The sequence below is a fragment of the Amborella trichopoda genome, chromosome 11, assembly GCF_054954075.1.
Source record: "Amborella trichopoda isolate Santa Cruz 75 chromosome 11, AtrichopodaSantaCruz75HAP2 v2.0, whole genome shotgun sequence".
Lineage (NCBI taxonomy): Eukaryota > Viridiplantae > Streptophyta > Magnoliopsida > Amborellales > Amborellaceae > Amborella > Amborella trichopoda.
This window is the reverse complement of record NC_142346.1, coordinates 5,644,536-5,788,714: the sequence shown is the minus strand read 5'-3', so window position 1 is coordinate 5,788,714 and position 144,179 is coordinate 5,644,536. Positions and strand designations below refer to the sequence as shown.

Here is a 144,179-nt window from a genome sequence, read left to right as displayed (position 1 = left end):
TCATTTTAGCCTTTGTCGTGATAAGGCATAGTGTGTGGATATGTTTGTTCCAATGTTTTGGGACCTTCAAATTCTAAACTTGTTCTGGATGAAATAGTTATTCTTCTTTTTCCATTTAATCTGATTGAAATCTAGCCTTTCTTCCAAAATTTGTCATAAAAATCCTCATTCTTTTTTGCAGTGGGTGGAGTTGATGTTTCGGTCATCATTGTCGTATTCCTTTGCCAGACCTTTTAAATTGTGACGAATTTATTTATGGGATCGTATACTATGAGGCCATATATCTTATTACAAGGAGGTCATAATTGCTAGTAGCCATTATATGTCAAATTTGATGGTTTGGGGTGTGGCACGAAATTTGAGAATTTTCTTTTGAACTTTGAGTTAATCAATGACACAACCACCCGTTTGAAATATGACGGACAAGAATGACTGTGACCTCCTTCTATTAAAAGTAAATGGTCTCTTAGTATACTTTTCATTTATTTATTGCTCAATTTTAAAGCATAATTTATCTCCTTTATTTAATGATTAGAAGTTTTCCTCCAAATGATTCAGTGCTAAGAGTTTAGGTTTCCATTCAATTGGAACCAAAGGTTATTTGTGATCCCATGTAACATGTGGAATGTTTTTATGTAGAGCTTGTGTCTTTCTGCTTTTCTCTCTGTACTTCTGTCTGAAAATTAGTAATTCAAACTTGAACTGACTTTGCATAATGTGTTTTTCCAGGAGATGCTCCTTAACAAAAATTGAAATATATGCTATTGTTGTACGGATATGGGTATGCATGTTAGTGTCTAATATGGGTTTGAGGTGTCGGATTCTTCATGCCGTGAAGAAGAGAATTTGGTGACACGGCTACATAGCGAAGAGACAACAACTAAATCCAATAATGTTTTTCTGATATCTTATTTCATGATAAGTCACTTGAAATACTCGAGTATACCTTAATTATCTGAATCCATAGATTATTTTAAAATTGCATAGACATTTTTGAAGTTCGCATGCGTCTTCTCAAAACAAAAAGAACATCGAGTCTCTAAAATGATGTAAGTAATTGTTAATAAACAAGTAGCAGAATCCAGATCTGTATGTGGGTCGATAGTGTCCAACGCGGGTATAGCACCCAAAGAAATGAATCCATGTAACATAGAATAGATGCTATCTTCCGGCTTGTGATCTTTTCCTTTTTATTCTGATGGTTCTTTTATATGATACGTAAAATACACTGTTGTACTCCTTAACTTCAAGACCTTGACTGCACTAAAATTTTGAGTACATCATTGGAACGATCATATATTATCAGAATACCCTGAAACTTAGGCCAAAATAAAACTTCCTGCATCAATGTGATACACCGTTTCAAAGTTACCCACTTCTCTAAACAAATCTAGAAGTTCCAATCTAGTTGTGCGGTTTCGGTATGCTGTGGCGGACCTGGCAAAAGGAGTATCTCACCTAGTATAATATGTGTTGGACCCAATTTTTGAGTTGGTTTTGTACTGCAATACTTCAGAATGCATCCAGAGCCTTGGCAAGCATCCTGACTCGGTGTGGTCATGAAAATCATGGTGGTTCATTCGAAACCCCATGTCATTGGCCTCAAACTGTAACATCACCTCTTAGGACTGATATTGGTAGGCTCTAACCACAAATTCTTGAGTCCCAGACCCAGAGGAGTTTCAAAGCTCTACTTGTTCCAAGCCTTTCGAGAGTGTAATTGGCCATAGGAAATCCAGACTAAACCCCAATTCTCCCAATTAGGTGCCAAACATAAGCCCTAGGCTCCCAAATCTTTTGAAATCCCCTGCCCTGCCCTGCCCTATCCACGAATTTCTAAGCCCCAATTTCATCAATTCAAAACTGTAAATCAGTCCTAAACTCTAGATCTCCCACATATAGTCATATACTTAACATGGATGGCTGTAGATCATATAAATTCATTCAAATCCATTCAAATCACTTCAAACACCTTCTGATGTACGTCAATTCAGTCTCATATGTCATGTTGGGGATCATCCATCCCTCCAACAAACTCTGTTCCACTTCCTTTCACAATAGGTTCCATTCCAATGGCACCTATTGATGTACACCTATATTCTTTTTTTTTTTTTAAGACCTGTAAATTTATTTTCTTTCAAAGATTAGGAAGCAACTAATTTCTTTTATTGTTACCTTTCTTGATTCGCATGTGCATTACCCCTTGGTGGCGTACAGATAGAGCAATATTTCTGTATAATTTTGTCTGGCCCTCTCTTTATTGAATTCTTATATTCAATATTCTTTCCAAATCCTCTGTGGTAATTCTGTTTAAGTTTACTGGAGATTCGTCCTCCATAGATACACTCATAAGCAGACTGGTTTAGAGACTTCACAATTTCCATTTTCCATCTGCATTGCCTTAAGGCCGACTGCTTGTTGTTCATAGTTGTTCATCTGGCATAGAATGTCTCGGGGTAGATGCAGATCTAATGTTAGATGTAGATGACATTGATTCTTTAATGATGTTTTTCTATGATAATGCTACTTAACTCACAAAGAAAATATTTTAATGATATTAGTTCTTTAGGTCTGCAACTCTCCTGAATATTTGCCAATTGATATGTGTTTTCATTTTGTTATGTAGGTACAGTTCCTACAGGACATAGGGGTTCGAGAAGATGCTATTGGGAGTGCTCTTGTCAAGTTCCCACCCTTACTGACATACAGCCTGTACAAGAAAATTCGCCCAGTGGTTTGTTATTGGTTCCCCTGTCGTTATTTAAACCATTATTAAAAATCCAAATGGAGGGAGAGATTTTTTGTTTGGATAAATACCTGCAGACATTATAAAAAAAAAGGGTAAAAATCATTTTTATTTGGGATATGTTGTTTGTTCAATGTTGCTATGTCCTGAAACATCAGTAAGAGCTTTTCATTCTCCATGATGACTATGAGTTTTTATGACTGGAAAAGATGCTCCTAGATTCCAAAGGGAATGTGGTTAATGCCTGAAGTTCTGAATGTTTTCTATCAGGGAAATTCCATTCTTCATGGGCATACGAACTTAAAAATTGAGAAACGTATTGAACCGAATAGACAAAGTGCCTTCAGTTGTTCTCATCTTGATGCAGAACTAAAACGATTACATTTGGACTTACTAGTTACTTTCCCGACATGATCTTGGCGCATGGCAATGTTTATATTCACCATACATAACTGTGGCTATGCTTCATTACTCCATTTTGTCACCCCCTTTTATGTATACGCAATTTATTTTCAAGGTGCAGGTTATATTCTTGATTACAAAAGCTGGAGTGCCCCGCAAAGACATTGGGAAGGTAATAGGCCTTGAACCACAGCTTCTTGGATGCAGCATTGCTGGTAAATTGGATGTTAATGTGAAGTACTTCCTGTCATTGGGCATACCCTTTCAATCATTGGGTGAGATGATTGTTGATTTCCCGATGCTTCTGAGATACAACTTGGATGTGCTGCGACCCAAGTACCGTTACTTGAGGCGAATAATGGTTCGTGCACTACGTGACCTCATAGAGTTTCCAAGGTAATCTCACTCTCTCTATCTCTCTCTCTCTGATTTCAAATGACCATAATCATAAATATAAAAAATGCAGGTTTTTTAGCTACTCACTCGAGAATAGAATAATCCCCCGGCATAAGATCCTCGTTGAAAATAGGATAAATTTCAAGCTGCGTTACATGCTGGTTAGCCCCGACTCTGAGTTCAATAAAAGGGTTGAAGCAGCATTGGATAGGAGGAGGAGGTTTGAATCTGGTAGCATGAGTCATACAAATCATAATTCCATTAGTTCTAAAGAGGTGACAGTTTCTGATTCTCCTGAGATGATTACTTGCTCTTCTGAGTGACACCAGATCATCAAAACGTGTGCAGGCAGTTGCCTATGTATCTCTGAGCAGTGCAGCCCAGGTTTCGATCCCACGGTGCAGTCATTATTTTGCGGCTGTTACTGGCTGTTCATATCTCATAGTCAAAACCAACTATTCCTTTTGTACAGCAGGCCATGTATCCATAATTTTGACAGTGCCATGTTCCTAATGTTTGTGTATCTGTGGAGAGGAGATAAAGGAAATATCTTGTTATTGCATCTTTTCGTTTTAACCGTTTAACAGGAAAACATCATCCATGATTTTTAAGTTACAAATCATGAATATATGCAGTTGTGTCAAAGTCCATCTGCCTCAATACTGTTTCCATGGTGCCGAAATTAACGTAGCCCACCTTTGGGCTCATGCATACGTCCATGAAGGTAGTACGAGGATGCACTTATTCTGATGAATGGGCCTTTCTTGATAGCAAAAAGTTTATATAAGGTTGTAATCCTACATTATAGAAGTAATAGCGTATGTCAAAAATCTAGGGGAAAAGAGTGTTCCAAAGCTGGGGAACCTTCCAATTCATCATCTCAATCATTATCTCAATCTTGAGATGTATAGATATAAAGAAAAAAAGAATTTCTAGTTCCAAAACAATACATCTTGTAAAAAAAATTTCTGGACTTTTTATTTTCAAGGATTTCAAATGTTTATAGATCTGTTGGATTTGCATTGTTTTTTAGAATTATAAATTTCATAATTAAAGTTAGACATAGATATTCAAGCTATCATAAAATTTCTAACATTCAAAGTAACAAAAACTACATCTTCTAGTGAAATTTAGACGTGCACCTTGGTTATTTAGTATAAGGTGGGCACCTTATAAAAGCCTCACCCTTCTTCAAATATTCAATATGCGGATATATATAGAAAGGATCCATGAAATTGCATCTTTAAGGCCAAGTGTTTAGTAACACCAATATTTCAGTCATTTGGAAGTGTTTAACTTGATTCTTCTTGTTGATTTCATTTAAGATGTACAATGTACAGTCAAAATTGTTAATAGAACTGTTCAGAATTCAAAGCCTACTCACTGTCACTCATAGGTTGCATCTCAACATGCCCTTTGAAAACAAATGCGAATGAAGTTTCTTTTGGCTTTATTGTTAGAAATTTCAGAACATTCGAACATTCAATGTAGTTGACTTGATGGAGAAGAATGAGAAAAGGAATAGATTTTGAACAATCGAAAATACTAAAAGAAAATTTTTTTTTTCTATGAGCTCAAAACTTTTAGAAATCTTGAATGTTCAGTATTGATGCTAGAGAAAAAAGCAAAAAGAAAACTAAAAGAGAAGCAATAGGTTGTGTCATCAGCACCTGCTGATATAATCAACCATGCTAACCTTGGTACGGAAGTTATGTATGAACATAATGCTCACAATTTCCCTCTATACTTAACTACTGATTCATTCTACAAATGGATAATACTTTGTCCTAAGTGTATACAAGTCGTTCAAGGACTAGTACCTTTTGTATTACTCTGTTCAATCTAATAGTTCTTTTGTTCATCATTTTTTTCATTCCAATGAATTTATTTACACCACTTCAACATTTCTCATATGGATTGTTCGTTCTTGTTTAATTCACATATTTTTTTCTTTTCGTTTCATGGTGTATACTAATCCATAATTAATGGCGGATTCCACAAAATCATTGAACTTTTCCTTCATTTCTATTCTGTGGGACCATAGGACTATAATAATATTTTATAATGTATAAGGCATCATGACCTGGTATCTAAAATAACCTGTACCTCTCGTGAGAGCGGTCCCCAATACTACTTAGGGTTTGCTATAATATTGTCAACGTTGAAAAAGATGAGGGCCCTATACGTCCCTATATATCTTCATAGGGTAAGTCAGTTATTAGGGTTTTGGGTTCTTGCGCCCTTCTCTCTCCGTCAAACCTTCATGGATGTTGAAGATGCAGCTGATCTTTCCATGCGTCTCTTCTTTGATGATGAAGTAGAAACAGCAGAAGCATTTGAGGACGATAGTAGTATGATGAGAGTTCTTAGGGAGGAGCAAGAGGAGCACCACCTCCGGACCACAAAGTCGTGCTTCACGATAAGGCAGCTCCCCTCGGAGGGCCTCTCATTCCAGCTCTGGCCGGCTGCCTCTGCGCTCGTCTCGTTCTTGGATGATGATGCAAAGGTGGTAGTCAAGGGGAAGAGAATATTGGAGTTGGGGTCAGGGACGGGCATGGTGGGCGTCGCAGCAGCCATGTTGGGAGCCCATGTGACAATGACGGACTTGCCGCACGTCCTTCCCAACCTCTCCTTCAATGCCGATGCCAACCAACGTGCAGTTGAGGTCACCGGGAGAGGTGGATCTCTCCACGTGCAACCCCTCACTTGGGGCCACGACCACGACTGTCACCTTCTCCTTCAAGCAGGTGGGGGTGGTGGGTTTGATATGGTGTTAGGGTCGGACCTGGTTTACCACGACCACCTCTTTGACCCTCTGTTGAGGACCCTCCAATTCTTTGTCAAGGAGGAAGTGCAATTTGTGATGGCCCACCTCAAAAGGTGGAAGAAGGAGGCAGCCTTCTTCAAGAAAGCGAAGAAGCTGTGGGACATTGACCCACTCTTCACTTATCCACCCTTATCATCGTCATCGTCCTCTGGCAGCCGGACAGGGGTCACTATCCATCGCTTCACTGATGCACGAAAGAAAGGACGAACCGCTCAACAACACCAACATAACAAGCCAACAACAACAATCTCATCCACTTCTCCCTAACATCTTAGTCTTCTACTTGTTTCTCAGCTACTCTTGCAATGGATCTTTTTGCCCTTTTTCCCCTCCCTCCACCTTTTGCACCATTCATTTTACTAGCTGGAGAGAGACATAGCCAACACACGGTTCACTGTATCCACTTTCACTCACTAACATAGCCAACAGTCTACTGTGGGACAATAGACTCTTATCCATTAGTACCCATATTAATAGAGAGAGAGAGCATGAGCAGTAAATTGGAGTGACCATACAACGAGGGGAAGCTTTGAGCGTAAGATAAAGAGATAACAGAACAGATAATATAGCGCAGAAACACGGCTTTGCTCCCATTAAACCAAGGGCAAACGATATTTCATGTAGCCTTAAACAACAAATGTCTCTCCCTACTCAAATTGCTTAGCGGTGGAGGTTCCTCAGATCTCAAAGTTCTCTGCTATTTGTGTTTTTCATCTATCCCCACTCTCCAGAAGTTTCCCCGACAGCTCCTGGCATAGCAGAAAAACAAACCCATGATCACATCCCTCAGCAAATTAAAGAGATTGCTTCCAATAAAATAAAATAAAATAAAATAGAAAGTGGATCCCTCACAGTTGCAGGAGAATGGAATTTTAAAGAGATTGCTTCCAATAAAATAGAAAATGGATCCCTCACAGTTGCAGGAGAATCGAATAAAGATAGGAGCAAACATTTCATGTGTCGCTGTGGCAAAATTGGATTGGCGCCTTAAACAATGGCATCCAGAGGACAGGCCCCTTGGCAGAACCTACGTATGCATCTAGTCATGGCAATGTCATAACTGCACCAAATAAACAATAATTGAGAACACTACCAAGACTCACTCTAGAAGACAACAAAAAAAAGGATAATACACACTTGGTCAAAATATTTAGACACAACAAACTTGTTGTTTGGCACATACCATCTTCTCTCTCCTCAACTTTGATGGTAATGGCTTGAGGAGGGCATATCCAATCCAACAAACCACCCTAGCATATTAGAAGTTCTGTCTTCTCTGTCCATATCTTCTAGATATCAAATGATAAGTTCAAAACTTGAGGATTAATGTTTGATTTAGTTTGGTCAATATATACGCTTGTATACTGTATTGGTTAGAAACAGGTTCAGGGGTAGGTTTTTGCCTACTCCTTATATGGGAAAGTGGAAAAGAGATATGAGAGAGGGTTGTCCCCTTTTAGTTGATGATTTTCTCATTGAGTATCAATTTGGGAGAATTACCAAAAAGGTTTTCTTTTCTTCTATTTAATGGGGATGTAGTTATGCAGGAAACAACATTAAGTAACGAAAAGTTGGGAAGCAATATGGGTGAGGGTTTAGGAATGGACTCAAGGCATAGGTGATGAGGGCGGTGGATGCCACAACATGATGCCTTGAGTTCCATTCCTAGTGTGGTAGGGGACCCCTTCCCCACTGATCTACCCAAAAAAAGAATATGCGAGGGTTTTTATCTAATATCAATGGGATTAAAGACAGGGTGGAGGGCCATGCCTGCAACATGCATACTAGATCTTGGTTGTTTGCTATGTGGCTTGGTTGTTTGCTATGTGGCCTCTTAGATATAAAGAAATGAAATAAATGCATTTGCAGATCCAGGTCCTATCCATTAACAATCAAGAACCGGAACCTAGCATATCCACTCAAATAAATATGAATAATCCCTCGTTCTCATTTCTGATATTTAAGGATTCTTTCACACATGATCGTTCTCAAATAGCCATTAAATGTCATGAGGCAGATTTGATCTTTTGATGCCAAATAAAACAATCCATTGTACACTACAGGTTTTGCTGAATGTTCTCAACATACAACCAAATACTGCTGTATTTAGTTACAAACAATACCACTGTAGCAACCAATAAAAACTGATCCAGTATGAGACGATGTCAATGGCCAACCAAAAAAAAAACCATAATAATCTCGCATTTCATTAACGGCAGGAGGAACCTCAAGCTACAAATAAAATGGTAGCTACAGTTACTGTTTCACATAGTTTATATGCAATGCAGAAGTCCTCATCAGTTTTATGGAAACAAATAGCATGTTCACTAGGAATTGTGGACTTGACAAGCACCTCTCAAAGGGTAGTTACTCTGAAACTAAGGTATAAATATCACAACCAACACCATCATATGCACAAAAAAGAGACATCAAGATTGGAACGGAGACCTTACAACTTTCAAAGAAATACTTGAGAGCAAGCATAAGACCTTGCACCATCTCAGTCAAAATAGCATATCAATACTTCTCTCATAACTGCAACATAAACCTTTGGGCAAAAAATAGTAAAAAGATGATGATGACCATTCAAAGCTTTGAGAAGCAGCAAGTTAGAAATAACAAAAACTAGTATATGTGAGCTCTGAATTTACCAGCACTTCAATCTTTGGATCTCTTTTGCCTCTATTTCCTTATCATCAAGTTGATCTAACTGGAAAGCAATAAGAAACAGAAAATAGAATATTGTTACAAAAGCAAAAGAAGACAAAGGTATAGACGAAGGGCTAATAAAAAAATGAGCCACAATTCATCCTAACCAATGCAAATCACCTAATAGTATAAAAAATGGATTATGTTTCTTGGAAAATGATCCTTTGGAATTTTGATCCAATCATAGCAACTGCTTTCATGATGACTACAGTTCCAAAGTATTACACTAGCAACACCAAGGAGGACATAATAATGCTTAACTCTAATATGAGTTTGTAGAAAATGCTCTTGTGGGAGCATACTGTACAACCCTCAGGCCAAATAGCTGAGTGGGAGAATTTTAGTTCAAAATTTTGGGGATCCATATTAAATATCACTAGATGATTATTTTCAAAGAAAAATTTTGAGCTTTTGAACATTTAGATCTTGCCCTCCAAAAATTGGACGGTTCCTGTGCAATCTTGGTCACTCTTCTAGAGATTACATCCCCAAAAATTGGGATGTCAAAAATATCCCTAGCATGAGGTTTGCCCAAGGAAGTAGATAAACAGTATTATACTCCCTTGGGAGAGGGAGTATGAATTCTTTTGTCTTCTGATATATTTTACCAGGGTGAGAATTGGCAAACACGAACAACCTGGCCTAGCTGCTTGGGTAGCCCAAGAAAGTTGACATCCTGACTCCAGGCATAGACTATAGATATGTGGGGGAATGAGAATAATCACCTGCTTTCTTGGTTACATCTTTCCATTTCATGTTCTACGGTTCAAGGGTTCAGTTCCCCATGTTCATTCAGCACAATATATCATTGCTCCCTCAAGCATTTTGACATTAGTGTTGTTGTGCCCATTCCAAAAAACAATAGCTTATACGGTAATTCCCGGGAAATTCATCAAGAAGAATCGTCTATTCACCCCATTCCTTCTCTTGATAAAAAATACATTGATTAACATTTCTACAAACCTTTTATTTGAGGAAAGATGTTCCTAGAAACTAAGGGTTGTGGAGTGTGGGTCAGATCATGTGTTGTGATTCCTAGGGAAAAGGGTCAGGGAGGAATTTAAAGGGTTTCCAGTCAATCAATTCTCAAGAATTGGAGGGGCAAGTGTGGTTGTCCACCTGCTAGAGTTATAAAGCTAACTTTGATGTACTCTGCACGGGAAACCAGGCCTTGCCAAGGTAGGGTATTAGGTGAGGGATGCCAAGGGAGGCTATGACTTAAACGATATGGGAAATTTGCAACATGAACACTTCAGAAGCTAAGTCTGCCGACTTTCATTATGGTTCAGGATTTCATGATATTGATTTCAAGACCTCTAACTGTTATGCATGACCCCTAAAGATGGTAACGTGCAGCATCACCATGGTTACTCATATGCTTGGAGACTAGCGATTAATTGAGGGTTGGATCTATCTGTCTATTGATGTTACAATTCACTAACTCATAATGGATCATGACATGACTGATTGTTTGGCAAGGAGTGTCCCAGTTTGCACTGAAAATGGGGCCTCACCTTGACTTTTTGGGACTCAGCTTTGTTGTCCCAAGGGTCGTTCTTGTTTGTCCACAATTATCTAATAAAAAGTGATGATATATTCATTATTGCCAATCAGAGCCTATTCCAAAACAAAAGAAAAAGGAGTGATGCTAAGACAACTCAAACATTGCATCTTAGCCAAGATGTGAACTCCCAAATACCTCACATAATTAACTTCTGGCAATAATTTACACCCTAATTATGGTTATCATCTTTCAAGCCAATTGCAAAAATCTAAACAACTAGAGGGATAAGGGAAGAGACCTTTTCTTTTTGTTGGATAATGATGGAATCCAAATGAACTTCTGTAAGGTTGTGAACCTGCCAAATTTTGCCCAGTTGCGACCTACATCAAATTGAGTAACATATAAGAGACATCAAGTTATCTATTAAGGTTAATAATAACAAGGGGATCATCACAAAGTCAACAGTTCAAAAAAAAAAAAAAAAGAGAGTCATCCCAATTTGAAAAACAACAATAGATGAGCAACAAAAATAAAAGTTGTATATAAAAAAAAGATTGGAAGTAAGCAAAACTTGTAAACTTCCTTAAGTCAAAAGACTTCCACTAGAAAGACTGGAGATTGTGCAACACAAGTATTCTCCCACTCCAAGCACATCTGTGATATAATGCTGAAGAATGAGGCACGTCAGATTTCTGTAAACAACCTCCTAGCTCACCACCAGTATAATCAGCCAATAACTTGGCAAGAAATAGAATTTTGTTGGTCACTCCACTTTCTTTGGCCACTATCTCAGGTAAGCATAAGCGAGGATACTTAAGCAATGAGCTAAATGTGGCCCAAATCATTTCAAAGAGGAAAAAGGTTTGACAAAATCACAAATCCCATATTTGCAAGATGAAGGGGCTCTAGGCAGAGGTGGTCGAAATGGCAGGTGCCACAAAATGGCATCCAGCATACCAATTTAACCAGGGCCCAAGTATACATTAAAGAAACATATTAATAAATGATTTTCAAATTTTCAAGGTCCTCAAAGTCCATGCTTAAAGGCATGTCTTGAGGAACTGCAAAAACCATTGGAAACCAAGGTTGACCATGAGGAGAAGGTTGATTCATCATGGTGGTAAACATCATAACTCAAGGTTTACGCCCAAAGAAAAGACATAAAATACCTAACTTGTTCGAGCCCAAGGAGAAGGCGCAAACATCCAACCAGATTTAAGCATAATTAAGAACCTAGACTGATGTTCAGTGCAAGTAGCAACATAACAGTCAAGATCCCCATTAGAAGCATAAAACGCAAAAGATAAGATTCTTCAATTATTACTCAAGATGCTGCTCATATCTTCCTACACACTCTACAATCAATATGATTCTGCAAAATAATCCAATTCTCTCAAAATTTATTTTCTTAAACTCACCTGTATTACTATAAAGAACAAAAAGGATGATGAATTTTGATTTTCATATCCGAAATCTTTCTCCCTCCTATTTTCCTAAATCCCTATGTCATCATGATATAGGATTCCTAGCAAAATACACATTCCCATTAAACAACTAGATACTTATCCCAATAAAGTGGGCTTTTATGTTACTACAAAAAGAATACAACCAAAATATAACAGATAGTGTTGATTAATAATTCAGCATCATCATCATTAGAGCCTTTTCCCAATTATTTAGACTCGGCTACACGAAGCTTGGTCTGCCATTTTGCTCTATAAAAGGTCATACCCTCAATGAGGCCATAAGTCCCTCATATTTTTTCTCACTACTTCCAACCATGTCCTTTTGGGCCTACCCCTTACCCTTTTTGAGCCTTCCACTTAAACCATGCCACACCTAAGTTCTCCCGAATGTATTCATTTCAAATTCTATCCCTTCTTGTCTTATCACTCATCCATATCAACATCATCATCTCAACTACACTTATTCTATAGGTAATGTTGTTTCTAGATGCCCAATATTTCGCCCCATAAAAAAAAGCTAGTCTCACAGTTGTCCTACAAGACTTCCCCTTTGCCTTCATTGGAATGCCACGATTATATAAAACTCCAGTTGCGCATCTCCACTTCGCCCACCCAGCTCTAATTCAATGTACGACATCTTCCTCAATCTCTCGATTTTCTTGGATTATCGACCCAAGATATTGAAAGTGCGCACTTTTCGGTATTATCAACTTATGTTAAATAATAATTATCTTGACAAATACACAACTATAAAATAATACTTAGAATCTAAAAAAAAAGTGTAAAAAAAAGATATTGATTCCTATTGTTTATTTATTCATTTATTTGCTTATTTGAATGCTAACTTGGTACCTCGGTAGAAATTAATATACTAATCTTTAGTTTTCTAAAACCTCCCTATTTCTGTATAAATAAAACTATTGTCAAAACAGGAGTTCCAATTAAAACAGCTGGAGTCTATCTTAGCTAAATAGTTTATATTAGAAAAAGCAGAAAGTAATGAGCATATAAAGAATAAAATTAAGTAGAATTATATTAAAAAAAAAGTAAATTAATATAAAGAACTTAAAAAAATAAATAAATAATGCAGTAGATTCTATTGAATAAATAGTAGTAAACTAAATTTCATCTAATTTCTCATATGGAGCATTGTGCGACGCACGTGCTAGCTGTCTTATTCAAAACTTATTCAAAACATCAAATGGTTTTCTATCCATATTCACCTATTCACGGGGATCATCATATTCAAACTAAGGATAAAATTCTTTGTGTATATTGTGGCTGCACTATCAAATCAAGAAAAAAAGATATATAAGCACATAAGGCATAAATTACTCTCTTTGTCATGTTCATATCATCTAAGAGCACCAAAGCTAAGACTCTTGAATGTGGTTTATGCGATAATGGACAGAAGCACGTGTCTGCATGATGACACATGTTCACAAGTTGGTATTGTGAATTTTGTGCCACGATTTTCTTCCTATAAGCTCTCTTACTTAGGGGTAGCTCCAATAGGTGATAAGATGCAGAAAAGTAGACCTAGGTGGTCTAGCCAGGTGTAGCAACCTACAACAGCATCCGTTACGAGGGGTGATTTGGTTCAAGTGGAGGGCTCTAAAAAGGGCATGGGGAAGGCCCAAAAGGATATGGATGGAAGTAGTGAGAAGAGATATGGTGACTTACAGTCTGACTAAGGGTATGGCCCTTGATAGAGTAGAGTGGTGGAACAAGATTCGTACAGCCGACCCCAAATAGTTAGGATCAGTGTTTTGGAAATAGACTGGGGCCAGGTAATCGCCACTGGCCCGAGCCAAGTTACTTGGGCAAGTTCGAGTGGACTCGCCCAAGTCAAGCTTTATATCATCTAATCTAGAGAAAATAAAAAATATTGAAAATAAATATTGAAAAAGAGAAAAATTGAGATTGACATAAAACATAAGTTTTTTTTCACAAAATACTTGTTTTCTTTGTATGCTGTTAACAATTTCTCACAAAATATTTCTTAGCACCAAAAAAATAAATTTGTAAAATCTTGTTTCTTCTCAAAAAACCACGAAATTTCAAGCCAAAAATAGCAATTTACAGCCATGAATCAAACAAATCATCATGAGGTTATCAAACGGAACCAATTTTCAAAAGATTTGGGCAAAAAAGAAGGAGAAACCGATGAGAATGGAATAGATTGGGGTTTGTCATAAAAAACTGTTTCTCACTAGAACCGCGATTTTTCGGGCCAAATCTCTCGACCTCTAGTATTTTATCCAACAAATAATTATAGGGAGATTTCAATGGATTGAATGCAAAACGAGAGAGAAATCCACATTTAGGCGGATTTGTTCAAAATACAGCTATTTTCACCAAAAATCGTTGAATAAATCCCCAGTCATAAGTTTTGATCCAAATTAATCGAAGATATATTAATTTGGATTAAGAAAAGGGAATAATATAGGGTTATAAGTGAAAATTTTGATCCATATTTATCAAAAAGTGTTTTATTAAAATCACCAACAGCGTACACCATGCTGTGTACACCAGACTCGGGCTTAACAAGGACGAGGCCGAGTAACTCAGTAGAGTCCTCCCAAAATTATGGTTGGGATAAACCTCATATGATGGTGATGATGAAGTTCTCTTACTCATTAATCGTTCAGAGTAGTCACTATCTGGCATCATTTCATTTTTGTTATTCAGATAATGAGAAATTACATCCTATGCCAACAAATTAAGCTCATGATTCTTTCCATATAATTTATGATGAACTATAAGTGTGACAATTATGAAATAAACAATAAAATATGTAAGCATTAGCATTTGCAGGATTCCTAAAACATTTCAATGTGAAGTTTCATTGATGATTTTTGTAAATGCAAACAACTATTGTCATAGTTCAATAATTTGATCTTTCATAGTAAGCAATACCAGTAAATACTCATTGTCGATTTCCCGTAAGCAATCTTCCAACAAGACATTAAACACTCACAAAGAACAGTAACAACGATCTACAAAATACTATCAAGGAATTTGTGCAGAGAATGCATCCCCGTTCCCCAAAGAGTGTTTTTCTGCCAAGCGTAAATGCAAGCTAAATAATTCTCAATTCCAAACACACCTCAAATTATCCTGGAAGAAATGATAATGACGCAATAGAAACGCATGCCCAAAAAGAACAGAAATTAATAAGAAATGATGACATGATGTTTACGAGTTATAAAGCGCAAAGCAAGAAGGAATTTCCGAGCTAACATCGACGCAGCTGCTATGCTTTTGCTTTCACTACAACAAAAATCAAACTCTGTGAATCTTTCTCTCTGTCAGGAAGATTCATGTCATGACAGAAATCCAGTCCACCAAAAAGGGTGCGTTTGATTACTTTCTCATAAAGATTCTCCTTGCTGCTAACTTTGGATTTTGAGAATCGCATGGAAACTGGTAGCACAAGAGCTGGGGACCTATTTGATAAATTGTGGTGCAAGTATCTTGATGGAAAAGGTTTATATAAGGTTGCCACACCATAAAATGTAGAATTAAACCTAAAAATCCATCGAAAAGGGTTGTTTTAATATTGAAAAACCCTCTAATTCCTCATCTCGACATCGTCATCTACAAATAGAATCATTACTCATATGAAAAAAAAAACGAAACAAAGATTTTGCGTCCGCATCTCGCAACACCTTATCTAGGCCGTATATTTTTAAATTTATCTAGGCCGTATATTTTTAAAATTATCATATGTTTATAGATCTACTTGGTTTTAACTATTTTAAAATTTTATTATTAAATATGAAAATAAATTTTTAGATAAATTAAAGAATTTTTATACCAAAATTACATGTTAAGATAAAATTTGGAGACGCGTCGTAATTGGATTGTTTAAGATTGCAACGTTATAAAAACCACACCCTTTTGATAAATTGCGGTGCGAGTATTTTTATGTCTTTGGCATTGGGAAAGCTAGTATATATATTAGAAAAAAGTTTATATTATATATCTAGGAAAATTGTTTCTACATATGCAGTCCAGAAAGTCTAATGCATCTATCTTTAAGATCGATGCAAGATGGTGTTCCATCTAAAAACAATAGAAACTTACTGTCCAAATATTTTCTTACTAGAATTATTATTTTGAGTTTTAAAATTTTATTTATTTTTTCATATTCATGATCTCCATAATAGAAATTATATGCCCTTAAAAATTAAATCTTAAAATCCATCTCAAAAATAGATTTATTAAGAGACCCGCATTTCTACATATGAGAGCTTGACCGCATAGAAATCGGGTCCTTATATTATATATAGAAAACTCTTAAATTAAATTAAATTAAATTATTTTATATTATTATAATATATTATTAATATTGTAGTATTATATATATATATATATATATATATATATATATATATATATATATATATATATATATATATATATATATATATATATATATATATAATATTATTGTAAAAAGCTAAAATGATAATGATGATGATGGTATATAATATTATGAAATTATATCACAACAGCATTTTTAATATATAAGGCGGTACAGCTCCAACGGCGAGTGTCTCTCTTGATCAAAATTGGACGGCTGGATGGTAGGGAGATGATAGAACTTCTATGTTGTAGGGGAAGCATAGAAACATTTCCTTTATCTAAAAGATCTTTTATTTCTTTTTGACCGATTTCTAAATATCTCAGACTCATGGCAATAGTGTTGGCTTTAGTAGAAAATTTAGTTTCATCAAAATCTTGTATATAAAGAAGGGAAATTTTATATTTCTTCCTTTCTCAAAAGGCAGTTGGTAATTTTGAACATATTTATGTTTTTAGCAGTTTTTTTAATGTTATAATTTTTTCTTTTGATTCTTCGTCCTTGTCTAGCGTTTCTTTAATTTTGAGATTTTTAACAAAACTCTCTAATTCATTGATGAGTTTAGTTTTTGTTATTATATTACTTTGTAATTCTCCTATATGGGAGAAAATTGATTTATCACAAAATTTAAAAGTTACTTTGAATATTTTAATTATACCATGGATTCCTTTGTTGTCTACACTAAATGGTTGGATCATGGTTAAAAAGAGTATTCCTAAAAGTATTTTTTATCTCAAGTCTTTCACTAATAAAGAATTAGTGATAAATTTACAGACAAATTGTTAGAAATTTTATATTTAATTTTTATTTTGTTAAGGTTAGCATTATAAAGTTTTTGATCATTTCTTTCGAAATACTGGGAAAAATTAATATTTTTTTATGCAATTTAAGTCAACCCCTAAGTCTACTAAAGCTATTTGAATAAGAGTAAAATATTTAATTGTTAGAGTTATTTCTACAAATCATTTTTTAATTTTAAATTGAAGCCTATTGAGAAAATTTAGATCTTCACTGACTCCTTCTTCTATAGAGGGATTACTATAGCTTTCTTCTAACAAATTTATCCTCTCTTTAAGATTTCTAATTTATTCTTTATTTTGGTTAATCTCTTTTTTAAGATAATTTATTATAATTTCTTCTTTTAATATTTTTATGCTCTTGCTTCAATCAATTATTTTATTGAAGTCATAAGCCTGACGTGTTATATTAGTTTTTTCTATTTCTTTTATTTGTTTATTTTGATTCTTAAAATGCTCTATTTAAAAAATAATTCTATGAAATTTTACAATCAAAATGAAATTTAAAATGCAACTAATTGCTATAAAAATGAATATCTCTAATTCAGATTATTTATTTTTATAAGGGAAATGACCTTGCGAGACCCTCACACACCCATGTGTATAGGACGTCAAAAGATCACTATTAAATTTGGTACAGATCTTTGGAAAAGTCAAGTCTCATACCTATGTGATAACTTTTCTAGAGATCTGTACCAAATTTAATTGTGATCCTTTGGGGTCCTATACACATGAGTGTGGAAGGGCCTCATAAGATCATTACGCTTTTTATAATCTCTTATGCCACTTGTAAAGATAGTGGGGCTTGCGTACCCATTTCTTATTTTTACCTTTTCATGAAAATTTATTTATTGAATTAATTATTTATTTTCTTTGATATTTTTGTTTTTGTGTTATTGAATATGTTATTTGTCACTCTAGAGTTATCATATTTAAATATGTGGCTAAAGTTGAGGCACAATCATGTACCTAATTGAGATGGGGTTCGGGAAGAAAGAACTGAGACGGCGTTGGGGGAGAAAGAACGAAAAATAAAAACCCCAATTCAAGCGAGAGTGAGAGAGACCCCGTTAAGGCTGAGAACTAGAACTGGATTCGAATTCAAAAGTTAATGGATCTGAATCCGAAACCGAAACAAAACATTGGATCTAGATCTGAATCCGGATCTGATTGTGAGGGTGTATCCGAATTCGAAACATGACATGAGATCCAAATCAGAATCCGGATCTGATTCTATCAAAGGTAGATTCAGATAAACAAACATTATGAAGGGCAACCTTATAATGTAGAACTACGGATACAGATCAAAAATCCATCGGAAAAGGTAGTTTTAATGTTGAAAGCCTATGATTAATCATCTCGATATCGAGATGTATGATGATAAAAAAATAAAAAAGATTTTAAGTCTTAGAAATAATACATTTTACAACATATTTACACCGTCCATTTTCAAGATTTTCATATGTTTATAGATCTACTTGATTTTAACCATTTTTAAAATTTAAAATTTTGTAATTAGATATAACAATAGATTTTGAGATAATTCTAAGAACATTTTACATTAAAATTATATACCATGATTAAATTTGAAAGTGTACCTTACCTCGACAACTACGGATGCATCCGTGTATGGCAACTGCACCCCCACAAACAAAGCATCTGAACCTTGAGATTTTGTTACTTCTTCCTTCCTTAAGGTTCACCCGCTTTTTATTTACTTGATCTCTCAAGTTTCCAGAGCTCTACTTTCTCTCTTGGCTTGATACGATGTCTCTCTGCGAATGTTTGGTTCGAAAATGATTTCTTAGAAATCACTTTTTTTAGAAAATAACTAATTTTTCACGTTTCGTAACAAAAGTAAGAAATCTTTTTACCTTCCAAATTAATTTCCATAAAAAATGTTCAAAATCTAAAAAATTAGATATGATTCTAATTTCTTTCAAAATAATTGGTGGTGGGGTGTAAGCAGGGCGAGCATCAAACTGGGTTGGCCCAAGGTCGACAAAGCCTGAATATACTCTGGCATGACCTTGTACGGCTCGGCCTAATAATGGTACCCGAAAAACCTGCCATGCCCTCGAATATGCACTATTTAAGCCCGGATCGACCCGAAAATAATCCATTGGGCTTGAGCCCATCCCGGCCTTTCAAGAAGCCTCCTCTTTTATTTATTTATTTTATTTCACTCTTTAAACTTTTATTGTTTGTAGTAAAAAAAATACACGCTAAAATATTTTTTAAAAAATTTAAAAAATATTAGGTTTCTATAGAGAAAATAGACATTGGGTTTTTAAAGAGAGAGATTGGGCTTTAAGAGAAAGATATTGGGTTTCTAGAGAGAGAAGAAAGATTGACATTTTAGAGAGAGAAAGATAGATTGATTTTTAAAGAGAGAAAGAGAGCTTGGGTTTCTAGAGAGAAATAGAAATTGGATTTTAGCGAGAGAAAGAAATTGGTTTTTTAGAGAGAGAATGAGTTTTTAGAAAGAAAGAGACTAAGTTTCTTGAGAGCGAATAGGTTTTTAGAGAGAGAGAAAATGAGTTTTAGAGAGGCAAAAGGGCGAATGATTTTTAGAGAGAGAAAGAGATTGGATTTCGAGAGAGTAAGAATGGGTAGAGAGAAAGAGATATTTGAATTATAGAAAGAGAATTGGTTTTTAAAGAGAAAATGAGATTGAGTTTCTAGAGAGAGAGATTGGTTTTTTAGAAAGAAAGAAAAAATGAGTTTTTAAAAAGAGAAAGAAAGATTGGGTTTCTAGAAAGAGAGAGATTAGGTTTTTAAAGAGTACTTTTTAGATAGGGATAAATGAGGTTTTAGAAAAAGAAAGAGAGATTAGGTTTGTAGAGAGAGATAATAGCTTTAAGGGAATGGTTTTAGATAGAGAGGTTAGGTTTCTAGAGTGAGCGAATGAGTTTTTAGAGAGAGAAAGAGAGATTGGAAATCTAGAGAGAGAAAAGGGGTTTTTAGATAATGCATTTGATAGAGAAAAAGAGAAATTGGGTTTCAAGATGTGAAAGGAAATTATATATTGCCTACCAAGTTAATATGGGTATATTATAATCTATATATATGGGAGGGGTAGATACAACTTTTTGCATCTCTGGTAAGTCCAAGTATCATATAGGAATCTATGATTAATTTCTATTAATGTTATTTGTAATTTGTCTATTAAAGATAAGTTTGTATGTATCAGAGTCAGATTCATCTTTATTGTATCCATTCGAGTATGTTATTTGATCGTGCTCTTTTTTGTATTATCGAGTTTTTTGTTACTCGATGTGCACAAGGCGCCACAATTCGTCGAAAAAAAACAGCACGACTTCACGTGAATCGCACGCGTTGAGTTTAGCGCGCACGCTCTTCACCCTCTATGTGTGCTCGCGGTTCAACGTTGTACTAAACTCTAATGAAGTTGGTGTTAGGTGGGGTTAACATGAAGCATGGGAGAGAGAGAGACTATATTAATGTAACAATCCTAAAATTTCAAAAAAAAAAAAAAAAAAGGAGAAAATATGTTTATATATAGGTGATGTTCTGTTTGAGTATGATGGTCCTTGGGGACCATCACTGTTTTAAAAAACTTTTGCTTTGAATTAACTTTTGCTTTGCCTTTACTTTTTTTCCTTTCCCCGCTTTTGCCTCCTGCTTGCAGCTGGCAGCGTCCTTTAGCGGACGTGGTTTTCGTATGATAAACGTTTGCTTTTAACGCGACACCTCAGGTATGAGGTAGAGCGTAAGAAAATAATATAATAATACGTTATAAGAATTTAAATAGGGGATGTGAGCACTCCCACCCTAAAACAAAACTTTGAGATCTCTCTCTGGTCGAAACACAGTGAACTTCTCTCTCGAACCGAAATTTTTATCGGAAGCTCCCTCTCAAATAATTGTGGGTAAGTGACATCGTCTTTCTGAAAAATAGTCTATTTTTAATAAATAGTAATATTTCCGTCTAGGATCTTTATTTTATCAGTTTTGTGTGTAAGTGACCTCATTGTCTCGAAAAATAATCTATTCTTTTTAAAAATAAAATGAAATAATTATTTCTGCTTATTATCATGAATTTTAGGCGCAATAAATTTTATGCGCACGTGACCTCATTATCTTGAAAAATAATCTTTTTAATAAAAATTGTGATATTTTATCTATGTTAGAAATTTTGAATGCTGTAAATTAGAAAAATAAATTTATTTATTTTTCTTGTCTATTGTTAGAAATAAATGTGATATTTCTACTTTTAGTAAAATTGTGATATTTCTTTCTACTGTTTTGAATATTTAGACATTGTAAAATTCATGTGCAAATGCCTGCCTTATTATTTAAAAATTGACATTTTTGCAATTGATTATAGTATTATTGTGAATTGATTATTTGTGAATTGATATTCCATAAATTGTGATAATTCCGTATTCTTGAATTTTTATAAGAGTTTTTCTATACATATTAAATTGGCAATTATGCTAGAATGCCTTTACAAACTGCTACCTTTCTAAATTTGAGCCCAAAATATTTGATTGGTTATTTTTGAAATGTTATAGAGAGTGACTGTTATTAATAGTTTAAGTGAAATTCATATTAATGGTTTCAGTGATATGTTGAGTACATGATATTGCTGCTTTCGAATGTTTAAAGAGATTTAGAAATAATTTAAGTATGCAAGTGGACTCATCCGGTTCGTCGGTGAGGTATAAGTGGACCTATCTGGGACGTCGGTAGGGTTTAAGTGGACTCATCCGGTACGCCGGTGAGGTATAAGTGGACCTGCAGGGATTAAGTGGACCTATCTGGGACGCCGATAGGGATTAAGTGGACCCATCAGGACGCTGATGAGGTATATATGTGACCTACTTGGGACGCCAGTAGGGTATTTTGTGAAATCCTTTGAATTATGTACTGTCGTTAAAAGTGTTATAAGCATTTCAATTACTCGGATTATACTTAATTATGCAATTATTGAAAGTGAAATTGTTGATGCATTTCTATTAATAGATCTCATTTTGAAAAATATTGATATCTTTCAATCATGACTATTTTTAGGATTATGATGATCACTTACTGAGTAGCCAAACTCATCAAATTATGGTAAACATTTTTTCAGGATAACTACGGATTCATTTTGAGTGCTAGTCAAGATCAACCTTGGAAGATACTGTTGTTGTGCTAGCTTTCTTTACTTACTATGTAAGACCTCGCCATTGTAAATTTGTCATATCAATAGATGTATATATGTTTTGTCTGTCACATCTCAGGAATAACAGTACTGTAAATTCTTGGGGTGTGACAATTAAGATCTAGAGAGAGAACCAGTTTAAGACTAAAAATTCATATAATAGAGATATCAATACCTAATTAATATTTCATGTCCTCGGAGGGAGGGCAAGAAAGAATAACAAATTAAAATATATTTGGATCTAATGGTTAACTAATTCGTTAGTCATCTAATTGGTCATCATCTTATAGATGGGTAACATTCAACCTATTTCAGATAATTAGCAGTTCCTTCTCAACAATATCTGTAATAACAATTAAAAATTAAAAATAGCTTGTATTCCATATCCTAGGTTGGTAGATTCTCAAAACCAAACAAAAGAAAACAATTTCATATGAAATCTAGATAGCACTACCAAATAGGGAAAAAAAAACATGTCAAATCCAAATCTAAGAAATCAATTTCTTAAAAAATTAATTTACTACAAGAAACTATTTCACACGAACCAAACTTGCCCTCTTAAATGAGCTCAAGAGCTTGGAAAGTGGAGGTGATTTCCTCCATCCATTTGAAGGACCAGAACTCATCACTTCTCTGCCCCCAAGTAAACCAAGATTCACTTCTTTGCGCCCAAGTAAACCAAGATTCAATTCCATCCTCATATAATAACCAGAAGGAAAAAATTCAAGTAGCTCAACCGCACATCCCTCCAGATGAAATGTTCAACCTATTCGTCTCTCACTACCGCAGGTCGACACCAAGATCTCTCTCCTTGAGCGAGCTCAATGCAACGAAGTAAAATCCAGGAGAATCCATTGAGAGATTCTACGAGGCAGCAATTCAGGTCGTAGAATTCCCACTGACAGACCCAGCCAAAATCTCTATGGCTTTGAAGAATGCTGCTCCTGAATACAGGACCTTTTTCAGCTAAGGTCTTATCCCCCATTCCTTCGACTCCATGATCGAGCGAGTGGCACGACATGAAAGGGCTAAAGGGACACCTTTCAGTGCCAAGCCCAACAATAAATCAATAACGACTCCCCAAAAAACCCTAATTTTCACCATTTTTCTGCAAATAGAAGGAACCAAGACAACAAATTTCAACCACTCCCAACGTTTATCCATACCCAGCAGCAAAACAAAATACAAAAAAACCAACATCACTGTTTTCTGCAAAAACAAAAACCCCAAATCACAAAAGCGTACTCTCCACAACATATCCATAACCGTTCCATGCAAAGCTCATTGGCGACATGCCCCGCTCTCTGTTTTGATCTACACCTTACCCGTTATGCATCTTCTCCAAACATATGCGGGGATTAGGTCCTCTAAAAAGTTTAAAAATTATATATCTTTAAATTTTATAAATTATATATCTTGTTCATTCAAAGAGATTTTGAAGCTATTTGTGCATTATTTGATCAGTTAAAAACCTAACATAACCAGAGCAACAATTTTTGGAATATGCAGTAATCTATGACATTACATCTTATACCAACACAAGCATAACTCTCAAATTTGAAGGATCAAAACCAAAGTTCTAGTAGAAACACATATATTTCCAACAAAAGCGATTTAAAAGAATTTGGACTCCAATTGGTCAATCAAAAGCTCATAGCAACATAAGTGGATTTCTTAATTCTGCTAACAGTGATATATCCCTCTTATCAGGTGCATAATTTTCAATCTAAGGAGTATTTCGAAATTATTTCAACATTAAACTTTAAGTGAAGACACAGATCTTCCAAATAGCAGTAGTATGAAAGCAATTAGACTGTATTTGGTCATTCAAAAGCTCAAGACAACAGAAGCAATAGTTCTGAAATTCAATGAAATCTACTAACAGTGACATACTTGCATAATTTGAAGCATAGCTCCTCATTTATAAAGAATTTAAGCAAAATTTAAACATGAAAATCATAGTATATACATGCATATTTCCAATGGATGTGATTTGGTGTCATTTGGATGTTATTTGATATGTCAATAGAGTGCCACAAAAACATAAAACTTTCCTGGAATTTCACAGTGAAACATGACATCTCTAAAGTAACAATCAATTACTCCCAATTTAGGTTAGACATTACATGAAACCTTTTTCATCTTGAATTAGACTCACATAAGTACCAATTCACATATTTTCATGATCATCAATAGTAATTTCAGTGCTCATCTCGTCTTGCAAGAAAGCCTAATTTATGGAAAACAAGGCACAACAAGATACACATGCAACCATTGTTCCCCAAAATTCATACAAGCTCATGCTTATTTTTTATACTTCCATAACTAAAGACATGAAAGGCTTTTGATCATCTTGCTTTGTGTGTGTTATGGTGTTCTCACAACCCTTCACACAGTCATTTCATCTCCACTCCAAGTCTTCCCACAAGGCTCAAAGGGGGTTGGAGTTTGGTGTTCCAAGAGAGAAGAATGGGTTCCAAAACGTGAGGCAAAAAGGAGAGAAGGGGCTTTTGTATTCTCTCACATGGGAGGTAGCATCATGGGCTTTCCAAGTGGCAACCTTAGTGTCATGCAGCTTGACAAGTAGCTGGGTGGTAGCATGCAGCACGCAAATGTCATCCATGAGTAATGCACCTGCTTAGCGGTGTCGCGCACAGCGGCATTGCGCACGTCGGCACTCTATTTTGCTTCTCTCACGGCCGTGCGTGCTTCCCTCTCTTCTTCTTCCTTACTGTTGTGTGCGCCCACTGTAGTGCACGCTTATTGTCGCACATGTCTTCTATCTTCTTCTTCCTTACTGTCATGTGCGCCCACTGTCGCGCACACTTATTGTCGCACGCGTCTTCTCTCTTCTTCTTCCTTACTGACGTGTGCGCCCACTGCCGCCCACGCTTACTATCGTACGCGTCTTCTCTCTTCTTCTTCAGTACTGTCTTGCATGCCCATTGTTGCGCATGCTTACTGCCGTGCATGTCTTCTCTCTTCTTCCTTACTGCCGTGCACGTCCACTGCAGCGCGCTCCCCTCATTATCCCGTCGTGCACTCTATCTTGCCAAGAAATTCTAGGTCATTACATACAAATACAGTGATGGTTAGCAATGGTGAGCAATTGATTATTTCACTTGTTGGTGATACAAATATTGATGGTAAGTCTAGAAATTTTAATATTTCTAATGTTCTTTTACTTCCAAATGCTAAAAGAATTTATTATATGTTAGCTAGTTTACAAAAGATATTCTTTATATCTTTGAGTTCTCATTAAATAGTTTTCTAATTAAAGAAATGAGCATGGGGAGTGGAGTAGAAAGGGAGAACTTTATGCACTGAAAGATGTGAACGAAGCTTTATTTTCTAATCGAAATAAGAGAACACCAGAAGATGTGTGGCAACAACAATTCAAACATCCTCAAAATAAAGCAATCTATTACTTGTAATCTAAACAGTTAATTAATGTTGATGCATGAAATAAATTCCATTATGTTTGTGCTAGTTGTCGGTTGGGGAAAAATTGTAACTTCTATTCAGTAGTACTAATAAGACCTCTACAAAACCTTTTTTTAAGATTCATTCAGATTTGTGGGGCCCTGCTCCAATTTTTATATGAGTAATCACTTTTATGTAGTGTTTTTGGATGATTATACTCGTTTTACTTAGATTTATCATTTGAAAATAACATTTGAAATTTTCTGTGCATTTTTTAAATTTCATCGTATGGTTGAAAGGACATTTGAAAAACAAATTCAAAATTTTCAAAGTGAAGGAGGTGGTGAGTTTGCTAAAAAGGAATTCATTGCTCATCTTACTGATAATGGAATTATGCAACATATATCATATTCGAGAACCGCTGAATAAAATAGAATAGTTGAAAAGAAATAATGAAATATTATAGAAATGGGTCTTATAATGATGTTTCATGTAGGAATTTCTAAATGGTTTTGAAGTTTCGAATACAACAGTCTTTGTAATAAACAATATTATATCCACCAATTAGCAAATAGATTCAACATATTCTTTGTTTTTTGGCTACCTACCAAACTATTTTTCACTCCGGGTTTTTGGGTGTCGATTGGTTCTGTACCTTTGAGACTATGTCGTAGATAATTCTTTGTTCTCTTCCATGTGTAATTTTTGGTTCCAGTATTCAACATAACGGTTACAAATATTTGCATCTACCTACAACGTGGGTTTGTATATATAGACATTGTATTTGATGAAAATATTTTTTCATATGATAATCTAAATTCTTAAAAATAGATTAAGTTGTACTTCCATGAGATAAAATAGAATTGGCCCCATGCATGCATGCTTTTTTAAAAAATTATTATCATCCATGTTGTACTTCCATGAGATCAAATAACATATGTTCATTTTTATTTAGTGCAATATTGTTCGAAATCAATGGAATGGACCCCATACATACACACTATGTTTTGTTCTAAAAATAGATTAAGTTGCTAGTTTATTGTCCTATACATTCAACATATATTCAAAATATATAGTGATATTACATAATAAGAAAGAGATCATAACTCTAGAAATCACTCATATTTTATTTGTTGTATGATTTATTGAATTACTGTTCCATGCATATTCAACATTTGTAGTATAACTATGCAATAACATGAAATGGGTCGTAATCCTAGAAACCATTTAATTTGTAAGAGTTCTTTAAACAAAGATTAACATAAAGATTCACGTTCCCGTGCTCATATGAGATTGATGCAAAAGGCAGATCAGCATATGCAATACGAATAGTCTCAAAATTCAGAAACTAATATTTCACAATGCGTTTCTAAACCAGTAACATTGATCAATCAATAGCAACATAATATACTTCCAAATCAGTAAATAAAATAACTAACCATTGTCGTTCCACACAAAATTTTCTCACATAATTTCTAGAGAGACAAAACCTCTAAACTTCATTATCCTGCTTTCATTTCAGATACACCATTGACAAATACTATTCCTTCATCATCCAACCAAATCTTTAATGACAATATCCCTTACCATTCCGAGGGAAAAGATTTTTTGCATAGAGGATATAGATAATGGAATATATCCATTAGCTTATGATAATACATTATATAATAGTGACAATGACAATGGTATGAACTCAAAATCATTGTCGTTCTACACAATTTTTTCTCGCATAATTTTTAGGGAAAGGAAACCTCTAAACTTCATTATCCAACTTTTATTTCAAAATGGCAAGCTTTCTATGCTTCCCCTATAACATAAAACTTATATACTTCCCCTAACCAACCATTCTGAATGGATGGCTAAGATTGCCTCAATCACAATGTCACGTCTCTACACAATTTTATTTTTAATTTTTTTTTATAAACTATTTTGATACCAAATTTTTGACGTTCAATCCTCTATTAAACTCTCACTATCAAAAAATATAAAAACGATATTTCCAATAAAATAAAATACCCAAAATACCCTTGAAAGATTTAAGGGGTATTTTAGTCATTATATTTTATTAAAAATTTATTTTAAATATTTTTTATAGGTGCACCCCAATGTGAAGATACAGTGTACCAAATTTCATATTTATACATTTTTTTATAAAAAAAGTTAAAAATAAAATACTTTGAGACATCAAATCTAAGATCAAATGGTAAGTGGCGCTCTTGATCAAAATTGGAGGGCTGGATGGTAGGGAAAGCATAAATCTTCTATGCTGTAGGGGAAGTATAGAAACCTTTCCTTGTTTCAAATACACCATTGACAAATATTGTTCCTTCATCATCAAACCAATTCTCCAATGGCAATATCCCTTACCACTCAGACAATGATAATTTACTTCCTATGTGCAACACACGTAATCTAGCTAGTGAAAGTAAAATGATTTTAAATGTAATTATTTTCTTGAAAGTAAAAATGGTCCAAAGATTACAGAAGTGATTTGTTGTTTGAGCACGTATATTATGCTCCCTCATAAGTATGGTTTACTGCTACTATCTCTTAGTTACATGACCTACTTGGGGGATTTTCTCAATCTAAAATTTGGGTAACCACATTAAACCACTAGATGATTATTTAAAAAACAATTGAAATTAGAGTTTTTTAACACTTAGATCTCAGCCACTAAAATGTGGATTGGTGTTACATTAATTTTTTCAAGTTTTAGGGAGTCACTTACAAAATATTTTTAATTGAGGTTAATCTATGTGTTAAAGAAGTCGTATCTCCAAATTTTGGGGTCCTAAAACTAATCCTAAGTGAGATTTACTTGAGGGAGTAAATGAACAGTATACTCCCGAAGGAGTAGAATATCCTTTGGCTCTTGTTTTGATAAGATAGTTTCCTTTTTCTTTTGTTGGGACTTGGAAGTTGGGAGTGGGGAGCGGTCGATTATGAAAAAGAGAAATTGTTTACTTACCACACTGATGAGGCCAGTATTTTCACATAGGTTCCTCCCTCGTGACAAATTCCATTAAGGCCTAGGGAGTGCGTATGCTCTTAACCCCCCATTGACTTCGAATTTTTTTCGTGATTGATTGAGAAGCAAGAGAAGAACATGGTGTGTTCGATAACTTTATATGTAGTTTCATTGGGAAAATTTTAACTGCTAACTTTCTTGAAATTGGGAGGAAAGTGAAAATTGGTTATCTGAAAGATGAGAACTAGTTTGATAACTTGTTGTGCTGTTATTTTCACCTGTTTGGTATTAAGAAAGTCGGAAACTCCATGTTTTAACTGATCATTGTGTATTTCATTGAATTGATGCGCAAAATAAATATTTTGAACAAGATGTTCTTGCCACAATCCATCTCATGCATTTCTTATAGCTACGTATAGTTAAGGATGACATTTGTTTCAATATCTATGTACCTTGAGAGAGGAAGACACTCAACAATAATTAAAATTTCGACCATACAAGTACACTAAAAAATATGCATATGTATCAGTATAAAAAGGTTACCACAAACGTCTTATGAAATACATACATATACGAGGGAGAGAGAGGGGGAGAGACAAAGTAAATTACTTATAAGCTAAAGACACCTAACCTACTAAACATGACAATATTCCGGTTCAACTAGAGGCAAAGCTTATGAACATGTATGGAGGACATCATAACCTAATACAATTCCACAACTTGTGAAATGAAACATGCCTCTGACTTCAAGAGCACAATTCATTTGAAATTGCAACAAAACCAAGATCAAATAATGCTATAATTGTCGTATTGTATTCAATATCAAAATGAAATTCTTAAATAATAGGTTCATATTTCAACCACTATAGAAAAATTTAACAACATGCTAGGATTAACTGTTTCTAATTGTACAAAGTCTTATAAAAAATAAAAATAAAAACCAACAAACCCAGTAAGAAAACAACCAACAGTGAACCGTGGTTTACACAACTTAAATCCATTATAGAAACACAACGAAAACCCTGCAAGGACAGAAAGTGTTAAACTCATATAACCAGCAAGAAGAAAAATAAAACCACATAACATCTTCTCTTCTTTGTTATTAAATCATATAGCGGTGAGGAACCAACAATGACGTTACAATACAAAAAGGAAATTGTTTCATGCGGGCTGGACCGCATTTCTACAATATGCGGTCCAAAGGTATAAAGCATCCATCTTAAAGATGGATGCAAGTAGGTGGTCCATCTAAAAAGAAGTATAACTAACGTTCCAAATGTTTTCTTAATGTAAATAATATTTTTAATTTTAATTGTAATTTTAATTTCTTCATATTCATGATCTCCATGTTAAAGATTATATATTCTCTAAAAATTAAAATCAAATTATATTTTAAAAATATATTTATTGCCAAACCCGTATTTCTACAGTATAATTTGATTGTTTAGAGCCTCGGCTCTATATAAACTTTTTCGATTGGAAAGGAGGAATCCAAATCAGATCTGAAATCTCTTGTGTGTGTTTGATAACCGCGAAAACCTGAGCTTAATAAAACTAGGCAAAGTGGGAACTTACCTCTTCCCGTTTCCACTGTTCCCGTGGGTAAAGTGGTAGCGCATAGGGAACCCTGTGCTGCCACTTTCTGGGAAAATTAGAACTCAACGAGGCGAGCCCTAAGACACTAAAACTGGCCCACCGAAGCTCTCAAGCCATTCGGCCCACAGAAGCTCAACGCTGCAACTCCTCTTCTTTTCGCCTCACGCCTATTGCCCTCGTCGTTCCCATTGCTGCAAAGAGCGCTCAGAGAAAGCTACAGTGAGTTACAGGTTTTTATTTTTTTAAGAGCTCAAGGAAGATAAATGTATATTTACAACAGTGAGACCATAAACAAGTGGGTATTGACAAACCCTAGATTCATTCTCAATTATAGTTGTAATTCTTAGATGTTTGGGCGTGCTAGTGGTGCTTTAGAATGCATAATTAGAGCTTATTCTTCACCTGAGAAATTGGGTACATGCGAGATTATGGAGTCAATCGTTAATTGATTTAGTCAATGTGGATCTGGTACAAAGCCAGTGGTTTTTGATGTGTTTATTGATGCATATGTTAAGATAGTTATGTTTGAAGAAGATTCAAGTGCTTTATTTCAATGAAAAATATCAGATTTAGACCTAATCTGCGATGCCCCAACTTGAGTTCGTGCTTTGCTTGAAAAGAATAATAAGTGGGTGCGTTCAGAAGGTCTATAATGGCCAGTTTCAGGGTGAATTGTCAAAATTTCATTTTCTGTGAGAGCCCATATTTTCATTCTTTGAATAATTATCGTTAGTATATCTTGAGCATTGTAGAAGTCATTTAAATACTATATTTTCAATCTTGTAACATTCTATTTAGGAGAGTTCTTCCGGTGAAGGATGTTTGGAGACATGGAGCACAATTAATTTGGGTAATTTTGGTGGTATTGTTTGGGATTTACAATTTTCTGAAATCTTCTGGTGAAGGATGTTTGGAGACATGGAGCACAATTAATTTGGATAATTTTGGTGGTATTGTTTGGGATTTACAATTTTCTGAAATTCTTCATGTTTTAAAAGCTATTTCTTGTAATTTTTTGCGAGTAATTTTGAGGAGACTAATTGAGTGAGGGAGGGAGGGACCCAGGTGCAAAAGAGATTTGTTTTTTGAGATGGAGTGGAGGGGATGTGTTGGGAGGGAGGGAGGGAGGGACCCAGGTGCAAAAGAGATTTTTTTTTTGAGATGGAGTGGAGGGGATGTGTAGGGAGGGAGGGACCCAGGTGCAAAAGAGATTTTTTTTTGAGATGGAGTGGAGGGGATGTGTACGAAATGTCGTACCTTGTAAAACCCTATTTATGGGTCATTGCAAAGCTGGTTCTCTATTTGAAGCTTTTGAATTGAAGAAGAAAATGGCTCAAAAAGGGTTAATTGCTGATGGGTATGCTTAGGGTGATTGTAGTGCATGTCTATGCAAGGGGGAAAAGGACTCAAGAAGCAAAACTGGTTATCGCCCTAAAGCTCAGGAATGGTCTAAAGCCTGACTGTTATATTCAGGATAGTTAGCTTGATGGTTTAGTAAAGTAGAAGAAATTGAAGAGGCTTTTATTGTAAAAAATAAGATGGTGGCCTCTGGTATTCAGTATAGTGCCATCACATATAACATACTTATTCGAGAGATGTGCATAAAGGGTATGGTGAAGCTGATAAGCTCTAGATGAGATGATAAGGATAAGTTGTGCCCTAGATTCCATGGCTTATACTTCAGTTGGTGATGAGGGAAAACGAAACAACATCTAGGAAAAAAAATATTCAAGAAAGAGAGGAAAAGTACAACTTGTGGGAGAATGTGCTCAACTACTAAAGCCAAATTTGAACTATTTTGAAACTTTAAAATGAGTATTACATATCTCAATGCTTGGCATGCCACAATTTTATAATTGTGTGTTTTCCCCAAAAGAAAGGGATGGTATAGCATCCACATGATGTGGATGCTTGAAGGTGCAGAAGCACCTTTCAACAATTTAAATTGAACCTAGCATCATCTGATGGCCCCAAATAGTTCCTTTTATATATTTATTTATATGTAAATGATATTTGTCTAAAATTGAGATGTAGATGTATTTTTACATGATGCATCAAATAAAGATGATAAAATATATTTTAAACAAAAAAATTGATTAGAATACCCCTGATATCTAAAACTTGGGGTGTAGATGTATTTTTATATAGTGCACCAATATAAATGATAAAAGATATTATGAACAAAAAAATTGATCTAAATGCTGTTGAATTTTTCAAATAAATATTGTTTTTAAGTAAACAATGAAAAATGAAACTATTTTGTGGCTGTTGGATGTGGCCATGATTAATTTGAACCATTGGTGGGGTGGAGAAGCATCCTTCCACCATCCACATGATGTCGACGGGAGACTTTTCCCAAAAAATAAAGGAAAAAAACCAACATCATTTCTATAACAAATTTAGAGATTTTTTCCCACCTCCCTAGACACCCATACAACTTCATCGGCAAGTTATGACTTCTATCAACTCCCCTCACAACGCTACTTCCAACCTATTTAATTCTACCACATTTCCCACATTTCATACTCATCTATGCATTAACTTTCTTTGCAATATATTTACAATTAAATTATATAGAAACCAATAGTCAATGCTAGAAGTTACATGCCCACATGCGGAGCTGGACTTGGTGGGACGCCACCAACTGCCCATGCCAAAGATTGTCATGCCCATATTGTGCCTACATCAGTCTCCCTAGTTTGAAACAATCCACCTAGACTTTGTATTGGAAACCATAATATTCAGTCAAATCTATATTGACGGTAGGGTGAGTGTGGATGTTCAGCAACATCTCGATCTTGTAGGAGTTGTCATTAATTTTCTCCAACATGTGGCAGGGTCCAACATTCGTCTCCTTGAGCTTGTTGTAAGTGACTACTAGAAACCTCTATTTCTTTAGATACGCTCACACGAAGTCTCTTTCTATGAAAACCAGCTTTCAATGACTTGTGCCCGCCATTTTCTTGTACTTAGTATTATTGGCCTTGGGCTCTCTACGATCTTCTTCATGAATCCTCACCATAGACTCAGTAAGGTATTGGAATGCTTTCTTTGCCTGGACTGTATTTGGCAAAGGGATAAAGTCGAGATAGTGTGTAGGGACTTGTGCATATACCACCTCAAAGGGAGTCTTGTCGGTCGAACAGTTCACCATTGAGTTGTAAGCAAACTCGGCTTGTGGTAGGACGATGTCCCACTATTTAATGTCTCTTCCTTGACAAGTATTGGAGCAGGTTGCCAAATGTCCTGTTTATCAAAAAAAAATTGTTCTGTACTTTTGTTAGCCACTTTTGTTTGACCATCTGTTTGAGGATTATGAGTATAATGCAATTAATCCCAAGATGTTTACACAAAGCCCACTAAAAGTGGCTAAGAAACTTATGTCTTGGTCCAAATTAATATTTATAGGGCTGCCATGGTGCTTAACCACATCTCAGAAAATCGGTCAACGACCACAGAGATGGCGTCCATGCCCCCTCATTAGGTCCTTTACAAGGTTTTAAAAAGTGTCTATCCAGATCGACATTACTTGATCCGGATCGGTAATAAGGGGAACTGTTCCAGTTCCCCTAATATATTGGGAACCCGTCGGTACTCTCTAAGAACCGGCCGATTCACTAACAAATCAAGAACCAACCGGTTCTATCACAAGAGAATCGGCCAATTCACTTTCGAATCTGGCCATTTTTTATTTTAAATTATTATTTTTTATTTACTTGGCCCCACCGTGCTAGTGCATGGGGTGCCTTTGGTCATGCGGTCTTGCCATTCACTTTACAAGCTTTTCACACCAAAAGGTTATCAACTTATTTAAAGTTTTTTGGGTCCTTTGTTATTATATCCCCTATGTGGAATTAAGCCATCCCAACTTCTCACTTACGCGAAGCTTCGTTCTCTTTTTGGAGGTAAACTTTTCAATACAATAAAATACTGATGTGGGATTAAATGACCTATTATCTTTCACCTTTAATCATCATCGTCAAAGCCTTTTCCCAACTTATTAGGGTCGGCTACACGAATCCTGGTCTACCAATATGCTCTATTAAAGGTTATACCCTTAGTAAGGCTATAAGTGCCCATTTATTTTCTAACTCTTCCATCTATGTCCTTTTGGGCCTTCCTTTTATCCTTTTTGAGCCTTCCACTTGAACTAACTCTCACCTTCTAACAGGTGCTGCACTGGGTCTGCGTCACGCATGGCCAACCTACCTAAGTCTACTCTATCTCATCTTATCGCCTATTTGTTCCACATGTAATTTTTTCCTAATGTATTTATTTCGAATTCTATCCCTTTTTGTCTTGTCACTCATCCATGTCAACATCCTCATCTCCATTATGCTCATTCTATCGGTATATTGTTTCTTGACCGCTCAACATTCTATCCCATAGAGCAAAGATGGTCTCACAGTTGTCTTATAGAACTTGCCGTTTAGCTTCATTGGTATGCGGCGATCACATAAAATTCCGGTTGCATATCTCCTCTTCACCCACCCAACTATAATTCTATGTGTGACATCTTCCTCAATCTCTCCATTTTCCTGAATTATCGACACAAGATATCGGAAAGGCGCTCCTTTTGGTATTTATTTGCATTAATCTTAACTACTTCATCGTTTATATTTCTATTAATACTAAACTTGTATTCCATACTCTGTCTTAGTTCAGCTAATTTTGAAACATTTAGATTCTAGAGCATCCCTTCAAAGTTTTAATTTTATGTTGACGCTGTTTTGGGTCTCATCAATCAAAACTATGTCATCTGCGAACAACATGCACCACGGTACCGTATCTTCTAAGTGCCTAGTTAAGTCGTCCATAACTAAGACAAAGAGGTATGAGCTTAACGTCGACCCTTGATGTAGACCTATTGTCACTAAAAACTCACTCATCTTAGCGTTCCATTAGGGGTGGCAATTGACTCTAACCCAACCCATACCGGTCGGGTATACCCGACATGGGTCCGGGTATGGGTCCAAGTTTTGGACCCACAGGTAGGGTTCGGGTCCAATAAAGGATACTTGGATAGTCTTGGGTCCAAGTACGGGTCCTGCTATGCTCGACTTGGCGGGTACCTGGACTTGAATTTTTAGTTTACCCAAAGGCCAAAGCTCCAATCATAAAATCGTTTCAATACTTTTTGTCTTCCCTTGTTCCCCTAATGGCCAAACCCCATCGCCATCCTCCCTCTTTGCAATTCTCCCTCTCTCAGTTTCTTGGAGACATAGCTCTCTCTCTCTCTGCATCTTGAATGTCCCTCTCTCTCTCTCTTTAATCACCCACCCCTCAAAAATTAGTTCTCTGTTGTTCATCATTGTAGGCTACAAAAAAGAAAGCTCATAGTGAGGGTGGCAATGGACCCGGCGGGATAGACCCAAGACCTGACGGGTACGGGCATGGGTCCCACTTTTGGACCCAACATGTTGGATCTAGGTCCAAAACTGGCTGGACCCGGACCCAGATCTGACCCATTGCCACCCTTATGCTCCATCGTACATATATCTCACCAAGTCGTTGTAGTGTCTAGAGACTCCTTTCTTTTCCAACACCCACTAAATCAAATCTCAAGTTACTCTATCATAAGATTTCTCTAGATCAACCTCCCTAAACTTCTCAATCAGTTGTCTAAGTAGGAAAATAGCCTCGGTCACAACCTCCCTAGCATAAAAACGAATTGGTTTTCTGATACACTCATTTCATGTCTTAGTCGTTGGTCAATCACTCTCTTCTAGAGCTTTGTAGTGTGTCTCATAAGTTTGATCCCTTCATAGTTCGCACAATTCTATATGTCTCCCTTGTTTTTGTAAATAGGTACCTCAATACTTTTTCTCCATTCGTTTGACATTCTCTTTGTTCTCAACACCATACTGAACAACTTGGTCTGCCAGTCAATGCCAATCTCCCCCATACACTTCCAAACCTCTATCGGGATACCATATGGTCCTAAAGCCTTTTTTTTTCATCCTTTTTAAAGCGTCTTTCACTTCTGATATCTTAATCCTACGAATGTATCTATTACCTCTGCCCTCATTTATGCCAATGGTTTGTTCTACTGCTATGTTCCCATTGATCTCTCACCTTTTATATCTTTTTAATTAAAGGTGAGAGATAATAGGTTTTTGGGTTATCTTTTTCTTATTTAAAGGACCCAAAACCCTTTAAATGACCCAATATCTCTCACCTTTAACAAGAACTTTGTTTTTTCTTATTAAAGGTGAAAGAAATTAGGTTGCGCTAAAATTAAATGCAGTTTTCCACTAAATCTGGGCTTATCAAGTAGAACGCTAGAATTCACGTTTTTCATTAAGAACATAGGATAGCTTTTAGAACTTAAATCAAAAGAAATGACAATTTTTTTGTTTTGGGGGAGTCAATGGGGAGAGGGCTCCTATCCTTGGTAGGAATTCAGCCTAGGATGTAGCATTGCAAATTGTCAAGTGCTACCAATCAAGCGCTACCAATTAAGCCGGGGCTCTTGTCTTGAAATGGCGGAATTAATTATAAACTATTGCATATCATTTCCTAGTTTTAATGATGTTTCTTGCAAAATTACTTAAGAGGCCTAAGACTTTTTAAGTCATTTTAAAGAATAAATAGGGTGCTTTAGTTATGATCTTGGACATAAATCAATGGGCTTAGGGTGCAGATTGGGTGGTGAAGGACTGTTTTCTCGAGATAGGACCTAAAATACACAATCTCTCTAGTTCTTTTCCATTTTTTTGGCAGCTTGTTCTTTTCCATTTAATTTGCATTCCTATACATCAAGAAAAATACTTTTTTCCTTATGCAACATTCTCATGCATATTAAAGTAGAACAAGTTGGGGACTAGGTTACCACCCAATTTTTTTTTTTAACTAAAGAGGCAAATATTTTCAATATCAATATGCGAAATCAATGGAGAGCAAGTGAGGCCAACATTTTCAAGCAAATAATGAGTTATAAATTTAATACGAATAGAAACGAAAACGACACCACTAAAGAGATAAATTAAATACAACACCTCTAGAGAGATGAAACATTAATAAAAATATGAATAAATAAACAATTGATTTAATAAATTAATTTCTCAAGAAAAGAGAAAAAGTAAAAAATGAGAAGACAAGACTCCTTATCTTTACGACCATTAGTGACACTAGAGATTATAAAAACACAAAAAAATATGAGTTAGAGTGCATTTTAAACTACATTTTGACTATGAAATGAATGTAATGGTCAACAAACACTTAGACATGATATGGGTTCTCATTATTTTCGTATTTTCAGTGAAACAATAGAAATCCATAATGCAATACCCCCATTTTTTTTTTTGTAAACTTAAAATACTGGATTTTTGATAAACTTTAATGTTTTTTTGAATTTTTTTAGGCTGAAACCAGCCAATCCGGATGGCCGATCCGCCGATCCGACCTGCTTTTTTGGATGGATGATCCGTGCCGCTGATCTGTTTTTTAAAACCTTGGTCCTTGGCTAGCCAAGAACAGAATCTATGCTTATATATTCCCATGTGATTTAGGGACGGTAAGGGGAGTGTACAAACATGTATTTTATGCGTGTCTTTTGCAAATTTGACACGTATGGCATGCCTCATTAGGTGGTTCACGTCTTGGTTATTTTTGGGGAAGTACTTGTCTTCCACCAAGGAACTAGTTTATCATGGCCAAAATGCCTTCCCCAAACCTTTGGCATGCAGTTCTTCAATGAGAGACTGTCAAAGAGGGCTATTAGGAATGCACAAAGGTGTTCGTTAAAGAAAATCCATCATGGAGTAAGAAGCTTCATGTTCTGCCCTCCTTCTATGATCTCCACACCTCTCCAAAATCTGGATCATCTTGGTTTAACTCCATCTCCTCAAACCCAAGGATGTGCGCACTCATGGTGTTTTGGAGTACAACGTGCTGACAAAATGTGTCCACCACTTGATTGAGTCGCCTGCTTTTTGTGTCTTAACATGGAACTGCACTCTTGAAAGAAGCCATCCATTTAGCTTGTCTTTAACTAAGGCTTCCTTGGTTGTTTATATACTTGAGTGCCTCATGGTCCAAGTTCAATGTGAACACTCTCTGGATGAGATAATACTGCCAATGCCCAAGGGCGATGGGGTGTCCTTGGAGTGAGCACTCAACTGATGTCAATAAGCGAAGCATCACAGTCAAGCTCGCACTTTCTCGAAGTCGGACAGTGTGACCACCACATGTGCTGTCAATAGCTTTTATTTGATAAGCTGAAAGCTCTTTCTGACATGCCTCTTTGTAGGCACTCAGTTAAGGGTGTTGCAATGGTGCTGAAATTTAAAACACCGATAAAAGAGGCTAGTCCATGAAACTCCGTACCTCGTGGATGGTTAGGGGCATTGGCTAATCTTGGATCATCTTAATTTTGTTTTCATCTACCCGAACACTTGAAGAGGTCAAACAAGCCTAGAACATACTTCTTGAGGTGAATGTAAAGCTTTTCAACTCCTAGTATGGTTAAACTGCCCTTAAATTATCAACATGATCTTTTTGGTTTTGGGTATAGACAAGGATGTCATCAAAATAAATAACGACAAATTTACCAATGAAGGGTTGAAACACTTGATTCATTACTCTCATGAAGGTATTCGGTGCATTGCTGAGGCCGACTGACATGACTAGCTATTTTAACAATCCTTCACATGTTTTTAATGCTATTTTCCACTTGTCATTGGGCTTGATTCAGATTTGGTGGTCTCCACTTATTAGGTGAATTTTGGAAAACACTTGGGCGCATCCCAACTTGTCTAGCACATTCGCCACGAACCATTCTTCTTTGGGGTCAACAAGGCTTGCACCATAGAAGAACTCATGCTTTCTTGGATGAACCCTTTTTCGAGTAGGTCCCTGACTTGTCGGTATAGCTCCACTTGCTCTTTCTAGAATCCTAGGGATTCCCAGAAATTCCTAGAGAAAGTGCAAGAAAGTTATCAAACGAGGAAAGTGCAAGAAAGTTATCAAATGGGGCCTTAATATTTTGGGTTTTCATGTACTTTTTTATGTGTTTTATTGCTCAAAGCTTAATCGAATGCAAAGCCAAAATTTCAGTTAAATTTGGCTATTATTAACTCAAAATTGGTAGTTATAGATTTACTTGGCATGTGCATATGAATCTATGCATTGAATTATCATCATATTGCCTGTAAAAAACTATTTGCAATGATGTGTTTATGTATATTGGATTTTTCAGTTATTTATTTACTAAGAAGGTAGAATTTCATCAGAACAATATTTATTACAGTTTTAACTGGTGGGTGATGTTCTTTTAACTTGAATTTATTTGGTTCTTAATCAATCGCTCTCGCTCTCTGTCTCATCATGGTAATTTGAGTTTAATTGGCTCACGGTTAAATTTGTGTGTGTGCTTTGTCTTTGTAGGAGAACAATAGCAAAGTGTTCGTCTAAATTGGGGTACAATGTCTGGACCACCAGAAGAGAAGTTAGATGGGACTAATTCTCTATTGGATAGAATGCTATTGGATGAGATAGCCCCTGTTGTCATGGTGCTTCGAACCCAACTTGTGGAAGAAGCATGTCAAAAGAACAACTTGACTCTTATTCAGATGCTACAACCATTTTCAGTTTTCGGAAATATTGATGGTGAGCAGCTCTCATGAATCTGCTTTTCAGTAATTTGAAAAAAGGCTTATATTTTTAATGATGTCTTGTGTCTACATATCTGTCATAAATCTCTCTCATAAGCACATACATACACATTGTATTTATTTCTTGTGGTTAATGTTGGTGGGATAATGTGACTTGATTCTCTATATACCATTTCATCTGCTTGTAAATATCACAGCTATAATATAAAAGTTTGGCTATTTATATGGGTGTTTTAATCTTGCTTGGATATCTCCATTAGTACTATTGAACTAGTAGAATAATTTCCTAGGACAATTAAATGATTCATTTGGAATTTCAAAAAATTAAATGATTCATTTGGTGCTTAAAATTTTCAGTTCCAGTACGTACTGTGAATGATCAGCCCTATCGTCTACGAACTTTCAAATTACGTATGGTTTATGCTTCTGACATCTGTCAACCGAATATTGAGGATTCAGAAAAGCATTTGAAGAAGGTTGTCAGTGATGCAAACGAGAAGGCTTTAAATGACATTCAAGATGATTCTCCAAAACTTGAAATGACAGTACCAAGTAAAGTCAACTTTCTTTTTTCCTTTTCGAAACAATCTAGCAAGTTTGTGTGACTAAATTGATGTGTCTAATTGGCATTTGATTTGAAAAGTCTAATTTGGACTTTCAACCCATCCGAATGTTCTCTGTCTTTCTCTCTTTCTCTTATAGATGAAATTCTCGACTGTTAAGAGGATCTCTTAGTGTCTGATTAAGCTACTTTTATTATCTCACATAGTAATACTTTTTTCTGCCCTTTTCACTTTATGGTGCAGTGGCAGATCCAGAATATATGTCACCATGGTTTCGGGTCTTCAATAAGGCACTTTTACATACTGTATCCTTTTCAGACCATGAAGCTTTTGATCACCCAGTAGCCTGTAAGTTGTGGAATTTCTTTAATATAATACTTTCTTTGTGAAACTACATCGTTTCTATGCACTCTTTTACATTTTTGTAGTTCTTTTGATAATTCTCATGATTATCTTGATATCTGATCAATTTGAATATGAGCAAATGAGAAGATCAATCTGCTGTTTTAGCTTCTTACCCCTTGCGATTAATATATGTCTTTCTTTAATTGTTTGACAGGCTTAATTGTAGTCTCTACTAAGGATGAACAGCCAATCAACAAATTTGTAGACCTTTTCAATACTGACCAGTTACCTTCATTGCTAAATGATGGTGCAATGGATCCGAAAATACTGAAGTATTATTTGTTAATACATGACAGTCAGGATGGTAGTTCAAATAGGTACCATCTGTCTGTCTTCCGATTTTCAGTTGGGTTGCTTTACACTTAAATTTGGTCTTTGGTTCTTTTTACTCAATTTGGCTTATTTATTTTAATGATCTTCTGGTGTGTCCATCATGACTTCTTCATTCTTATATGTCATTTATAGGATATGTGTAAATCAGTCAGACATCAAATACAAAGGCACTACTCAGTAACCATGCATATGTTTTTAACTGGGACAACGCTGTGATTGCAAATATATGAGATGTTGTCCATGTTTCTATATTTTGTGTATATTAGTGATTAATTTTGTAGCACATGTATTTTAATTTTTCCTACATACGGTGATAGACTCTGTCTTTTCGGATAATATTCCTAAGCTTCATTTGAGGGTAAAAAAAAGGTGGCTGTTACTATGCATATTCATTCGGACACCTGGAGCCACAAAGGGATGTTGAGATCATATTGTTAAGATGCTGCAAAATTTGCTAATACAAGCAGATGGGCAGCTGCTGGTTGTCATTACTTCAGCACAAACATTAGCTGATCATTTTCTTTCTTTCATGACTGGAATTCCCTGGGGTATTATTGGTTTGTTAGTTTATCTCACTTCTGCTGATTGGGCTTTCGAAAACATCAAAAGAATCAGATTCAACCACTAAAAAAAAGAAACGACAATCCATAACTCAAACATTGGGGTGTTCCTAAACTGGAGAGAACAAATTCGGCCGCTGATTCTCTCAGAATAGATGGAGCTTCGACAACCAACCTCATGATCATAAGGCCTCATGCTTAAGAGGATCCTTATCACATTTTTGCATCAATTTTTACAAAGCACCCATACACTTTGGCTCCGTTTGATTTCCAGGTCAAATTGCAATTTGGGCTTACCTGAAAATTTATCTCCAATTTGACCTCAAGGGACATTTGGTTTCAAATTGGAATTAATACCCAATTGTAATTGGGCCCCCAACTTTATTTATTTATTTTGAGCCTCTACAAGTTGTTTAATGAAAAATTCAATTAGGCTCTCCCTTTCTCTCTCTTTCTCTCTCTCTAGCACAACACCATGTCCACCGCAGCCACCACCACCACTGTTGCCATCTCTCTCTACCACCACATCATGACCACGACCATCACCACCACCACCACCACCAGCACCACCACCATTGTCACCACCACCAACACCAACCAACATCACCACCACAACCATCTAGCCACCCCTACCCCACCACCTGCAATGCCACCACCCCTAGACCACTAGTACTGGTGCCAAGTCACCGCTATACCACCACCACCACAGCCACAGCCACTATCACTACTGCCTAGCCACGGTCACCACCACCTCCACCATGACATCCACTTTGCTACGACCTCCACCACCACTACCACCGCACAACAGCCACTGTCACCACTGCACCACCACCACTGCTACCACCGCCACCACCACCAGTGCAAAAGCAGCACTACTGTAAGACCACCACCGCCTAGTCACCTTTACCCCACCAGCTTCACCACCACTAGCACACCACCTCGACAACCACTATCACTGCCATCACTGTGCCACATTCACTGTTGCATCACCACTAACACCGCTGCCACGATCAGCGCAACGGCGCTGCCAGCACCACCACCACCACCACCACCACCACCACCACCACCACCACCACCACCACCACCACCACCACCACCACGCCACTGCCTAGTCTCCACTAGACCACCACCACCACCACCACCACCACCACCACTACCACCACAACTACAAACAGTGCCTTTGTATACTGATTGGTCACAATCTGTATATCTGTTTACTTTTCATTTAATAGAAAAAGTCATTTCATTGAGGAAAGAAAAAAAAAAAGAAAGGAAAAAATTTGGGAGGTCCCCTTTGCAAGACTCTGAAATTATTGGTGCATATTAATTCATTTGGATGCAGTATTAGTGCATTGGAATATATGAAACTCCAAGGTATCATGATCAATGCATACACATTTTTCAATTATGATAGGGTACTTATAAGTTTCCCACCTAGGGGAAATTGGAAATCGCTCTTCATAATATCTGTAAGCATTTGATAAAATGTGACATGTGCCATGTCATCCCATCCCCCCAACCCCCAACCAAAAAACAGTACCCCTTGATGGAGGTCATTTTCTCTCTGACAGAGGTAGTTAAAGACCAAAGAATACCAGGTAAATGATGGAAAGGCTGGGTTCTGTAATAGATATAAGATTCCGATAAACGTGTAGGTTGGGCAGATTTCTCTTTTAAGATTTTAACATCTCTTTTCTATGGAAACTTAGGTCTGAATGATAATGAAATTGCATACTTGTCTAGTAAACAGATGGCATGGGTTTATTACCAATTTTAGATTTTTGTATGTGTGGGATTTCCATGATTTTCTAGGTAACATATTATTATTTCGTAGTTGAACTCCATGAAGACCTTTTGCTAATATTTAGTTCTTTAATAAATGTCTGTGTACTCATTTTTCAATATTTTTCCGCAGGGCGAATGAGCTTTTAGCAGAAATGAGGAGTACATTTGGCCCAAATGACTGTAGAATGTTGTGCATCAATTCATACAAGGAAGGGGATGAGCAAAGAAATGACAATCCGTGGAGTCGTGTAAGTTTTGTCATAATGGATTGAAGTTGTGTTTGATAAACTCTGTTGTTTCGAGCAATGCATCGATGCATAGTTTTTATTGTTGATTCACTATAATTGTCTTATCTCAGGTAGCTGATACCTCTGGGGGGCAAGACATTGGCTGTTTTCTTAACATTGATGATGTTGATGAGGTAATTCTTGGTAATTTATGAAACTTTCTTGCTCCTTTTTCGTTGTTAGTAAGCAAAATCTGTATTTTTTTCTATGTCCTTTCATTTACCATGAGTTTTTGATAACTTGCTTTTGATGGTTTGGTTCTTCTTTTCTTGATAAGATCATAATTCGGGGCTCAGTTTAACGTTCTTTAATCATGCATTGGTACAGGCTATCTTTTTAAAATAGTATTAGTATCGAGCAACGAAAAAGCTAATTTGATACGCTTTCTTGTAAAGTAGATAAAAGATCTGATGCTGGATCTCTCTTCCAAACACATCATCCCTTACATGGAACAGAAAATACGCTCACTCAATCAGCAGGTATAATCTATTTATTGGTCATTTTGTCTGTTAATGTCACCTAAATAGTTCTTGATTTCTTCATGATAACAGTACTATCCTTTTGAGTTTTTTTTTTTCCTTATTTGTTTTTGAGGTATTTCTGTAGGTTTCTACAACGAGGAAGGGATTTAGAAACCAAATAAAGAACTTGTGGTGGAGGAAAGGGAAAGAAGACACTGCTGATGCCCTGAATGGCCCTATGTAAGATTGTTTCAGAAATATCCTGTATTCTCTTGGATATGGTCAATAATCATGACTTTTCTTTCGTGGTGTCATTCTAAATTGAGTTTTTAAAATCCTTGCTTTAGGTATACTTTTAGTTCTATAGAGTCGCAAATCAGAGTCTTGGGCGACTATGCCTTCATTTTGAGAGATTATGAGCTTTCTTTGTCAAGTTATCGGTTGCTTTCCACTGATTATAAGCTTGACAAGGCATGGAGGCGTTATGCTGGTGCACAGGTACTTTGCCATTTTGCAGTCATCTAATTCATATTTTTAGGCATTGATGATGATTTCTTATAAGATGCAAATTCAATCCATATCTACTTTGAAATGCTGCCCTACTAAAAAAGATCGAAATCATCTATTTACTAATGCCATGTGATCACCTACCCAATCTATCCTTGTAAGATGTTTTGGTCAGTGTTACCTAGACGCCTTGCTTTTGACTTGGTATCGCGCGACACTTTTAGATCCATGACTGACACTTACCGTACGTTTCGGATGGTGTCATTACTTTGTAGTACATATCAGCACTTGCCGTGGCTCACATTGTAGAGTGAACATTAGTACTTTCATACCCTGAAGTTAGGGTCGAATCTTGGCGAACAAACATTTTTGAGTTCGATTAAATTTTTTTTTTAATTTTACAATAATAAGAAGCAATTTAAGTGTCAACTCATGACCTTCGAACGCCAAACTTCAAGCATAAAGGGCGGTCCTATCTGCCACTGTGGGTCACATCGTTGTGAGATGTGCTGATGTTTTGTTACATACTTCTTAGAGTGTCATTTAATGTATAAAATTTGAAGCATAATTCATGAGGATCGAACTCTGAGCTTCAAGTATGAGGGGTGTTCCACTATGTTGCTGTGAACGTTGTAGGATTTTTTTTTTTTGTTTATAAAAAAAAAAAAACACCGTAGGCTTTTTTTTTTTGTGTAGATCAGCGATGAAAGGATTCCCTACCTGTAATAAGAATGAAACTTAGGACATCATGTTCTCCACCACCTTGATCACCTATGCCTTGAGTTCATTCCTAATGCTATAGGTTTGATAGTAAAATATTCACAATTTTATTATATCATCATCATCATCCAAGCTTTATTCCAATTACTTGGGGTCAACTATATGGATCTTGTTCCTCCATTTTTCTCTATGAAGGGCCCCCTCAGTAAGACCAATGTTCTAAAAAACGGTCAGCCAGGTGCCCAAGACAGCTTTGGCTGCACGCCTAGACATGGGAGCCCCATTTTGGGCGGCTGTACCTGGCGCCTCGGGGCGTGGGCCTTTTTTATAGTGTGAGCACCCTAACATAACTCTATGGAGTATACATGCGTAGTTCAAGAGAGTAATGAAAGATCACCCAAGTTGAAGGTAATGAGGTGAGGATGTTGTTGTAATGGAGGAATTATGGCGTGTAAACTATAATGGAAAGGCTAAGAAAATAGAAAGAAGATGGTACCGATGATTAGCTTAGAAGATGTGGACTAGACAGCTTGAGATTTTGCACCATCACTATAATCAAGAAGCTTTACCAAAAGGGGAATGGAAATATGGTTTAATGAAGAATGGGAAGGCACTCTAGAGTTGGGCGTGGAGCTCTCTCTCACGTCTCTCTATCTTTCTAGGTTGGTTCAAGTGTGTGGAGATTGGAGTTGAGTAAGGGTTTATATAGATTTGTGGTAGAGAGATATTTTTGAGTGAGTAAATCCTAGCCCTTGATGGTAGAAAGATATTTTTAAGTGAGTAAATCCTAGCCCTTGATGCTATTCATTTATGACATATAAGCGTGTTATGATCTTAGCCACACGTCTATGCCTAGCCATCAAGATCAATGAATGTGATTTGCACACTATTATCACTTCATAAATCCTAGATTAGCCATTTTATTAAATTGTCCTTGTCCCATAAAATTTTTCTTTGTGTACCCTTTGATCATTCCATAATTGTCTATAAAACTTTATGGAAATAATAGTATATCATAAGGAGGGGAGAGAACATAGCATGTCGCAACAAAAGCTTGATTCGAGCCATCAGCAAAACACAACCGTCTGTTCCAAAAACAAAAGCCCTTGAGCACCCCAGGACGGGAGTGGGGGGCGGCCCTACACGCAGGCAGCAGCAGCACCGGCTCTACGAAGGGGCCATGAACTCGTAAATGAAGATAAGATCCGAGGCTTGGGTTGTTGAGCAAAAAGGCAATCCAAGTTGGGGCATGCCCTTATGGTCATTTGAAAAAGATGTTCCAACTAGGATAATATCCCATAGATTAGCCAATCACAATGTATCATTCCATGAACTGCACTTGGGCTTAGCCAATGTGATAATGCCCCATAAAAAGCCACTTTAAACTTTCATTTTCTCTCATGGATTAGGGTTCAAGCCAAAATATCATGGCTAGCCTTAACCCTTGGCACATGCTATCTAATTCACGTGTGTCAAATTCCTATGTGACAAAATACTATAATTTAAGTTATAAAACAAACTTTTATAAAAAAGACTATATAACTAAAATGAACAAATTACAAAATTCTGAAAGACAACAAGGTCCCCTTATGTTGACATCATGCGGATGTCAGCAACAAGAGGGGCCATGGGGTTGCTATGTGGCCACCTTATGACCACTTGGGTGCCCCGTGGACCCCCACTAGGTGTCCTTGTTTGCAATTACCCCCAAACAATTTATAAAATGACATATTTTTGGCACCAAATTTGTTTTTAAAAAAATCTTAAAACTTCCCAAAAATTATCTGAATGATTCTCCACTATAAATACACATTTTTTCATCAAAATAAAATGGGGCAATTGGTAAATGAGATCTCTAAGCTTAGATCTAGTTATCAGAGTACTCCACTAGGCTAGTTTGGAATAGTGGTCCACTTATCTCCGAATGACCAAACGAGCCTATGCTCCATAGTCTATGACAAAGACGTATAACCCGGCTTCATCAAAGTCATCCCAATCAAGCTTTCTATTACCCAGTTCATAGTGGATTACAGGTGCCCCCTAGGGATATAAAATTGCTAGCATACAAGGGTCCTCTTGAAGCACATGTGCACTAGCTCTTCTTAGTGAGATCATACATTAGAAGAGTGACTTACCATGCGAATGTGAGTGCACACGCCATAGGATAGTCTCGTGTCAGGATACAGACTCGTGTCCGTGAGTCATGACCATCCTATACAGGGCCGTTACTCTGAAGGTACTCATGTTCTATATTCTCTTTTTGGTTCTCCCAGCCTTGGCCAAACACACTAACCATGAGGCACACTCATAAGTATAGCCTTGACTCAGAGGTGGATCTCTTGCCTCCCATCGGAGTCACTCATTGCCTCTTTTACTTGGGGTACATGATTCTGGGCCTCAGTACGCCAAGCACTCAAAATCATCTTTTCTCACTTTCTCCCACTGAGCGAGAGAATCTTTGCTTTAAGGCCTTGAAAAGCCCATAATTCCAACAATAATACATTGTATATGTCGGGAAAGTACTTTTTTTTTTTGGCCTCATGTACTGACAACTTGGCACGTACTAAATATCGACACCCCGTGTCAGTATCCATCTCACTCCGGTTTTGGTAGGATTTCTTTGCCATGACTTCAACCTTTGGTCCATATGAGTCATGACTGATAGGGATGCCTTTTGATTGCTGCTATTGTCATGTTTCTCTCTGATTAACTGGCATCTTTCACATGGGTTAGTAAATTCAAATTTTGGCTCTTTTATTGTGTCAGAACATTTTTTTATGTGGATAACTGCAGAGTGTTCATTTATTTGTTTTAAACTCATCTCCCTCAGATTCAACATGGCCCTCTGGGTCATATTCAATTTATGTGCAGGAAATGATTGGTCTTTCACTATTTATGCTGGATCAGTCTGGAAAGGAGGCTGAATACTACATGGAAAATGCTTTCAGCACGTATTTGGTATGGGCTTTTTTTTTGTCTTGAGAACAACTGTGAGTTCCTATTTTTTAGCTGACAAAAATTGCTTGAGTTTAATTTGTGTAGAACTAGTTACTATGATTATAAATAATCTGGTTTCAATTAATGGGACCATTCATAAAGAGATCTCCCAGAGTTATATTTGGTAGGTGTGGAGAAATTTTCCTGACTTTTAAGCAGCTACTCTCCCCCCTCTCTCTCTCTCTCTCTCTCTCTTCTTTTTACTTTGTTCCTCCCTCTTTAAATCTTTGTGTGCTCAAGAGACTTGTGGTACCTTGAGGTTTGCATGGTTTTGGAGCTGGGATTTATCAGTGTGGACTTTTACTTTGTGCCATTTTTATTGACTGATATGTCTGTTCATACATGTAATTATGTGTCATATTAAAGGGAGGTGTGACTTAGGCTAGATTCCAACCTTTTTAGGAAATAGTGAGCAACTAGAACTGTTACGAGCAATAGTTACTTGAAGCTAAAACTTTGGTGGTTGGTCCAGATGTAACTAGTAGCATTATGACACATGTTTTGCTGATGTCTTTCATGACCTTTGCATAGTGCTATTCTCTTTGGCGATTGAGGCATTATGCAATCCTTCATGGATTTGGGCTGTTTCCATAACTGCATCTTTGATAGGTGCAATACTTGGAATATTGTTTGATGGATGAAGAGATCTTGGTCTGTATCATGGTATCTAGCAAATTTTCCTTTTAAGAGATTTAGAAACCTCTTAACATGATTAGCATCAACTTTCCAAAAAGACGAAAAGGAAAACAATTGGGAATGGCATCATAAAAGTTATTGTTTCAATTAGAGGCAAATGTGGAAGCTGATAAGTGTAGCAAATTGGGGCTGGGTTCATCACTTAAAGATGAATGTGCAAATGTTTTGTACATGAAGTTTCCTGGTCTGCTCCCAAACCTTCCCAGAACTACTATGGAACTCTCACTTCTATGTTTTGTTTGTAGAAGCTCTGATGTTTTCTAAAACCATGACTCTCTTTCTAGTGGTTTGGGCCATTTACTGCCGTAAGGACACATTCCCACTTCAAAGTTGTTCTGCAAGTATTCAGAATTTGTGATATTTATGTATGTGTGTGCATGCGCGCTTGTGTCAATGTTAAAAATTTGGATGTGCCCAATGATCAAAAACTCGGATGTGCCTGCCTAGGCAGTTTGGGAGCCTGGCCGTCCGCCTAGGTGGGCACCCAGGAACAAGGACGGGCTAGGCTCTTGAGGAGTTCTTAGGGCAGGGGTTTAGGGCCCCTAGGGAGTTCTTAGGGCAGTTTTTCTTTTTGGAGCTTGAAATAAAGGGAAAATAAAAAATAAAAGTTCATAACACATTATACAAAAAAATATCAAACCCTAAATTAAATATTATAGTGCACTAAGCGTTTCAAAATGAACTTGCTATAGGTCCAAACCGATACGTATTCACAAAATATTTCAACTACAAACATGTAGAAGTATCACCAAAAAGAAAGGAAGAAAAAAGAAACATCAATCATAACACATTATACAAAAAAAATACCAAACCCTTATTCAAATATTGTAATGTACTAACCTTTTCAAAATGGAATTGATATAGGCCCAAATCAATGTCCTTTGGTTGCTACAAGTTCTCTTTTTTGACCACTCCAAGGTCCAAAAGTATCGAGAAGTGTATCTAGAAGTGTATCTTTCGATTTTGCACGAAATAAAGAATGTTGAAATTTTTTTTGATCTTGAGAAAAATCTGAAAATCTAAGTTTTTGGAGAGTTTTTCTCTTTAAAGTACACTAGGGGTTTTGGGGTCTAAAATGCCCCCCAAAATCCCTTTCCCCTTTTTAGGGTAGGATATACCCAAAAGATCCCTAGTGGAGGGCCTATTTCCACCCTCGACCAGCTCGCCTCGAGGTGCAAGCTCCTAGGCGCCACCTTAAGGCAAGCGCCTGGATGCAAGACGCCTAAGGGGCACCTATGCATTTTGGCCTTCCTGCTGCCTAGGTGGTTGGGTGTCTGAATATCTATATATATATATAGGGGTGCGGTTTGTATCCTTCCTGCCGCCTAGGTAGTTGGGTGGCTGAATATGTGTGTATATATATATATATATATATATATATATGGGTGCGGTTTGTATAGGGCCTAGTCTTTAAACAATCAAATTAGAGCCTACCTTCAAATAGTGTCGAGAAATGTGGTTTCAATACTGGAAATCTTTGTGATAACCTTAAAATGTATTTTCATTTATATTTATGAAGTTTATAGGTTCGAAAATAGTGTAGATCGACAGATCTATGAAAACTTGAAAATCTTGAAAATTGACGGTCCAAAAATGCGTTACAAAATACACTATTTTCAAAATTTGAAATCCATTTTTTTTTATTTCCATGCATCTTGATGTTGAGATGATCAATTTGAGGATATTTAGTCATGAAAACAACCTCTTCTAGTGAAATTTTTGAGGTAGGCTCTAATTTGATTGTTTAGAGCCTCGCCTCTATATAAACTTTTCTCTATATATATATATATATATATAGGAAGCATCTACGCAACTCCTATGGGCGAGATGCTAGAGTGATCTCGCCCATAGGCCAATCGCCATCCGGAAAAATTGGACGGCGTGCGTTTTTCGACCGCCACGGACCTAGCATGTCCGTGGCGGGTACCGTCACAAACATACTAGGACGGCGTGTGTTTTTCGATCGCCACGGACCTAGCATGTCCATGACCGGTACCGTCACAAACATAGCAAGTCCATGATGGAGGCGAAACACTGTAGTATTTCGCTTATAGGCGTTTTTTAGGTTTTTCCATATGTATATATATATAGAGTTATGTTAAGTGCTCACACTATAGAGTATTTTAGAAGTGTACTCAACAAATTTTGGACACTTATATACCCTTGTTTGTGCATTGAGCATTTTAATAAAGATATATTTGGTCATTAGGAGGGGTGTGACATCACCCACATGGAACATTAAATGCCACTTGTGTGTTCCATGTGGGTGATGTCATACCCTTGGTGGGTGATGTCACACCCCTCCTAATGACCAAAAATACCCTTACTATAAAAATACTCCATGTACAAAACAAAGGTCTATAAGTGTCTAAAGTTTGTTAAGTAACAATTATAAAATGCTCTATAGTGTGAGCATCCTAACATAACACATATATTCTCGACTCGTAATCTTGCAATCATGTATAAATGTGGTGTGGAGGTCAATGAATGTCACTTAAATTGGTTGGATTGCATCTATGAAGTTTCTGATTGTGTCTCAGATGTGCCACATGTTATTTGCTTTACCAATAAGATGTTTCCTTGTTTGGGAATGAAAACTCTCCTGGTTGACCTGGAGAATTTTCTTCAGAAATTTGATTTCGTATTTAGAAGGTCAATTGGGCACAGTTTTGGAAAATTTTCACAACCAGGCAATTCGAGCTATATCAACCTCATTTGTTCCACTGGAATTTGAATTGTTTTTATATTTTTAATCTTCTGAGAATAAGGTGTAATGACTTACATCTTGAAGATGTTCTGTTTTTTTTGAAAGAGATGGTTTTTGACCTTGTAGGACTTTTTGGCATTGAAATCTTTTCTGCTTTTTATGCTTGCATTGGTTACATCATTGGCTGGAAAGCTGGGAATCATGTTCTTTGTGAGTTCCTGGTTTCTCCTAGAGAGTTGCGTATCCTTTAGATGGCCAATTGTCCATGGTTTTCTTTGCAGTTTGTAACCTGCTATATGTGTCTTTGTTGATATAATTGAACAATGCTATAGCTAAAAGAAGATTGCTGGATTCAAGAAGATTAAGAACTGGTGTGGTTTAACATGGAAACATGTATCTTGTTCTGTTTTACATCATTAAAAATGTTACTACTCTTGTTCGCACAGCTAATTTTCTTTTAAAAAGGAAGTTATTGGGCCTCTAGTCTTCTCTGTGACCCACACTTATGAAAGATCTATGCAATGGTGTGACAAGCGTGAACAATTTTATAAAATTTACATGACAAGCTCACATATACCTATGTACATAAGAATGCTCAATACAAATTACAGCTAAACACCAATGCAAAGAGACTCAAAACTGCCACACTTGTGACTGATACAATGCCCAAACACATCTCCAATACGCCTCCACTCAAGTTTCCATTGAAAGGCACAATTGAGATTGCTTTAACAAGGCAATTTGCACTTACATAAAATTCAACACAAGTATGCTAAAACCAGTGCACAACACTTACATAAACATCAACACAAACACATGGACGACTGTCTCAATTATACATACTCATAATACGTATTTCACTGAAGTCACAAGATCTAATGAACCTTGGCAAGGCGTATATTCAAAGAGAAAGTACCCAAGATTACCTCAAGGGACTAGGTACACTCATGCTGGATTTCCATCTCCAATAGCGCCGTGATTTGAGGCCCGCTGAGCGCCAAATTTCGGAAGCCAAAAGGAGCAACCTAAATCTCTCCAATTTGGTGTGAGAATGGCTGCTCCAAAATCAGTAGGGTGGCTTGCTAGAAGGTGCGCTCTCAAGTCTTGATCATGGGCTTAATGTGCACCATACCAAGGGAGAATCAAAGAGCCTTCAACACACACACCAATAGGTCATTAGAGGATATTGTCGATGCCTGAAATGAATGGGAATGGTTGCTGAAATCAGTCCATGGAAGTTCCTTTGAAGCTTGAATGGAGATGGAAAATTGGCCTGTGGAGTATGGGTGGAGATGGTGTGAAGTATAGCTCACTCAAAATGAAGTTTCAAAGACCATGGGTTAACCTTCAATGGGTATGGGCTCATGGCATGAACAAAGTTGACACGAGGAGGAGCATGAATTTGAACACAAGCCAAACAAAATTTTAGGAACATTACATTGCTTTGTGATGGATAAGAAATGAGCTCCCAGACCCCCAGACCACTTGGGCCCAAAAGCTTCTTCTTTACTTGTAGCAATGTTGGCTCTTAATCAAGGAAATCTATGGGTTGAGAGAGGCTTCATCCAAGGCATCCAATCCTTGATGAGCTATCATGAGTCAAGGGTTGGGATTAATACCTTTTCCCCTAGCTTTATAAACCTTAATTCCCTTTGATTTAAAACTATGCATACTTCAATTTATTAATTAACATCACATTAGCCTCTACTTCCTAAAAAAAAAACATCACATTAGCCTCTAAAAATATCGTCAATTTTAATTTGTCACATTATAAAGAGAGAAAGAATGGCATGCCACTCATGGGAGTTCCTCTCTAACCTTTCACATAACAAGAGAAAGATGGAATATTCTAGAACATCTCTTTTTCATTTTGACTTACACATGTGATAAATAAAAAATGGGCCTGTGAACAAGGTTACTTGATACATGATGTGGACCAAAGTTAAAAATGGCCTTCGAACTTTGGTGGAAAAGACCAAAGTTTGCCCCTCATCTCCCATTACATTTGCCTCAAATACAAAATGGCACGAGTCCACGTACATTAATTACAAGTATACCAATGAAGTCCTTGAATGGAGATGGGAAAATGGCCTGTGGAGTATGGGCGGAGATGGTGTGAAGTATAGCTCACGCAAAAGTAAGTTTCAAAGACCATGGGTTAACCTTCAATGGGTATGGGCTCAAGGCATGAACAAAGTTGACACAAGAGGAGGATCGTGAATTTGAACACAAGCCAAACAAAACTTTAGCAACATAACATAACATTGCTTTGTGATGGATAAGAAATGAGCCCCTAGACCCCCAGACCACTTGGGCCCAAAAGCTTCTTCTTTACTTGTAGCTATGTTGGCTATTAATTAAGGAAATCTATGGGTTGAGAGAGGCTTCATCCAAGCCATCCAATCCTTGATGAGCTATCATGAATCAAGGGTTGGGATTAATACCTTATCCCCTAGCTTTATAAACCTTAATTCCCTTTGATTTAAAACTATGCATACTTCAATTTATTAATTAACATCACATTAGCTTCTACTTCCTTAAAAAAAAACGTCACATTAGCCTCTACAAATATCGTCAATTTTAATTTGTCACTTTAGAAAGAGAGAAAGAGGAATGGCATGCCACTCTTGGGAGTTCCTCTCTAACCTTTCACATGACAGGAGAAAGATGGAATATTCTAGAACATCTCTTTTTCACTTTGACTTACGCATGTGATAAATAAAAAATGGGCATGTGAACAAGGCTACTTGATACATGAGGTGGACCAAAGTTAAAAATGGCCTTCGAACTTTGGTGGAAAAGACCAAAGTTTGCCCCTCATCTCCCATTACATTTGCCTCAAATACAAAATGGCACGAGTCCACGTACATTAATTACAAGTGTACCAATGAAGTCCTTGATGGTTATGTCAAACCACATCATCACCTACATGGCCCACCAAAAGGTTTGGTCCCTTATCTCCCATCACATTTGCCTCAAATACAAAATGCCATGAGTCCACATACATTAATTACAAGTATACCAATGAAGTCCATGATGCTTATGTCAAACCACATCATCACCTTCTTGCCCCAAGGGGTCTATTTGTGGGCACCAATGTGAGGTCCGTTGGCCGTTTGGACCTTACATGTGCCTAGGGGTGGCAATGGCCCCGTAGACTGGCCTTAAAAAACTAGGCTTGGGCCACGTTTCATGTTCTAAGGGCTGGGCAACCACGGCCTAATGGTAGGGTGCCGGGCAACCACAACCTATGGGTAGTGTAGGGCCAGGCCGGGCTTGGGCCAAGGCCGGCCTGGTCTGGCCCTATTTTTCATTGTTTTCCTGTTTTGTTTTGTTTTATTTTATTTAGCCTAGTCCGGTCAGAGCCTTTATGGCTTGGTCAGGGGCCAGAACGGGCTTGGGCCGGCCCTGTAGGGATCATTCCAAGGCCTGGGGCGGCCCGTTGCCAGCCCTACATGTGCCATAGTTCCCACATATCTAAGTCCTTGCATAGCATTCTTGCATTTGTTGTATTTCATCATTTTCTCATCCGGAAAATTTCTAAAAATGCTAAAAATTCTCAAAAATCCTTGGTCAATATAGTTGATAATTGGTTTGGGCTTCTAAAAAAACAGCGAGGGAAATTAGCTGCCGAATTTGGATTCAGTAATCCAGGGTACTCCACTCGGCTTACCCTGAAACTCACGGCCACATTCTCAAATTGACCTAACAGAAGCCATGCCTTGGAGTCTCAAGCAGGGCTTATGATTGGCCCATCAAGGCTGATCAATAGGAGGTGGAGCTTCATAGTTTTGTAGACTGCAGGTCTACCCCCAAGGACAAGTGCACAGAGCAACGCAAAAGTGCGGGGGTTCCTTTCTTTGCACATGTGTATATCCTTCACCGGGCGCTCTCCTGGGAAGACGGCTTAGCATCTAATTGCAATTGTCATGTGCACATGTTGTGGATGAGGCTGTGTTGAGGGTTTGTCCCTTGTTCTCACAAGCAGCCTCTTCCACACGGGGACATGTTGCCCCGGCACCAAGATGGAGGATTACCTTGAAACGCTCACAGTAATATGTCCAAACCTTGTGGTCAAGAGTTTCTGTGACTCAGACACACCTCTCCCCGGCCCTAGACTACCTAGGTCTGGTGAGTCACAATGGGTAGGTGAGCCACCCAACTGTCCAAGAGCTTCCACTGGAGCCAACAAATCAGTAAAAGGGTATGAGTTTGATGGTGTAAAGGCCTTGAATAGCCACACAAGCACAACATCTTTGTTTTGAATGGTCACACTTGAGAGTCATTATCTGGTATCCATGCTCACTTTTTCAGGAAACCTTCCTGATTGAATCGATGTTTTGGGTATTTATCTTGTTGCCATGGAAAATGTCATCATATCTAGTGTTGTTACATATATTAGTTTTTTCTGCTCCATACATGAACATATTGAGAGTTTTGTATCCTCCGAAAGTTCTGATGTGCATATTTGGCACCATTTTGTTAATATAATACTTCCACGATTTATTTAAACTTTTCATACTGGGTTTTAGTACATGTGGAAATAGTTTTTGGTTTTACTGAAATTGCTAGACTTCAGAAGGCCATAACCCACGATGTTTTCTGTATTGCAAGCATTTTGTGATGCACACATTTTTCAAACACATGAAATTTTTGAGGTACTTATATCTTGAGTACAGTGAGTGCATTTGCTTTGTTTTTTGCTATCAAAATAACCTTGTTTCTCTGTTTTGATGTGCAGAAAATGGGTTCCTCTGGTCAGAGAAATGCTACAAGATGTGGTCTTTGGTGGGTAGAAATACTTAAAGTGAAGGGACAATATAAGGAAGCAGCAACAGTTTATTTCCGTATTTCCACCGAGGTAAATTTTATCAAGATATGAAAAAAATTCCCCTGATTTATCAATTTCTGGTCTTAACATCCTATCTTTTCACAGGAACCTAGTCTCCATGCGGCTGTTATGTTTGAGCAGGCATCTTATTGCTATCTGCGCTCTACTCCACCTATGTTGCGGAAGTATGGGTTTCATCTCATTCTTGCTGGTAATCGCTATAACATCTGTGACCAGGTATTTTAATGAAAATAGGTGCGAATTTTTGCGTACTTGCTGTTTTGGAAAAATACAGAGAACTTCATGTTTGTGTTCTCTTTCCAGAGAAAACACGCTGTTAGGGCATACAGAAGTGCTCTTCCTGTGTATAAGGAGCAGGCCTGGAGTTATATAAGCGACCATGTTCATTTTAATATTGGAAGGTATATAGCCTGTAATTTTCAGCGTGCATTACTATTTAATTTTCCTTGTGTTTGGATATATAGATATTCTGCATGTTTTGTTTGTTTCTCTCAGGTGGTACGCACTTCTTGGGATGTCTAATGCGGCAATCCAGCATATGTTGGAAGTTCTTGCTTGTAACCATCAGTCTCCAACAACACAAGAAGCTTTACTGGGAGACTTCCTTCAAATTGTTCAGGTACTCAAAAGCAAGTTGTATTTTTATGGTTCCCAGAGACAGGAATAAGGGAATGGATATGGCTATGACATTAGCTTTTTGGTGAATTCACTAGAACTATACATCTTCAGATATGGCATCTGTAGTTTAGTAGCAGTGCATCATAAGCTGCATTTTAGTGTTGTTCAATTGCTCAGCATAAGAATTATGAGATTGAGTTACTTTAATTGCCATTGCAGAAGTTGGGAAAGAAGTATGACGCACTTAGACTGCGATTACCTGTTATCAATGTCGCCTCTCTCAAAGTCTTCTTTGAGGATCATAGGACTTTTGCATCTTCAGCTGCTGTAAGTCGGATGTTTTATAGAGTCTTTTGGCCTTCTATATATGCTATTAGGATCATATAGATCATAATTCTGAGATAACGCAATCAAACATCATTTTGTAGGGCACACTAGTTGGTATCCTGCCAAATAATGCATATGCATTTAAAATGGAATGTTAGCTGTGAGAATTAATGTCATTAGCTTCATAGGAGATCATTTTGGCAAGTGCCTTTGGTTCTTGTGTCTCTTAAGTTGGAATTCATGTCTCTTTCTACCCATGGTGCGGGAGCATCATGCTCTTGGAACTTTCTATAGAGGATTGCCGCGGAAAACCACCCCAAAGCCAAGTCACTATGGTAACATACAGGTTGCTTTCCCTGCAACAACGCTTCTCCCACAGCCCCGATGCTTCAGTCTTAATCTCCTTTGGTTGTCCGATGTCTGGTAGAGCCCATACAAGAGCATGACAAAGATGATAGAGTTGGTCTCTTAATTGCTCTTTTCCTCTAGGGCTTTGATATTCCTGAAAGGTGTGGTTATGAGGAACTCAAGGTATTAAATTCAAAATTTTCTTTTTACTTTTATTCCAAATACCTGAATTCCACCTACATGTTCCACAATATTTTGCTTGGAAAAATAAAAACAATGGCCCTAAATAAAACCTAGGATATTTATTTTACTGTCAAGACAAATAGAAACTATTCAGGAACTTTAAAATAGCCTTTATAACAATTTTTAACATAATATAAGTTCCTGAAAAATTATAGAAAAATAGAAAATAAAAATGAAAAATAGATAAAAACTAATGGGAAGACTTATTGAAAGATGCCTGAAGTTACCCAACCAGGACTTGGTACACCTCACGCCCAATTCTGTGACCAATGGCGCGCGTTTCCTCCTTAAGGTGTTGCTGAAAATTCTTAGATAGGGAAGCATTGTAGGCTATCCTTCTTTCTCTAGGGCTTAAGAGAGCTCATAACCTAGGGTTTATACAAACCCTATGGGAACAAAATAGGGCTGATCTTGGGGTTGATTCTCTCTAAGTTAATCTTCTCTCTTCTTCCTTTGAAAAATAGAGCAAACCCTAGTTTAGGGTTTTTCTAAAAAAAATAGGCTACCTCTATTTTTTCTTTCAAGACAAAAAAAATAGAGGAGAGAGAGGGATGTGGCGTGCCTCTCTTTTGGTTGAAAGAGAGAGAGATAAAAGGTAGCGTGGGAGAGAAAGAGAGGTCCCCCCAATTGGTGCGTGAGGGAGAGAGAGAGATCTCCCCAAATTGGTGCGTGAGGGAGTGAGAGATCTTTTGGAGAGAGAGATATAAGATGTATTGATTAGATCTCAAATAGGTTCAAACTCCTCTCAAATAAAAGAAAACTTATCACCTTGTTTGAATAGGATTCCTACCTTATCTAATTTCTAGCAAAACCTTTTAAGATAACTAGAAAATCTGTGGGGTGAGAGATTAATCAGAGCCCTCCATCCCAAAAATTAGCCATCATGATTTTGGGTAGATAAATTAGGAACCTTATCCCCATACACTTTGACCCAATCCACTCCTATTTAAAATTAAACGAATCAAATTTATACTTTATCCGTTTTAAAATTTGAAATCAAACTTAAAATATTTTTTAGATAATTCTAATATAGATTTCCCACAATATTGGGAAACCATATCAATAGGTTTCTCATCTTTAGATTTATCGTGTTTAAATTTGAATTTAAAAGAAATAAGGGGGCGTGCCCCTTACATCCCTAAACAAATGGCATGGGGGGATTGTCCCCCTATTTTGCTAAAAAAGTGGCATGGCACTATTTTACCAAAAAGTAGTTGCATGCCCCCCTTGAAAAAAATTCGTCTCAAAAATAGGGCGTGCCCTATTTTGTTAAAATATTTTTAGCATGCCACCTTTTAGTTAGAAAGGTGGCGTACTTCCCCTTTAGCAAAGAAATAGGGCGTGCCAATATATGATATACAAATATAGGGCGTGGTCCCTAGGGTGCACGGTGTGCCACATGTGGGTTTGGATCTTTGGTCCCACGTGTTATTCTTAAAGTTATGAAATTTTCAGAAGCCCCTTTTATGAAAATTTACAACAAAAAAGACATTTTAAAATTCTGAAAAATATTAAAAAATCAAAAAAATATTTATAATACATAAATAAAATATACTAGGAGTGGACTGGTACCAGTGAGTCAAAATAAGTGGCACTAAGGGCGCTCCACTCGCCGCAGAAACTATGATCCACAAATGTTTTCTTATCCAACCCAGTCTCTTTGTAGGGGCTCATGATTGGCTTGTCAAAGTTGGATAATAAAATAGTGGGACTATAATCTTGAAATGTAGATTACCTTTTTCAATTCACATGTACATGTGTCCCTGTAAAAAGGGTTGCTTCCCATGCGGCTTTCATATGTACATGTTGTGCGGAAGTTTGTTGAGAATTTGGCCCTTGCTCTCACAGGCCTACAACCGCACACAGGAGACCACACAGTTCTCCTGGTCTACAAACATGATCTCTAGGCTTCTCTCTGACCTCAACAAGGATGACCCACTTCAAACCCTTTTTGGATGTGCCACATGCCCAGGGCCAAGGGTTTTAGACATAACCAGGGCCAAAGGTTTTAGACATAACCTTTTTGGTCAGTCAACACACACCCCACTGAAGTGCATATTCCACTATACATCATTTTTCTTACAAGCTCTTTAGGCCTTTAAAGGCCACAAAAACCCAACAATTCCTAGTGTTTGGTGGTGGATGGTTTCCTCTCCGTGGGATCCAAGCAGCAAGTTCTTGTTCAAGGGGCCATATTTGGCCACCATTAGTTCCTCTTCTCGAAAAATTAGATTGGTACTGGATAGTCAAAATAGGCGTTTGATCGGTTCAGAGAGCACATGTATTGTTTGATCAGAAGAATGTATAGTGGTATGTGATCAAGAGTTCTTTGATGCATCTGCTGCGTAGGAATTTTAGGTTTATATTTACATGTCTTGCTTTAAAATGCCCTTCCTCAAGATTTGTTTTTTTTTAATGGTAAAAAAAAAAAAAGATTCTTAAGGTTATTTTGTTGAGTTGGACTATATGATTATATGAAGTACGTGTTGATCATTTGTTCTTGGCACCGGCTCATCAAATTGGTACTATTTATTGCCTGCTAACACAACTCTTATTTGCATATGTAGTGGTCATTGGTCTGTGGGTTTTGTTTGCATATGTGGCCTACTTGCAATAGTCATAGCGGCCGAATATTGTAGTTGTTGAAGTTCGCACATACCGATCAAATCTTTGTTACAGTTATCATGGATCCATCTTTGCTATACTTAACTCAGATCCCATCCATTCCATCAGGCAATTTGTTTCTTGAATGACCCATGAGGATTTTTCTCATGTCAATTTTGGAGATGCATGTGCAGTAGGCAGTCTCATAAATTTGTCTAATAACAATTTAAATATGCCTTCATTTATCTTGTTTTGCATGTTATCTTTATGCGTGGAAATATGTGTTCAATTTAGGGTCATGTTCTTGTTTGAAATATATATATATTAATTATTTTGTTGATTGTAGGCTCTTGTCAATGAACATGTGTGGCGGTCTTTGGAGGAGGATTTGGTTCCATCTGTCAATCCTAGTGGGGCAAATTGGCTTTATTCACTACCTAAGTCTTCCAGAAAAAATAATGACTCCCATATTTGTGTAGCAGGAGGTATGACTGAATAAACAACATACTGTCTCCCTCTCCCAAAATAATGGTTTTTCCCTCCTTTGTGCTTTCAAATGTCATATCTAGCATGCCATTCTAATCCACGTGGATGCATCCTCATATGATCTGATCTAAATTGTCTGCTGTTTGTTTTGATCTGTGCATCTCATCTAGTTTAAATAATGAAAATGTTGTGGGAATCTTAAGTGTACATGGCACATGCTTTGTACATGGCACATGCTTTGTTTACCTTAGGATGGTGTGGTGTTGATGGGATCTTCTAGAATTAGCATGTTACGAACTGTGGAGGTGATGCTTACCGCAGAAAAGTTCAGGAATTCTGTTTCACTCGAAAAACTTGCGTGATATATAGCTGATAATGCGCACATTGACATATCATGAGCAAAATTGTACTTTGATTTTGTTGTCTTGTTTTCCATAATGGATGAATATCATCTCTTGTGAGAGTGAGATTGATATATATTTCTAATCAGTGAATATCATCTCATACAAGCTAAAAATTTATGAAGAACAGTTTGTTGATGATGTAGAACCACATTTAGAAGGATTTATTTTACTTCATTCTTCTTGCTTGATTAGATTTGGCTGTTCACAATTTGACACCTTCTGGAGGAGATGAGGTGGACTGTTGAAGTCCATGATGGGGACCATGAAGTGTCTGTTCAAAGAGTGGTTCATTGGACTATCATTGAATGCCACATCAGATTCTGGTGAATATGTGGGTTCCCCTGTTCCCTTATAGTTACATTCCTTGTTTTGGCTGCTCGACATTTCAATCTCTTTTAGGGCGGCAGCAAACTCACTGGATGGCTTCTCATTTAAAAACTGGTGATGGGGGTTAGTATATGGTTACTGCAAGTGCTGGCCTTTCTTCTTACTTTGGAATGTGGGATGGGGATTGTTCCTTCCCAATAATTGCGTGGGACTTCCACTCTGCACAGGAAAACCTAGTCACAGCTTATGGGATTTAATGATAGAGAGATGCGAGCAAAGATGAAGGACCAGCTTCTTTTGCATGTAGAAAGGGCAGCATTAATAAATTCTTGGAACAGCCTGGTGTATTTTGTATCTATATTCCGTGTTTCAGCTACGGATGCAGAGCAATAAACGAGGGCCAGAAAGGATCTCATAGGGAGTGGTAATAAGGGGGGCTGTAGTCCATCTGGTCAGTTTGCAACGACTACAAGCCTCTGAGGGTTCCTTCGTATACTGAAGATTGGAATACTAATGAAGTTATCTTTGCTAAGGATTGTCGGTCTCTCCGGGAAACATTCGAGTCAGGAAGATCTTGGGATTGCATAATGAGATCAAGTGTGATGTCATTTCCATGGGTCTTGGTCCTCTAGGAGTTTTCTCTGAGAAAGAGTGGTTGGGGGAGGGGGTGGTTGTTGGGGTTGATAAAGAAACAGATTGAGAGAGGGAGGGCCCCTCAACCTAGGCGCCTGCCTAGTCCTAGACGAGGCACCTAGGCTCATGGAAGGAGGGAGGGAGTGGCCCCCCCACCTCCTTGCCTAATCCTAGATGAGGTGCCAAGTCTCAGGGAGGGAGGGAGAGGTCCCCCCACCCTAGGCGCCTGCGTGGTCCTAGACAAGCCTCCTAGGGCCAAGGAGAGAGGGAGATAGAGGCCCCCCCAGCCCTAGGTGCCTGCCTGATCCTAGACATGGTTCCTAGGGCCTTGGCCTGAGAGAGAGAGAGAGAGAGAGAGAGAGAGAGAGAGGGAGATGCCTGCCTAGATGGCGCATTGGCCACCTAGAGGCAGTGTGCCCCCCCCGCCCCCCCTCCCCCCCATCTTCTTCTCTTTCCCCCACCCAGGCACCTGCCTAGTTCTAGATGAGGCCCCTAAGGCCTTGGCTTGCATTATCCTGGTGGGCTGATGTTTAGAACGCTGCAGAGGATTCTTAAGACATTAATAATATTAATGTGCATGTATTTTCTATTTAATTTTTCTCATAAATAATCGATGCTCTTGTAGGCTATCTCAGATCATGATTAAATTGTTTTAGGATGCTAGGATCTCGATATGATTAGATTGCATGTATCTTTATAAGAAGAAAGTGGTTCTCTTTTAAAAAATTAAAGTAATTATTCCAATGTGCTGTTATCAGATCGCTTTCTTCAAAATATATTTTACTAATATACTACCTTGGATGCAATCATTTGCATTTGACATTTTGGTCATGTAGTTGTGTTATTGATTTAACCACTCTTTTCTCTTTCAATTCACCAGAGCCAATAAAAGTTGATCTTGAGTTCAAAAATCCTCTTCAAATCCCAATTGTTGTATCGTGTGTTCGACTAATATGCAAATTTTCCCCAATATCCAGCACAGGGGAATATGGTATGATATTTTATATCTTGTATTTTTCTCTCATTGTGGTGATCTTTCAAAATTATAACTTCTGAAAAAGTTCGACAGATCTGGATTGTGCTCAGTCTGTAAATGATGAAAATGGAGGGAGATCTGATACTGGATCCTGTGATGCTATGGAAGTCTCCAATAGGTATTTGTTTAAGTCTTCCTAATCACTTTCTAATATCTGGTTTTTATGTTCGTTAATATTTGTTCATACTTTCAGAGTTTCTATGTTCTTATTCGTGCCCTTGCTGCTGTATTAATTTTAACTGTTTGTATTACATTTAACAATGTGTTTACTACATGTGTCTGGTTAAAAATGTCATTATTGAAGGCTTTAATCACTTGGTTTTCTGATGGTAGGGAATCAAATGATGATTGTTCATCATTTATATCATCAGAGGTTGATTTCACTCTGGAAGGAGATGAGACTATGATGGTGAGCTTCAATAAAAAGGCATTTATTCTGCAATTGATGCTTTACCTCAGCACAAGGGAAGATGAGTGGCTTGGATGTGTTGCTCTCTCCAGCCTAGTATTTTATATGCTTAATGATGGAGAACACCATTCTTATGCAATGAATATCCTTGTACAATGTACTTTTTTATTGTTAAGTTTTACCCTTTAATGTTGAATCATTTACCCATTTCAACAGCACTTATAACAGAGAAATTTCTGGCTTCTCAGCAAGTAAAGATAACAAAATATTTTATCCTTTTATGGTTGAGTTTTTATTCTTGAATGTTTTCTCTTTATTTCCTTAACATTAATTTTAAAACATTTTATTGCTTATTTACTTCTACTCAGGAAATTGTGATTAATGATTCTGTCCCTGGCTAGACAGCTAACAACTAATTTTAATTGAGTTGTTGACTCAGGATAGCCTCACCACAGAGAGTTTCTTTCTTCATCAAGTTGGTGCCTTGACAATCCTTCAATTACCCTCCCTCCCTCCCTGTTTCCATCTTATATCTCTCCTCTCATCTTTTCACGACTTAATTCACACATTGTCATTGTTGCAAAAAACGGCCTGCCTAGAGCTTAGGCAGTGACCCTGCCCTGCCTAGGGGCCAAGGATGCTCTACCTAGGCCGAGGCTGACCTTCCTGAATACACCATCATGGGCGGGCATGCGGTCGCCAAATCCTAGGCACCCGGGATAGCTCGCCCTTTGTCTGAGGGTGGAAAATTCCCTTGGGCAAGGGGAATGGATTGGGGGTGGTAGGATGGGGGTTGGAGGTTGTCAATTTTCTTTTGGTTTGTCAATTTTCTTTTGGTTTGACAATTTTTGAGAAGTTTGAGAAATCATTTCAAGTCAATGTGAACTGCCAAGAGAGGTTATCAGACAAATTTTCAGGTGATTTAGAGCTTGAATTTGGGAATGTGTATGGAGATTAGAGTCTATGAGCTAGTGGTTGTGGTCTTATGTTTTTGTTGTTCAGTATGTGAGTATTCCATGAATATTTTACATCTTTTAGTCTTTGTGGTTGTTAGTTAATTTAAACTTAAATAAGTGGGTGAATACTGATTTATTAAAATTGTAAAATGTGATTCAGTGATTTCAATCTTTTTCAGCATTCATGAGCATATATTTGCATGTATACTAGGTTAGAATACATATAAATGCATAAATATGCATGAGCGATCCATCTATATGTATATATGTGCATTCGGAGCATACGCGTATGCGTATATGCTTATCTGGGCCGCCTTGAAATCCTGGTACCCTCCTAGCGCCTAGGACCTTAGACACCCCCCTCGCCGCCTCGGCACACCACTCAACTGTTTTTACAACATTGTTCCTCATGATGTTTTGGTTATCAATAAAAAAAATGTTGTTTCTATGTTATGAATTTAGGTACAATTGAAGGTTTCTCCTAAGATGGAAGGTATCCTCCAGATAATTGGAGTCAGGTGGACGTTGTCTGGCTCTGTAGTGGGTTATCTTTATTTTGATTCTCATTTGGCAAAGAAGAATTGTTCAAAAGGGAGGATTGCTGCATCAAAAAAAACTTCCAAAAATAAACTCAAGTTTACTGTGATCAAGGTTAGGATGCAGCTTGTTGTGCTCAATGGAAGGATTCTCAGATATTTTTGTATTGGACAATGAAATCTAATGTTGAAAATTTATATCCAGAGTCTACCTAAACTTGAGGCTCGTATTCATCAACTACCTCTAATGGCCTATTCAGGAGATTTGCAGCGCATCATTTTGGAAGTTTCAAACCATTCAGACTCATCGGTGAAAGTATGGTTCTTTGGCCATAATCAACTAGGGAATGTATACTATAATCACTATAGGAAAATCATGTTCCATAGAGCAAGCACAGTCCATTTCAATGGAAGGTGGTGGTTTTCCTACAATCCATTGTATTGTGGTGTACTTTCCCAATTTATAATAGTACAGATTACAAAAATTTTTGTTTGTGACATATTCTGCCATATTGGAAGCATTATAGAAGTTCATATTTGTTTTCATTTTCTTATATATATATATATATATATATATATATATATATTTAAACTGTTAACTGTATATTTCAATTATGAAACTTTGGGAATGGGCCTCGCAGAATATGAAACTAAAGATAAGTCATCCAAGATTTGTCGTTCCTGGGAGACTTGAAGACCTGGACATGGAATTTCCTGGATGTTTAGAAAAGCATATAAGCCATGACATACATGATATGCAGGATAATGCTATGGATAAGTTGAAGGGGCTTTCTTCATTTCCTAAGGTTTGTAAAGCATTTCTTAAGGCAATATATGTTTCTTGAAAAAAAACAAAAAAAAAAAGCAGAAAAATTGGTTGTACAAATGAGTTAGTTTTGTTCTATATGTCATTGTCTTCTTTTCTTTTTCTTTTATGTCAGGATGCTGGAATTCAAGGTGGGACGACCTTACTGTGGCCACTCTGGCTACATCCAGTTGTGCCAGGAAACATATCATTGAATATGTCGATCTATTACGAAATGGTAACTCCATCAGAGCATATGAATTATCGCATCTTAAGAATGCGTTATGATTTGGAGGTGAGTTCTCTATTATTTTATATGGTTAACTGTACCCTGGAAGATGACATGCATCTTGGCTTACCTCTCTTTTTATTGATATAGCTTCTGCTGCTATGTTGTGGTCACGTTTCGACAGTTCATGAAAGCTTATGTCTTTTTCCCATTGGTAACAGTTTCCACAAAAAATGCAGAAAGTACAAATAGCACTAGGAAAGCCCTATGGTGTCATGTATCCCTATTTCCCCCCAAGTGTTCATCCTATATGCCACCAAATTAGCTTACCTTGTGACATTAACAAAATCATAAAAATGATATCTTGTTATGGGTCAAAAACATGAAAAGTGAGATGATATTGAAAATATCAAAAAATTCCGCACATTCTCCTTGTGGGTGGGTAACCACTTTTGGACCATCTGATTGTGTTAGTTGCCTTCAATAATGGGAGGGAACACACTGATACCTTTCTCACTTTTCAGGTTCTTCCATCCTTGGATGTATCAGTGCAGATTACTCCTTCCCCCTCAAAGTTGCAAGAGTTCCTTGTGCGTATGGACATTGTGAACAGGAGCAACTCAAAGAATTTCCAGCTTCGCCAAGTATCATCAGTTGGAAATTCATGGCATCTTTCAGAATTGTTGCCAACCCCTTTGGGAGATCAACAACAGGATGAACGAACACTCAAGCAGGAAACTATTTACCGCTCAAGTTCTAATTGCCCCCGTCAATTGTTAGCAGTTGGTCAAGGGCTATCACAATTTTTTAAGCTTATGGTTTGTATGGGGACTTCTTACCTTCTGTGAAATTCGGGATCCGAAGTAAATGCTTTCTTACAAACCCCCAAACCAAGAAACCAAAAGCAAAAGGAAAAGCAAACCAAGTTGGTGTTCAGTCGTTCTTAATGTCTTCTGATGTCCATTTATCTGTTTGTTAACTACCAGATAGTTGTCTAGGTAAGGCTAATAAAAAATGCTAGTTTGTTTCTTAAAAACTCATGTTACAGTTCCTATATTTTTTTTTTCAGATTGAAAGTTCAATTTCCTTTCAACTTATTTGTTTTTCCCATAATCTGGTGTTATTACATTGTTTTGTATTTGGGTGTTCTTGTGTGTCCATGAATGTTTCCTTTCCACTTGGTTATTTGGGGATCTTTGTTTATCAGGAAGTTAGTAAGACATCCCGTTTGAAAGGTGCACTTGAGCGGCAAAGCAGCTTAAGCCTGGATATCTCAAGCATTAGCAAATCAGAAATTGATGTGTCTAGCATGCCTCTTTCAGAATTCCATATTCAAGAAATATGGCATCAAGAGAAACAGTCGGCTCAGGTCTGCTCTTCCTAACATTTCTATTCAACCATGTTTTGAGTACTATGCTAAGTTCTGCATTGAATCTTTAAGTTTGGAGTTTTATTTGTGATTTACATTTCCCCTCAAAAGCATTTTATTCATACTTTATTCTGTTCGATTTTGTCCTTTCTTGCTTATTATGGAATTTTAGCATTTTGATGCATCCATGCCCATAGCTGTATTTTTATCCCACGCAGCTTATGGAATTGCGTGTTGGGCAACTAATAATGGTTTTTTGAGTTCTGATTTTGGTTAACCATTTGCTTATTTTGCTTTTTGGACTCGATGTCCACAAACTTGCCTGATACCATTTTGGTAGCTTGAAGATTGACAAAGGGTTTTGATGTGAATTATTTTTCTAATGATCCCAATAAATTATGAGTATTCTGGCCATATCTGATAGTTGATATGATTTATCTATCTAAGCTCCAAATGCATGCCCAAATGCGTATAATTCTTGAGAACAATGGCAGCCAAATATTCTTCCAGGGATTAAAATCTCTTGATCATGTGTTACTTGCTAATAGAGGGTTTTGGCTGCTAATAGAGGATTTTGGCTCTTACTTTTTTGGACTTCTTTCTGGTGTAATTAATTAGTTCCTAAAATATCTAGTTCTTTGTTATGTGGATCAGGAACAAGGAAGAACAGTTGATTTAGTTCTGATCTCTCAATGGGAAAAAACCAGCCCTGAGCCAGAGCAGCAGTCAGGTTCACAACAGCTTTTTGTCCATTATTTATGTCACTGCAGGTAATCTTACCGAAATATTCACCCTTCAATTATTTGACATATCTATATATACAAAGGGAAGAATCCTCTTAAATCTTTTTTCTTTTTTTTTGGAACTATTAACATTAATGTGTAGAAAAGCTCAGCAGTGGTTACATCCTATTTACCTTCGAGATTAAATGGTGATTTAGTAATTAGTACTTGAATACCCATCCACATGTTAGGGTAGGATGGGAATCCAATGTTTGTGGGCCTTGACTGTATCGACATCTGTAAGCTGGCTCAGAGATAGAGAGGGAGAGAGTATTTCCACTGTTTAATGAATGTTCCACTGTTTAACGAGTGCCAGTAACTTGAAATATAGTGAAAGCAAAAAGATATTGTAACTTGTAATGTAGTGTCAGCTAAAAGAAATGTGTAATAATGTATCATTGCATTCTCATTTCCACTGTTTAACGAGTGCCAATAACTTTGAAATATAGTGAAAGCAAAAAGAAAGTGTAACTTGTAATGTAGTGGCAGCTAAAAGAAACGAATAATAATGTATCATTGCATTCTCATTTTCAGTGCGGACATGCAAAGTCCCATACAGTGGCAGATGGATGGTCCCCGAATTGTGACTCATGACTTCTCTGATTCCTTTTGTGAGATTGGCTTCCAGCTAACTATCCGAAACAGCTCTGATTATATTGCATCAGTTAGTATCAATACCTCAGATGACATCCCATTCCCTAGCCAACAAAGTGATCCATCTCAAACATCACATGTGGGGTGGCACGATATTTCTCTCTCAAACGGTGGGAAGGTCCCATCCGATATTCAAGGGCAAAGAAACACATCTACTAGGACATCAGTGGATTCGAGTTTGCCCTTTCTTTGGTGTGCCTCAAGTTCAACTAAGATTAAATTGGAACCGATGTCATCCATGGTGGTTCCTGTTCGAATTTGTGTTATGGCACCCGGGACTTATGACCTTTCAAATTACACAATAAATTGGAAACTCAGGTTCGGTACAGAGGAAAACTCGGTTTCAGGCTTGTTGGGCCGGAGCTGGGGTACGAGTCCTGGACATCCATTCTATCTTACTGTGCTTCAATCTAGTTGATTCATGGTGTTTTAATCACATAATTGACAAGATCTGAGCTAGAGTGGTGGCTGGTTTTTGTGGGTTCGATAGCAATCGCGTGGCCTGTTTTATCTATGTCTGTGCCATGATTTTTTGTAAAATAGTTTTTATAGTTCCATTGATTGCTGGTCAGTTTATATTTTTCCATTCTTTGCCCTATTTAAAAGCATTTTTTTGGGTGGTGAGAATAAAAGAGAAGATTTCAGCTGATTAAGTGGATCTTCTTGGTGGGTCTCCAAGAAACGTGCTGATCAACTGGTAAAAAAGGGAACAAAATTTGTGCTGATTATATTTTCTGTGTTGTGGCTGGATGGCACTTCACATTATGCTTTGTATGTGCTCTCTCTCTCTCTCTCTCTCTCTCTCTCTCAGAGAAGCTATGTCCTGGTTGTTGCTTCGGAATACAAGTGATCTATAACCATATTTAACTTCGATTTTAGGAAAAAAATTCATTAAGAAAGTTTAGATAAAATAGATTTATCAGTGTTGCCTTGCAGTACTAAAGACATTGGGATGTTTAATTCCTTTGTAAGAAATTAGTGCTCCAGTGACCATTTTCAGCAGTGTGCAATTCTCTAAATTGATTAATGGACTTTGGCTTAAACCATCACACACCTTCCCTTCGAAGCAATAATGTATGTACCCAACATTATGCTTTGTGTTGTTTGCGTGCCTAATTTTACAAATATAATAAATCAACATGTTCTTAGTTTTCTAATGAAGTTCTTTGATATGCCAAGCATGTCTTGAAAAACCAGTGGCCGCTAAGGCAAGAATATAGGGCGTTTGACTAAGGCTTTTATCAAAATTTAAAAAATGGTGCGTATATAAACAGTTGAAAATTGAAATAGACGGTTTAAATCACTTGTTACAATATGCACTACTTTTAAGGTTAGAATTTTTTTTAATTAACTCGAAGGTCTTCCTAACTTTGGAACACTCTTTTCTGTTGGGTTTTGAGGTGCATCTTAATTCTATGGTATAAGGTAGCAATCTTGTATAAACTCTTACCTATAATATATTATGTGAAAAAGATGTACCAACCTTATATAAACTCTTTCCTATAATATATTATGTAAAAAAGATGCACCTCACAGGATTTGCACTTGCGATGTTAGTAAAAAGTTAGAACGTGCTAGCAGCCAAAGCGCTTGAGCTTTTTGAAAAAAGTTCTTAGAATAAAACACCAATCCAGCCCAAAAAGAGAGCCTATAAAAATATATGATGTCTTATATAATATGATATAAGAAAAAGTTTATATTATGTATCAGCCTTAAACTGTAAAAATAAGGGGCACTTAAAAAATCTATCCCAAAAGGTTGTCTTGCATTGAAAAACCTTATAATTGATCATCTCAACTTTGAGATGTTTGTATGTGAAAAAAATGATATGAAGTCTTAAAATTAGTGCATTTTTATAACTCATTATTTAGACGGTCTATTTTCATAATTTTTTTATTGTTTATAGACCTGTTTCTTCTACATTATGTTTGGAGCTTCAAATTTCATCAATAGGTGTAAAAATGGAATTTTAGGTCATCATAGGGATTTCCAATGTTAAAACTACTTTTTTTTTGGTATACGCCTTACTTTGATTGTTTAAGATTGACACCGAACTGCACCCTATCATATATCATGTAAAGAAAGATGCACCTTGCGGGAAATGAACTTACGATGTTATCAAAAAGTTTAGAGAGCACTAGCAGCCAAAGCTCTTAAAGCTTTTCAAATAAAATTATATAAAATAAAATGTCGATGCACCACAAGAACTACACCAGTCTTGGGTGACTCCTGATCCATATTCCAAATTTTTAATCAACGGTTCTATCTATTTAGCTTTATATATATTAGCATGTATGGTAGGGTCCCACGGGAGTATAGTGTGCATTAACTCCTTCAGACAAAAGAAGTATTTGGGAAAATTTTATTGATCTAAAATTTTGGAATCCCCCTAAAAATAACTATATGATTACTATTAAGAAGGAATTGGATATTGGGTTTTTTCAACCTTGATTTTGTCCTCCAAGAAATGGATAATTCCCATTCAACTTGGGAACATTATTTCTTTTAGGCATATAGTGAGGTTTGATGGCTAGGTTCAAGCGGTTGCATCCTTGAAATTTGGGATCGTATAATTCCTCCTTGCATGGGTTTTGCTTGAAGGAGCAAATAGACAGTATGCTCCAATAGCATGCACATATGGATTTGTATATAGTTAATAAGATACAAATGTTAATGTCAGAATGAGTTGTAACGTGTGAATTTATCATAATGTTGTTATTTTTTTGTTTTAAAAAAATATTTTTATTGAGAAAGTAATCATTAAGGAAATAAAACTACTGTTAATGTTAAAATGAGTTGTAATGTGTGAATTTATCATAATATTATTATTTTTTGTTTTAAAAAAATATTTTTATTGAGAAATTAATCATTACGGAAATAAAACTACCGTGTGACTTTTAGTGAAAACTACACACTGTTACTTAACGAGCAACCACCACAAGAAGTATTTTTTTCTTAAAAAGAAACCACAATGTGAATCCACTATTCATAACCCTTTCTAACATTAGCCATTATATTTACAAGGGTTGTGAATTGTAGGTTATCCCTATATGTATACGAGAGTAATTTCATGCAATAGTTTTACAATAGTACAATAAAACAATCTTCAAAAGCCATGTTAGGGCAATCTATTTGACCCCGATTTTTAATTTGAAAATGCACCTAAAAAGTGGTTTTTCTAACCTTCTTAATATGAGTCGTCTATTTGATGAGATATTAAGATCTAAGCCTTAGAATAATTTTTTTTCTTTATTTGAATTTTATAGATAGCTTTGTTATCATTAGATGAATACCATTAAAAAAGAAAAAATTGATTTTGAGTTCCTCAAGTCCAAGAACTTAAAATTCACCAAATTGATGGTCTAGTTCATTATTGGAGACAGATTTATTTTGACTATATCTAAGGTACAAGTTCAATTTTATTTTTGAGATTGATTGAATGGAGAGAGTGCCTATACAAATTTAAGGTGATACAAATTACTACATACATGATTTTCTAGAAGTAGATTTTCATTATAGATAAAAATTTATATAAGGTGTCAACCGTGTACTATTGAACTACAGCACACATCAAAAAACCATCGAAAAAAGTTGTTCCGATGCTAAAAAAAATCTTCAAATTCATTATCTCAACTCAAGGCATATAGATATGAAATATAATAATTTCAAGCCCTAAAAATAATACATATTATAGTGCATTATCTAAACCATCTATTTTCAAAATTTTAAAGCCATAAAAATAATACATATTATAGCGCATTATTTGGACCATCTATTTTTTCAAAAAAATAACCGTTTATGGATCTGTATTATTTTGGAGCCTCAAATTTCATAATACATGGTGACAATAGATTTTTAATATCACCCCAAGACTTTTTGGCACCAAAACTGCTATCTTTTTACATAATTTTGAGGTGCGCCCTACTTCAAGGATATAAGATTTGGCAACTTATACAAACCTCACGTTCATTATATTATAATGACGCGATGCCATGAAATCACTCCCAAAATCAGATTTTGATCGGCCCTTTCGTGAACTAATCGGTTGCGGGAAATGATTTTTTTATGGCTCTTCTATTCCTATTTTACTGAAAAGTTGTTTATCTTTCAAATTCAAATCAAATGGTTTTTTCAATATTTGGACGTCTCTATTCTTCACAACTACTTGGATTTTATAGGCGAAACGCAATCGGAGAGTTTTCCAATCAAGATTTATCATGAGAAAACAATTGCTTTGACAAATCTTCTCTCATGTTCAAGAATTAATTGATGCTAAATGATGGACATTCCATGTTTCCGAAAAAGGGCTCATTGAAAATTTACAGTTCAATTGGCATCAACACTGGGATCAGTTTGCTATCCCACTAGCGTGGTCATTTTCTAGCCCTAATCACTTCAAGCTGAATATTGATGGGGCTCCTCGCATAACGGCGCCTTTATTGCATGGCCATTTCCAAGTAGAGTAGGTAGGGGTGGTGTTATTAGAGACAACGACGGTGCTTTTATTATAATATTTTCAAAACCTTTTGAAATGACTTCTAATAATCTAATCATGCATAATTATTTGCTCTTGAAGAAGGTCTAACTCTAGTTGTTCTGTTAAAGTGTTTTTCTCTTCAGATTGAAAGCAATTCAGCTCTGCAAGTTAGTGCTATTCGTGACTGCTGTCAACCTCCATAGAAGTTACATACAGTTGCAGCGAATTGTAGACGACGACTTTCTAATCATAGGTGGTCCATTACCCATATTTTTTGTGAGGCCAACATGATGGCCGATATTTTTGTAAAGAGGGCCACATCACATTTACAAGCCATTGTTTGGCATTTTCGTTCGCCAGACTTTATTTTCCTTGCTTTACTTCATGATTTGTCACAAGTGCCCTCTTCTAGGGTTGTAAAGAGATGAGTTGCAACCTTTTTATTTTGAAATATTAATAAAAAACGGGTAGGGGGCCTTCTCCTCCACTAATTTTCCCAAAATAAAAAAATAAAAAAAATTAATCTAGAATAACTAAATTGGGGAAGATAATAACAAGAAATAAAAATGAGTGGGAATCAGGTGATTGCAGGAGCCATAGCCCAGCATACCACATCCACCGAACCCAATCCGGACGAGGCCATTATGATCCAGATGGCCATTTTTGAATCATTGTTTAAAACAAAATGATAAAAATAGTAGAGAAGACCAATATAATGCTAATATAATGAGATATCAAGTATCGGTAATGTTAAATGCTGGTATATACATGGAAAATGTATTGAAACTTCGGAAAACTCATATTTCATGATGCTGGTACGTACATGGAAAGTATATTGGAACTTCGGAGAACTCATATTTCATGTCCACCTTATCACACCTCAACACCGCATGTCAATTCCAATATCCAGAAGAATGTGTCTCTCTCTTTCTCCCTCTGTCTGCAAAATAACGTGTTATGACAGAAACCTGATGTGCGTTTTTGCCTCTCTGCATGCACCATGAAGACGATAAATTGAGTGATTAACCACTGCATAATGAACTGACAAAATGTATCCGAAAAACTTATGAAGCCAGAAGGGACATTAAATAATGAAGTCTTGATCCTCATAATCAACTGATGTCAAGTTTTGCAACTTCCAACAGTGATATATATATATATATATATATATATATATATATATATATATATATATATATATATATAATATGGGAAAAGTTTATATAAGGTTGCAACCTTAAAATGTAGAATCACATATACGCCTAAAAAATCTATCGGAAATGTTGTTTTAATATTGAAAAAACACTTTAATCGATCATCTCGGCATCGAGATGTATGAATATGAAAAAAAGTTTTTGAGTCCCGAAAATAGTGCATTTTGCAACACATTATCTAGACCATCCATTTTCAAGATTTTCATATATTTATAGATCTACTTAATTTTAACTATTTTTGAAAATTAAAATTTTCTAATTATGCATGGACATAGATTTTAAGATATTACTAAGAGTTTTTTACAACAAAATTACATGTTATGATAAAATTTTAAGGTGTGCGTTAATTAGATTGTTTAAGGTTGCAACCTTATAGAAACCGCACCCATATATAATTGTTTAGTTCAGTGAAGAAATCCAGGGAAATGTTTTTTTGAAACTTTTTTGGTTCAAATAGCCGTGCGGCCTGCCCAACTTTTCTTTGCTGGGTTGCTGCCTCAAAAGCACAAGAAGTCCAAAAATAGCTCCAAAAAAAAAAAAAAAACATGAAACAACATATAAGGGTCAAGTAATTAGGTTTCTTATTGGTTAAAGCTTAAAACTCCAAAGATCGGGCACGTTCCTTATGTTTAAACACCAGTAACTTTCCCTACTGCCACTGTTTTTCCTATGAACAGAGAAACTAAGTAGCCTCAAAAGCAGTAATTATGGAGCTCACTCATCAGAAGACTTATTATTTAATGTGACCTACCTTCAGAGCGAAGTGTAAACCTTCCAAGCTGAGGAATATCAGAAAATTTTTTGACACATATCAACCTGTTCATCTAGGTAGCATACCATCATCATCATCATAGCTTTTTTTTAATTAATTGGGATCGGCTACACGAATCCTGGTCTGCTATTTTGCTCTATTTAAGGTCATACCCTCAGTGAGGCCATAAGTCCCTATATCTTTTCGAACTACTCCCAATTACGCCCTTTTGGGTCTACCCCTTACCCTTTTCAATCTTTCCACTTGAATTAACTAGCAAGGATAAATTAGTAAGTAAATCCTAGAACATAAAATACAAAAAGTTTGAAAGACGCTCAATGGAGTATACTGGAATACGATGGGCCACAATCACACCATTTTTCAAGAAAAGAACTTTCCCATTCATCGGCCTCCTTGTTTTGAGATCAATTTGGTTGTAGAAGTCACTAATTTCACACTCCTCCACAATTGAATGAATGTGCAATACTGCCTTGTAGCCAGCAGTAAAAATAGCCTGATATGATAGAATACAGATATAAGTTAGTTTTGTAAATGCTTTTACATTATGGTTGAGAATGCAAATACCATCCTAGAAACACAAAAAAACCATGCATGAAGGGGGGAACCTAAGGGACAAGTTGGTGTTAACTTATACAAGATGAATCCAAGGATGATGCAACCTATGGAATTAAATTCCAACTTAATTTCTTCCCCCGAAAACATTTAAGAAAGTAATCATTCAGATTCAATGATCCAACAATAAGGAGAAAAAAATAAAAAAGGGACTCTAAAAGAAATTTCCTAGAATGCCATTACATCAACATACATTGTCAAGCAACTCCAAGATCTGTAAATGAGCATCAAATTCAACTACTGCAGCTATTGGCTTCTCTGCATAAATTATTCACTGAAAATTATTCACCGGCAATGGACTTCAAATAGTAAAATTATTTTTTTGCTTCCTCTAGGTGATAAAGTGTTAACTTAAATATTTGGAACGGGAATTACTATTTGCAACAAAACCAAACTCTATGCTCTTTTATCTGAGAAATTTATTAGATCGGCCTCATGTTTAGGTACATTAATGGTATTTGATAAATTGCTCAACCAAGTTCTTTTATCAATTAACTCGATCCAGATAAAGTCTTCCACATCCAGTTTTAGAGAGCACTTCGAAGACCAGAGTGTGATGCATGAAATGTACAACCGTAAGGTATTGGAGACCACTTTTAAATGAGTTTTATAAACTCAATACTGGAGTGCCTAGTCCAATCGGTTGGGCCGTCAGGCAAAACCACACTATAAACTAGGATTTGGCCTTAGAAGAATTCATAAGGTTCAAGATTTGGTAATATATGGTGCTAATGAGCACACAATCTTAGACCAAGTGTTACTTGATACCTCCTTGATTAGTATATTAAATAAGTGATATCAGAATTTGACTGGCTACTAAACTGGTTAGGGGTTTGGTCTAAATAAAACTGAACCGATCACTAGTCTAACATGTTGGACACGAAGGTAAATAACAAATAGGAATAATAGTTTAATTATATGAAATACATAAAATAAAGTCAACCAAACTTGTTTAGCCAGTCTAACAGGCCAAAACTAGTTGACCATTGGTTTCACCAGTTAATGATGCAACCCAATTGTTGCTTTGGACCAGACTAGCTAAGACCCCAGTTGCAATCCGAGCAATTGGACTGTGGTTAGTTCAATTCGATCTTTGATAACAATGCTCTAAAGTAATGTTATCATGACAAGACAAGATCGATTGGTCCAATCAGCCGGATGGACGACTAGTGTCTTGGCCGTTCTAGTTCATATAAAAAATCGAGTTTGATAAAAAAACTGCTCAAAACTAATATTTGACTGGTCAGATAAACCTGTTTGTTTTGACACGTCGGCCTAACTAAACAAGGTTGGGAAACTTGTAATATATTCATACTTATATTTATTTTTAAACAAGTTTGGTCCAATTGTTGGTCAGACCTGTTATGTTTGGACCAGATCACTAACTTGTTTGGTGTTGGTCCAATTCTAAATTCTGATAATACTACTCTAAAGTGTAATTTTTATAAGTTTCGGATCAATTCACGATCTTATATTCTAGTAGGGGTGGTAGTATTTTTACATACTACCTAGATATAGTGTCAGATGTTTTTTGGCTTTGCCAGGATTTGTTAATTAACTTATCGTAAGAGATCACCTTCTTGACTGGTTGTCCACAATTTTCTGATTTTGAAGGACTTGTTAGTTGAAGATGATTCACTAAATAAGGCCCCTTGGAGAATGGCTCAACTTCCAGAAGATAGTATTCACAATTTTAGATGTGTTGTTTGTTTCTCTTGTGCATAGTGAACCAGTTAACTAAGGCGGGTTATGAATTACTGTTCTACCTTTAGGAGACTCCAGCCGTTTAGGCTAGACATGAAAATTTTTCCCTTTTCTCCTCTTAATGTTTTCTGCTTTGTTTTCCTCTATATATGTATTATTTGAGTGCATGATACTTGAAAGTGAAAATTGTACATACCTAAACAAGAGTGTCATAACTGTGTTGTACACTTTGAAAGTATATATAAAATCATAAAGGAATATATGCCCCAACATTATCACATCTCATCTTGTTTGTACTTGAGTACAACTTGATGCATACAACTTCTCTCTAATAAATGCAAAGTCACTAATTAACTTTATGGGTGTGGTTTCTATAAGGTTGCAACCTTAAACAATCCAATCAAGGCGCACCTCCCTCTAAATTTTATCATAATGTGTAATGTCGATGTAGAAAGCCATTAGGATTATCTTAAAATCTATTTTCATATCTAATTATCAAATTTTAAACTCCAAAAATGGTTAAAATCAAGCAGATACGTAAACATATGAAAATATTGAAAACGGATAGTCTAGATAATGTGTTGTAAGATGCACTAGTTTTGGTACTCAAATTTTTTTTTTTTTTTTTTTTTTTTTTCATATTTATACATTTTGATATCGAAATGATCAATTAGAGGGTTTTTCAACGTTAAAACAACATTTTCCAATGGATTTTTGAGGCGCATATGTAATTCTACATTTTAAGGTTGTAACTTTATACAAACTTTTCCTTAAATTTATATAAAGAGAGAAGGTACACAAATGAGCATTTTGTAGAAAACCCTAAAGCAATCCACGAAACAAAAAAGAAGAAACAAATACAAAAAAGAGAGAGAACCAACCACAACGTAAAGATATACATGGTTTGACAACTGCCTACGTCCACGAGGAGATGAGAGCTTCTATAGTAGCAATTGAGAGAAGGGTTACAATGGTCCTCTGCCTCACATCTCTCTCTGTTTCCTATTACAAAGAAATCTTTGTATTCCTTAACCTTAAAAAAAGAACTCCCATCCAATATATAGAGTCCCAGGTAGATGGTACAAATTACCAAAATACCTTCGAAGTCGTCTTTTTGACTCCACCTTTGACATATATTTTTTCAGTATACAAGATATCAATCCTCAACACATTTTTCCTTTTTTTCCATTCCTGTCCTTTTCTTTTTCCATTGATAATAAGAAATGAAAGCAACCTCATAGCTTTTGAAAAATATATAAAGATGGTCTAAGACATACCCATACTTGAAAGGACAAAACCCACAGATATATCCTCTTCCTCAATTCCTGATAATCTAACGCGAACATTTTCATCAGGCCCAGCACATTGTACTTTATTTTCATCACAATAAACCGCCAACACTTTCACACCAGCCTATAGATAAACAGGCCAACAAGTTAATTTTACAAAAAAGATAACAAGAGAAAATTTTCAGACAACTGGAAATAAAGACCAAAGAGAAAACAATGTAGAAAGACAACACACCCTGTTAGACATCACCAATAAGTTGTCACCTTCACGGACACTACCATACTTAATTTTTCCCATAAGGGCAATTCCCAAATCTTTCAACTTATCAATTACTGGAATCCTGAAAAGTGATGGGAAAATATAAAAGTAAGTATTAATGAATAAACCAATTTTTAATCTTTACCATAATGTAAAGAATATTTAAAAATGCATTACAAATAAAATTCCTTATTTTTAAGAATTTATATATATATTTTTTTATTTTTTTTTAAAAATACCTGTTGATCACCCTAACCGCTCAAAACCGGAACCGGCCAGTGGCCGATTTTGATCTAATCGGGTAGTTAGTGGTTAGATCGGACGATTTTGCGAACAATAGTCATATATATTATAGGAGATTGCATGGCACATTCTCATTTTTAGGACATATCATATTAGAAGAAATGGAACTGTCCTACATTCTCTGTAGAATTAGGGCCCTTTCTTCTAATACACTTCCTAACTGATTTAAGGATATCTCTAAAAAAAAAAAAGTCTTGAGTGAGGGTGCAACGGGCTGGGCTAGGATCACTAGGGTAGTCTTGCTCCTATAAGCCAGCCCAATCCCAGCCATAGCCTAATTAGGGCCGCCCATAAATAAATAATAAAAATATAAAAAGAAAAAGAAAAAAAATGACACTAAGACGGGTTGAATTGGGTTGGCATTGGCCCTAGCTTGGCGCTCGAGCCACAGTTTGTGGCTTAGGCCCTACTTTTCTTTAGGGCCATGTCTGTGTGCGTAATCTCAACAGTAAAATATCATTAGAGGGTGGAAATTATTTTATTTATGGATGTAGTTTGTAGGCCACAACTTTAAACGATCAAAGTATGACACACTTCCAAAACTTTGTCATAAGATGCAATTTTAGTGTCATAGTTCTTGATAATCTATTTTCATTTCTAATTATAAAATTTTAAACTTTGAAAAGGGTTCAAATCAAGCAAATCTATCAACGCATGAAAATCTTGAAAATTGACGGTCTAGATAATATATTGCAAGATGTACTATTTGTGGAACTTAAAATCATTATATATATATATAGGAAAAGTCTTCCTAATGCCTACAGGCGAAAATAAATAGTGATTTTTCCTACCTTTATCACCGTCCAAGTTTCATCGTACAATCATGATTGTCTATTAGTGTTTTATTTTTAATTTTATTTTTATAAATCAGAATGACCTGAAATTTGGAAGATATGTACATCTTAATGAGGAGCATCTAATAAAAATATAAAATAAAATTATCCATGAAAATAAATTGACCAAAATACCCCCAAAATATTTCAGGGGTATTTTAGTCAATTATTTTCATATAAAATATATTTTTTAATATTTTTAAAAGATTCCCCTATTTTTGATAAATAAATTTTCTAAATTTCAAGTCATTCTGATTTATAAAAAAAATTAAAAAAATAAAACACTACCAGACAATTATGACTGCGCGATGAACTTTAGACGGTGATGGATCATTGTTCATTTTCGCCTATAGGCGTTGCGTAGTGTTTTTCATATATATATATATATATATATATATATATATATATATCAATGTTTGAGATAATAAGCTATGTGGTTTGATAACATCAAAAAGGTTCGTCTTTCCCTTTTTATAATATAAAATATCAACCTCATATAAACTTTTTTCTTTATGGGTAGAATTACAATGAATTGATGCACATGTCCCTCTAAACATTCATTATTATAAAATTTTCCTTTATGTTTTGCGTCTTTTAGTTATATTTAGTTTTTATCTTTGGCTTTTAATTTTTGTGAAATGGCAATTACAAAATTATTGACTTCACACTTTTAAGGTATGAAGTCAACAAAATATTTAGTTCGAAACACTTCGAAACTTCAAGATCTAAAAGTAGAACTTCAAAATCCAAAATGCACTCAACGCATGAAAGAGACTCTAGCCATAGAATTTTTGTTATTCTTTTACATTAATACAAGTCCATTGACTTCGGACTTTATCCAAAGTGCACTTACTTGAAATTTAGACATGGTCCAAAGTGCAAGTATTTTCTTGACTTTGGACGTTTTCGTTGTCACTTTAAGCTATAAAGGCGAAGTGGGGCATTTTAAGAAATAAAAAATAAAAAAGGGTATGAGCATAAAATACAATAAAATTGGGAGATTTGTATAATAACATATATTAAGGGGGGCATGAGTTTGATTTCCTTTAGAATCAGACTCAAGATTTCAGTGTTACTTTTTAAATTCCATAGTAATAGTACCTTGGTAAATAAGTTGTTCAAAAATGTCTTAATTATCCTTTTAGGGGCTGGCAACTCTGAAGAACAGACATTTTTGTACTTTGGCTTACTTAAGCGGCTAGAATCAAATTTAAAAATACCCACGACTGCTTAGGACTACAAATAGGATTGTTGAATGACCAAAATAGCCTTAATTACTCATGGCTAGCAACACAAAACTATGAGTATTTTTGTCATTTGATTGTTTCGTGTTTGTGACCCTAAATATGTATTTTCACAATTTAATTTAATACCACGGTACATGGTGTTCACAGGATGATATAGTTTTGATTGATGAGACAATAGGTGGTGTCAACGCAAAGTTAGAACTTTAGAGGAATGCTCTAGAATCTAAAGGTTTAAAAATTAGCCTGACTAATACATGATATATGGAATGCAAGTTTAGTACTAATAACTAAAAGATATTATTTTCAATATTTTGAGTCTATAATCCATGATAATTGAGAGAATGATGAAGATCTTGCACACAAAATTATAGTTGGTGGGCAAAGTGGAGATGCACAACCAGAATTTTATGTGATCGTCGTATACAAATGAAACTAAAAGATAAGTTTTATAGCACAACTGTGAGACGAGCTATGCTTTATATGATAAAATCTTGGGCGGTCAAGGAACAACATCTCAATAGGATAAGTGTAGTTGAGATGGAGGTGTTAAGATGGAAGAGTGGCAAGATAATAAATGATAGAATTAAGAAAGAATACATACAACCGAACTTAGGGGTGACTCTAATAAGCGATAAGATGAGGAAAAGTAGACTTAGATAGACTCACCATGTGCAGTGTAGACTTATAGAACACTGGTTAAGTTGTATATTTTGGTTCAAATGGAAGGCTCTAAAAAGGCAAGGAGAAAGCCTAAAATGATAAGGATGAGAGTAGTAAGAAGGAATATGGTGACTTATTGCCCGATTGAGTGTATGATCATTGATGGAGTAGAATGGTGAAGCAAGATTTATATAGCGGAACCCAAATAATTGGGGTACGGGTCAAATGATGATAATGATGATGATGAATTTGACACAATATAAAAAATCCAAACGTAACAAATACTAATAATTTTTTAGGGTTTTCAACCATGAATAATGGTAATATGGGAACTTTGGAAGAACTTTTTGAGGACGTACTCTTTTTTAATAACATGAAATTTAAGTACACCCTAGCGTTTATAAATAACCTCTTTTAGCTCTTTAACGATTTCATAATAGGAAAAAGTTTATCTAAGGCTGCAACCTTCAAATGTAGAATTAAATATGCACCTCAAAAATCATCAAAAAAGATTGTTTTAATGTTGAAAAACCCTCTAATTGATCATCTCGACATCAAGATGTATGAATATGAAAAAAAAACAAAGATTTTGAGTCCTAGAAATTGTGCATCTTGCAACACATTATCTAGACCGTCCATTTTCAAGATTTTCATATGTTTATAGATCTACTTGATTTTAACTATTTTTGAAGTTTAAAATTTTATAATTAGATATGAAAATGGATTTTCAAATAATCTTAAGAATCCTTTTATACCAAAGTTACATATTATAATAAAATTAAGAGATGCGCCTTAATTGGATTGTTTAAGGTTGCAACCTTATAGAAACCACACTCTTCATAATATGTGATATTTTCTCAATATGAATTAAGAGATCAAGCCACTTCACAAATCATCCCATTTAACATAATTTGATTACACTCATGTGCCTCTCATAAATGTGTCAAGCCTACAGGAACCAAAAAAACGCCTGTTTATAGTATCATGGTAGAACATGAGATTTTATACTTGATAAACCATTTGTCGCTTGTCAATATTTAGCTTTTTTTTTTTTTGTTGGTAATTCAGTGGAAAGACATGCTTCTACCTATTTTTTAATTAGTTTGTGGTTTTTGAAGTGGTAAGTAGGAATAGATACCACAATATACAACTGAGGTATGGTGTGTGCCACCACCACGACCTATCCCCGCCGGCCAATAATGATTGGACTTTAAGGGGCAGCAAAAAGAGAGTGAAATTTTGTGGCATTAGGAAGATATATACCATGTTAATGCTTAAAAAGGATGAGGAAGATATATACCACTTTTTCCTTTTTTCTTTTTCTTTTTTTTTCTATTTTTCTTGAAAATTCATAGACCACATTTTCTTATTATTTCGTAGCAAAATAAATTTGGAGTTGGATGATACAAAAAACAAGTATACAATGGATGTTGTTGAGGACAAATTCTCAATTATTCAATAAGTAGTTATTCACTCTCTTTTTTTTGGGTAATTTAGTAGAGAATGCATGCCCTACTTGTTTTTTCAATTAGTTTGTTTAAAAGTGTTATTAGAGTGGTGTCGGTGGAAATGAAAATCGCAACATGATGACTAGGGTTTGGCACTCCCTCCGATAAAATTGGCAATGCCCCATGGCAAGCATTAATGGGTGTTGTAGTTTGACATATTTGAGAAAAATGCAACAATATGGCCTTTGAGAGTATTGTGGATGGTGTTGAAGCTCTAAAATCTAGAATTATGAGGTCAATTGCTCAATGGAGTTTGGTAATAGTATATATTGTCGTCGATCTACAAATAGTTTATGATATTTATGAATGGTGATCAGGTGCTTATTTATGTGCATGCAATTTCAAGATTTAACTTTTGTAAGCTTCTCATATGGGTACTTTTGCACTTTTAATGGATTAATATTGAAAGGTGGGGAGCACTGAAAATTAATAATAGATAGTTTGATTAAAGGGGGAGAGGGAGAAAACTTCATCGATCAAAGGAGGAGGAGAAAACTTTTAACAAGATTTACAATCTCAACCATTCATTATGTAAGTAATGACATGGATAGTATAATTGAGAAATTTCAATCAAAAGCTAAGTTTTAGCCTCTTAACAACGAGATTCATAATTATTGACTAAATCAGTGGGTTTCTATCTATGTTAAGAAACATGTAAAATTTTTAGCTGGTGATTTCTTCTGTTTTTATAGACAGTTTACCAAATGAGGGTTTTTAGTTTCCAGTCACTGATTTCTACTGCTAACTTTCCTCAGGCTCACAGTTTTTTAAAGATTCTGGAGGAAAACAATTTTCTTAATTACCAAACAAACTTTAGGATTTGTTCGATCTGCATCATTTTTTAAATTTTAAATTTTAAATTTCACAAACTTTAAGATTTGTTCGATCTGCATCATTTTTTAAATTTTAAATTTTAAATTTCGCAATCGAATGTGGATCTTCAAGCCTCTAACACAAACTATATCTCCTTACAAAATTTGGAATTATGCTTTACTTGTACGGTATAAAGTGGGCACCTTGTACAAACATCACCTATAATACAATGGATATCCGAGTAGCACCGGTTGTTTAGGGCAATCTCCTCCGTACATATAGGTACTATTGTACAATGTTGGCCAATCGCCACCTTCCGTCATCATCACAAGCAGCGTGGAAATGAGTCTAATATTATCACTATGCTAAACGTGTAAGAGAGAGCGTTCTGTGCCCTCCCTTTGGCCATCAAATAGGAAAAAGAGAACATGCTCTTTATCTTTAGAAATATATTTTGATAGGGGCCGCATCACTATAAAAATAAGTAAAGCGTCAGCTCAAAACTCATAGACAATTGTACTTTTATGTTGAAAATTCTTCATGTTGATCATCTTGGCTTTGACCATTGTAGTCATGAAAATTTAGGATTTCGAGCTTTAAAACTAATGTATATTGTAGTAAATTATCTGGACCATCCATTTTATTCTAAAAACAAATGCTCGCAGATCTATAAGATCTGTAAAATTTTTTAGCTTTAAATTCCACAATCAATATTGAAAATTGAGTTTAGAGCCGTCATGACGATATTTTATGCCCAAAGTGCTTTCCGAACAATGATTCGAGGTCGGGTTTTACTTTGTTTTTATAAAGCTTAGGCCTTATAGAAACTGCATATTCATAAAGGAAAAGTTTATATAGAGCTGATGCTCTAAACAAGCACCTCAAAAATTTCACAAGAATAGGTTTTGTTTTGATGCCCAAACATCTTCAAATTGATCATCTTGACATCAAGATGCATGGATATAAAAAAATTGGATTTCAAATTTTAGAAATAGTGCATCTTGTAACACATTTTTGGATCGTCAATTTTTAAGATTTTCATGTTCTCATAGATCTGCTTGATCTGCACTATTTTTGAAGCTTTAAATTTTATAGTTTAATATGAAGATATATTTTAAAGATATTACAAATATTTTCGATATTGAAACCGCATTTATCAACATTATTTGAATGTGCTCTTTATTTTGATTGTTTAGAGCCTCAACTCTATATAACCCACCCCCATTAATAAAAGAAGGAAAAAGTTTATATAAGGTGGCAACATGTAGAATTAGAGTGCACTTCAAAACTCAATTGAAAAATATTGTTTTGATGTTGGAAAACCCTCTAACTGGCCACCTTGACATCAAGTATGATTATGTGAAAAGTAAAAATTTCGAATCTAAAAAATAATATATTTTGCAATATATTATCTAGACCGTTTATTTTAAAGATTTTCATGTGTTTATAGGTCTATTTGATTTGAAATTTTAAACTATTTTTAAAGTTTAAAATTTTATAATTAAAGATAAAAATGAATTATAAGGCCCTCCTAAGAATTATTGACACACAAATTATAAGATATAATAAAATTTGGGGATTGTGTAAGGTGCAACCTTATACAAACCACACCCATAACAGAGAGGGGACTATACAATACTTATATACAGTTCCAGTTTTTCCTCGTTTTAAAGCTGCTTGGGGTTGAGTCCGCGGATGCCTCTTTTCTATTCCCTCTCCTTTTCTCTCTGTCTCTTACCCTCTCTTTTTCTCTGTCTCTTACCCTGTGTTGCTCTTTAGTCACAAGCCGCCCACGCCAGATCAATTGAGGTAACAGTTTTACTATCTCACACTCGATTGCCCTAGAACTTTCCTTCTAATCGAGATCAATCTATCTTTTATGGATTTGAATTTGTTGCTAATGGGGCATTATTCGGTTTAGTGCATTGGTAACATCTTTTTTCTGTATCAGTATTTGATCATTAGATGGTCTATTTCTCTTGATTTCCTTGTGTATTAGGGCACTATTCCTTTGTTCTCATCATTTGAGAATAATGGATTGATATAGTCTTTTGGGAAATTTTTAAAGAGATGACCAGTTGTATGGGTATGCAGCTCAAGAACCACTGGAACCTAATTAGCAATATGAGATGTATGTAACTCGATTGTCGGCGTAAGCATTTCCGGCTCCATTTGAGAGTTTCAGCTTCATAATCAGTCCTTTGTCAAAAATCTGTTTGGTGAATTAGGGAGTTTTGATTAAACAGTTAAAATTAGGTGCTTTTTTTTGGACAATAAAGGACATGAGAAAGAATTGTGTTACTTGGTCAGTTGTTCTTATGGTTATTAAAACCTGTCCAATATATGATGTACGTGCAATGCCTTAAACATTCAGGGCATTATTTCTTCATTGATAATATAGGTAAGAGCCATGGCCTTGTTCAATTGTGGCCTCAATAAGTGCAATTATATGTTACTACTAATCTTCCACTGATTATGTTCTTTTATATTTATTTACCTTGGTTAAGAATTTTTCTTTTTAAGGAATATGCTGGGCTTGTGTTGGAGTGAAAAATTAATCACGGTTGATATGATAGAAATTACTTGATAAATATCATCATGTTGCTTTCCTCATTTGGTTGAAAAATGAAGATCTTGTATCATTTAAGGGATCTTTCTTGGTTAAATAATGCAGGAGATATAGAACTCAGTTAACAATGATATAAAGTGTTTAAATTATGCTATGTTAGTCTTATCTTCTAGAGGCACTAATTGTTTGGACAATATTGCTATACAGGAATACTCCTTACCGCTATTTTCGTCTTTGGATTTTGTAGCTAGTATCCCATCAGAATGTGAGTATATTGAGAATCTTTACTTTTTTTTAAGGCATTTTACTCTTTTTTGGTAATTTTAGTTAGTTTTTTCTTTTGTTACTCCTTTCTTAATCTATTGATGCTCTTTTTCTTTTTTCTTATCTTGTGAAGGATTGAATATTCTCATTCCTAACTATCTCTACGTTTTATACCTGATTTAGAATAAGCTGTAGCTTATGGTTCTCTAGAGTCTAGACAATGTCTTGGGGTTCTAAGAAATGCATAGGACCCTTTTATTCCTTTACTGATAGGTGGTATTCCCAAAAGTTGTTCTTTTACCTATTCTGTTGTGAGTGGTGTACTTTTGCTGCTTACTGTTCAAGTTGGTGGTTAATATTTTTGTGCATTATGATTGTTGACAGCAAAGAAAAGATGCTTTCTGGGTGAGGTTGGGCTTCCCAAAAGTTGCTCTTTTGCCTATCTTGTTGTGATTGGTGTACTTTTGCTGCTTACTGTTCAAGTTGCTGTTTAATATTTTCGTACATGATGATTGTTGACAGCAAAAAAAAGATGCTTTCCGAGTGAGCTTGGGCTTTTAAATTCTCTTATAAATAATAATGTGAGATGTCACCTTTTATCTATGCGCAAACTACTACGGTAGTTCTGATGCATGATTTGAACATTTTTGTGGCATATTTTGGTGTCATCACATGCATTTTTCTTTGAGATCTTTGACTACATTAACAATGAATCATTGGCTTGGGAAGCTCGCTTTCTTCTTATTACAAATTCATAAGCAGATACAAAAAAAAAAAAAAAAAAATCCGTACATAATGGACACAATGATCATTTGCCAGAGCTTAAGAGAATGATCGGAAGTTCAAGCATTGAGCAACCTAGTGACTACTAGCATTTGCAGATATCCTAACTCCCAATTCTATCCATATATCCCAAGGCTGACTAACCCCAAAACTTCTTCAAATCCCTCATTGAGAAACCCATCTCCATTAAATGTTGAAAACTCAAAATTCTATTGTATCCTGGGAGACCCACCTTTGTCAAAATGATCATTTGCCAAATCTTAAGAGAATGATCGTAAGTTCAAGCAAGAAACCTAGTGACTACTAGATTTGCAAATATCTCAAGTCCTAATTCTATCCATATATCCCAAGGTTAACTAACTCCAAACCTTCTTCAAAACCTCATTGAGAAACCCATCTCCATTAAATGCATAAAACTCAAAATTTTATTGTACCCCGGGAGACCCACCTTTGTCTTTGACTTAGCCCAGTCTCGACAAGTTGCCTTCTACCACAATAAATATACTAGAGAGACTCCAAAGGGACTTTCTATGGGAAAATGACAGAAAACACAAAGACCCAAACTTGGTGGTGGAGTGATGAGGTTCGGAAAGCTATTAGCAAAAAACAATCATGTTGCACAACTTGACAATATAATAAAAATGATCAAAGCTCAAAAGAATATAAAAATGCTAAGAAAACGTTAAACAAATATTAACCAAGGCTAAGGCATATGATAATCTATACAATAAACTGGGAACAAGAAAAGGTAAAAAAGATGTCTTCAAATTAGCAAGAATGAGAGAGAAAAAGTGTAGGGATGTAGACATGTTAAATGCATTAAGAGTGAGGATCAAAGGGTCTTGGTGAAGGATAAAGAGGTCAATGAAAGGTAGAGAGTTTAGATTCAAATATTATTAAATAACAAACACAATGGGAACACAATGGTAGAAGGAACCATTGGTATAAATGAGGACGGAGGTCATATATACATTCGTAAGATTAAATTATCAGAAGTGAATGAAGCTTTGAAGAGGATGAAGATATGAAAGACTTTAGGACCTGATGGTATACCGATTTGGAAGTTCATGGGGGAGATTGGCATTTATTGACTGACCAAGCTGTTCAACAAGGCGTTGAGAACAAAGAAAATACCAAACGAATGTAGGAAAAATATTGTAGTACCTATTTACAAGAACAAAGGAGACATAAGTGTTTCAAAAAGTGCTAGGTAGCACCGAGGCGGCCATGGGGGTCCAGGCCGCCCAGCTCCTAGGCGTCCGCCTAGGCGGGCGCCCAAAACCTGGGTGGCCTTGTTGAAAAAAAGAAAGAAAAGCTGAGGGCTGAGGCCCAGACGAGCTCCCAAAACCTGGGTAGCCTAGTTGAAACAAAAAAAAAATAAGCTGAGGGCTGAGGCCCAGATAAAAAAAAAAAAACTCTGATGACTAATAATGAGTAATCCATAAGACCATGATCATAGTTAAAAAAAAGAAGATAGAAGTCGAGAAGAGAATTTTGAAGTTTTGATAATCCATATTTTCATACAATGCTAAAACAATAAAACCATACAAGCATACACTGATAGTCTGATATACTGTAGACTGTACACACAAAAATTAGATAGTAGAACTAGAAACTAGAAAGTAAAAATGAAAAATAAGAAAGAGAATATATAGAAATTCAGAAAATATACAGTCTATGAGACTATGACACATTAGTCAACACTCAACACTCGACACAACAGTCAACACTCAACACCAAGAGTCTTCAGTCATCATCATCATCATAAGAAGGAATAAGGTAAGCTTCATCATACGCATAAGAATCAAGGCCATCATCATCAGAGTCTTCTCCCTCTTCAATATAACGCTCGTCCTCCTCTGTTTCTTTTGAATATACCTCTTCCTCCTTCTCTTCTTCTACCTTCCTCTTACTAGTATGTGCAGATGAAGCCTTAGGAGTCTTGACTACTCTACCATTTTCTATCTTTTTGTGCTTCCCTGAACTCAAATATTGTATAATTTCATCCCTGGTACCGTCAAGAACATTTTTACACGGGGCAACATCCCCCTTAATATTGGCAAGGTGGTTTTTAAACCGGTAAATGCCCACATTAGTATCCTTTCCACAATAATTACATTTAATACGATTTTTGTCATTCGGATTTGGGTTATAACCATACGTCCAACCCGGATCACCACTTCTAGAAGAACCTGGAGAAGATATTTCCATAGAACAAGGCTCATTTTCATCATTTTTGGGTTTTTTAAAATTCAGAAGTTGTCTAATCTCATCCCGAATAGTTTCAGGAACCTTTTTACAAGAAGCAACATTCCTGGTAATACCAGCAAGGTGTTTCTTGAATCGGTTAATACCCCCATTGGTATCTTTTTCATAAAATTACACCTTATACAATTTTTATGATTTGGTTTTGGGTTATAACCATACTTCCAACCCAGATCACTTCTTCTAGAAGTAGTAGAAATAGATCTATTCAAATGACAAGGATTTTGTTCCTGTTTTCGTTTTACAAAACTCATATATTGCTTAATCTCCTCTCTAATAGTTTCAGGAACATTTTTACAAGGGGCAACATTCCCGTTAATACCGGCAAGATGTTTCTTACACCGGTTTATGCCCCCTTTTGTATCTTTTTCAATAAAATTGCATGTAATGCAATTTTAATCATTTGGATTCGGGTTATATCCATATTTTCAACCTGGATCTCCACTTCGACTAGATCTTGAAAAAGACATCTCAAAATAAAATAAGCAATCTAAAAAATAAAATTTTGCACTTACTTTGATTGCTCGAACTTCAAACTCCCACCTATGAGATGTTTTCTGGAGCTAAAATAATAAAAAACACCCTCTAATAGGATTATAAAACTCCAAAACTAAATCAAATCTACCTGGGTAATGTTTGGATCCGTTTTTCGTAACTTTGAGAAACACTTCGATCCAATGAAAGTCAGAAAATGATGTTTTCTTGAGGTTTCTTTATCTTTAAAATGGGTTCTTGTGGGTTTAGGTTTCAAATGAACCTAAAACCTATCATTTGAAACCTTTTCTATTTAAAAAAAATCAATAGAAACGAAAAAAAAAAAAAGGTTTTGCCCATAGGCAGGGTGCAGGCCCTAGGCGGCTGCCGCCCAATTTGACCGCCTAGGCCTGAGCAATGCGCCCAGGCCTTTTAGCCGCTTAGGCGCTTGGCTGTTTGCTTTTTGAACACTGGGAGACGTAGAATTGTGCAAACTATTGATGGATCAAACTAATAAGCTACATTATGAAGTTGTGCGGGAGTGATTGAGCTACAACCAAGGCATGAAACGAGTGTATCAGAAAATCAATTCAGTTTTATGCCAAGGTGGTCAATTATTGAGGCTATTTTCCTACTTAATCAATTGATTGAGAAGTTTAGGGCGAAAAGAAACGACTTCTACATGGTCTTTATTGATTTAGAGAAAGCATATGATAGAGTACATCGAGATTTAATTTGTGGGTGTTGAAAAAGAAAGGAGTCTCCAGATATTATATTGACTTGGTGAGAGATATGTACGAGGGAACGCTAACTTGTGTACAAACAATTAGTGGAGAGACGAGTGAGTTTTCAGTGACAATAGATTTACATCAATGGTCAGTGTTGAGATTATACCTCTTTTTCTTAACCCGGCACGCACAAGATGATGTGCCATGGTGTATGTTGTTCACGAATGACATAATTTTGATCGATGAGACCTGAAGCGGTGTCAACACAACGTTAGAACTTTTGAGGGATGCTCTGGAATCTAAAGGTTGTAAATTAGCCGAACTACGACAAAGTTTATGCAATGCAAATTTAGTAATAATAAGAGTAGAGACGAGGAAGTAGTTGAGATTGACGGCCAAGAAATACAAACAAGAGCACACTTTCTATATCTTAGGTTGATTTTTCAGGAAAATGGAGAGATTGAGGAAGATGTCGTACACAGAATTGGAGCTGGGTGGGTGAATTGGAGATGTGCAATTGGAATTTTTGTGATCACTGCATACCAATGAAGCTGAAGGAGAAGTTCTATAGGACATTTGTGAGACCAACGTTGCTTGATGGGGCTGAATATTGGGCGGGCGCCTAGGTGGCCACCAAGGGGGGGCCTGGGCGCATTACTCAGTCCTGGGTGGACCAACTAGGCGAGTTTTCCATAGGTGCCCACCTATTCCCCGCCTAGGTAGGCGCCCAGAGGACTGTACTAGCCTAGGTGCAAAAATACCTATCAAATGGGGTATTTTTGGTTTGGACTACAAAAAATGCATGAATATGCATCTTTTATTGAAAATTTGGACCTAAAATAGGATTACTGGGTATTTTTGTTTTTGTTTTTGTTTGGATTATAAAAAATGCATGAATATGCATCTTTTGTACAAAATCTGGACCTAAAACAAGATTACTGGACATCTGTTACCTACATTTGAACTTGAGCAGTTGCCTAGGTGCTAGGCGGCCTGGATCCCCCCAGGTGCCTAGGCACTGCCGGCGTTTTTTGGAATATTGGGGTCAAGAAACACCATACCCATAAGATGAGTGTAGCTGAGATGAAGATGTTCAGATGGATGAGTGGCATGACAAGAAGGGATAGGATTCAAAATGAATACGTTCGAGAGAACTTAGGTGTGGCTCCAATAGGTGATAAGATGAGAGAAAGTAGACTTAGATGAGCTAGGCATGTGTAGCGTAGACACAGTACAACACTTGCTACAAGGTGTGTGTTGGTTCAAGTAGAAGGCTCAATAACGGGCAAGGGGTAGGCCCAAAAGGACATGGTTGGAAGTACTGAGAAAAGATATGGGGACTTATGACCTCACTAAGGGTATGGTCCTTGATAGAGCAGAATGACATACCAAGGTTCTTGTAGCTAACCCAAAATAGTTGGAAAAAGGTTTTGATGATGATGATAATGAATTGTTTTGTGTGTGTGCGTGCGTGTGCATGTGCGTGCGCGTTCGTGTGTTATCTCTTTATACAAACATAGATAAATATCGTTATGCAAACATAGATACAACATCGCAGCCCACAAAGTCAGTTGCTCTGGTCTGATCTATAAATAAGAATGGTAGACCACAAGCTAAGTGCTTGGTTAGTACATGTAATAGATATAAAAAAAAATGTGGGAGTAACCTACCTGCTGCTATTAAAAAGATGGGGGTGGTCTCCTTAGGATGCAGTGCTAAAAAAATGTGGAAGCTGCAACCCAGTATACACGCTGTACTGCCACCCGTGGCACCCACCTTGCAAGAGCGTCAGAGATCCCATTGGCCTTTCATCATGTGTTCCTGAAGGTGACTTGTAGAGATCTGTGCAGGTCAAATATAATGTCAGAAAATGGCTCTAATCTCTATAGGCATTAAGACAATTTAGAGGCCCAAAGAATGATGTTCTTGGAGTCCCCTTCACCAATGAAGGAGTTTCCCATTGCACTGTCAAATTGCTTTAGTCCTTGGAGGTGGGCAACAGTCTTGGCAATTGTTGAGTCAACAATGCCAACGTGCCCTGAAAATGATAGCAGTGCATAACCTAATTCATCTATGTAGAGCCCCCCCAAAGCCAGCCAGGCCCAGATTTCCTAAAGAACTTCCATCTACGTTGAACTTATTCTACCTATGGTCATCAACTAAAATTCTGTGCTGAAGTTCTTTAATGAAGTTCTCTACTAATGTTCTCTGCTTTTCTTTCTCTTAATTTTTTTTCTTTTTTCGTTTTTCTGAGAAATTGCTATATAATGTATCATTTCATGAAATTGTGTGTACTATACTGGATAAACTGTACCAAAACTGTTTAGAATGGAGGAATATATGGCGAGGATGCCCCTTTTATGAGCTCCCTCTTTTGCCAATGAATCTGTATTGAGTTCGATTCTCTCCAAGGATGTGATTTGTACAATACTCGAATATCTCATTAAAATGGAGGGCAATCTCCATGCTTAAAAACTTCTTGCTTGGCGCATGATATTACATTTCAGTTGTCTCCTCTGATCACAATTGATGTTCAGTGTTGTTGGAGAAGTTGAATGGTTCAGCTTCGTTGGAGTCACAAACTTTTGCTGTCTTAAGTAGATGTCAATAGTGTTGCCTTATGGTCTTGGAAGATACCGCCTACCGCAGCTGGCTCCTCACTATAGCACTTCTACCAAAATTCAACATAATACTTCCCTCCAATGGTGGTTTCTGTTTGGATGGTCTGGTGTGCTTTCGAGTCAATGCCCACACCTACCCATTGTGTTTGTAGATTGAGTGGGAAAAAAAGGACCCATAGTTCTTTCTTTGGCGGCGGTCATGACATAACCGATACCTTAATGCAATTTGCAAAGAGTTGTTTGTCAGTATGGAAACCTTGGAATATGTGTGCATTTTGCTCATTCCAAGGTACCATAGTGTTGCAACAACACCTGATTTCCATAACATCAGTCCTTTGAGTGTGATGGGAGGGAGAACCATCATATGAATGGCTTTTCCACCAATGCTGGGCATACCCAAGAGCATCCGAATAAATTTAGGAAGGTTGACAATAGCACAAAGACCAATTGACAGTTCAGTAGGAGGTGGTTTGTATTTTATAGTCTCCTCTTACTTATACATAGCACATCATTCAGGATTTGGATTCTTTTGGTGTTGCAGGTGGTCTACAGGGTGTATTTTGTCATGGGTAGCAGGCGACACAAAAGATTGGGCTCCCAATGGGCATGGTGGATTCCAAGATTTGTGTGCTCAGGGCATATCTTGGTGTTATGCAGTTAATTTAAGTTGAAGATTTGACTGGGAATTTAGTGGCAATGGTGGCCAACCTTGGGAACTTAGTTAGATTATTTTCTCCTATCTAGTGATCCTTCCAAAAACTTATTCTTGTTCTTTTATCTAATTTGAGCTCTTTCATGCAATATGATGCTAACAAATTTGTCATACATAGATTTGATGCACTTCCAAAAGGAAGCCAAGATATCAAAAAGAAGGCAATTTCGATATCTTGGGTCGATAATCCAAGAAAATGGAGAGATTGAGGATGATGTTGCACATAGAATTACAACTGGGTGGGCGAAGTGGAGATGTGTAACTAGAGATTAGTAATCGCTGCATACCAATGAAGCTGAAAGGGAAGTTTTATAGGACAATTGTGAGACCAACTCTGCTTTATAGGACAATGTTGGGCAGTCAAGAAACAACATATCAATAAGATGAGTGTCGCTGAGATGAAGATCGGATGAGTGACAAGACAAGAATGGATAGAATTCGAAATGAATTCATTCCGGAGAACTTAGGTGTGGCTCCAATAGGCAACAAGATGAAAGGAAGTAAACTTAGGTGTGCAGGCCATGTGCAGCACAGATAGTGTACAACACGTGTTATGAAGTGCGAGTTGGTTCAAGTCGAAGGCTTAAAAAAGGAGGTGTAGGCCCAAAAAGACATAGTTGGAAGTAGTGAAAAAAGATAGGGACATATGGCCTCATTGAGGGTGTAGCCCTTGATAGAGCAGAATGACGGACCAAGATTCATGTAGCCGAACTCAAATAGTTGGGAAAAGGATTTGATGGACTTCCATGCACTTGACATATGGCTTAATGCTCGTATTTTCTCCATTCATCAACAATATTTGCATGAATCATACTTGTGTGCCATGATATTTTTTTTCAGCAATCAAGGTTTCAAAAAATGCTAGGCGGCTGGCTTGGAGCCCAGTGCCCAGAACCTTAGGAACCTGTAGTACAAATTCTTTAGATATATACAATATATGTGCTGTCCAAACGAACATATATCCATATATTTGTATATGTTTTATAATTTATTGCATTTGAAAATATTGTAACATACTTTTTTATAAACAAACATATGCAATATCACATGTTGAGACTAAACTTGTTAAAAATTTAAAAATTCACACCATACAAAACATTTAAAAGTCTAACAGGCTATGGAATAGTACTAGTCTAATAGTCTCCAACTCTCCAATTCTCCATATTCCATAATAACATGGACTCCAAGTCTCCAAGTCTTCAACAAACTTACAAAAGTATAATACCACTCAACAAATTATTCCATAAAGGCGAAAAGTATGTCTAACATCCAAATGTCTAAAGTCCAAACCAAGATGGTACAATAAATATACTAGACAAGAAGAGAGAGGACATCAATAAGAATAATAATCATCATCTTTATCGCTTGCATCTACATCGAAATCGAGGCCATCATCATCAGAATCATCACCCTCTTCAACGTATTGCGCTTTTTCTTCTGAATATGCCTCCTCTATCTCCCTTTGTATGAAGTACTAGTAGAAGTCGTTGCTCGAGTGGCCCTCCTAGGATGATAAGCTTATCCAGAAGCCTCCTTGATTGTTTCCTAGGTCAAACCCTCCTTGGGGAAGACCTCCTCAATACCCGAGTCCCCATCTAGCCAATTTGGAGCATTCTCCATGCCTTTCGAAGCAATGGGATCCTTCTTTTGCTAGTTAAACTTCACTGTGAACCTCTCATTCTCTCTAATAAAAACCAAGTCATTGAACTTCTTTTGCTCAAGCCTATTACTTCTCTTTGTATGCACCTATAAGAAAAAATGTATGAGTACTAGACTGTTATGATATTTTATGAATCTATATTAGAAAAATGAACTTGTAAACAAGAAAAACATATAAAATACAATCTCAAATGAACTCCAATTGCACTCACAACCAGAAGAAGTTGTTGTCAAATTCAAGATCTGAATAGCCATCTTCTGGCGGTGTGGAGCGCTACTCCTATGTTGTCTTCACCATTGGGCTGCAATGTGTGGGCCGCCGTTATAATTAATTTAGGTATTTAACATTATCATATAGAATTTTAGGAACTTGAAAGAAAATTATTAAACAAAAGTACAAAATATATTATTATTATTTGGTTCGTCTTTGTTTCTCTTTCTTATTGCCATATCTTTTCCGAATGACATCAAAGCACACTTGTACGAAATGAGCTCTTCAGTTGATATCTTGTTTTGGATATGTGGATTAGGAACTAATCTCTCAAGGTACTCATTAAAACCATCCATAAATGTATCTTTTTCCTCAATATCAGCATCAACATAAAAGAATTGGGGGCTCAAGTGATACCCTGTTGCATGCAATGGTCTATGGAGCTGCCTATCCCCCTTGGCTTCTATAACCTCTTAAAAATGGGCTGTACTTGGCCTCATCATTGCCCAAATTCTCTGCAATCTCCTTCGTAGCTCCTTCAAGTGCATCATATATAAAGCCCATAGAGGGCTTAATAGCATCAACCAAGAACAAGACCTTCACCAAGGGTAGAAATACTAGTGTCACATGTTTTACCCCACGCTAGAAATATTTAGAAAGAACAATATCTCGTGCCTTCTTTCCCTTGACATCTCTAGACCACCTACACCTACTCCAATCCTCTGAAGCAAACATAGTCTTCATTGGGATCCTCCTTTTATACATGTTTTGTAGACTAAGGTAGGAAGTGTCAAATCTAGTAACTCTGAGCCTCACTAGCTCCCTCTTCTTAATAAACTTGCGCATCATGCTAAGGGTATGTATATGAAGACTGTGACTCCGTAGCTTTAGCAAGAATGCCTTTAATAGTAACCATATCAGCAATGGCCTCAATCATAAGATCTATGCAATGTGCAACGCAAGGAGTCCAAAATATGCAAGGCCTCTTATGTCAGAGCAAGTTACCTGCAATTATATTAGGAGCTGCATTATTTGTGACCATTTGAATTACATTCTCCTCACCATCCTCCTTAATGCCTTTATAAATGAAAGAAAATATGTAATGAGCATCGTGAATATCATAAGAACCATCAATGGATCACAAAAAAAGTGTACCCAAGGGACAATTTACCAACAAATTCATGGTACTCCTCTTCCTATTGCTCCATAGATCAGTCTTTAAAGAAAGCCTAACTTTAGCCCACCCATCCTTATGGTTTTTGAGATATTCCTTAGTATGCTCAACTGCTTTCTTCAATAGTGGCTCGCCAATCTCATATGGAGTTGGCCATTTCAAACCTGGCCCAACTTGCCTAATTGCTTCCAACATTGTATGGAAGCTATTCAAGCTAGCGGTATTAAAAGAAATGCCTGCACGATAAAACTATCGAGCAATATACTAAACCACCTGGCCTTTGTCTTCCTTCTTAAATTTATTTTCAAGTGTCACTTGCTTTTTCCCCATTCTCTTCCCTTTCTCAATTATTGTCTCTGGGCTAGGTGTAAAACGACTATTAATAGGCCTTTTCATATAAGGCCTCTTAGACCCAAAACCCGTCTTACTCTTAGAGGTTTGAGTACCGACCATTCTTACCTCGTTTTCCCCTTCTTCATCCTCATCAATGTCAACATCATCTTAAAAAATCTAGTCCCTTGCGCTCAATTCTACTATATCCTTTTCTTTTGATACTTTTTTATTTTTTTCAGCTTCAATGTACTCAGAAATTTATTTCCTTACAAGTGCTGGGACCTTACATGGGTAACATCACCTCTAATACTGGCAAGATGTTTCTTGAATCTATTTATGCCGGTGTTATAAATATATCCACAAAAATTGCACATAATTTTATTTTTGTCATTCTTATCGGGTTAACACAATATGTCCATCCCGGATCCCACACCTAGTAGACCGCACAAAAGACATCTCAAATCTGAAAAATGAGACTCAAATTAAGATGTTTTTTCTTTTGTTTTTATTTTTTGTCATTCTTGTCGGGTTACAAATTGACATTTTTTTTCTTCCAATCTCGTCTCTTTGATGTTTGTTACCTCAATCGAGCTGCTAATCACCTCAAAAGTCTTCTAATACCCTCCAATTGAACCCTAAAAACAATTCCAAGGAGAAAATAAAAGTTTAAGAAGCTTCTTCAAACCACAAAAAATACTTTTGATTCTCATAAATAAGTATAATTAAGAGATTGAAGGTTTATGGAAATGTTTTTTAATTTTGGGGGGTTGAAAATAACCCCCATAACATATTTATGCCTTTTTTGGGGTCAAAATTAACCCATTTTCCCGTTTGGGCAACTCTAAATTCATAAAAGGCCCACATCCTTGGGCGTTGGGCTCCTGCCTTGGTACAGAACGTCCCCCCAGGACTACCCGTGCAATCTGAGGGGTCTTGGGCACCTAGGAGCTGGGCGGACCCCTATTTTGAAACCTTGACAACATGACACCGTACTATGTGGATCTTCACAACGACTTTATGTTGTGGGCTGAATTAGAATCATGTACTTTTGAATCCCAAACTGCCCGACTTTTTTGTTCAAGTATGCTGCCATCTCATAAGGTGAAATTTTTGTTCTGTAGAGGAACTTTGTTGAAGGAATTCTCTTTAACTGTGCTCAAACTTTAGACAACCAACTTTGGCATTTGAAAATTTAACATAAATCAGAGAATAAGATTGAGTAGGCTGATAGGGTTTCTTTTACAACGATCTGTCCGTCCCCCAAATGAAAGGAAAATAGTCATCTAGGTGGCTTGCTTCTGTTCAAATCTTGCTACCACAATTCTCCCATAGCAGTGTTATCAATATTAGACCGGCCACCAGTGATTTGGTCCAGTCAAATCTGGTGCAACCATTGGTCGAACTGGTTGGACCAGACTTTTTAAAAAAATGGAAAGACAAGTAGACACAATAATTTAAAATGTGGAATGTATTAAAAAATTCACCCAATTTCATTTAGCTATTCGAACATGTTAAAACTGGCTGGTAGAACAGGCCAAAACTTGTCAAACATTGGTTTTGACTAGTGTTCGACCAAATTCAAATCTGATTTTGGACCAGACCAACCAAAGCACCGATCAGTGGTCTGACTGGTTTGATCATCGGTTCGGTCCAGTCTTGGTAACTTGTCCCATAGTGCCTTACGTGGTTTGCCAATGCGAAAAGGAAAACTCAGATTCTTATTGGGTTGGGACATTGTGCCACGTCCACATTGCTTAGCAAGCATATTCAATTCTGCCTCATATACCCCGACACTAGTGGTGAATTCTTTTAATGTTTTTTCTAAGTCAGAACTTGTTTCACTAAGGCCTGAATTTATTTTTCTTGAATTTGGCTTTTAAGTTACTATAGTTATTTAAATTTCAAAAAAAAAAAGTTACTATGGTTATTTAAAAACAATTATGAGTCAAAGTTTGATAGAAGACTGATGCAGGACAAAACTATTCTAATTTTTATTTTTTGTTTAATTTCAAAAGATTTATATTTTAATTTTAGTTATAGGATTTATTTGTAAGGTTTTTATGCTTTTTAGGGATTCTAGAGTTTTTTTTTAATATGGGAATGAATTTTATTTTATGAAAGAAGAAAGTTCATCCTTTCTTGGTTTGATTTACAGCACCATGCCTTTTCTTTAGAATTGCTGATTTTTATTTGTTTGAGGTTTAGGAAAAGGTGGATTTAGTTTCCTACCTTTCCTTCCTTCATCAAGTGGTATTAGAGCTCAGTTCGAAGATGATTAGAGTTTGTGATGGCTGGTCGTGGAGGTCTTAGTCGGACGGATGCCGATTTGATCCGATTGCGCAAGGAAATCAACAACTTGGCGAAGAGGGTTACATAGCTGTTGCGCAAGCGAGCCCGAACATTGTGCCTTACACAAAGAGGAATACCCCCTTGGATACAACCAAGTCTAGTGAAGCACTGTGTACATGTTGCAGTCTTGAGAAAAGCTCCAAAAGAACATAGTATTTCATACTGATTTACTTGAAGAATTCATTTTGAGATTCAATCAATGTGGCTAGTTTGGTGAAAAAGGGTATAGTTACCAATCCAAAACTTCAGCAATATACATGGTTGCAAGTTTTATTATCTCAATATCAATTTACTATCAAATTGATATTGAAATAAAAAAATCAATGGGCGCCCGCCCAATCGGGCTAGGCGGGCATTCAATGCCGTGAAAACTCGGTTGGGGCATTTTTGGGTCATATTGACCCATGAAATAGGGGAAGGGGTTTCTTTAAGGGGTATTCTAAACCTGCTAACGTGAAAACTTTTAACTCTAAAGTGATGAACATAGCGGACTACTATACCCAGTTTTGCTTTATAGGGGAATGGGAGAGCTTGGCCCCTTTTCAGAAAGAGAAGAGACGACATTTCTTTCTTTGTTCTCTTTTCCGATACAACGAAACAGCTTATGGATGCAATAAAATAAAATTGCGAAACTTTTAAAATCAGCGTGAAATTGTAAGTTTTTTTATGAGAAGTATCTTAAATCATGCATCCAAACTGGCCCTTAATTATTGTCTAGTAAGGCATTACACCGACTTAAAGCAGAGATGAATAATCAATTGAACCATCCTCCGGTCAAGACCAGCCTACTGAAACCCAATAATGGGAAGAGGAGAAGAAGGGTTATAAAGCACCAAAGGACAAGGAAAGAAATTGTTGTATACTATTTTGCGGTAATACCGGTCACATGTAGTAATTATGCAGACTTCAAAAGAAGCAGCTGGCTTAGACCAATGTAACCAAAGGAACACTTGTTTCCATGTTCTCCAAGTTAAATCTAATAAGGGGGACTACAACCTGTGGACGGACTTAGGAGACACTATAGGTGTCTCCAACCATGGGGAGCTGGGAAATTGTTTTTTTTTTTTTTTTGGGGGGGGGTTGGGAGGTTCTAGTCCTTTATATGGGCGATTTCTTCCTATGCCAAAATAGTTGGAAGATGGACGGTAGAATTGAAATTCACATCAAGAAAAGTCCTCATCCTTTTGGATGAGTATCATGTCACTGAAGTCTAGAGAAATATTGTGTTAATAGATATATTTTGATAAGTGGGTACTCAAGCTTGTCTTTGAGTTTGACAAGTTCATCCTGTCGAAGAATGGTGCTTTTTTTGGAATCCTTGCCTCAGAAGACATGATTAATGTACACAATGACATATAATATGTTAGAAATTGCCTATTTTGTGGAAAAGCTGAGTGAACTTACTAGCAACACAGCTAAAGAGCATTGGCATGTTGTTTATAAGATTTTATGATATCTGAAAGGAACTATATATTATGGCTTACACTGCGTAGGTAAACTCGTTGTATTCGAAGGATATAGATTGGATAGTAGATTGTCAGGAATCCATCACAAACTAGTATATGGGGGCTGTTGCATCGGGTTTGAAAAAGTGGACTCATATCTCCATATTCACAATGGAATAAGAGTTAACAGCCCTGGAAGCAGCTAGAGGCCCTGGAAGCAGCTAGAGGCAGAATGGCTAAGGAACTTGTTTGTAGACATACCTCTTCTTTAGGGGCAATTATGCAGTCTCAATGGCCTGTGATTGTCATGTTGCTAACACCGAGTGAAGAAGAAGTTTTATGGCTGAAAGTCGAATAATATTTTCGTGAGGCATAATCTACTGAGACTCTTATTTGTGGATGGATTAATTTCAGTGCTCCATGTAATATGCACTTGAAGTTGGCTAATCAATTAATGGAAAGCCTGCAAGGAATTAAGTCTGACAGTTAGCTAGAGGGAGGAATGAAGCCCACTTAAAATTTAGGCCACAGAGCAATGAGAACCCTACATATGGACAAGTAAATCCTATGTCCAAGGTTCAAAGGAAAAAACAAGTCACTTTTATGATGTCAAGATATGATGTACCACAAACTTTATCACATAGTAACTTATATATTTCTACCCCATCTCTGGCTGGGTGGAACAATGAATTGCGGTGACTGGAGAGGTTGAGCTATGCTCCTAGTGAATCCATTTATCTTGATGATGTAAACTCAGGCTGGGGTTTAGAGTTGTAGGGCATTATCCGTGGATTCTAGAGAGCTCATGAGAACCAGGAATTGGCATAGGGTCTTAAATGCACAAGCTTTTAGGAAAGCACAACTGGTGAGAGAGAATGTGTGGTATGTGAGAGGCTTATCAATAATGGACTTTGTTCATTCAAGGTGCATACAATCACTATCTTGGTGAGTGTTCGACACGGACACTACATGGGGGTTCAATTTTATAAAACATCCTCTCTTATGCATTGTCTACTGATTTGCAAGCTGAGAACGTCTTGAGTCCATTGTTTCGAAACATGTAGGGGGATTGTTGATATTTTTGGACAAATTCAAAACAACTTAGAATATCTGGAACCTATTGTGGACAGTTTTTGGATTTTTGTATTTCTCTACGTTAAATGTTAGCCACACTGTCACCATGGGGTAGTGACGCCTGTCACCAAGGTGGTGTCCCATGAGGGTGACAAGTGTCACCTCATGGTGGTGCACAAGCACCACGTCTTTCTCACCGAGGTTAGAGAGAGAAGATAGAGCATATAAATTTTTTTTGCAAACATTAGACTACGTGAATCTGGTATCCTTACCTTTAAGCGAAGCTGGATTAAAGAATGTTTCTCTCTAATATCTGGATCTCTTCCTTTTTGGGGAACTGGATAGATGGTAGTTTCTGTCTCCGATATTAGAATCGGATTGACGAGCATCTCCCTCTTACTCTGTTATCTAGACCTTGGCCTTTTGGCAGAACCAGAAACCAGTTATCAAAGATTTTCATGATAAATATGATTTCAACCTAGGGGAGATTCTTCAAATTGAATGCAAAAGCTCAACATTTTCTCTCTCTCTCTCTAACCTACCCGGTAGTCAATTGCATGTTTTGCTTCGATTTCTACAAAATTTTGTCGCAACTCGAAACTTGGAGTGATATCTACAAATCTGCAAGAGATGATCAGTATAAAAAGTTGTGATTTCAAAGGTTTCCAATGTGTGCAACTCCGTGAGTTGTCGATGCTTCATCAAGCTAGTTCTATACCAGGAGTGCACTACCATGGGTTGCACCCTGGTATTCTCAGTGAGTTGGGTGTCTTCAACACCTCAAAGAGAACGATACAATCTTGTGCCTCCGGTCCCTTGAAGAGTACAAATTCAGTTACTATTTTATTTGACTCTTTTCATCTCATTTCTCTAATATCTGATATTGAATTTGATTCAAATGAATTGACGAGCTCAAGACTGTGCTCAATCAAAGATTGGCGGTCGACTAGAGACACTGTCAGCTAGACTATATGTGTTAGATGGGTGTCAGCTAGACTGTCAGAGGCTCTGGTAGTTAGACCCATCGTCGCTCAGAGGCAACACGAGTCAAAGTTTAAAGATTAAAAGTGAGTACAGTCAAGGGTAGACTTCGCCAAATTTATACCAAGGGAGCCCCAAAAACTCACTTTTCTTTGGTATAAAAGTTTATATTGGCCCCGATGTCCAGAAATAGCTCTAACTTGTTTCAATCTTTTTATTTTTGTTTTTATCAACAATAATTTTAGCTCGGGTTAATGAAATATTCATTACAAAGCAAAGAAAAATAAAATAATAAAATAATCTCTGCATGAACCATTTTCATGATTTGATAAACCTAAACCTTTGGAAATCAAATTTTGATGGTTTATCAAACATATATCTCTGATATCTACTTTGTAATCACTTTTGAAACTTTGCCTTATTGCAAAAACTTCTATTTCTTGATAAGTAAATCCTTTGGTCTCATCTTCATAGCTATCAGACATTGAGGAGTTAGAAGATGTACCTTCAACTATCTTGATAGGTGCACGAGGTATTATCTAGGTATTTTTGACAAACCTTTTTTTTTATTCTTCTTCTCTAATGCCTCCATCATTGAATTTAGGGGGCACATGCTAGTTTATCTCGTCTTTTATTCATGATCACCAATTGACTATGTCAGTACAGGTTTTGTTCTCAAAGAGCTCCCCACTAATCTATTCGGAAATAGGATATGCAACAAAAGACACCGTTCTTTTATTTCTCTATTAAGGGGGCATATGGGAACTTGATTTATGTGCCATGGATAGTGAGATCATGACTGGCTGGGCATGAATTAGCTTATTACGTTTGATGAATTTTACAATGATCAATGATCTTTTGTGACTAGTAACAACATGCTAGGACTTGTCTATCAAATTTGGTATATATATTCACAGGCCATTTCTATGGAGCTTATAAGATACAAATATAATACAGAGGAAAGAAAATAGAATACAACACTATAAAATTGCAGCACACTTGTTCAAGTAAGCACAAACAAGAACTTGGCCTGGGCCTTTGATCCCAATGGATAGGGAGAAGAATGGAAGCGAAGGAAGAAGAAAGGAAAAGGAAGGAGATAAAGGGTTCAGAGCATAGTTGCTGAAACCTTTTGGAAAGGTCATGGACCCACTTCGGAACCTCGATCCCTCAATTCCAGCTAGGGATGTTGGATGGAACCCGGATCCCTATATTGTGATCCTCGTTCCCGGCAGGTTTGAAGTGCGGTTCTCAAGTGTATGATGCAGTGCACATGATGTTTTCTCTATTCGGCACTGATTCATATGCACTGATTCAGATTGGTGCCCAATGGTACTGTGAACCCATGCATCATTCTCGATTCCTTAAAACATACTACTGCGATTCCTTCCTCATGGAATCGTGCCTCCTTGTGACAAGGATTGCTCCCTTGATATAAGACCGTACAGACGATGATCCCAACCACAAGGAGCTTCCAACAATCCACGGTTTTGCGGACTCGAGCCAGCTCCCGCTCCTAGGAACACACCTGCACCCGACAACTATGGTTCAGAGTCATGTGACCAGAAATTATGCCTGGGATGCCAGCCTCAACTGGGTACCTCTAAGACGAAAGGTAAAAGTTGAAACTTCCCTGGATGGCGTAGTGAAGCCTTACTACGGTTTACTACGATGTGTGCACCCATTTTGGCTGCAGTCAGCCTCAAAAATTTCGGCCTGATCAATTTTTTTAAAAAAAAAGAAAAGAGGAAAATTCAGTGTGTGTGTGTCTGTTGTGTGTATGTATATATATATATATATATATATATATATATATATATATATATATATATATATATATATATATATATATATATAGGATTTCTTGGTTTAAATATGGTTCAAAATCCTGTATGTTATATTTAGAAAGGGTGTGCACAAGTAAATTAGTTTAGTAACCCCTTTATTTCATGCCTATAAAATATGTAAAGGTGTGGTTGATAATTTTATTAAGGGTGTTAGAGTACTCTTACATATGGAGTCTTTCCTTGATGTACTCAACATTCTTGGAAACTTGATACCCTTACCCCACAATATAGTAACTTTTATGTGTAGGGGTATTTTAGGTAATTAATGAAGGGTAAAGTAGAGTTCTTGATAAAAAGAGAAGTATTTATTAACAATAGTGGAGAATGACACCATCCACTTGAGGTGTGACACCACTCACTAGTAATATTTCTAATAGAAATATCTATGCTGCTGCTTCTAATGACCAAAAATGTTCCCAAAATTTTGTATCACAAAAGCAAGGGTAATGATTGTCCAAAATGTTGAGTACATTAAGTAAATACTTCATGTGTAAGAGTGCTCTAATACAACCCTTTTATTAAAAGACAAAGGCATTTACACTATAGTTGTTGGAAACGCCTGTGATTCCGAATCCTTATAGGAATCGGAATTTACGTAATCGCGTGTATCAGAAATTTTTGAATCTTGGAATCGTTGTTTGTACGATTCAGATTTACGAAATATGATTCGCACGATATTGAAATCATGCTCTGATAAAATAGGAGTTGTGTTTTTTCCTATTTATAAGAATCGATGTCCCTTCATGTTGGAATTGAGTTTCATACGTATATGGAATCACACATGACCCCACATAGTTCAGTAGATTCTGGAATCGGAATTCGATGAGATTGGAATCGTGATTCCTAAAAATATAGAATCATGACCCATCAACTTGGAATCAAGATTCTCACTATTCAGGAATCGAGATTCTCCCCATACTGGAATTGTGCACCAATCCCCTCCAGTATATGAGAAAAGTATTCAGAAAATATGTAGTTTTTTCTCATTATTAGAAGATTGAATTTTGGTATGTATATATTTAGTCCAATTACCAAGGTCAACTTTTATGATATCTTTGTCAACAATCCTTTAAAATGGACTCAATTTACTAACAACCCTACGCATACAAGGTCTGGAGCTGGTCTATGACATACAACTAGTGAGAACAAGGGTGAGCTCCCTCTATCTCCTATCCTTAGGAACTTGTGATAGTGTTTTTGAGATGCCATTTGCTAATGTAATTGATTTTACGAATGCAGAGAAAGAGAAAGAAAGTAACGGGGAAAATGAGGGAGAAGTTTTAGTTAGAGAGGGGTGAGCAAGAGAGAGAGAGAGAGAGAGAGAGAGAGAGACTTTGGGCGGTCATCAAGCCTTTTTTTTTAAAGAGAGCTGGTCGGGGCACAAGTATAGAAAGAGCTAATGTAAAAAATATCACAATACTACCATGTGCGAGGGACCCTAAGATCATTACTCTTTATAGTAGAAATAATGATCATTCCTCAGAACTTAGTACTGTGGATGATCACAAATAAGCATTTTATTGATCTACCAAACATGCCCCATTGAGTCCTTTACTTAATACATTAAATGGTAAATAGTATTGATAGGCATTTGGTTATTACAAGCACCGTATATGAGCATCCTACTTGAGGTGGGGCTGCCACCCACTACATGATTTATAGATGGATAAATTCGTTGGGTAACATGGCTGAGATTATTGTACATAGATTCATGCCATAAATTTGTACGGTTTTTTTTTGGCTTTCACAACATCGGTTCTCGGGAATTTAATTTTAAGATTTTAACTTTGTAGAAAATTGTAACATGATACAAATCGGTTCCTGGAACTCCTCCGGTAACATAGAATTGATTCATAGAGCTCCTCCGACAGCATGCAAATTATGAATGCATTTCACTCATCTTTTGTGTTTGAATCTTGAATCTGTGTCATCAGAACTTGATTTGATGTTGATTGAAATACTGTTCAGTGCATTTGCCAACCACTTGTTTTCATGATGTGGAACTTGTTTCCTGACAACATGGATTCACAATTCCTTAAAATTTAGAATCAACGTTTAGCACAAGTAGAATCGCATTGTTGTGTAGCTAAGAATCACGATGTCCGTGATATGAAATCTTGATTCCAAACAACATGGATTCGCAATTCCAAAAACTTTGGAATCATTATTTCACCCGAGTAGAATCACATTCTTGTGTAGCTAAGAATCATAGTCTTCGATATGGAATCTTGATTCCAGGCTTCGAGGAACCGAGATTCCTAAACTAAATGGAATCGTGTTTCAAAAAACTTGGAAACATGATTCTTTTATTTTATAATCGAGTTTTGTCCTAGGAAATGCCGAATCGAGATTCCGACATAGAATCGCTACACCCGTGGGCGATTCGGGTAGCTATAATTTACACTATTACAATGCCTAGAGTTTCAGTCCATAATTACTCGTCTTAGTGAAACTATCACTTTACCCTTTGAAATGACAAAAGTGCTTTGCAAAAGGGTACTGGCTAAAAAAGGTAAGGCATATATAGTAAAAGGCTTGTTTCAATCGCCTCTCTAAGTCTAAAGTATAGGATTTTGAATCATGTTAACCAGAGAAAAACCCTGTGTGTGTGTGTGTGTGTGAGATTTTGTTTACCCACTAGCCAATAGAAGAATATGAGCCAATCAAATGCTAGGCCAATTTGATGGCCAGGGAGTATGCACTATTAATTCTTAATTTTTTCTATAAATCGTATGACCTCAGACTTTTAAGGGCATGGATTCCTAACATGGGTTGTTTGAACTCATATTTTGACCCATACGCATTGAGGCGAACAGTATTAGAAAAAAATCACGAAAAAAACCCAACAAATTGTTTTTTACAAGAGAAAATGTAGGGAATACAAGCTATTCTGCTCAAGGAAAAAGAAAAGGTCTTACATTGAGGCCTTAGGGGAATTTTCTTGTTCCTGAATTTTGTAGTTATGTTCATCATGACCAGATAAACAATTCAAAAAAAAAATGCACTATAGCAATTGATAACGATTGCCTCTATCAGTTGTGACTTTATGGGAGTTCCAATAAAGGCCAAAGTAGATTTATGTTTCTATTGCAACATTTGGTAAGCTATAAACAACAAAAGAAAAGGCCAATTGATAACGATTGCCTCTATCAGTTGTGACTTTATGGGAGTTCCAATAAAGGCCAAAGTAGATTTATGTTTCTATTGCAACATTTGGTAAGCTATAAACAACAAAAGAAAAGGCCAAAAAAAAAGAAAAAAGGGTGAGCTACTTGTTGGAAAGAATTTATGATAATCTGTCTTATGTTTGCTACTCAGGTTAATAAATTTTAGCGAATGGCTTCTGAACTTTTGTCTTCTTACATGTACTTCATTTGCTAATGATTAATTCTCATATAGTGAGCTCCATAACTCCAGGTGAAAGTTTTTAGTACTTTTATATCTGGATGTAATTATTTTATTAGCTTAACTCTTTCATTAAATTTAGGGCGGATGAGGAATTGGTTGATCCGAAGCAATATCTCGAGGAATCTTGCAAGCCAAAATGTGTGAAGCCCTTACTTGAGTATCAGGTAAACCTTCAACAATCTTGTACCTGGGATTCTTTAAAAACTGTTCCTTCTTCTTTCTATCTTTTTCTTTTTCCCCCTATTTTTCTTTTTTGGCATTTCAATGATGTATTTTTTATGGTTTTGTTATTGCTCAACTCTTTGGATATTTTGGCTCCCCGAAATTTGGTATGCACCCTTTGGGACATCATTAGGCATGTGTTAAGAGGATTCAAGGAGATGAAACTGGGCACAAGCACTGCACTGGACAGTACTTTGACTACTGGTCTTGTGTCGATAAATGTGTAAGTTACTGATCACTCATAAATCGTGGAATCAATTTTTGAAGAGTTCTCGTACGATTTGCTTAATTGTCCCAAGCAAAAGTATAGTCCACAATAACTGATCAAGAAGAAAAAGAGTATATTATTGTCTAATGAAGTACGGTATATGGTATTGTTAATCTCTACCCATCAGCTCGGACTGACAGATGGTCTGGTGAATGTTCCTGTGCCCACTCTTGTTATTCTCCAGCCATCCATCATGGGTCAGATGAATGGACGCAGCTACTATATGTAATAATCCATTGGACCCATGTATACTTAAACTGATGCCAAAAATTAGTGAATATCTGCTTTATTTTGGCCATCTTTCTTAGTATTCAATTGATAAAATTGGCTCATCTTTTTTTTTTTCTGAGAATTAATTGTGTGAAATTTGATTCCCTAATTTCTAATCTAGTTACCCATTCCTTGTGAACTAAAAGAAGATATCTTGTTATATTTTCAGAATTTCTTTTGGCCACTGATCCAAAATTGAAAGTTCTCTAGACCAAGTTTAAAATCTGTTTGATAACATTTATCAGAAACATACGAGGAAAATGGGAATATAATAATTGATTCAATATAGTGAATATTTTTTCTTCTGAATTATTAATGCAGGTTGCATCGAAGCTCTTCTCAAAACTGAAGTGACACTGAAAGTGTGTGATGGGTCAGTCTTTCTTCTCTTCATTTCTATTTGTCTCCTATGGGGATGCCTTGGGATTTTCTTCTAGCTCTTCATGAGCTCTCTATTAGCCATGTCAAGGTCCTGTTCTTGGAAACAATACATTTTTGCCAGCAGAAATGTTTTTTTTCGGTGCAAATCATCCATTCTGATCCATACTGGAACCAATAAAAGTGTCTTCTCGATTGTGATAAAGGGTTTCTCTTTTGAGATTTAAAACTAGTGACTCACCTTATTTAGAGAAGCAGAGAAAGAAGCAATTGAAGACAAGAAATTTCTTTCTGAATATTACTTTTCACTACTTGTTAGTTCTATTTTGGAGGTGGATGGTGTAGCTTTCTCTCACGTATGACTTCTGGACTTCATTTGACTTCTTCCTTTGGAGAAGTTTTTTAACTTTTTGTTTTTTCTCTTTCCAAGAAGATGGAGATACAGTTTAGAGGTTGTAATGTTGGAGGCTATATTTAGTGAGGTTCCATGTAGAGAAGAATGGGGAGGAATTGTCAGCAAGTACCGGACGATTAGTCTAGTGGTGGAAATGACAGCAAACTTTTACTATGTTAAATAGAACTAGTGTTTCAAGACCTGAATCCGTGCAATGGGTCGTTCACCCCACAGATCCGTTTTGGATCACTGGATCAGCAATCCGGATTGGTTTGGATAGGTCCGAATCGGTGATTCCGAAAATTAAATAGAATAAAAATTTAAAATAAAGATTTATGGGATGGAGAATTTAGGGTGGACTTAAGAAGACATTGGATAAGCTTAAAAAGAAAAGCAAAAAGTATAGAGTGGGGGTTTTAGGTGGGGACTAGATCAGGACCCATACTATCTTAGAACCGGTTCGGTTCCGATTAACTCTACATCCAAATTGGGGATCCGGATTGGGATTCGCTGGGTTTTAAAACACTCAATAAAACCTATAGTTTATATTATTAAATTCAATGAAAACAAGTAAAGAAAAAAAAATTAAATTCAATGGGTTATCCATGTTTAATGTTTAAAATGGCAGATGGGGTGTGCTTGGATATTTCAGATTTCCTAGGATCATAGGAAGTAATTAAATGAGACCTAATCTTTTGGGAGGGGTCGTGATCTTGGCAGTAAATTTAAATGTACTTATTAAATAGCAGGAGTCCATGGATCTAAAATCTTATCGAACAACTTTTAAGTGAATTAAGTATGTCTGAGAGGTGTTCTATTGGAGCTCTGGATGAATTTTTATTAGTTTCTGTGGCCAAAGTTCCTTGGATTTTTCTTCCCAAATTAAAAAATGAAGTGCCCAAAAAGTAGATTGGTCTATGCTTGCGGTTGAACTGAGGGCACCATTCTTTTATGCTGATGTTACTCTTAGATGGATGTAACTATTGAAATGATGCATGGCTATGGGGTAACGAGTCATTATGTGAAAATATCTAGAGAGAGAGATTGCACACCAACAAATTAGTTCTTAAGAAAGCAGATGGATGACCTGTATAGGCTTGAGCTTGATTGGTCTAGGTGTTGTTGATTGTAAGAGAGAGAAGGAACAAACCTCATAAAAGTGGTGAAAAGTGAAAATCTTGCGAAAACTACTGATATATCATATCATAAGAAGGGATCGTTTACAAAAAGGACTGTTTATTTTTTGTACAAGGAAGTCAAAATCATTTTTGTCCTTTAAATTTCAAAATGGGTAGTTGCAAGAGTGTTATTGAATAGACACATTTAATAAATTTAGACTTCGTGACTCACTTCAAACCATCCAATTTGACATATAATGAGTGGGAATGGTTGTGACCTATATATATAAAAGATAAGACAATCTCTTATAAGAATCCATGCTGTTCGGCTGATCTATTTTTCCTTGGCGAGATCCTTACAAACTACCAAAAGAAAAAGAGAAAAATCAAAATTGTACCTTTCTTGGTCCTTCCTCATAATTAACCCAAAAAAAGACGGTTCAAATTGCCCCACTCTTGGTAGTAACCCGTTTTGAGATGTTGTGGGAGTATTTGATTTCCGGTTTGGTCCTTAGAATTGTACATGAAACTAAATTCTTTACTTTATACCGCATTTCCTTTTGGATTGTGTAGGTTACAATCACTCTAGCCATCTTATGTTAAAACTGATAGCTTGGAGTGTTATAAAGTTCGAGAAATATTATTTTAAACTTGAATCATGGTTAGTGGCACACCCCGGCTGCCTGATAAAGATAATTGTGACCATGTATCAAAGATAAATGGCTGTATAGTATATAGATATCATTAATCTTTTGTACATAGAGATTACAATTATTAGATGTCAAATTGAATGATTTGAGGTGAGAAAAAACTCGAGAAATTTTTTAGAAATTTTTTTTTTGGAACTTTGTGTCCACTTAATGACGCTCTTATAACCACCTATTTTGAAATTTAAAAGGGCAAAATAATTGTGATCCCCAGTACCCATAGAAATTAAATAAACAAGAAATGGTTATTTTACTCTTGGATTTGTTGGTTTAGTCAACCACTTACTTCTTGGTTTAGCAATCACCAAGGGACTGAAAAAGCTCCTATGGTTGCAACATTTTTTAGATTCAACACCCCTACCCCTCCACCCCAACAAAAAGAAAAAGAGTAATACAAAGAGAACAGTGAATCCACCCCAACAAAAAGAAAAAGAGTAATACAAAGAGAACAATGAAAAAAAGATGCGTACCAAACATTTATGTAAAAAAGGACAATAGGGAGCACAAGTGTCCAATACCAGGCATTAAACAAGGTTAGTTGGGTCTATTTAAATTTATTACTTTTGGCATGTTAAGATACTCAAAGTCTTTCCTTGGGATATTTACGAATCTTTTTTGCTTAGTGGGGTGGGGATCAATCAGTCTCTTGAGTGGGTAGGGATCAATATCCGACGGAGGTTCAACCCTAAGCTTAGTTTACTAAGAAAAGCACAACATTTTTACCAAAGCAGCCTAGCTCAGGGTGGGTCTTTTTTATTTTTCATTGTAATAATGAATAGGCTGGCTCAGGTATGATTCGGAACTCCTTGAACTGATTTGTAAAAAAATCAACTCATCAATGTACAACATTTCTGTCAACCTTTTTACCCATTTTTCATAATTATATATTTTTAACCCCCACGCCCCACCACTGCTTCCCCATGCCCATGCCCATGCCCTCCACACACACAAAAAAAAAAAGAAAGAGAAAAAACAAAAAGGTAGTAAAAACCAACATATAACTTGATAAAGATGGGAGAGGATTTTAAATTTTCCTTTAACCCGTCCCAAGCCCGAGGAAAGGAAGTGGGTTATGTGATGTAGACAGCCAATGTACACTTTTTTTCAAACTTTCATGAATCCTGAATGGTAGACTAAGATTCATGTAGCCAACTTCAAATAATTAGAAAAAAGATTTGATGATATTGATAAATAGTTTTTTTTTATTTTTTTATTTATTCTTTTATATATTTGTAGACCAACACTCCCTCATCTACTAAGACATATACGAAGATATTAAAGAGTCGTTACCCATATTCCTCCTACAACATATGGTGAGCACCTTAAGTTTTCCCTTAACCCATCCCAAGCCCAAATAAAGAAAGTGGGTTGTTAGGTAGAGAGTCAATGTAGAATTTTGTTAAAACTTTTCGTGAACTGTAAATAGTAAACCATGATTCATGTAGCTGACCCCAAATAATTAAAAAAAAACTTTGATGATGGTGATAAATGGTCTATTTTTTATTTTATTTTATTCATTTAGATATTTGTAAACCAATACTCCCTCATCTACTATGACACGTACAAAGATACTAACCAGTCCTTACCCTCATCTACTAAGACACATACAAAGATATTAAACAGTCCTTACCCGTATTCCCCCTAAAACATGTGGCGAGATATTGCAAAAATTTTCCATAGTAGAAATTTTCCATCGTGTGATGCCATGAGTACAAATTTTCCATTATTTTTAATGAAAATTTGATTTATTGATAAAAATAATTATTTCCTTTTGATTTAGTTCTTTTCTCTCTCTCTTTTTTTTTTTTTAAAAAAAAACGCCTCTTGATTGGTAGATTAATTTCAAAATCTTGGCACACAAACGATTAGATGGGAAGAGGTATTAATAATTTTCGTCCATTTTTAATTATAATTGGGTCAAATTTTATTTATTTATGAAGCACAACAATTAAGCACTAAGTGAAGAAAATGGGTAAACTTATCATTGCCAAAAGATTTCATGCTTTCGCTCATAATGTCAATTTATTCCCTTGACTAAAACCGAATCTAGAGTGATTTTAGAATACCAAAATTTGGTGATGTAACCTTGTCAATGCATAGACCGGACATCAAAAAAGAAAAATTCCAAATCACAATTTCTATACACTAAAAACAAAAAAAAATCTCAAGATTGAATTGACATTGTCGAAAATTTGTAAAAATGAGATTTACGTATTTTAAAATTTAAGTTTGAAAAAGTCTCTTTTGTGATTTTCAAGTAGTTTAATAAAATTGTAGACTAAAAAAATCCTCCGAAGTAGGCCTCCTGCCTGCCAGAGTAGACAGATAGTGTGCTCTGGCAGGAGCATAGCATATACGCTCCCCACCATTTAGCACCTAAATGAGATCTTGGGAATTTTGGTCCTTCTCAGACCTACTTTTTCTCAAAACCCTAATTTCGTTAACACGCAAATCTGGTCTGTTTGTTTCTCTTCTCATGTAATCTTAGCCGTCCAGCCCGTCAACTCGTAGTCTCGTACAATCATTTTTACTATGCTCCCTTGGGAGCATAATTTACTTTTACTCCCTAGCTCAGAAGACCTGGTTGGGAATATTTTTTTCAATCTGAAATTTTGAGAACTGCTTAAGAAGATTTTTTTAAATCTGAAATTTTGAGAACTGCTTAAGAAGGCGTTATTTTTTTTAAAAAAAAAAATTGAAATTTGAGTCGTTAACACTTAATCACCATCTAAAATTTAGATGGTCTCTAGTCAATTTTGAGACAATATTTTTTATCCAGTGCACAACGGATACAATTAAAAAAATTCTTTTATCAAAGTTAATCTATGAGTTGAATGAATTAATAAGTAAACAAACTTCTAACATCAAGTCATTTACCAACAAAGTTGTCACCTTTTAAAACTCGTTTCACGTGAGTGCCTCCCCAGCTATTTTATTGGAAAATATCTCAATTACCTGTGCTTTATGTATGGAATTCTGACAAATTAAAGCCATTTTGGTAATTTAACCACTTAAGTCACTCAAGTCAAATAATCCGACTTGGTAATCTGACCATTTTGGTAATCTAACCACTTGGTCATGTTTGTGAACATGTAACAGGTTTTTGTTAAAAATTATTGTTCCATGAGGAATATTCAAGTCTGTTAGCTCAGACTGGTTCTAATTTTCAAACTTGGAACAAGATTTTCTAATATAAAAAGTTCCAAGTTTGGAACTTGAAAGAAGAGTTGTTGGTTTCAAGTCACTTAAATGATTCAAATTATCAAAAGGGTGCAGTTGGCATACGGATGCATCCGTAGTTATAGAGGTAGAGTGCGCCTTCAAATTTTATCATGGTGTATAATTTTGATGTAAAACGTTCTTAAGATTATCTCAAAATCTATTTTTATATCTAATAATAAATTTTAAATTTAAAAAATGGTTAAAATCAAGTAGATCTATAAACATGTGAAAATCTTGAAAATGGATGGTGTAGATAATATGTTGTAAAATGCATTATTTCTGAGACTTAAAATCTTTTTATTTTTCATGGTCATACATCTTGATGTCGAGATGATCAATCAAATGGTTTTTCAACATTAAAACGACATTTTCCGATGGATTTTTTAGGTACATTCGTAATTCTACATTATAAAGCTGCATCCTTATATAAACTTTTTCCTTATTAAAATACTCTCACTTATTTAGAATCACATACCCAAAACAAGAGTGATTAGGGTATTTTATAATAAATTTTTGAAGAGATACCCCATGCTATGAGTTTTAAATAATAACCACTTTGTCGAGAAGGATGGCACTTGTCAAAGTTTTGTGCTTTATAGATGCTAATCCTGTGTCAATTATGGTGAAAGCTCCCTCCAATATATTTAATTACATAAATTAGGGTGAAAGTTCTCTCCAATTTGATTATTTACTTAAATTATGGTGAAAGTACTATGCATCATAAAGTCCTCTCCAATTTGATTAATTAGGGCCCTAAGATATTTTTTTTGATTCCCTCCTTTAGGGAGCACATCCCGCCTAGAAGAGTGGGTAATGATATGGCATGCATAAAAAGAACTGAAGATTCGATAGTCTTGATAATATCTAAACTTAAAATAATGATCATCCTAATCTTTTTTAAATACGACCAATTGTTACAAGAGACTTGGGAGTTTGTGCAGGGGAATCTATAGGGCTGGCAATGGACCAAGCGGCCTGCCCCGGTCCGGTCTACATGGCCCTAAAAAAGTAGGGCCTAAGCTACAAACTTTGACCCCGAGGGTTGGGATAGAGCCAATACCGGTCAGGTTTGGACTAGCCCAGCCCGACCCTAGATAGGGCTAGAGCTGGGCCTATGGGGATAAGGGTGGAGTCAAAGCTAATGTTGGCTCGGTCAAATGCCACCTTTAGTAATTTAGACTTTATTACGTGCATCTTGCTTTCCATTATTATTATTATATAACAAAGATATGGGTACTTGTTTCAGTGTTTAACACTGACACAAGTACTACTGTCAGAAATATCTATCTAAAATTTATCTTTCCTACCACCACATCCATTCATCAATTAGTTTAAGGAAAATAATGATTTTTTTTTGTAATACTAAAACATTTTTACAATAAAATAGTGACAAGATAGGCAAGAAATGTCTAAATTTCTAAAGTTTAAAAAACGAGTTAGTCTAAAACTACAAATACTCATGTTCATGTAACCTAGATGATTAGTCTTCTTTTTTCATCGGACAAAACGGCAATCATTTTATTTTACTTGGCGAACAGAAGGAACCTTTTGCATTTCAGCATGCTATGTTCTATACGGACTATCAGCATACAATCCTGTATTATATGGCTTCTATTGCTCTTAATCAAAAATCAAAACTTGTTTTTCACTGAAAACTCCCTCTAATATGGTTTGAAATCCACCATAGATGCAGCACACAAATAGTATACTGCGTGTAGCCTCGGTTTTGTTGTCAACAACTGATGGTTGAGATGAACCCTGCCGCTGCTGAAGCATACATCGACAAATTTGAGTGGAGTAACATTTTAAGGAACATTTATGCTGATTAAATATTAATTCATAAATTTATATTTTCTAGAGGCCTCGAGTTCGATTATTGAAATGCCCCAACTCCATGAAAAATATTATTTTTTGGTTAGAAGTTCAAATTCTTGTGGTGCGAAAGGGAGTAGAGTTTTCCTTGGTCTCTTATATCACGGTTAGAGATTCTAGATATTAGCAACTCCATTGACATCAACTTTAATCATGCTTATAGAGAAGCTAATACACGTGGGGATGTGCTTGCGAAGAGAAGGGTATCTTTATCGGTTATTTTATTGTTGATGGTTTTGTTAAAAACTGTATTTATGTATATTTGGGCTTAGGTCTCATAGAAGATTATTTCATAATACTGCAAGGAACTCTCTTTATTGATTTATTCATAAAAAATATACAAGACCCATATAAATATATGGTCAATAACAATTAAAGATAAATACCAATGGTTATAGATAACTACTAACTAATCTTATCATAATCAAGAGATACCTAAGAGATATATACCATACATACACATATCTCATTATGTATTCATAATGATGTATATCAATATAGATATACATACTCTAATACTCCTCCGTCAAACTCAAGATGCTTTTACACAAAGTAGTTGGAGTTTGAACAATAAGTTGCATAAACAAACGAGTTGGATCTTTAAGTCTTCACATGCATACTCTGATAGATATACATACTCTAATAGATTTGTCCTTCTTTATGCCTTTGTGATTGCGTTGCAATTTGATTTTCCAGCAATACATTTGTTAACATTGTCAAAAAAAATTTAAAAAATGAGAGACTTCACATCAAAAGATAGAGGTCCCATGCAACATATTACATGTCTGTTGCATACACCATAATATACCTTTCGAAAAATTTATCAAAAGGCTCTCGAAAGATACACTACTTAACCTTTTATACATTTGTCACTATTTCAGCTCATGATCATGTATTTTTTTATGAAATTAAATCAAATTATGTGGATAAAAAATTAAGTAGTTTATATCTCATAAGTGTTTTGATAAATTTATGTTGTTTAAATTCATGTGGATGGTAAATGATGATGCATGTAATTTGGAAATAGTGAAGTGCATATGATTTTGGGAAATTTATCAACTGGAAAAGGTTTCTATACTTCTCCTACATCATAAATATCTATGTTTTCCCTACCATTCAACTGTCCAATTTTGATCAAGAAAGCCACTCACCGTTTAATCTTACATCCGAGGTCTCAAAGTATTTTATTTTTAGTTTTTTTTATACAAATTATATAAATATAAAATTTGGTACGTGCCATCGTCTCATTAGGACGCATCTATAAAAATTATTAAAAATAAATTTTTTATAAAATATAATAACCAAAATACTCCTTAAATCTTTTAAAAGTATTTTGATCATTTTATTTTATTAAAAATATTATTTTTATAAAAAAAATTAAAAATAAAATAGTGTAAAGACAAGACATTATGATTAGGACAATCTTAACTCTCCATTCAAAATGGAGAGTTGAATAAAGGCAAGTACATAAAATGAACGGAAGGAAGTATATAAATTTTATGTGGTAAGGGAACGTAAAAAAGCATGCCCTTATCAAATTACCCATGAGAGTCTAATAATTTAACACTGTATCCATGGCTTTTGATTTAATTCCAAAAATACCCATAAAATATCATTGGTTCTTGAGTTTCGATAGTTCCACAAAAGTGTAAACAGTTAAAACCGAAGTGTAAACAGTTAAAACCGTTTATCTCTTTAGAGGAATTTTGATATATTTTCCTATGATTTTTTGTTTTCAACAACTCTGTGGAGACGAATGTTCCCCTCAAAAGAGGGCACATCAAGTGGAGGAGTTCTTATCTAATCGACCTTTCATTGTCATCCATGGTTGGTTGTTGGGATGTATACTTAAACTATTTCAAACCTTAAATGCATCATGAGATGTTTTCCCTTTCACTTATATATGGATTGTTCTAGTAACAGGGACATGGGGTTCGGGCATCAGTGGCTAGAGGGGTAACGTTCTATCTTCCATTCCCACTTATTTAACATAAAAAAAATAAAAAAAATATCAAAAAAAATAAAAAAAAGAAAAAACATGCACATGCAGTATAAATATAGTTATGGTCCTTAGTCTTCGGCGAACGATGTATTGGTTTGGGTTAAAGCATAGTTCAAACTTTCTAAATTAGTCTGACAAGCCAAAACAAGTTAACATAACTTTCTATATTTTTTTTTTTTTTTTTTTTTTTTTTCACCCTTATGATGTAACAACACCCATAAGGGTAAAATGGCCATTTTAAAATTACAAGGCTTTTGTACTAGTTTAGAACTTAATAATGCTTATTATTATATTTATTTACATTTAGAACTTAATAATGGTCATTTTTATATTTATTTACATTGGATTGGAGCATAAGTAGATAGTGAACCTCCCCAAGGTGGCACCCATGACCCAACATCCCAAGTCACAAAAACCCTAACGCCCACCACAAAAAAGCAGTTCACAAAACAACATGCTTTGGAGAATCTAATATTTCTTTCCCCTTCCAATTTTGAATATTTACAGTTTTCCAAGTCCTTTTTTGTCTTTTACATTTAAAAACACTGGCCGCCATTTCCACCCACTGTTTCTGGTGTTGCCACCTCCTCTTTGATTTTGTCACCCAAAACATAGTGCCACTGAGACCCAACTCCATTTGGGTGGTAATATCACTTTCTCACCATCCACCATCCATTCTCTTCACCGGATGGCGGTCATGAGACGCCATTCCGTGCTAACAAAGAATGCCATCCTCTGAAGTCTGAACTAAAGCAGTAGCTCATCTCCACTGCCCATCAACAAGAACGGACGGAAGGAGTAGCTCATCTCCACCGCCCATCAACAAGAACGGATGGAAGATAACCCAGCGTGTATCGTATACTCTACACCCAACGTGTATCAAATTTCCATACACACCTGGTGTATCGTATATGGCAACAGTTATCAACAAAATCCTCTGTAATTGGCCACGGCTTCATGATCCAACGGCTGCAAGGGCATAGGGTCCACTTTCTTCAGACACGTGTCGTTCATCAAGCACCTACACGTAGGACAAGACGAGTGGAAAGCCAGCCACGTGTCGATACACCGTATGTGGAAGCCATGTCTACAAAACGGCAGGATACGAAGCTTGTCGCCAGCTTGAAACTCGGCTAAACAAATAGCGCAATCGGATCCGAACCCGTTCGGCTTCGAGTCGTCACCAAAAACAACCGTAGGGAAGCGTCTTAGCGTTTTTCTCTTCACCCCTTTGGTAACAAGTCTCGAGGCCTCGATGCGGCGAGCCGGATCAGATCCGATCCGACTCGAACATCGTAGAGCGCACCTTATGATGGAGTTCAATCCAAGGGCGCAGATTAGGGCGCATAAAAGGACGGCCAGGATCATCGCCACATTTGCATCGAAGGTGGAGTTGCCGGTGTACGAATCGGGGGTCCTCGAATGAGATCCAATGTCTGGCGCAGATGCCACATTGGATCCCGACAACCGGAAAGTGAGGAGTTTGCGGGAGTTAAACATTGGTGAGACAAAGAAAATTCGATTTGTGAAGGATGAAAGAGTTTTTGGAAGAGTTTGGAGATCAAGGGATGAAAGCTCATTATATAAGGGGAGAAAGTGGGTCCCTTTCTAATATTTTTATTTTCTTTTTTGTAGTTGGGTCTGGGTTTTATTTATGTTAGAAGAAATGATTTTTAAAGGGGATTAACGGGGAGGAGATCCATTCGATTTAGGGAATGCTCAATGCAATGGGGGAATGTCTTTTATTTTTTAAATGGAGAGGGAAGGAATGTTCTTTTTTTCTGTCGGCTTGGCTTGGTTTCCTAGGTTTTTTAATTTGATGGTCAAGTAGGGCACCTAATTACGAATATTCCGTTCGCTCTTAAGAAACAAAAAAAATTATCTGCGAAATTATCGGATATATCTCTCATAGTTGGCTATATTTCAAATATATTTTTATTTTTCGTTTACTACATCTATATTCGTTTCTAGTTATTTTTTCGTAAAAGTCATTTCCTGTAACGGCTCGATTGAATATGTGGCAGGTTGGCTATATTTCAAATTTATTTTTATTTTTCATTTAATACATCTATATTCGTTTCTAATTATTTTTTTCCGTAAAAGTCATTTCCCATGACGGCTCTATTGAGTCTGTGGCAAGTGCCACGTACTGGTTTGCCAAGTTTGCCGATCTATGAAGGTCGCCATGGATCTAATAGAGCCGTGGCGGCTTGAAGGCTTCCTGAGCTCCAAGAAGCCCATATATTGTCCCGGACATAGCCAATATATGATGGTCACCACGGCTCTAATAGAACTGTGGTAGTTTGAAGGGTTATAAACTGTACGTCTGTTGATGAGAGGAAGAGTGACGTGGGTTTGTTTGAAGAGTGCCAAGGACGTAATAATCCGTGGCGGGAGTAAAACAATCTTTTATGCAAAAATCACTATAAAACGGATAGGGATATATTAAACGAAAAAGAGAGATAAGTTCGAAATAAAGAGAACTATGGAAGATATATCTGATAATTTCGTAATATTATTTTGTTCTCAAAAAAAAAATTAAAAATACGTTCACTCTTCTATGAGTTTGTATAATACTAGCATAATACAAATGAGGCATGAGTCGATTGGGAAAATATCCTATAACCTCATGAATATAGCAAATTCATATACTCTGAGCCTAAAAACTCTTTAAAAGTACATTCAAAAGTGTTTGTTTGACCCCCAATTCAAAGGAGTTAGCTCGTATTTAGAAATGGCCTGTACCTCCTAAAATCCAAGCTTTCCTTTGGTTGGTTATGCAAGATAAGGTTCTCACAACTGATAATCTTATCAAAAGAGGTAAGATCTTGCCCAATGTATGTCTTCTCTGTAAGAATGATGTAGAAACTGGTCCCCATCTGTTCCTACACTGTCCTTTTTCGTTCGATATATGGTCCTGGTCCTTGCAACATTTAGGTTCCACTTGGATTATGCCTGGCGATGTGTTGGGCGTTTTATTTGCTCTTGCAATTCTATCTTTGCCCAAGACTGGTGCTATAATTTGGGAAATGGGGTGAGGGCTTGTTTTTGGGAAATATGGAAGGAACGCAACTGAAGAGTTTTTGAAAAAGATTCATTGCCTTGGGAAAGAATTCTGGAGAAGCTCCTACATTCAGTATGGATGCATTTGTCGGTTCATAAAACGGGGAAAGACATTGTTGAGATTGATATTAGATATAATTTATCTACCCTTTTCCAGCTAGGCTGCCGTAAGGTGAGACCCATCGGTAGATGGTCTCCGCCAAGTTTTGGAGTGTTCAAACTGAATTTTGATGGGAGTTGTCTTGGAAACCCATGAATTGCAGGCTATGGAGGTAATGTTAGGGATTGGCAAAGTCATGTTTTATATTCTTATGCTGGGCCTTTAGGGGTAAAGACCTCGAACTTTGTTGAATTTTATGCACTTCTTAAAAGTCTTCGGATTTTTAGAGATAAAAATATTGGGTCGAGATGCATTGCAGAAGGGGATTCTTTGAATGTTATTAGTTAATGAAAAAACACAAGAGAGTCCCTTGGGATCTTAGATCTTTATTACTGGAAACTTTGGATATTTCAAGGTGTTTATCCCTTTCTTTTGTCCACATCTTTAGGGAGGCAAATAATATGGCGGACTCCTTTGCTAAAAAGGGTTATTCTTTTGAAAATTTGAGGGTTTCTAATGTTCTCCTTTCCTAATTTGTTGTATCTCTTTTGTAATCGACTAAAGTTATTGAATTTTTGTCAAAAAAACAAATATTTATTTTGGTAAAGAAACTGATGATGAAAGCAGAGAACCTCCCTCCCCTCATAATAAGTTGGTTTTCTTTATAACAAAGGAAATAAAATAAATACAGGCATTTCAAGGAAGACAAAGCGCATCAAATCATGGCCCTATATCATTTTGTTTGATCCGAAATTTTCTAGATATCCGCATCATGAATAATTTCAAAGAAAAAAATTGATTTTGAGTTCTCAAAGGCCTAGATCTTAAATGTGCATGTAACCTTCAACATATGTTTTTTTTCCTAAAGAAATCTATTTTTTCTTTTTCTTTTTTTTTTTTAAGTTTTTATTATTCGTCTGAAGGGCATATTTGCAACATTTGAGGTTAACAAAGACCCCTTAATATTTTTTTTATTTTTTTTTAATACAATGACCCATGAACTAATTCATAAGATTAGCTCATATAAATATGTAAGTACTCCCATAAAAGATAATCTACAAAATATAATTATAAAACGCAAACTCTTCAATGTGGTTCTTGACTTTTCCCACTAACATTGGCTTCAAAAAACAAATTATAGAAGCCATAAGTTTCTATACAACTTGTATAGAGGTTTTGAGCCAAGCCATCCATAACCATATAAAACTAATAATGATTGAGTATTTAAATAGTTAACATGGATTATGTGGAGCCTCCACTTACTTATCCCAATCTCAAGCTTTACGGCTGTGCATGGGTCCCACTCAACAATAAGACGCACTACGGTCTCCCACGTGTCGAATCCGGAAAAGGTAGGACCCAACCCCTCATCCATCGGCCAGCCTGTTTCCACATCAGCACCATGCCCAAATTGTGAAGCCACTTATGCATGTCACTAGAATTGAGTTTTAATATGGTAGAAAATATACTCTAGAGCTAAAGACTATGGTGAAGTGTGGTCCTTAGGACAATTTCCGATCATTGAAGTGATGGATGGTGATGGAGATAGTGGGATTCATCAGGGTATGCAAACATTGTTTCCAGCACTGCCTGTAGCTTCAATAGATGGTTATGACTAGGGCTGAGAATTTACTCGATCCGGATATGAAACTCGAAATTTTGATCCTATTTAGATCTTGGTATGGATCCAAGATTTGGATCTAAAATTTGGATTTGGATCCAAAATTAGATCCGAATTGTAATTCGGGACGGATTTCGGTATAGGTGGATCCAATTCGGATCTGACCTAGTTTTTTTTAACTAAAATATATTATTGTATCTATATATAGATATATATGTTATAATATATAATATCTAATTATTTTAAATTTTATAATTATAGGATCTGTATCCTAATCCGAATATTTTGGATATGATCGGATTCATATTTGAATCCAAATATGATGCGTAATTTTCAGATCGAGATCCAGATTTGGGTGGATTTGGACCAGATCTGAAAAGTTCTTAGCCCTAGTTATGACCGGTGCTTCAAATTTGGGATCGGTAGGGTGGATTGTCTGCCCCACAAATTTGTATCGAATCATCAAATCACCAATCCAGATCTGTCTAGATCGTCCACCCCATAAATATGTACAGATCATATCTGAATTAGTAATCCTAAAAAAATACAAAAGTAAATAAAATTAGATAAATAAACTAGTGTCATACTGGCAAACGAAATAGTGCACTACATGTAGCCCCCAAAAAACAAAAAATCGGCTATTAACAATAAAAAAACTTCAAAGTAGACACGAAAATTGACTTGAACACCCTTCATAATAGCGGTTTGACACAGAAACGGCTAGTAGGATGAAGGGCATTAGGGTCATTTTCCTTAATAATGCATAATGGGAGTTTCTCCTATATTTATTCTAAAAATTTAGACTACTCAACCAAGTGGTTGCACTAATTTCATCAAACTTGTCAAAATGTGATTGGTTCTTGGGATCCGTATTGGTGTAGACACGAAGTGCACGTGTGCACGCTGTGATACACCTTTTTTGTAGTGTAGTGTATTGGGAAATGATAAATAAAGTCCACATTCATTCAACAATAAAAAAGTGGATTCCACTCACCCATCTCTATAACTTGCAAATAATGAAGGATCATGGACGGTTCAGATATTGTACATCCTCCATTCATTGAACAAAATAAAGTGAACTAGAGATTGCTGTGTTGGTGGGGAATTTCCGGTAGATCATCATATACATATATATATATATATATATATATATATATATATATATATATATATATAATTTATATATAAGTTTAAAAAAATATTGATAGATAATTGACAGATATTAATGATATCTCAAATAAGAGGTAATGTTCTTTAAGCTACATTAAGTATGACATTGTTACTGACATAATATTAGTTATCCAATCAAAATCAAATTTTTATTTAAATATAAATTAAAAAAATTATTGAGGATTATATACTATATGATAATTTATTTTTGTTATAAGGAGGTTACAATCACTTATACCTATTAAATGTCAAATTGTATGGCTTTGAGTGTGTCATAAAGTTCGAGAAGATAATTTTTTAACTTTGAGTTTGGTCAATGACATACGGCCCAAGTTGTAATATGACGGACAAGTGTGATTGTGACTTCTTTGTATTGAAAGTAAACGGTTTATTTATATACTTTTTCAAATTACAAATACCCCCAATTTGTGCCTTTTAGGCATTGGCCCCTTCCCTTTTTAAAAAAACACTTTTTGATACCACATTATTAACTTTAATATTTCTTTTTTCTTTTCAACCACCACCCCAAGGATAAAAGTTAACTTATTTTAGACCAGAAGGCCCTCTTTTTGGCCACATTTCCCACTTTGTGCTGGATCTGCACGAATTATACAAAGTTGGTCTGATGAATTTTTTGTGCTGGACCGGCTTTACGTTAAACTTGTGCTGGTTCGGCACAATTTTGTGCCATACTAATACATGTTAGGCATAATGTTTGAAAAACATGGGTTTAACCGCTACGAAGGTGATTTTTAGTCTTAAAAAAATAGTTCTTTTACTTGAAAGTGGTTGTAAAGAAAAATAGTGTTATTGTGGTATCAAAAGGGTTGCTTGGGGGAGGATAAAGCGCAAATTGGGGTATCTATAATTTCCCTATAAAAACTATATGTACATGGGATTCCTAAGTTTTATGATTATAAATAAATTATTAATTACATTTTAGTGGTTATAACTATTTAAGAAACCAAATCTCTTTTTGGACCCAAATCAAACGTGGATTTATTGCCTGCCACCTTGCAACATGTGGCATTGTCCCTTGTTGTCCTTATCAGCTTCCTCCAAGAAAGTGTGCTTCATCCTCATATACTTTATGTTCCACCTTTTTGTGAGGACGAATCATCTAAGCAAACAAGATAGGGCAGTTGATAAAGAAGTGCATGGGATAAATAAAAAGAGATATTTCCACCACCTGTTGCAATTAGATAAGAACCAAAAAGCATTAGCGCAAATCTTTCTTCCTAGTGGGATACATGTAGGATGAATTTGAGAGAACCCTTTGTTAGCTGGACCGCCCTAATAATTGGGACTCATGTCCTAGGTTGAAAGTTTATTTTTTTACCGTTTAGAATTTTTACATGAAAATTTTATTTAGGCGTGTCCTATGTGACCAACCCAAGATCATGATATTGGGCCTTTGTTTCCCAACCAATGATTTAAAAAATGGATCAGTGACCCAGATCGAGCATCATAAAAACTAGCATGGATTGATGAATCGGTGGTTCGGATTGCTGTTTTACTGTACGAAAAAAATAGTAAACCGGTGAAAAAACACATGCAGAAACAATGAATCAGCCAAAAACTGTTCCGGATCGGTGAATCAACGATTTTACTATAGCAAAATGACATTTTTATTGTAGCAAAACGCCAAATCATCGGTTCTCTTCTAGAGCCAAGCGATTTCTTATATATTGACAGAATCAGCACTAGGGGACCAATTCCATGGTGGGACCAGGCGATTCCATGCCGCCTTAGCATTTTTGAAATCACTAATCCCAACATTGCAACAAAGGCTTAGCCAAGATTCAAGAATAGCAGACCCTTGTGTTTCTATGGGCTTACTCTGAATTGAGAGGTGGATGATTTGGATGGAAATTTGAGAAATTACTTGTTTTTTCTGATTTTTTAGTATGAATATTTTTTTGTAAAACATTGACTACGGAATTGTCAATTTGAAATGAAATTGGAATAAAAGCCCTAGAATAAAGTGGGTCTAATTCCAATTCTGTAGATGTAATTTTCGAGGTTTATAGAGCACGGAGGTGGGATGTGACATTTATTGGATAAGTTCACTTGGTGCATACCTGTGTTGCTTTTGTATATTGGGAAAGTTGCTGAAAACCCTCTAAAATATACTTTCTAGACACTCTGCCCCAACCCTAAACTTTCCTCACTTCTTTTTCTAAAAAACCATATTCTCTAACTAATACCCCCCAACTCAAAAAGTGATATATATTTTTTACGAAAAAATACCCCTTCCTATACTTTCACCGTACGAACAAATCATTTGGACGGACCTCAATAATACTTTCGCCTGACCGCAGTTGTTATTTACCGACCTTACGACTTATTTAGACAGTGATACATCGGTCCGTAAACTACTAATGCCGGGCCACCCTACTCATGTATTTAAAATGCCGAACCAAGACCATGAAATGCCAGACTTATGTCTTTAGTAGTAAAATCACCGGAGCGAAGTTCTGTAACGCCAGACTACAAGTAAGATATTGCCAGACTGCATCCTCCCAGTGCCGGATAGATCGACCATAATGCCGGAGCAAAGCTGTGAAATGCCGGACTTAACATCATTCCAGAAACACATGTCGGACCGCACATTGCAAACGCCGGACTGACCCCGTTCCAGTAAGTAAATTGCCAGAGCACTACTTCAAATCGCTGGACTACCCACATTACAGTAAGCATATCGTTGGACCGTGCACATACATTATCTGACAAATGCATCAAAACGCTGGAATGATTTTATTACAATACACAAAATGTCGGACCGCACCCACAAAATGTCGGGCTGCCTACGCAAACGCTGGATCGACGGTCACAAAATGCCGGACTGCCTACGCAAATGCCAGACTGCCTACGCAAACGCCCGACTTCCTACGCAAACGCCCCTTTTAACGTAGAAGTTAAAAAGAGGGGGTAATTTTATCTTTATTTCTATTTTTTTTAGGTTGGGGGGGTATTAGTTAGAAAAGATGGTTTTTGAGAAAAACAAGTGAAGAAAGTTTAGGGTGGGGGGTAGAGTATCTAGAAAGTATATTTTAGGGGGTTTTCAGTAATTTTCCCTTGTATCTTCCTCATGGAATCCAGTTCCTCAGAAATCATACTGAGAAATGCAAGAATTTCAAAAGAAACCCCATCAAGTATGAATCGTACTGAGAAATACAAGAATTTAAGAAGTAGGAATTCATGATTTTCAAACTTAGGTCTTATGCAATTCTCCCTAGTAGAAAGATTCAAAATTATGTGTCGAATATTTAATATTTGTGAAGCCATTTTTAATTTTCTTTTGGGTGAGGTTTGTGTAAGGTGTCCTCCTTATGTTGTAGAAGTAAGGCATACCTCTAAAATTTGTTTGGAGATATAGTTTTGGTGTTGGAAAGGCTTGAAAATCTATTTTTATCCCTGGATATTTTTATTTTTATTTTTGTAAATATGGATCAAGTAGATCTATGAACATCTGAAAATCTTGAAAATAGATTGTCCAGATAACTTATTATAAGATGCACTACTTTAGGACTCGAAATTCTTTTTTTTCCTATATTTATTCATCTCGAAGTTGAGATCATCGATTGGAGGGTTCTCCAATATCATAACACTCTCTTCTAGAAGATTTTTGAGGTGCACCTTAATTCAGTGGTATAAGGTTGAACCCTTATATAAACTTTTTCCTTTTCTTTTTATACCTAGACTTTTCTACTTGTTAAGCAAATGACTAGATTCCACAAGGAAACTTATAATTCACTTGTATATGTAAAGGCATGAATGAGTAGGGGCATGACAAGAATGGCCTTTAGGTCTAGAAGATTTAAAGTTATATTCTTATCAAGGTCCAAAACTAATTTAAAAAAAGGAAAAATTAAGGCAGGAAATTGGAATAATTAGGGAAGTGAATGTTGAATCCGTCACAACCCTCCTTTTCCCCTCCAAATCTTTAGAACCATAGAACCTAAAGAAGGTAGGACATTTATTCTAAAAAACTGAGAAACAGTATTGCACTAGTGGATGCTTGGGTTTTTCATGCGTGTTTTGAATTTTTATTTTTATAATTAAAATGGAATAGACAAATAACATGTTTAAAGAATAAAAAAATCAATAATCAAATGATATATCTAACTAAAATAAATAAAATAGTAGCGAGATTTAACAAATATACTTGGATTATTAAAAAAATAAAACCTAATAAAAATATCAATTGGTTTTTATATACATTATTTTTCCCAGTCCAAAAATATATATAATAACAGTAAAATTAAATAACTATAAGAGAAGCGTTGACGGAATTAAAAATAAAATAAAAATATTGATTCTTATTTAAAGTTAAAGTATTATTATCATTATCCGAGCCTTATCTCAACTATTTAGATTTGGCTACACGAATCATATTCCGTCATTTCTCTAACAATGGTCATATCCATAGTTATGCCATAAGTCACTCTATCTCTTTTCACTACTTTCATCTATGTCTTTTTGGACCTTCTTCTTTTTTTAAAAAAATCTTTCACTTGAACCGAATCAGCCTGCCTAATTGATGTTCATTTTTATTGAAGTTCAATATTTCAATAAAATTGATCTTAGGGCATAGTGCAGTACAAGTTCTATTAGCTAGCTAAATAAAAAATACCTTTACAAACTATCAATTAGAATTACAACAAAGATTCACGTGATATTATTTATGTCGTACAACTATAAGGACCATGATTAAAATGAAGAACTTAATCATTATTACCAAAAAGTTGACCAACTATGGTCCACCTTGTGGTGAGGCAGGGCGGCATTTGCTTTTTTTTTTTTTTTTTTGGGTAGTAGAGAAAAATGACAAAAAGTAACAAAAACAAATCACATAAAATGTTAAAATGATAACCATTGAAAAAAAAAGAGAAAAATGACAAATAGTAAAAAAAATCACATAAAATGTTAAAATAATAACCAAATAGTTGATTTCATTATTAGGGGCTGCAAACCATTGTCATAAATTAAAATTCGAAAACAATTTGGGAAGAAAATGGGAAAAGACAAAAAAAAAAAAAAAACTAAGGACTGATTTAGAATTTTTTATTTTGGTTCAAAAAAAAAGTTGGTTAAGGCTTGTGTAGACAATGTGATAGGTACATCCTAGTTCGGATTGATTTGAACAAAGTCAGAGACCCAATGAGTGAGAACTCAAAGATTATTTTTATTTCGAGTTAAAAAAACCCAAACTTCAGACGCAGAATCTCTTCACGGTTTCATTCCAACATATTATGATATTGATTTGCTAGAGAAATAAAAAAAGATCATTTCGAAACAAATTTCTTGAGATTTGAGGGAGAAATCGAAATAAAGGTAGATCAAATCTCAAGATTTAAAAAAATATTGATCCATATCAAAATCGTTTAATCTGAATTGGGAATCATCAAGCCTAATCAGGTTCCCACAAAATATCCGTGGGTTGCCCACATGCTGAGTGGATCTTTTTTGGATATGATGACGTGTAAAATCAACTGCATAAGTAAATCTTATATTATGTAGGATTGTGATTGATATTGATAAATTTCTTTAAAAAAATAGAAATAAAAAAGAGTAGGACTTTTGAGTTTTTTTGGTTTTTGAGATATATGCAACATATACAGATAATTTCACATTTAGTGTAGATTCCTACCCGTATATGCATGATATGGAAATGGAAAGAATATGTGTGTCATATTTGGGTCGGGAAAAGGTGACTTCTTTTAGAGAGAGGGGTAGGGCCTCCTGTGCATTAGATACAAGACCCCTCATATAGAAGAGGGCTTTTTATTAAAAGAAATGTTGCAATGTGCCTCTTGCATAGTAAGATCTTGTAGAGTGAGATGGTGGTTTTTTATATAGAAGCGCTTTCCAGAGAGATTTTGGGTGGTTTCTTTTGTAATTTTCAAAAAGATTTTGGGTGGTTAATAAGAGAAAGTTTTAAATACTCTCAAGGTTATCTTTTTGAACAATATGGAATAGAGATGAATTTTTTCCTTAATAGGTTTAGCTATGGAATCGAAATGAGATTCTTCCTTAATAGTGGTTTAGCTATGGAAAAAACATGGGTATATTTTTGGACAGTGGTTTAGCTATAGAGTAGAGAGGTATGGAATAGAGACGAGCTTTTTCTTTAACAGTGATTTAGCTATGGAATAAATGTGGGTATATTCCTATATAGTAGTTTAGCTATAGAGTGGAGATAAAAGATCAACGGGGTAGTGCCGATCAGGATAGCGGTTCTAAAAGGGTGAGTTCGACTGGGTTTTATAAAAGATTAAAGAGATGTTCTAAAAACGTTTGCTCGACTAGATTTTATGAATGGTTAAAGAGGTAACTGTATGTCCTAAAATATATATTATAACTTTTATTGATATAGTCGATTTCTTCTTATCATGCCAATAAATAAAGCTCTTTTACGGTGAACCACGTAATCGTGTGTATATTTCATACTTTATTTCGAACTGTTCATACTCTTATCTACTTTGTTTTTTGCTGCATAAATACACGATCTTGATAGGATCTAACTTTTCATCATTCATGTTTCCGCATCTAAGATGTTTTAAGATATCGAACTGAATCGAAAATCCAGTTGGCTAATCGAGATCTTGCTATGTTTTTTAAGGCCTTGCGGGCTGTCAATTTTCAAATGGCTTCTTACCTGGCAAGTGTCGTGGATGCAACACCTAAAAAGCAATAAAGGTTGAAGATTCACATATCTTTCGCTTTGGGTACGGAAACTTTCGAATCCTAGTATCCGTATTATATGCACTGAAAGCTGTATATTTTGATGGGTGCGGCTTGTATAGGGCTGATGCTCTAAACAATCAAAGTAAAGTGTATGTTCAAATATTGTCGAAAAATATGGTTTCAATGTTGAAAATCTTTGTGATAGCCTTAAAATATATTTTTATTTTTAATTATAAAATTTAAAGCTTCAAAAATATTGTTGATCAAGTAGATCTATGAAAATTTGACAATCTTGAAAATTGACGGTCCAAAAATACATCACAAGGTGCACTATTTTCAAAACTTAAAATTCATTTATTTCACATGTACATGCATCTTGATGTCGAGATTATCAATTTGAAGATATTTGGACATCAAAACAACTTTTTCTAAAGAATGTTTTGAGGTGAGCTCTAATTTGATTGTTTAGAGCCTCGGCCTATATAAACTTTTTCCTATTTTGATAGGATATGATATGATCGTGCAGTCACCGAACTCGTTTTTTCTTGGATCAAGTTGCAGTAGGTGACAAAACCGTATCGCCGTACTAAATTCGCCTGATTAATCCTCAATTTCCATACTAAAATTTGGCATCTACATGTCTCAATCCCATTTTCTTTGTGTTTTAAAATTGGCAAAAAAGTTTACATGAAGTTGTGATTCCTTCATGAAGATTTCTGATGTGGAACATGTTTAATCTTTTGATGTGAAACATGTTTATTTTATCTCTTTTTGCTTTAGATCTATACTCTTTTGTTTTTTTCTAATATGCTTTAGATCTAGGTAGCTCAAAAAATAGTGTTAGTTTAATGATTTTGGGGAAAATTAAATAATGGTTTAAGTTAGAACTTAAAATACTTTATTTTTAGTCACAATTTGATGTTTTGATATTGGTGATAGTGGTCATATATATCAAGTTGTTAAATTTTAAATCCAAAATTCGTCTTTAAGATAGATTTTTTTTTTTAAAATGCCTTAAAAGTGACGAAGAGAAGCCATAAGGAGGCAACTAGTATTTGTAAAAAGGGATAGTATATAATGAAATCATTTACTTTGGATTAAAAGGGGTCACAATTACTTATGACCATATGATGTGAAATCTACTAGTTTGGGTGTGTAAAAAAGTTCGAAAAAATTTGTTTTGAACTTTGAGTTTGGTAAGTGAAATAAGTGCACCCGCCCCATTTTACATTTAATGATCAAAATTAATTGTGACTACCTTGTACCAAAAAAAAATGGTCTCATGATATACTTTCCCTTCTAGGAACAAGAGTAAAAATTGGCCATTAGAGTTATCATTTTTTTGAAGAAGCACTTTGGAAAGGGAAAAGTGAAGGCTTTAGGGCTTGTCTGATTGGAGGAAGAAGCGGCTTTTTCACTGCCAAGGCCGCATCTTCCAGCAACTCAGAAGCAGTGGCTTCCATGTGGTGGCATGGAAGCTCTCACTCCCAAATTTTAGCTTAGACTTGCATTGTTTTTGAAGCTGTAGGAAGCCACGGCTTCTAAAACAGCGTATCATTTCCCATTTAACAAACACCAGAAGTGCTATAGGATTGGAAGTTGCAGCTTCCAAAAGCCGTTCCTTTCAATAATCAAACATGCCTTTGAACTCTTGAAACTTCCTTCCATTAAGATTCGCAAGTTTCAAAAATCCCGAGGGCAAAACAATTTCGCGCCATAATAAACAAATTATTCATTGGATATTTCTTTGAAATTACTGATTTGATATTTTCTTTTTCCACCAAGAACCCTATGTTGATGAGTTTTGATCACTACAAAAGGCTTAAGAAAAACTGTTTTATGAGTAAGCGGACTCATTAGCCCGCTGACTCACAAACGTCCCCACAATTAAAGATTCTTATCCAATGGATAGGAAAAAATTTAAAAACATTAATCATCATAGTGTAGATCATGGATCTCCACAAATTTGGATCCATGATTGATATCAAAAATAGGTGTTAGAGGTAGCCTGCATGATAATAGTATGAGTGGGGGACTCATAAAAACCGGGTCCAAGATTTAATGCTCTTTAGGAAATGCATATAGTGAGAGCACTTCACATTTTTTGCTGTAACACACTCCTGCTGTCACCGTCAGATGTCAACAAGGACGGTCAGCAGCAGCGGAACCACACCCCCTTTGCCCTTCTTGACATGGCAGGGAATGATGGAAGAAGTAGATGTACCCAATTTGATCCCAAATTTTAATTTTTTTTTTCCACCAATAATAAACAAATTTGTTTTACCATCAATAGTAATTTACTTTTTTATATATCCTTGTTATCACTATTGATACACTATTTCAATAAAATTATTTCTAATAGTAAATTATCTGTTATTTGGCACAACCATTGCATGAGATCACTGCCCATATATATATATATATATATATATATATATATATATATATATATATATATATATATATATATATATATAACAGTTTCACTGTCAAAACAGTAAACCTATTCTTTTACATCAATAAGTTGTACGAGATATAAGTTACATCTTGACTAGCGAAACTAAGTTAAATTTACATCCTAGAAAGTTGGTCCGAGAGTTAAGGCAAGAGACAAGTGAACGGCTATTGCAAAGTACCGCCAAGGCCAGGAAGTGCCGCTTAGGGAAAACGCTGGGCCAGTGAATGTCCAGATTGTCATTATCCGTAATCTACGGATGGCAAATTTAATAAGGAATCTAACTAGTAAAAATGCAACTTCATCTCAAACACTTAGAGTAAAAAATAAAGAACAAATAGTCATTAATGACATCGAACATAATATTCAAAATTGGAACATACCTAAGCTACCAATCCATGACGTTTACAATAAAGGATCATTCAAATTCAAGATGGGTTATGCCATCAAGACTGTAGAAGAAAGTTTATCGGTTACTCAAAACCAAGAAGACTTTCACCTACTCTCAAAGAAAATCATTGAAAAACAAAAAGAACATAATTACAAATATTTACATATTGGATTAATTCAAATAGCCGTAAAACCTTTGACCTGATTAGGGTTGAACACTTTTGTGCTTGTATGCCTAAGAGATACAAGACACAATATTCACAGACTCGCTACTTGGTATGGTTGAATCCAGCCTCTGTAGTGGTCCCATATACTTTAATTGTTTTCCAAATTTTTCTGTTTCTTTGACTGATCCAAATATTTTACATATATTAACAATTAATTTAAAAACACATGGTTTTAATATGATCCAAGGATCTCAAAACTTAGCCATAGTTTATAGAATATATTATAAAGTCATGAATACCTTATGTCCAAATATTATGCAAATTGATCAAAAAGATCAAACAATATTATTCCAAACAAATATGGAAAAATCAAACATGATTGTTCCCAAAACAATAAAATGGTCAGATATTAGACTACCACAGTCATGGGCGTTACAACATGCCAATCAACCTCAAGAGGTTCCCCAACACCATATTCCTAATCAAATAATAGAACATCCTGATGGCAATATTGAAATAAAATTTCAACAATTACAAGTACAGGATGATATTAATATAAATAGAAAAAGAAATATTAAAAATAAAATACCAAGTAGAAAATCTTATTCTACTGATCCGAATGTCATAATACTACCACCTCCTACTCAGTCTTCTTCAATACCTAGGTCAGACCTACAATTTCAACAATTTCAAGGAACACGGAGAACAACAGATCATGTTGTTATTCCCACATATACTCCTGAATCTAGTACTACAAATACTACTGAACCCAGTATAGAAGAATTATAAGACTTTCAAATATTAACTTTACAAGTAGAAGAATATGACAATTCACATGATAAATATTCAGATGAATATATAGCAGCTTACTTAGCCGCTAAATTAGAGAGAAAAAAGAAAAAAATTGATCATAATTATATCAAACAAGATTTCATGTCAGAAGAAAATAAACATATCAGACAATGGTATCTTACAAAAGTACCATTACAATTAAGAGAAATATTACAGGCTAAATATAATAAATTCCTTAAAAAGGAAAAGGAAACAGAAGGATATTTTTTATGGTTCATAAGTAATTATCAAAATAAACTTCATATCCCTTCTTCATTTGATGAAATTCAAACAATAGAAGAGAAAACTTATATCAGTACAGATGGTACTACCACTGCTAGTACACATCCACCTGAAAAAAGTATTATACTTAAAACAACGATCCCAGTTAAGGATGAACCTGCTCAACCTCCATCATTATATGATATAATTGCTACTCCATATAAAATCTTACCTAAAGAACTTGGTAAGAAATAAGAGTTAATACCTCATATTGTGGAACAAAATAATTATACCAATCTTTATATGCAATCTTTAGGTAAACAAACAGAAAGGATAGAAAGACTTGTTACCAAAGAACAACCTTCTACTACAATCATACCTAAATCAGTTTTGTTCAAACCACCTCCAGAATTGAATAAGAATAAATTTCATATTGGAGATAATAATAAATCCCTTATGGATCAATTGATATCAAAATTATCCCAATTAGATATCAAAGGAATTCCTTCTCCAAAAATAACTATTCCTCCTTCACCCATTGTCAATATACCACCTGAATCCTCTGATAAAGGCAAAACAAAAATACCTGAACACGAATCAATGATGCTTCAGGAAGAAGAACCAATCATAGAAGATACTATCCAAAATCAAGAAAAAGCATTTATGGATACTACCCCTATTTCTGAAACAATAAACAGAATAGCCTATGGAAAACATTGGAAACCAATAACAGCTTTACCATATCATAAGAGACCTACACCTGTTGATATACAACTAGAAGAAGATGCCATACAACAGGCAGTATCATATTCAGGAAGATCAATAGTGAATTGGCAAATAGATGGATTATCTGAATTAAAAATATTGGATGTTATGAGACATATGACTATGTATGCTTCTGCAAATAAAATGGCAGGCAACCCTGATCAAGAGGTTGCAAAAGCAATAGTTAATGGATTTACTGGCTGGTTACGAGGCTGGTACGATTTCTATGTAGATGATGAAACCAAACAAAGAATCCTTAATAATACTAGGCAATGGACCGCCAGAAATGAACAAAACCAAGAAATAATATAAACAGAGAGTGATGCTGTCAACACTTTAATATATACCATTACCCTTCATTTTGTAGGAAGTACAACTCTACTAGCAGCAAGATCGGAAGATCTGCTATCTAATCTACGCTGTCTTACCCTATCTCATTATAAGTGGTATAAAGATGTATTTTTCTCAAGATTATTAATAAGAGAAGACTGTCAGCTAGATCACTGGAAAGAGAAATTTATAACCGGTCTACCATATTTGTTTGCTGAAAAGGTTAAGGAAAGATTAAGGAAAAAACATAATGAAATTATTGTCTATTCATCCTATACACTCGGAGAACTCTCCGCAAAAATATGTGCTGAAGGTTTAGCCTTATGCACAGATATGAAATTAAAAAGACAATTAGATAAACAAAAAATCACTAAGCGAAAAGAGCTTGGTGACTTCTGTGAACAATTTGGCTATTACCTCGATAAGAAAAATATGCCTGACAATCTATATAAGAAAAAGAAGAAATACAAAAAAGAAAAATATAAATCCAAAAATAAGGATAAAGATAGAAAATATTATAAAAAATCTAAAAGGAAACTAATCAATAAATTTTCTCCTAATACAAAAAAAAAGAGAAAGTTACTAGTATGCTATAAGTGTGGTAAAGTAGGACACTATAAACATCAGTGTAAATTAAAAAAGATAATAGAATCATTAAATCTAGAAGAATCAATAAAATCTAAATTATATAACATATTTAATTATGACTCTTCATCTTCTACTTCTTCTGATTCTCATATCGATCAAATCCAAGATGATGATCTCATGTGGACAGACTCCTCTGAGTCCACTAATGATTCAAATACAAATTCATCCAGCTCAAAGGATGATGATTGTAGCTGTCCAATAGCAACACATAATGTTCACACACTTACACAAGAAGATAATTTCATTCTAGATATTATTGATAAAATTGTTGATCCAGATGAAAAAAGATCTGTTATTACTCAATTTATTGCCATTACAAAAAATAAAGCAAAATCACTTCCTATCAATAAAACGCCAGATGAATATAACTTTTCCGCCATAATGAAAAGAGTAAGTAATCAACACACTTCTCAACAAAAAGAGCCAACCATTTCAGATCTCAAACAAGAAATCAAAGAAATAAAGACTGAAATAGTTCAATTAAAAAATAGAATTAAATCATTAGAATTACAACAAATGTCTCAACAAGATTCAGAAACAGATGAAATAGACTTTGATGAATTAATGAAAATTAATCCATCATTAGAAATCCCTGAATCTTCAAAAGCCCAAATAATACCTCTCCCTTCTGTGAATCTAATAGACAAAATAGTAATTCAAAAATGGTTTGTCCATGTAAAGATAATTGTTGCTCAAGATTATAGTTTTGAAACATCAGCTTTAATAGATTCCGGAGCTGACTTAAATTGTATCAATGAAGGATTAGTACCTTCAAAATATTTTGACAAAACTACTCAAATATTAAATACAGCAGATGGAAGTAGATTATTTATTAAATATAAATTATCTAATGCTTCTGTTTGTAATAATCACCAATGTATAGACACACCATTCATAATGGTAAAAGGATTAAGCTAAGCAGTAATACTTGGAGTTCCATTCCTTACTTTGTTATATCCTTTAACCATAGATGACAAAGGAATATCATCAATTATTCAAGATATTCCAATACACTTTAATTTTATACATAAACCAAAATTAAAAGAAGTCAATAGTGTCAAAAGCCAATTGAATAACAAAGAAAAATTTCTTTGTACTCTTAAACAAGAAATTAAATATAAAGCTATTGAAGAACAATTACAAACTTCTTCAATACAACAAAAGATTCAAGCATTACAACAACATATAGAAACTTCAATATGTAGTGAACATCCTAATGCTTTTTGGGAAAGGAAAAAGCATAGTATCAATCTACCATATGAACAAGGATTTGATGAAAAACAAATACTTACAAAAGCTAGACCAATACAAATGAATACTATCTTACTAGATATGTGTCGAAAAGAGATTAATGATCTCCAGCAGAAAAAACTAATAAGACCAAGCTCCTCACCTTGGAGCTGTGCAGCCTTTTATGTCAATAAAAATGCTGAAAAGGAACGAGGAGTTCCTAGACTTGTTATTAATTATAAACCTTTAAATAAAGTCTTACAATGGATAAGATATCCTATTCCCAATAAAAAAGATTTATTAGACAGAGTTGCTCAAGCATGTATCTTTTCTAAATTTGATATGAAGTCAGGATACTGGCAAATACAAATCCAAGAACAAGATAAATATAAGACTGCATTTAATGTTCCATTTGGACAATACAAATGGAATGTTATGCCATTTGGTTTGAAAAATGCTGAATCAGAATTTCAGAAAATAATGAATGATGTTTTTAATCCTTACCATCATTTTATGATAGTATATATTGATGATGTACTCATATTCTCGGAATCTATAGATCAACATATCAAACACATTAACACATTTATACATGCAGTCCGGAATGCTGGATTAGTTGTTTCAGCAAAAAAGATAACACTATTCAAAACCAATATAAGATTTTTAGGACATATGATTCATCATGGAACTATCATTCCTATCGATAGATCCATACAATTCGCAAATAAATTCCCTGATCAAATACTTGATAAAAAGGAACTTCAAAGGTTCCTAGGATGTTTAAATTATGTTAGTGATTTCTATCCTAACGTTGCTTTAGATTCTAAACCTTTATAAGATAGACTCAAAAAGAATCCTCCACCATGGACCAATATCCATACCAAGGCAGTACAGGTAATTAAAAGCAAGGTAAAGACACTAGACTGTCTCTCCCTACCTCATCCAACTGTTTTTAAAATCATAGAATGTGATGCTTTTGATAAAGGCCTCGGTGGTATTCTCAAACAAAGAATTGATTCTCAAGAACAATTACTTCGTTATACTTTCAAAGCTTGGAACACTACTCAATTAAATTATTCCATGGTTAAGAAAGAACTCTTAGCTATTGTTCATTGTGTTTCAAAATTCCAAAGTGAAATTTTAAACCAACATTTTCTTATACGAACTGACTGCAAAGCAGCCAAGGATATTCTGCAAAAAGATGTTCAAAATTTAGTTTCTAAACAAATATTTGATCGATGGCAGGCTATATTATCCGCCTTTGATTTTTCTATCGAACACCTTCCCGGGTCTTCCAATTCCTTACCTGATTTTTTAACCCGTGAATTTTTGCAGGGGGGCAACACTGACACAAACGACGACGAATCACCCTTATCCGTTGCTCTACAATTGTTCGCAGAAAATCAGAATAATACTAATATTATATCTTCACCTTACTATCCAATGGGTTCTCGAGGCAATTCTCGTCGAGATAAACAACCCATGCAAAATATTGTTCCATATGAAAGGGAACCATCGCCTTTGGCAATACGGTCACCCTCACAGTCACCCATTCACCAAATTACCTATCCAGAAGCACATGCTTCTACTCCTATATTTTCACCAGCTCAATCCAAGACCACCTCCATACCTAATACATCCAGATCTGCATACATCAAAAGAGCCTACCTAATGGATATCACCATAGAGGAACAACATATTCATACAGATCCCATTAAACTTGCACCTCTGTATCTGATAAACCACCTCAACCCTACCAACGGGGTAAAGACCAGAGAATATTTCGAAGCTATACTCATGGAAACAGGATCTATCTCTGTTGTCCATTACTATCAGCAAAATACCAGAATAATTGCTTATTCCAAGGTTCAAATAAAAAAGCTTCTTTCTTATGATGAGTGGGGTTGCAATCCCGCACAAGGAAAGAAATTGCACAACCCAGATTTCTCATACAAATATTATAAATATGCCGAGTATATAGAAGCCTGGCACAAATTCTTTTATTATCAAAATCCTAACAACACACATAGCTGGTATCTTCAATTCCAAATGGATCTCACCGCTACCACACCAAAAAGAATACCCCCATCAATACCTAAATACCAGCAAAACCCCAAATACAACAAACACATCTTTTGACTTTCCAACCTACCTTCGCAACATGTTGCAAACCAATCCTAATGCATCCAAAGAAGAGTTAGAAAAACAAATGAAGGAAATCTTCGCTGAAGCTGGAAGAAAACCAGTCTCTTCCGAAGAAACAGTACAATCTTCCCCACTCCACACCAATAGATATCTCCAATTGAGTGAAGATGATCCAGAAGAAGAAGAAGATCCAGAAGAAGATGATCCAAAAAAGTTCAGTCAAAGACCATAGAAGCTTCTATCATCATCACCATAGACAATACCACCAATAATCCAAGAGGATAATAGTCATCCGATAAAGCTTCATAAAAGACAAAAGTTCACCGACAGAAAAAGACAAAGAAAGACTGTTCAAGATTCCAAGCACTATACCCACCGACACATACGACAAAAGACATGGCCACATCACCGACAAGAAGCACTATTCCAGATGCTTCACTGTAGCCACCAACATAAAAACCAAAAGAGTTACTGTAGCAATAATCAGATACGACAAGAAGGGACAATGTTCCCAGATGCCTTTGCTTTTCCATTTTTGTTTTCTTCTCTTTTTGTCTTACTCCTTTGGGTCATCTCAGTCTCCTTTACATCTTTTGCCTTTCCTTTTGCTCTATCCTTTACTTCGAAGGGGAGCAACCTCCTTCGACCTCCTTCGTCTATAAAAGAGCCAAAGGCCTCTTATTTGAGGCAAGGTCTTCCGCCTCCCCTCTCAGCTCAGAGACTCTTCTGCTCTCTCCTACCTTCTCCTCTTCCCTTTGCTCAGAAGCTCCTTCATTGCTCCTCCTACTCTTCTCAAAGATCTTCAACCTCCTTTCTCAGTAAGAGTCCAGTTCCTTCTAATCTCTTTCTCTGAAAAATATCACTGTTCCTCTGAGCCCGAAGTACCAACCAGAGCTATCCTGACCTTCATAGCTCTTGTAGTTCAAATATCTCATCAGGTTCTATCTTATACTTTCACCTTTTAATTTTATATCCATTATGTGTGACTGCAATCTAAATTCTCTCCCTTCCTACTGTCCACAACACTGGAAACTGTTTTCCAGTTATTGTATTTGCAAACAGTAAGTTTTATTTTTTTTTTATTGTTCAGTGTGCCTTTTATCTGTAAAAAAGTTCAGTGTGCCTTTTATCTGTAAAGAATTTCAGTGTGCCTCTTATTTGTAAAGAATCTCATTGTGCCTCTTAGCTGTAATACGTTGTTATCTGATTATCTGTTGTTATACAGTTACTTTATGATGTGAATAAAATGCAGTTTAAGATTTTATTTAGTATAAAAGTTGATGAGTTCAATTATGCCCAATGGTTTGTAATTGATATTTCTATTATTCCTTTATTGTGCATAATCCTGTTTATCCTTAATTATTATAAGATTTTACAAGAACTAGTTAAATACAATAGTTTATTGTTTACCTATTTATTGTAAAAAATTCCTGAAATTTAAAACATAAAATTAAATAGTTTCGCATAATAAAACCAATTAGGTTCAACCTATAAAGCAATTTGACAGTACTGTAGATCCGGGCCGAGTTTGGTATATATATATATATATATATGGGCAGTGATCTCATGCAATGGTTGTATCATAGTATAATGCAACAATATACACACACACATATTTTTCATCTCAATAATCAATCTAAATATAATAATTTACACCTTATATTTGGTCAAAATGAATTCCCTTC

At 35.8% G+C, this 144,179-nt stretch overlaps 6 protein-coding genes and 1 long non-coding RNA gene across 22 annotated transcripts in view; 5 read left to right on the top strand and 2 right to left on the bottom strand.

Moving 5' to 3' along the window:
- Nucleotides 1-4,189, top strand: part of EMB2219 (Mitochondrial transcription termination factor family protein) — a 7,418-nt gene extending 3,229 nt beyond the window's left edge. For 2 of the 5 annotated variants that reach the window (XM_020673739.2, XM_088851534.1), the window contains 3 exons: nucleotides 2,627-2,734; nucleotides 3,264-3,544; nucleotides 3,615-4,189. In XM_020673739.2, coding sequence (XP_020529398.1) covers nucleotides 2,627-2,734; nucleotides 3,264-3,544; nucleotides 3,615-3,867 — 642 coding nt within the window. In that variant the 3' untranslated portion in view covers nucleotides 3,868-4,189. Of the gene's footprint in view, nucleotides 1-181; nucleotides 374-2,626; nucleotides 2,735-3,263; nucleotides 3,545-3,614 lie in introns of those variants that run through there. The other 3 variants (XM_088851535.1, XM_006854471.4, XM_088851533.1) reach the window with 2 other exon arrangements.
- Nucleotides 4,190-5,547: 1,358 nt separating this feature from the next.
- Nucleotides 5,548-15,698, bottom strand: LOC105421427 (uncharacterized). 5 transcript variants are annotated; one of them, XR_016044099.1, is made up of 6 exons: nucleotides 15,421-15,667; nucleotides 15,294-15,323; nucleotides 10,883-10,964; nucleotides 9,023-9,081; nucleotides 7,224-7,431; nucleotides 5,548-7,120 (listed from the first exon to the last, which is right to left on the bottom strand). XR_016044099.1 is itself a non-coding variant. In XM_020673725.2 (6 exons), the coding sequence occupies exons 1-5, from the start codon at nucleotides 15,561-15,563 to the stop codon at nucleotides 7,359-7,361; spliced, it is 387 nt and encodes a 128-aa protein (XP_020529384.1). In that variant the 5' UTR covers nucleotides 15,564-15,667; the 3' UTR covers nucleotides 5,548-7,120; nucleotides 7,322-7,358. The 5 variants fall into 5 exon arrangements, 1 of the variants encoding a protein (XP_020529384.1); XR_016044100.1 differs by having other exon boundaries at nucleotides 7,287-7,431; XM_020673725.2 differs by having other exon boundaries at nucleotides 7,322-7,431.
- LOC18444294 (uncharacterized) lies at nucleotides 5,715-6,696 on the top strand. The gene has a single exon (XM_006854470.4). It carries the CDS (start codon nucleotides 5,715-5,717, stop codon nucleotides 6,636-6,638), a length of 924 nt encoding a protein of 307 aa, XP_006854532.2. The 3' UTR covers nucleotides 6,639-6,696.
- A 14,572-nt stretch (nucleotides 15,699-30,270) lies between the features above and the next one.
- Nucleotides 30,271-70,210, top strand: LOC18444293 (Tetratricopeptide repeat (TPR)-like superfamily protein). Of its 8 annotated transcripts, none has more exons than XR_016044095.1 (28): nucleotides 30,271-30,592; nucleotides 39,761-39,982; nucleotides 40,345-40,539; nucleotides 40,794-40,898; nucleotides 41,110-41,272; nucleotides 43,764-43,881; nucleotides 43,992-44,054; nucleotides 44,319-44,399; nucleotides 44,527-44,621; nucleotides 44,729-44,879; nucleotides 48,480-48,566; nucleotides 56,750-56,869; nucleotides 56,945-57,076; nucleotides 57,164-57,261; nucleotides 57,356-57,479; nucleotides 57,698-57,805; nucleotides 61,347-61,485; nucleotides 63,731-63,841; nucleotides 63,920-64,004; nucleotides 64,220-64,295; nucleotides 65,714-65,902; nucleotides 65,993-66,103; nucleotides 66,429-66,593; nucleotides 66,729-66,887; nucleotides 67,346-67,819; nucleotides 68,029-68,190; nucleotides 68,845-68,960; nucleotides 69,507-70,210. XR_016044095.1 is itself a non-coding variant. In XM_006854469.4 (28 exons), the coding sequence occupies exons 2-28, from the start codon at nucleotides 39,799-39,801 to the stop codon at nucleotides 70,042-70,044; spliced, it is 3,969 nt and encodes a 1,322-aa protein (XP_006854531.2). In that variant the 5' UTR covers nucleotides 30,271-30,592; nucleotides 39,761-39,798; the 3' UTR covers nucleotides 70,045-70,210. The 8 variants fall into 8 exon arrangements, 4 of the variants coding, with proteins under 4 accessions (XP_006854531.2, XP_020529335.2, XP_020529336.2 ...); XR_016044096.1 differs by having other exon boundaries at nucleotides 63,912-64,004; nucleotides 67,346-67,639; XM_006854469.4 differs by having other exon boundaries at nucleotides 67,346-67,639.
- Nucleotides 70,211-75,946: 5,736 nt separating this feature from the next.
- Nucleotides 75,947-81,070, bottom strand: LOC105421432 (uncharacterized). Its single transcript, XM_088852460.1, has 7 exons — nucleotides 81,057-81,070; nucleotides 79,930-80,035; nucleotides 79,683-79,818; nucleotides 76,895-76,959; nucleotides 76,418-76,582; nucleotides 76,069-76,141; nucleotides 75,947-75,984 (listed from the first exon to the last, which is right to left on the bottom strand). Exons 1-7 carry the CDS (start codon nucleotides 81,068-81,070, stop codon nucleotides 75,947-75,949), a joined length of 597 nt encoding a protein of 198 aa, XP_088708586.1.
- Nucleotides 81,071-86,992: 5,922 nt separating this feature from the next.
- On the top strand, nucleotides 86,993-111,648 carry LOC18444292 (cytochrome b-c1 complex subunit 6-1, mitochondrial). Its single transcript, XM_011628807.3, has 5 exons — nucleotides 86,993-87,126; nucleotides 88,094-88,151; nucleotides 110,294-110,378; nucleotides 110,570-110,659; nucleotides 111,296-111,648. Coding segments are annotated over exons 2-5 (210 nt in total). The 5' UTR covers nucleotides 86,993-87,126; nucleotides 88,094-88,149; the 3' UTR covers nucleotides 111,329-111,648.
- Nucleotides 105,434-106,028, top strand: LOC148779703 (uncharacterized). The gene is made up of 2 exons (XR_016044093.1): nucleotides 105,434-105,502; nucleotides 105,626-106,028. It is a non-coding gene; the product is annotated as an uncharacterized LOC148779703 (long non-coding RNA).
- Nucleotides 111,649-144,179: the final 32,531 nt, after the last annotated feature.

Coding starts and splice junctions, on each gene's coding strand:
- LOC18444294 (XM_006854470.4), top strand. CDS start 5,715: ATGAGGGCCCTATACGTCCCTATATATCTTCATAGGGTAAGTCAGTTA.
- LOC105421427 (XM_020673725.2), bottom strand. CDS start 15,563: ATGGTGTGGCAACCTTATATAAACCTTTTCCATCAAGATACTTGCACC. Junction 10,965..15,293: donor AGCATAGCAGCTGCGTCGAT/GTTAGCTCGGAA, acceptor AATTTGATGTAG/GTCGCAACTGGGCAAAATTT. Junction 9,082..10,882: donor TTATCCAACAAAAAGAAAAG/GTCTCTTCCCTT, acceptor ATTGCTTTCCAG/TTAGATCAACTTGATGATAA.
- LOC18444293 (XM_006854469.4), top strand. CDS start 39,799: ATGTCTGGACCACCAGAAGAGAAGTTAGATGGGACTAATTCTCTATTG. Junction 40,899..41,109: donor TTTTGATCACCCAGTAGCCT/GTAAGTTGTGGA, acceptor ATTGTTTGACAG/GCTTAATTGTAGTCTCTACT. Junction 43,882..43,991: donor ATGACAATCCGTGGAGTCGT/GTAAGTTTTGTC, acceptor GTCTTATCTCAG/GTAGCTGATACCTCTGGGGG.
- LOC105421432 (XM_088852460.1), bottom strand. Junction 79,819..79,929: donor TATTGGTGATGTCTAACAGG/GTGTGTTGTCTT, acceptor GTTTATCTATAG/GCTGGTGTGAAAGTGTTGGC. Junction 76,960..79,682: donor TTTTGTCCTTTCAAGTATGG/GTATGTCTTAGA, acceptor TAATTTATGCAG/AGAAGCCAATAGCTGCAGTA.
- LOC18444292 (XM_011628807.3), top strand. Junction 110,379..110,569: donor AGCCCTTACTTGAGTATCAG/GTAAACCTTCAA, acceptor GGACATCATTAG/GCATGTGTTAAGAGGATTCA. Junction 110,660..111,295: donor GGTCTTGTGTCGATAAATGT/GTAAGTTACTGA, acceptor TTATTAATGCAG/GTTGCATCGAAGCTCTTCTC.